Source organism: Macaca fascicularis, chromosome 5 (genome assembly GCF_037993035.2).
Source record: "Macaca fascicularis isolate 582-1 chromosome 5, T2T-MFA8v1.1".
NCBI classification, from domain to species: Eukaryota; Metazoa; Chordata; class Mammalia; order Primates; family Cercopithecidae; genus Macaca; species Macaca fascicularis.
Genome location: NC_088379.1, coordinates 12,711,340 through 12,855,518, shown reverse-complemented (window position 1 = coordinate 12,855,518; position 144,179 = coordinate 12,711,340). Strand labels below are relative to the sequence as shown.

The window sequence follows — 144,179 nt, the reverse complement described above, 5'->3', positions numbered from 1 at the left end:
AATTTTTGTAATTAAGGCAAAATTAACATATAATAAAGTACATGGATTTTAAATGTATAGTTCAATGAACTTTGGCAAATGTATATACCTATGTCACCACCATTCCAATAAGGGCATAGATCATCTTATCATTCCAGAAAACTCCACCTCTCCCATTCCAGTCAGTCGCACCCTAAAGAAGCAACCATTGTCCTAATCTCTACTACCATAGCTGTTTAGTCCATTCTAGAACTATGTGTAAATGGAAATAGTACGTCCTTTTTTCTATCTAGTATCCTTCCATGAACATCATGTTTTTGAGATTCACCTGTGTGTTTTGTGTATCAGTATTTTGTTCCTTTATATTGCTGAATAGGATTCAGCAATACTGAATCTACAGCAATGTGTTTATTCTTCTGTGGAAGGATATTTAGGCTGTTTCCCAGTTTGGGCTATTATTAATAAAGCTGCTATAACAATTTTGTAAAAATGTGCATTATAATATTATTTATAATAGCTAAAAACCAGAAATGACTTGAATATTCAGCAATAAGGGATTAGTTAAAACAGTATACAGTAATACAAAAAAAAACTGAAATCTTTAAAAATTACATTACTAAAAATTCTTTGTGGAATGAAAAATATAACAAAAGGTTTAAGGGGAAAATTAGAATGCAAAATAGTTTTTGCAGTATAGTCTCAACTCTGTTAAATATATATGTATGTATCCATAAATATATATATATATTTTTATGACAATATAGCAAAATATTAATGAAAAAATGAAATGTGGCAAAGAATTATGAACTGCCTCCCACTATTAATAAGGTAGTCATTTCACCAGATGATGTAGAATGTGCCAGGTTCTGTTTTTCTACATATTGTCAATCTCTGTGCCTAAGCAAGTTAAAAATAAATCATTTCCAGGTATTCTCATATGTTAGTCAGCAGTGACCTCGACACTATAAATCTGAAAGATATCCAGCTTCACTCATCCAGAAGGTGACACACATAGGCAAGAGTGTGAAGGAAACAGTTATAAAAACCTGTCCCTGCCATTTCTCCAGTCTCAATGCAGCAGCTTTGTTTGGACCCTCATTACTTCTCACCTGGATTATTTCAATTGACTTCTACCTAGTCCCCTGCCACTGATCTCCCTCTACCTTTATCCTTCATACCACTGACAATGTAATCTTTCTAAATTATTCCCTGATCAAAGAACTTTCCATGTAATTCTGCAATGGCTTCCCCATGTCTGCAGAATGATGGCCACACTCCAACATGCTGTTAAAGGCTCTCCATGGAGCAGCACGTACCTCTTTGTCACTTCTAACTCCATACACAAGTGTTTCCTCCTGTCATTCTTCAGACCATGCCCAGGACCAGCAGGTCCAGATTACATGGGGTCAGTTAGAAACGAAAAACAGAGGTGAAGTTCAAAAGACCAGCATGCAGACCTTAGTAGTTGCTTTGCATTCTGGCCAAAAAAGGTACCATACCAGAGAAACTAACCAACAGCGTCACGCTGCAAGAAACATGTTCCACAAGTCTTCCAGGTTTGTCTTAGCCAGCTTCCCCACAAAGCCTGGGGTGCTCTTTTTAACTTTTACCCTGTCAAGAAGCAACTGCTGGTCAGCAACTACCCATAAAGGGAGCATCTGTCCCTTCCCAATCCTAGCAGTGGAGAGATGATCCAATTAAGTCCTGGTGCTTGCATTAAGTCTTCCTCATTAAGGAAGGTCTACATCTGGAAGAAAAATGATAAAACCTGTCATCACAAAAACAAAGGAAAATATAAAACACACTAGTAGGTCAGACACACAATTTAGAAAGAGAAAGGAGCCAAATGTTAGTACTACAGAAAACCACAAAACTGCAATGAAACATAATAAGAGAGAAATATAAGGAACAAAGGGTATTAAAAAAACAAGAAAGTCACCAACCTGTGATGGTGGATTATAATAGAGAAAGAAAGGAACAAATGATAATCAAAACAACCAGAAAAAAATTCACAAAATGACAGAAAAAAAGTAATCACCTACCAATAATAACCTTGTATATAAATGAATTACAATCCCATTTAAGAGATGTAAACTGAATGAATTCAAAAAATTATCCAAGTATATGCTGCCTACAAGAAACTTACTTCACCTGTAAAGACAGATACAGACTGATAATAAAGGAACGGAAAAAGATATCACACAAGTAGAAACCAAAAGCTAGCATAAGTAGCTATGCTTATATCAGGTAAAATTGAATTAAGTCAAAAGCAGTAAAAAAAAAGACAAGGAAGGTCATTTTATAAATATGAAGGGTTCAATTAAGCAATACAATATAACAATTCTAAATATATGTGTACCCAACACTTGAGCACAAGATATATATAGCAAACATTATTAGATCCAAAGGGAGAGATACACTCCAAAGCAATAATATTTGGGAACTTTAACACCCCACTGTCAGCATTAGACAGATTATCTAGACAGAAGATCAACAAAGAAACACTAGATCTAAAGTGCAATTTAGACCAAATGGACCTAACAGACATTTACAAAATATTTTAAACAACAACTGCAGAATACACGTTCTTCTCATCAACACATGGAACATTCTCCAAGGTAGACCACATGTTAGGCCACAAAACAAGTCTCAACAAATTTAAAAATTGAAATTATATCAACTATCTTCTCAGACCACAGTGAAATAAAACTAAAAATCAATAACAAGAAGAACCTAGAAATTCTATAAACACATGGAAATTAAACAATTTGCTCCTAAATGACTACTGGGTCAGTGAAGAAATTAAAAAGGAAATGTTTAAAATTTCTTGAAAAAAAAATTAAAAGACAGCATACCAAACCTATGGGAAATGGCAAAAGCAATGCTGAGATGGAAGTTTAAAGCAATAAACACCCACATCAAAAAAGCAGAAAGATTTCAAATAACCTGATGGTGCACCTCAATGAACTAGAAAAGAAAGAGCAAGTGAAACTCAAAATTTAAAAGAAAGCAATAATAAAGGTCACAGTAGAACAAAACAAAATAGATACTAAAAAGATACAAAGGATCAACAAAATAAAAGTAATGTTTTGTAAAGATAAACAAAATCAATAAACTGTCAGCTAGACTAACCAAGAAAAGACAGAAGACCAAAATAAAATCAGAAATGAAAAAAAAAGATGCATTGCAACTGATATCACAGAAATACAAAGGATCATCATAACTACTATAAACAACTATACACTAACAAATTGGAAAATCTAGAGGAAATGGGACATATACAAACTACCAAGATTTAACCATGAAAAAGTCAAAAACCTGAACAACCCAATGATGCGTAATGAGACTGAATAAAATGTTTCCCAAAAAAGAAAAGCCCAAGATAGCTTTACTACTGAATTCTACCAAACTTACAAAGAAGAATTAACACCAATTGTCAAATTATTCCAAAAAATTGAAGAGGAGGGAATTCTTTCTAAATCATTCTATGACACCAGCATTACCTTGATACCAAAATCAGACAAGGACACAAGAAAAAGAGAAAACTACAGCCCAATATCTCTGATGAACATAGGTTCTAAAATTTCAGCAAAATACTAGCAAATCAAACCCCACATATATCAAAGAGATAGTAGGCCATGATCAAGTGGGATTTATCCTAGAGATGCAAGGATGGTTGAACATATGCAAGTTAATAAATGTGATATATAATATCAAAAGAATGAAGTAGAAAACCAATAAGATGGTATCAATAGATGCAGAAAAATATTTTATAAATTCAATATCCTTTCATGACAAAATGATTGACAAATTAGGTATAAAAGGAACATACCTCAATATAATGAAGGCCATGTATGACACACCCACAGGTAACATCATACTGAATGGGGAAAAGTTGAAGGCCTTTCCTCAAAGAACTGGAACAAGACAAAGATACTCATTTTCATCGCTCCTATTTAATGTTGCACTAGAAGTCCTAGCTAAAACAATCAGACAAGAGAAAGAAATATAAATTGGAAAAAAAAGGAAGTCAACATGTCCCTATTTGTGGATGACATGATCTTATAGAGAGAGAAATCTAAAAATTCCATCACAAAATCTCTTAGAACTGATAAAAGAATTCAGGAAAGTTGCAGGATACAGAATCAACATAAAAACTCAGTAGTCTTTCCATACACTCACAATGAACTAGCTGAAAAAGAAATTTTAAAAGCAATTTTCTTACAGTAACAACAACAACAACAACAACAACAAATACCTAGGAATAAAGGTAACCAAAGAGGTGAAAGACCTCTACAAGGAAAACTATGAAATACTACTGAATGAAGACCCAACAAATTGAAAGACATCCCATGCTCACAGAACAGATGAATTAATATTGTTAAAATGTGCATACTACCAAAAGCAATCAACAGATTCAATGCAATCCCTATCATGATACCTATCATGATTGATCATGATCAATGACATTATTCACAGAAATTAAAATAATAATAATAATTCTAAAGTGTGCATCAAGCCATAAAAGAGCCCAAATAGTCAAAGCAATCCTAAGCAAAAATAACAAAGCTGGAGACATCGCACTACTTGCCTTCAAAATAAACTACAAAACGGGTAACCAGAAACAGCATGGCACTGGCATAAAAACAGACACAAAACCAATGGAACACACTAGAGAACCCAGAAATAAATCTATAGATGTACAGCCAACTGATTTTCAAAAAAGGCACCAAGAACATGCATTGGCAAAATGACATCCTTTCCGGATGCTGCTGAGGAAACTGGATATCCATATGCAAAAGAATGAAATTAGATGCCTATCTCTCACCACATACAAAAAATCAACTCAAAATTGATTAATGGCTTAAGCATAAGACTCAAAATTATAAAATTACTAAAAGAAAGCATAGCAAAAATGCTCTAGGACAGAAGTTCCCAACCCCTAGGCCATGAATCAATACTAGTCCTCTGCCTGTCACAAACCCCAGGTGGGAGCATTACTGCCGGAGCTCCACTTCCCATCAGATCAGCTTCAGCGTTAGGTTCTCATAAGAGCATGAAACCTATCGTGAACTGTGCACATGAGGGATCTAGATTGCACATTCCTTATGATCATCTAATGCACCCTCCCACCCCTGCCACTGCAGGTCCGTGGAAAAATTGTCTTCCATGAAACTGGTCCCTGGTGCCACAAAGGTGGAGGCCACTGCTTTAGGACATGGATCAGGACAAAAATTTTATGGCTAAGACCTCAAAAGCACAAGAAATTAAAAAACAAAAATAGACAAATGGGGCTATATTAAACTAAAAAGCTTCTGCACAGCAAAGGAAACAATCAACAGAATAAAGGGATAATCTTTTGAATAGGAGAAAATATTTGCAAACTATGTATCTGACAAGGGACTGCTTTCTGGAATATAAAAGAAACTCAAACAACTCAACAAGAAAAAATAATAATCTCATTAAAATGTGAGCAAAGGGTCTGAATAGACATTTCTCAAAAGAAGACATACAAATGGGCAACACACATTTTTAAATGCTTAACATCACTCATCATAAGGGAAATGCAAATCAAAACCATGATGCGATATCCCCAGTTAGAATGGCTATTATCTGCCAATTATTAAAAAGTCAGAAAAAAACAGATGCTGGCGAGGTTGTAAAGAAAAAGGAATGCTTATACACTGTTGGCTGGAGTTTAAGTTAGTTCTGCCATTGTGGAAGACAGTGTGCTGATTATGCAAGGATCTAAAGACACAAATACCATCGGCTCAGCAATCCCAGTACTCAGTATATAACCAAAGGAATATAAAGTGTTCTATTATAAAGATACATGAACGTGTAAGTTCACTGCAGCACTATTTGCAATCGCAAAGGCATGGAATCAACCTAAAATCCCATCAATAATAGACTGGATAAAGAAAATGTGATTCTTACACAACATGGAATAATATGCAGCCATAAAAAAGAGTAAGTTCATGTTCTTTGCAGGGACATGGATGGAGCTGGAGGCCATTATCCTTAGCAAACTAACACAGGAACAGAAAAGCAAATACTACATGTTCTCACTTACAAGCAGGACCTTAATGATGAGAACATGTGGACACATAGAGGGGATCAACACACACTAGGGCCTATTAGAGGGTGGAGGGTAGGAAGAGGGAGAGAATCAGGAAAAATAACTAATGAGTACTGGCTTAATATCTAAGCGTTAAGTAATAATATATAAAACAAACCCACATGACATGAGTTTACCTTTGTAACAAACCTTGCACGTGTACCCTGAACTTAAAATACATGTTACATAAAAATAATCACTATTATTAAAAAGACAAAAAGTAACAAATGCTGGTGATAATGCAGAGAAATGGAAACTCTTCTACACTGCTGGTGGGAATGTAAATTAGTATAGCCATTAAAGAAAATAATATGGAGGCTCCTCAAAAAACTGAAAATAGAGCTACTACCTGATCCAACAATCCCACTACTGGGTATTTATCCAAGAGAAAGAAAATAAGTATATCAAAGGGATACCTGCACACCCATGTTTATTGCAGCACTATTCACAATAGCCAAGATATGGAATCAACTTAAGTATCTATCAATGAGTGTATGGATAAAGAATGTGTGGTATATATATACACAATGGAGTACTGTTAAGCTATAAAAGAGAACGAAATTCTGTCATTTGCAGCAACATGGTTAGAACTGGGGGTCATTGTGCTATGTCAAATAATCCAGGCACTGAAAGACAAATACAAAGTTTTCACTCATATGTAGGAGCTAAAAATGTTGACCTCATAGAGGTAGAGAGTAGACTGATGTGGGGTGGTGATAAAAGAGGTCAATAATGAGTACAAGCACATAGTTAGGCAGAAAGAAGAAGTTCTAGTGTTCAAAACACAAATAGGGTGATTATCATTAACAATAATAGATTGTATATTTCAAAACAGCTAGTAGAGAAGAAATGTTCTTAACACACAAAAAAATGATAAATGATATGCTGGGTAGGTAAACTAAATATTATGGTTTGATAATTACACACTGTATGCATGTATCAAAATATCACATATACCCTCATAAAAATGTACCCATATTATGTATCAACTAATAAACAAAGTCTACCCCAGACTAGGAGGTAACAACAGGTTAGTGATCACCCACAGAGGGAGCGTCTGGTCTCACCCAGCCCAAGTTGCTAAGTAGTGACCACCAATCCATGGTGCTCTTCTTATGCCTTCCCTAGGTTGGAAGGCAGGCCCAAGTCTACATATAACTGTGGAGCATAGCCTTTTGCCCTCCCCACCCTAAGTGGTTGAGCATCAATCCCAGAGACCTCACCCAGCCTTACAGCAAAGCACATAGCCCTGTCCAACTACAGATTCCATATAACAGCACTGCCCAGCCAGGAAGACAACCTGCCCAATATGCAACGCTGTCCCAGCAGAGATTATCACAAAGCCCAGGCAATAGTTCCACCTCACTACAGAGTCTGGTCAGTGTTCTCACCAGACCATGGAGCACAATAAACAGTACCGTTCAACTTTAGAAAACAGAAAGCAACCAAGCCCAACTAGAGAGCTTGACACCAAGGTCTGCTCTCCTTAGATTGCTACTAGTGGCCCATCCAGAATTTCAGGCTAGGCTAAACAATAAAGGTCTATCACCACCAGATAATACCTGCAAAGGCCAAAAGTGGTGGTCACCTCTCCAAATGACCAGACATCAATGAATGGACACAAAGATTATGAAAAAATCAGAGAAATACAACACCACCAGAAGTTAGATAAATCTGCAGAGAATATGGAGATCTAGGAAATTATTAACAACGAATTCAGAAAAATTATTTTAAGGAAGTTCAGAAAATGACAAGAAAATATGGATATAAAATTAAATAAAATTTGGAAAATTATTCATGAGAAGCTTGACAAGGAAATAGAAATAATGATAAAACAAATAGAAATCCTAAAAATAAAGAATACAATAACTGAATTTAAAAATTCATTGGAAGCTTCAATAGTAGAACTGATCAAGCCGAAGAAAGAATCAGTGAGCTTGAAAATAACCTATTTCAAATTATTCAATCTGAAGAGCAAAAAAAAAAAAAAAAAAAAAAGAATGAAAAAAGCCTACGGGAATTATAGAATATCAGGTGAACAAATATTTACAATACTAGTTTCTGAAGTAAAAAAAAAAAAAAAGAAGCCTAGAGAGCACATTTAAGGAAATAATGATAAAAAGTTTTCAAAATCTTTTGAAACCAATAGGCCATAGAAGAAAGCAAAAAGAAAATTAAAAAAAAAAAAAAAGTTAAACCAAAATTGAAACACAACATACCAAAACTTGTGACATGCCACAAAAGCAGTCCCAAAAGGGAAATTTGCAGTAATAAATGCCTATACCAAACAAGAAGATTACAGATAACATTACACTTAAGAAACTAAAAGAGGAAGAATAAACTAAGCCCAAAGTTAACAGAGGAAAGGAAGTAACAAAGATCAGAGCAGAAATTAGGAAACTAGAAAAAAATAGGAAAGTCAACAAAACTAAAGATTGGTTTTTTTGAAGGCATAAAGAAAAATGACAAATCCTTTGCTAGACCAACTAGGAAAAAAAGAGTTTACAATTAAATATAACCTTGGAATTGATGGAAAAACGTTGATTTTCCAAATTTATAAAGGCCAGGTACACTCTTTTGAACCTTTGAACACACAATGAGGAAACAATTTTTGACCTTTACACCATATACAAAAATCAATTCAAAATGTATTAAACACTTAAATATAAAACCTGAAACTCTAAAACCACTAGAAGAAAATATAGGAATAAAGCTCCATGGCATTGCTCTGGGCAATGCATTTTTGGGTATCACCCCAAAAGCACAAACAGCAAAAGCAAAAATAGACAAACGTTATGGCATCAAACTAAAAAGCTTCTAGAAAGCAAAGAAAACAATTAACAAAGTGAAGACAACCCACAGAATCATGGAAAATATTTACAACCATACATCTGATAAGGGGTTAATATTTAAAATATGTAAGGAACTTGTATTAGTTCATTTTCATGCTGCTGATAAAGACATACCCAAGACTGGGTAATTAATAAAGAAAAAGATGTTTAATAGACTCACAGTTCCATGTGGCTGGGAATGCCTCACGATCATGGCAGAAGGCAAAAGGCACATCTTACATGGCAGCAGGCAAAAGAGAGAATGAGACCCAAGTGAAAGTGGAAACCCCTTATAAAACCATTAGATCTCGTGAGACTTACTACCATGAGAAGAATATAGGAACAGCCCCTATGATTCAATTATCTTTTGTCAGGTCCCTCCCACAGCATGTGGGAATTATGGGAGCTACAATTCAAGATGAGATTTGGGTGGGGACACAGCCAAACCATAACAGAATTCAAACAACTCAATAGCAAGAAAAAAAAAAAAAAAAAACCTGATTGAAAATGGGCAAAGGATGTGAATAGACATTTCTCAAAAGAAGACATACAAGTGGCCGATAAGTACCTGAAAAAATGCTCAGCATCACTAATAATCAGGGAAATGCAAACTAAAACCACAGTAAGATGTCACTTTACACCTGTTAGAATGGCTTTTGAAAAAAGATGAAACATAAGTGTTTAAGAAGACACAAAGAAAAGGGTGCTATTATATGTTGTTGGTGCAAATGTAAATTAATATAGCCATCATGAAAAACTGTGGAAGTTCTTCAAAAAACTAAAAATAGAACTAAATTATGTTCCAGTAATCCTATTTCTAGGTATATAGCCAAAAAAAAATGAAATCAATATGTTCAAGGCATATCTGCACTCCCATGTTCATTGCAACAATATTTGCAATAGCCAATATATGGCATAAACCTAAGTGTCCAACAATTGAACAGACTTTTTAAAATGCAGTATATATACAGAATGGAATTCTATTTAGCATTAAATGGGGATGGGGGAAATTCTGCCATTTCTAACATCATGGAAGAATGTGGAGGACAGTATGCTAAGTGAAATAAGTCAAGCAGAGAAAGACAAATATCACATGATCTCACTTATATGTGAAATGCAATGAAGTTCAGCTCATAGAAGTAGAGAGTAGAATGAGAGTTACCAGGGGTTAGAGGACAAGAGAGGGAGGGAATGAGGAGCTGTTGATCAATAAGCACAAAGTTTAAAGTAAACAGAAGGAATATGTTTTGAGACCTATTACACAGTAGGGTAATAGATCAATAATAATAATGTATTGTATATTTCAAAATAAGAGTAAATTTAAAATGCTTCACCATAAAAAAGACAGGTAAGGGAGGTAATACATATCTTAACTAGCTTGATGTAATCATTCCACATTGTATACATATATCAAAACTTCACATTGTGTCCCAGAAATGTGTACAATTATGATTTGCCAATTGAAAATAACATAATAAATTAAAATAAAAAATTTAAAAAGAATATATGAGCTAGTTTTGTTGATACTATTATTACACATTTTCTGTAGACCTGAGATCAGAATTGCTAACAAAAACCCTGGAAGAACTAGTCATATAAATGCCCATTTTAAAGCCTGTAATCAACAGACACAATCTTTTTGACAAGGAGTATTTTTTTTTTTTTTTTTAATTATACTTTAAGTTCTGGGATACATGTGCAGAACACGCAGGTTTTTTACATAGGTATACACGTGCCATGGTGGTTTGTTGCACCCATCAACACGTCATCTACATTAGGTATTTCTCCTAATGCTATCCCTCCCCTAGCCCCCAACCCTCCAACAAACCCCGGTGTGTGATGTTCCCCAACAGGGAGTATTCTTAACACTGTATTAAACTGTAGTCTTTCTTAGGTTTAGTGTTGCATACTCTCAGTTTATTTCCAGAGACATGAGGATGGTAAAGTTTCTCAAAATTATATATTAAAAACAGATGGGTCAGTGTAGCAAGAATGGGAAGAGCAGAGTGGAAAGAGGCTTTGGTTTTATTCCTGCATGTAAATGAGCTTCATTCTCTGCTCTCACCCTTGGTTCTGCAGCAACCTTGAATCTGCAGCTTCCTGGGACAGCTCATAGCCCTAATGAATCAATCTGCCTGACTAAATTTTTCTTCATTTAAGAAATAAATAAACTTTCTCATTTGAAACCTCTGATGGCCAAGTGAAATAATCTATCTCTTGCTTTGGAGTTCACAGATTCCTAAGTCATTATAGATGGCTAAGATGTCTGCCTGTGTTCTTTGTTCAAATTTCAGATCATATTCAGTTCTTAATCTTTCATCATAAATTAGTACATCAGGCCTTTTCATCACTCTTGTGTGTTGTGTTCTGAACTGGTTCCAGAATAATAAATCAATCAGTAAATGTTTATAAAGTGCTTTACAAGATTAAAAGTGTGGATAAGAGTAGCAGGTTATGGAAACAGAAAAGTACACTTAAAAGTGAATCTGGTGTTCTAGGTGTGGCCCTTGTATGCATGGGGGCTTGTTTCTCAGAAATTTCTCAGTAATCTCAATGAGGTGGATTGATTCATTTCCCCACTGATGTCTCCCTTATTTCTGAGAAGCAAAGCAAATCATTCTTCTTTGCAATACTTGTTAGAGTTGAAGGACAAGGACGGCCCCATTTTTACAGCAAGAGAGCTTATATGTGGATACTAAAACTTTCTGATGGTCAAAAAAATGGGAACAAAGAAATAATCAGCAAATGAGACTGTGGAGTTTCTATTAATGGAGATCCTCAGGAAAGTAAACAAACATGCAAAATAAAAAAGAGTACTCTTGAATTAAGACTATGGATGGCAAATAATCTTCAATGCAAGTGCCAATTTTGAACAATTGGTATTAGCTGCCTATAAAAAAAGTTTTTAAAATAACATGAAGGCCATGTAAAGGAAAGTATCACAATCAATTAATAATATTTGCCCTGCGTTTGGAGGAAGCCATTTGCCAGTAAACAACTTGAAGGCAAGATATATAGATGATGCTCTTACACAGGACAGGCCTTCGGCTTTAAAAGATTTCAGATTTCTATGAAAACAAACTTACAGTATGCTCTACATTCCTTACAAGACATAGGACCTATCAGTGAACATCAGCTGCATACCTATTCTATAGAGAGATTTGTGCTAAGCTCTTGGAGGTGAGCAGAACAGAATATATTGAATTTGTATCATACCCTAAGTTTACAAAGATTTGCATCTATGTTCTCTTATTTTACATTCTTTCATTTTTCAACAAGTATTTATTGTGTTTATTACATGCCAGGTAGTATACTATGAGTTAGATGTAACTGGTAAATTAATAAATAAAATAAATATTGACTTTACCTCTCTGGGGTTTACATTCTCATGAAAGATAAGAAATAAGAGTTAGGTATGGACTCCCTTTTGAAGATGAGAAAATTCATGCTCAAATAACACATAAGTCACCCATGAAGAAAAATGACACTTGCAGGGATCAATACTACAGCCAAAAGCTCCCACTGTAATTTCTCTCTTCCACTGAGTTATCCTGAGCTCCTATTCCATTGTCTCATGTGGCCCCTGATCTCAAACTGACATCTTCTGGATTGTACTACTCTGGTATTTTTTGTACAATGTTAACTTTTGGGGGCTTTACATGGTACTATGAGATCTCCCCAATTATGTCCTCCATTCCACAGGTCCTGCAGCTCCTTCAGAGAATGATACTCCTGGTATGAAATAGGAAAAGGGGGTTTATAAATAATCTGGAATCAAGCCAGATTTCCAACAGTTACATTATAGATGACTAAGATGCTTGCCTGTAGTTCTTTGTTCACATCTCAGATCATATTTGGTTCTTAATCTTTAATCATAAATTAGTACACCAGGCCTTATCATTCCTGTTTTGTGGTGTTGCGTTCTGAACTGGTTCAGAACCAAGATGGAGAAGAGGGGGAAAGGCATTGCAGGTGGAGAGAGTCGCAGAGTAGAAAGAAAAAAAAATTATATAAGCTACATGTGAAGATAGAAAATCACAAAATGAGTGAGTTCAGGGAACAATGAGTAGACAGGTTTGGTGAACCCAAAGGAAAAATGAAAATATTATTTAGTGCATATGTGCCAGGTGCTTTAAGAAAAATGATTTCATTCATTAATCTTCATAACAACTGCATGAGCTAGGAAGGCAGACATCTTTTCTCTGTATATTCAGGGTAACTAATATTCATTGTGTCAAGTAACTTGTCCAAGGTCATAACCTAGTGAGTATCAGAGCCAGGATTCATGCCCATGGCCGTTCCATCTCCATATCCAGAGCTCCCTCCACTCAAAACATTCACAATGGGGCGTGCAAGGTACTCAATGCACAATAGGGTGAGATTTATGGAAAGAGTAAAAGTAGACATCAAATTTGGACTGTAGAGAAGAAAGACAATCTTTGCCAATTTGACAATGTTGCTCTTACCTGCTTTTGCATGACATATAATGTGTTGAGAGGAAGGTGGGAGTCACCTCATTATCAACAAAGCCAGGCCTTCTGTCTGCCACAAAAAGGATATCCTTGATTGTTTCTACTTTGAAAAATGTTTAAAAACCTAAAGACAGATTCTTCAAAAATCCTCTGCTTTCTCCTGCTCCCTTTTCTCTCCCTACCCCTTTGCCTGTTGCTGAAGATACCACTGGTTGGCTTCTCAGTATCAACCCTCTCTTCCTCAACCTTCCTAAAGAATCTCAAATTCATTCATTCACCTCTACTCTCCCCTGTAAAACTATGTGCATCAGAGAAGACAGTATGCATTCCCAGCCTCAGCGGGTGACTTCTGCTTGATCTAAGCCAATCATGGTGACTCCATTGCCCTTGGCAGTGTTGACATAGGTGTGAGTAAGTAATGCAATTGGGTCAATGAGACATGAGGATGAGTCTGCTGGGAAGCTTCTGGGAGAGGGCTCTTCACTCTAAAGGAGATGCAAGGAAGAAACGGCCTCTACTTGCTCTGGATACTATTCTATCTCGTGATGCCTGGAACTGTGGCAGTCATTGTTGCACACACAAGGGTTCAAGGCTACGGACAGACCACCTTTGCCAATTTGACAATGTTACCTTTGCCTGCCATGTGATGTGTTGAGGGAATGATTCTTTGTGCATGGCAGAGGCTTTCTTTGGGGGTTTTGGCAATTAAGAGGTTCTTAAATGGGAGTATGGGCTATAAATGGGAGTATGGGCTATAGAGAAATGAGACAGAAGGAAACTATGATGAGATGTATTGTTTTAGTAATTAAATGAGTGCTATATAATACATTTTGAGAGGAGGGAAAAAATAATATTTTTAAAAAAATTTTGGTTGTTGAATTATGTTTTTTGAATATGATGCCACTTTGAAACTGGACCACAATGATCACAGCTTCAATATTAAGACAGGCCAAAAGGGAATGAATCACAACATAGGAGGAGAAAGTTGCTATTCGCACATTTGTTGATTTTGTGTAAACTCTTCAGTCCAGAACCGGGGTCAGTGAACTGGGCCCTCAGGTCAAATTAAGCCTGCTGCTTGTTTTTGAAAATAAAGTTTTATTGAAAGATGGCCAAATCCATTTGTTTACCTATTGTCTGCTGCTACTTTTGTGCTTAAGTGACAGAGTAATTGCAGCTGAGACTGTAAGGCTCACAAAGCTGAAAATATTGTTTCTTAATCTGGCTCTTTACAGAAAGTTTGCTGGCTCCTGATCTAGAAGGAAGATAATTGAACTGACAGAATATACAATGGCCAGACTTTAGACAAAATGAGTCCTAAGAGCCCATATGAACTCTGACCCATGATCTGCAGCAACCAGCTCAAGAAATCAACCCATTGTCTTCAGTACCCAGCCCAGGAGTCACACTAACAGGAAGTCAGTGAGTCACACTTACAGGAAGTCAGACAGTTATTAGGTTGGTGCAAAAGTAATCACGGTTTTTGCCATTACTTTCAATAGCAAAAACTGCGATTACTTTTGCACCAACCTAATATCTCCACTAACCAGTCCTGGAAGCCAAATAATAATCCCTGTAATGATTGGCCCAAAACAACTAGGACTTGATTAATAACTGACAGCTTCTCTAATTTTTGTTCCTGCTTCCAACTTAGGACCAACCAAAGAAGTCAAATACATACCCCTAACCAATCTCATAGGATGCTCACTTCTGGTTAGCCATCTCCAGCTTTTCCAGGCCAACAGTCTACAGCCAGGGCATACCAGAAGTCTTCCCTTTTTTCCTCTATTAAACTTTCTCATTACTCTGCCTGTCTTTAACAATTGATAATGGTTGTTGACTCCCTTGCTATTGCAAGCTCTGAGTAAATAGCCTTTGCTTAATCTCATTTGGTGGGTCTTCATTTATTTCCACAGAACTTTGAGTCAAAGGATCTGCGTCCTAATCCTGAGTCTGCCACACATTCCATATGTGACATGAATAACTCACCTTACCTGTTAAAACAAAAAATTAAAGAGGTAGTATCCCTGCCCATAAGTTGCTCATTGGCCATATACACTTTCAGGGTGAGATTACTGCCATACCTGAAGTATACGCAAAGGACAGAGGCAGCTCTAAGGAAAGAATGACAGATTGTATCTGGGTCATATATCTAGTAAATGCTTTGCATTGATTAACTAATAAATTATTATCTTTGACCACTATTAATATATTCATTAAGAAGATATCTTTCCCCTAAATTCACTAATCTCTTCTTTTCTAAGGAAAATCTTAAGCCACTTATTTTAAAATATGGACTAGTCATTTGCTTGAAATCTAATTTCACAAATGGCTCATTTGTTAAAGTAATATTTTAATGGGTCCTGATTCAAACAGAGTCCTTGACTCAAACTGTCTTTTCTATGGTTTCCTTTAGTGGAATAATTTGAGTTTGCCTAAAGCACTGTCTAGTTTGGTTCTTAGATACTTGCAGATTTCAACAAATGATAGAGTTTAAATGTTTTGAATTCCTTTGATCTTTCATAGAACACTTACTTGACTTATGATGTGCAAAACAAAGCTAATTGTACAGAACTTTCACTTGAGGTCCCATCAAGTGCCATTAAATTGTACTGTCTCAGTTTTATTGCTCATAAGCATTCTATAAATGTCCTTATACAAGCCCTAAAAATGTTCGTTGTTAAAATACCCTCTTAAAACTACAGGTTTCCATTTGTTAACAATGCAGTAGACGAATATTTGTTTAGATTTTTCAGCTTTAATTCAAATATTCTGTGATGTATTAGTAAAGCTCATCTTGTAAAGTTCATAATTTTCCAAGTTTTCTTTCTATATGTAAATTGAAAAAGACATATACAGTGTTGGGCATCCTGGCTTCTAGTCTGTAATCTTCCCCTGACTGTGTAAGCTCCAGAAAGCAACTTCACATCTTTGGATCTCTATTTCTTCTCTTGTGGCCTATCACTAAGATTCATTTCAAGACTAAAAATCTATGATCAGACCTGCACTCGTATATTCATCACAGCACCATTCACAATAGCAAAGATATGGAATCAACCTAAATTTCCATCAAGGAGGATTAAAGAAAATATGGGGGGGGGGGGGGGTGTGTGTGTATGTATACAGTATATATGTGTATATATATGCAAGTTCAGTATGTGCATATATGTGTGTATATGTACAGTGTGTATATGTGTGTACATGTGTGTACATGTGTACTGTGGTACATACATATATGTGTGTACATATGTATGGTGTGTATATATGTGTACATAAACATATATACATGTACACTGCACATGTCCTTTTCAGCTTGCATATAGAAAAAACAGAATATTATGAATTTTGCCATGTGGGCTTTACTAATATGTCATATATTTGAATTAAAGCTTAAAAATCTTACCAAATACTCATCTGTTGCTTTGTTAACAAGTGGAAACTGTAGTTTTAAAAGGTTATTTTAACAATGAACATTTTTAGGACATACATAAGGATATTTATAGCATGTTCATATATACATACATATATACACATACACCATGGAATACTACTCAGCCATTAAAAAGAATAAATTCATGTATTTTGCAGCAACATGGATGGAACTGGAGGCCATTATCCTAACTGAAATAACTCAGAAACAGAAAGTCAAATACTGCACGTTCTCAGGTATAAGTGGAAGCTAAGTAAAAATGGGTGCATATGGATATACAGAGTGAAATAATAGACATTGGAGACTACAAAATGTGAGAAGGTGGGAAGAAGGTGAAGGTTGGAAAATTACCTATTGGGTCCAATGTTCACTCTTTGGGTGATGGATCCACTAAAAGCCCAGACTTCACCACTGCAAAATACATGCATGTATGAAATCTGCACTTGTAGCTCCTACATTTCTTTTACAATCTATGACCAGGGAGCTCCTGATAAACACAAGTGGAATATGGTATTTTCCAGGTGCTCAGCTGGATGGCTTCCATTCTAGAGGCAGCCTAATGTCCTGGAATTTCAACAAAGTATACCTCAAGCAAGAAGCATTGGATTCAAAGTGGAATCTAGAAAGTCTTCCATCCAGGTGGTGTTCCCAGAAAGAACAATGCTTTATTAGCATCATCAACAAAAATACCATAATCAAAAAGGTAAATAAGGGGATAAGATTGACAGCTATTCATTGAGCAAGGGTTGAGCTTAGTGTTGAAAACTGGGGTAAAACACATCCCCTCCAGATGCCCACAGAAAGTAGGGAGAGAAATGGTTTACAAATGAATAGAGACCATTCACTTGGCCATCTCGTCATGTTATTGTATGACGCCTTTGGAAAAGAAAGGGGTGTGTTGTTGTTATTATCAGAGGCAGCAAATTAGTTACCAGTAAGATGCATACGAGCAGGCTTCCTGGGTCCAAATACCCAATCTGCCACTTACTAACTGTGATTTTGAGAGTTAATCTAAATGCCCTGTACCTTGGGCTTTTCTTATTTATAAAACTACCATTATCTACAACTATTAACTACCATTAGAGATAATAGTAGTACTTACCTTATGTGGCTTTCTGAGGATTAGTCAATATATGCACTTCATATAGTGCCTAGCCAATTATAAGCACTCTTTAAGTAGTAGTAATTATTAGCTATTTATTGACCATTTTCTAAACAATGTATATGTATGATGTCATTTAACTCTCACTAAAATAGGTCCTATTATTCCCATTTTAGTGATAAAAGAAGTGTGGTTTAAACAGCTTAGGTGAGACCAACATTCACACTTGTTAATCTGCTTCTAGTGTTAGCAATAAAATGTGTACAGTACAATATTTAAGGATGGTTAAGATGATGCATTCCTTGGCTTTAACCATAGCAGCCTGCTATTTCACATTCTAATTTATGGTAATATATATAATAAGGTATAGTTATTGGAGGACTATAGTTTCAACATATAAATGACAAAAATATTTTCATTTCCCATAATAAAAGTACAAACCACTATAAAATTTTGCTAACAATGTACACAATCTAAATTAACAATGATGAAACAAACAAGCTGCCATTTATATCTAACAAGCATGAGAGCAGCATGTGACAAGCACAACCATCTACCCTTGATATATAGCAACTGAGAGTTCATCCAGTGGGAGTGCCGCCACCTGGATGCGGCCATGCACAGAAGCTTCATGAGGCTGCCTGACTTCTGGCTGAGCACCAATTTCATTTTTCCTGAAATGCTAGTCCTGGCAAATTTCAACTTTTAAATGCTAAAATTTAATATTCCTTAATGATTCATTTGAAAGTAGAAGTACGTGAGAGGAAGGGAGGGAGAAAAAGAAAGCCTATGGAATCTGACATTATCCATCAATAAGAAGTAAAGATAAGGTTGTTCTCTGAAAGCTTTTTAAACCTTTCCTTCCAAAGTCTAGGGTGCAATCCTGACTAAGTTTATCTAATCTTCTCATCAGTGCTCAAAAACTCAATAAGGTCATATCACTCCAAAAGGGGAAATCCCATCTGGCTCTCTTAAGATTCCCACCACCTCCACTTCACCAACCAATTAACAGCTCATAATTAGGTCCAGAATAGAAATTTCTTTTGCCACTGGCCCTTGTGAAATGAAATTATCAGTTAAGAAAGAAAAAAAATCATATCACACTTTTCTACTTTCAGTCAAATAAAATGTGTAGCGGATATCTGGACAGTTAACATGAGTTTCCAATACTACAAAATCTTACTTTTGAGCCAGCTTGTGACACAGGAAACAAAGACATCAGTTCATTCCAATATTCACATGGCTTTTTATTATACCTTTAAGAACATCACTTCAATTCATTTTTATTTATATCCTCACCCTAAGCTTTGCTGGCCTGATTCCCCTCTCAGGACCTCTGATTTTCATAAATCTGTCTTTTGTTGTTGTTGTTGTTAACACAAATTCCCTCCCAATGTAATGGGTATATTCTTCTTGTTTATGTTTATACCAAATAGTAATTTCTAGCTCACTTTTTGGTGACTTTGAAATATCACACACCTACCACATTTTCTCATTACTTTATCTTATATATTATGCCCTAGCAAATTGGGTGAAGATTCTAAGACCAAAATTTCTATCTTCCTCTAAATTTACTCTTTCCTGTAAGTCCCAAGACACATTCTGCATCTCTATTCTTCTCTCTAAGTCATTCTTATTATCATCCAAATCAATTATTTCCATGAATGCTTCTTCCTTCCCATCTGTACTAGTTTCCTAGGGCTGTCGTAACAAAGTTCCACAAACTTGGTGGCTTAAAATTACAAAAATGTATTCTCTCACTGTTCTGAAAGCCAGAAGTACAAAATCAAGATATCAGCAAGCTTGTTTCCTTCTTCAGCCTCTGAGGGACAATCTGTTCCATGCCTCTCTTCTGGCTTCTGGTGTTTGCTGGTAATCCTTGGTGTTCCTCGGCATATATTACCATTGAAAGTAATGGCAAAAAATGCAATTACTTTTGTACCAAACTAATAGATGCATCACCCCAATTTTTGCCTCCATCTTCATATAGTGCTCTCCCTGTGTGTCTCTGTTTTTACATTGCCTTCTTATAAAGACACCAGTTATTGGACTTACAGCTTCATTAACTCAGTATAATCTCTTCTTAACTAATTACATCTGTGAAGACCCTATTTCCAAATAAAGTCACATTCACAGGTTCCAGGGTTAGGACTACAACATATTATCTTGGGGAACATAATTCTTCCTACAATACCATCCATATTTATTTCATATCCATGCATGTTTGGTCAGCTAGACTTCAGGGGGAAAAGTGTATTCTTCATCTTCAGTGATGTAGCCAGCCCAAGAAGCCATCACCATCTCCTCCTTTGCTCAGGATGTCAAATCCTATTGTTCAACCCCATCGATGCAGCCAGCCTTTCTCCTCCCAGACCTGTATCTCCATTCCAAGATCAAAGTATCTGTCAGAAAAATAAAAATAAAAACACGTGTGTGCTCTCAACTTCTCTAGCCTTCTGGATCCCTTTCCCTGATGGTGCTGCTTTTCCACACACAATTAGGAGGAACTGCTGATAAAAGTGCAACAGGCTCTTAGCTGCACCCAAATATAGCTATCATGAAGGCAGCCATGTTTCATTTGGCCAGCTTGGGTGGCAAGAATGAAGACTCTTCGTGGATAATCTATCTAATGCTGTCCATGGGGTATTGAAGTCCCCCACTATTACCGTGTGGCTAAGTCTTTTTTTTTTAGGTCTGGTAGTAATTGCTTTATAAATCCAGGTGCTCCAATACTGGTGCATATATATTCAGGATGGTTAAATGTTATTGAATTGAACCCTTTATCATTATGAAATTTCCTTCTTTTTTTTCTTCTTTAGTGTTATTGGTTTAAAGTCTGTTTTGTCTGATACAAGAACAGCAACCCCTGCTCTTTTTTGGTTTTTACTTGCATAATACATCTTTCTCTATCCCTTGACTTTGAGCCTATGACTGTCATTACATGTGAGCTGGGTCTCTTAAAGATAGCAGATGGTTGAGTCATGGTTTTCATCCAATTTTTCCACTCTATGTCTTTTAAGTAGAGCATTTAGGCTACTTACATTCAGAGTTAATATTGATATGTGAAATTTTGTTCCTGCCATGGTGTTGTTAGCTAGTTGTTGTGTAGTCTTGATTGTGTAGTTGCTTTATGAGGTCTGTGGGTAATGCACTTACATGTATTTTTGTGGTAGCAAGTATCATCTTTTTGTTTTTATGTTTAGAACTCCCTTAAACATCTCTTGTAAAGCCAGTCTGGTGGTGACAAATTCCCTTAGAGACTGCTTGTCTGGGAAAGACTATAATTTCTCTTTCGTTTATGAAGTTTAGTTTGGCAGAATATGAAATTATTGGTTGGAATTCCTTTTATTTTAAAATGCTAAAAACAGGCCCCTAATCTCTTCTGGCTTATAAGGTGTCTGCTAAGAAGTCCACTGTTAGTCTGATGGAATTTCTTTTATAGGTAATATGGCCTTTTCCTGTAGCTGTCCTAAAGATGTTTTCTTTGGTGTTGACTTTGGGAAGTCTGATGAGTACAAACCTTTGCAATGATCACCTTGTATAGTATCTTTCAGGAGTTCTCTGGATTTCCTGTGTCTGTATGTCAACTCATCTAGTGAGATTGGAGACATTTTTCTGGATTATACCCTCAAATATGTTTTCCAAGATGCATACTTTCTCTTCTCTCTAAAGAGCACCAATGAATCATAGGTTTGGTCACTTTGCATAATTCCATATTTCTCAGAGGCTTTGTTCATTTTTCTAAATTCTTTTTTCTTTATTTTTGCCTGACTAGGTTGATTCAACAGACCAGTCTTCAGGATCTGAAATTCGTTCTTCCGCTTTGTCTAGTCTGTTATCAAGGCTTCCAATTACATTTTGAAATTTCTGTACTAAATTTTGCAAAGGAATGAAGACTCTTATCAGACAGAACTGTGTATAAATAAATTCTGGCTCTGCATTACTTTGTATGGCCTTAAAGAAGATACCTGATCTCTTTTTGCCTCAAATTTTATATCTGTAAAATACATTTACTGACAGTACTAATCATGAAATTATGAAAGTTTAAACCCATTATATAAAAATATATAACTTGATGTCTTTTGTAGGCTGGATTGTGCCTCTCCATCAAATTCATATGTTGATGTCTTAGCCCCAATACCTCAGAATGTGACTGTATTTGCAGACAACCTTTAAAGAAGTGGCTAAGTTAAAACATTGCTGTCAGACTGTGCTCTAATCCAATCTGATTGGTGTCCTTACAGAAGGAAACTCGGACACACAGAAAGAAACCAAGGATGTGCTTACACAGAGGGCAGACCATGTGAGGACACAGTGAGACTCAAGTAGCCATCTGTAAGCCAAGGAGAGGAGCCTCAGGAAAAATCAAACCTGACAACACCTTTGCTTGGTTTTGTCATCTCCAGAGCTTTGAGCAAATGAATTTCTGTTATTTAAACCACCTGCTCTGTGGTCTTTTGTTATGGCAGCACTAGCAAACTAACACAGGTTCCAACACCTAATGAATGTTTGATTACTGTTAGCAATTGTTGTTATCATGGCGATGATGACTAAAGCTTCCTCTAAACCTGTGACATTCAGGAAGGCAGCAAATGCTCACATGTGTGTATTGAGTACTCAAAATATGGTTAGGCCAAACTGTGATGTACTTTAAGTGTAAAATGAACACAGGATTTCAAAGATTTGCTACAAAAATATAAATATTTCCACTAATAACTTTTTTAGTATTGATTCCTGTTAAATGATGATATTTTAGATATATTGAGTTAAATCAAATATATGATTAAAGTGAACTCCACATGTTTCTTCTTCCTTTTTTAATGGGGCTAATAGTAAATTTAAAATTGCCTATGTGGCTGGAATCATATGCTCTGAAGACTTCAATGGGAAGTGACCACCACAGCTCTAAGCTTGCCTCCTAAGGCCAACAGCAGTGTTCTTTCCACTGCCAAGTCCTGGAAAATCTCCTTCTAGTACCAAAGTGTAGTGAAAGAAGCAGAAGGTTTAGAGTCCAACACAGCAGAAGGTTTGAAAGCCTACTTGACCCCTTACTTGACCTGTGACCTGGAACTTCTCTGAGCCTGCTGGCTTCTCGCCTGCAAAATGGGAATAATCAAGACTGGCTCAAAGGCAATACACATATAAAGTGCTTACCGTTGTCCCTAGCACACAGAAAGTACATGCTATAGATTGAATATTTGTGTCCCCAAAATCATATGTTGAATTTCTCACCCCAATCTGATGGTATTTGGAAGTGGGGCATTTGGGAGGTGATTAAGTCATGAGGCAAGGCCGTTGTGGATGAGCTCAGTGCCCTTACAAAAAGCCCTGGAGAGCTCCCTTGTCCCTTCTGTCACATGAGGTTACACAAAATGGTACCATCTGTGAACCAGGAGGTGGGCTTTCTTCAGACTTCAAATCTGCTGGTGCTTTAGCTTGGACTTCCCAGCCCCCACAGCTGTGAGAAATAAATTTCTGTTGTTTATAAGCCACGCAGACCATGGCATTTTTGTTATAGCAGCCTGAATGGGCTAAGACAGTGAACAATAAAGGCTGGCTTTTACTGTTAACTTCGTGAGACATGAAGGGTCTCTTCATCCTCTGGGGAGATGTGACAGGTGAAGGTTTCCAATGGTAAGACTGAGTGGAAAGCCCATGCTGAGGCTACCCTATTGTCAGAGAAGAGCATTCAAAAATTTAAAGAGTCACCTTTTCCTCTGCTGCAAACAGAAATCTCAAGTTTATCTGAAATCTCATCTGCCTCCTTCAGCTCATCTTGGCCTTTCTCACCTCCATCCCTAGGCTCAGATGGTTCTGGATTTCTGAGATATACTTCCTTCTCCTTCTATCAAAATCCAAGCATCTTTCAAGTCATGGGTAAAATTTTATCTCCTTCATGAATCCTTCCCCTAGGAATTATCTGCCATATCCCAGAGAGTTGAATATAGAGTCTGAATCCCCTTCAGTCTGCTTTCTCTATGTTATTGGGCACAGAGCCTGACAGATAAAATCTTTGTGGAATAAAGCAAAGTGAACAAAAAGTTGCAGCCTGGACTAGAGAAGAGGGAATGCCAAGACATTATCTACTCAGGGAATAGCTTTATATTTGAAATTTTCACAAAATGCAAAATAGAAAATCCCTATGACTTAAATTTCAAATCCAATTGTGCTCATGAGGATTGAATTCTACAAACTCTTTGAAAAAGCATCCATCACTCAGGCACCACGAGTAAACATCCTCCTCCTCCAAGATCTCAGATCCTCAGACCTTCCTAAATGAGAAAGACATTTATTGGTTCTAGGGAGGAATCACAGTGTGGGCCACACCCACAGTAGTCTCTGAGGAACTGGAGATCCAAAGCTAAAATGACTTCAAATAGAAATCTGAATAAAAAAGAAAAAACCTCTAAGTATTGACAGAAACAAGTTGCAAAAGACTAAAACTCAGCATGTACTGCCCACAAACACACACTGAGACAACCCAACCATTACACAGGTGGGCAAAGTACATCATGGATGAGAGCTCAACCACATAACCACACAGCCTGTATTCAAACCTTAGGCCCATTGTTTACCAACTGTGCAACTTTGGGCAGGACACTTAACCTTTCTGGGCCTCAGTTTTTCCTTATCCAAAAATAGAGTCATATAAGTTAACATTAATTAAACTATTACTATATGCTAGATACTGCCAAATTCTACACAGCATACAACAGGATTAAATGGGTTAATATATATAAATCTCTTGATTCAGGATCAGGCTGCTATGGTCTGAATGTTTTTGTCCACTCAAATTTCATGTTAAAATTTTAAACCCCAAGGTATGGTATTAAGTGGTGGGGCCTTTGGAAGGTGATTAGATCATGAGAACAGAGCCCTCATAAGTGGAGTTGGTGTCCATGTCCTTATGAAAAAAAGAGACCTGAGAGAGACCCCTCACTCCTTCCACCATGTGGAGACACAGCAAGAAGAAACTATGAACCAGGGAGCAAGCCTTTACCAGACATCAAGTCTGCCAGCACCTTCACCTTGGACTTCCCAGACTCCTGAACGGTAACAAACAGATTTCTTTACAAAGCTATGTAGTATTTTGTTATAACAGCTCAAATTCACAAAGAAGATTGGAACCAAGAATTGGCAGCACTGTTATAACAAAGATCTAAAAATATGAAAGCAGATTTGGAATGGAATCATGGGTAGAAGTTAGAAAAGTTTTGAGGTGTAGTCTAAAAAACAGCCTACATTGCCAGGTGGATTGTTAAGGGTGAACCTTGTGAGGGTCAGGATGAAAAGAAGAAAGCTGTATAAAGAGCCTCAACCTTCTAAGGAAATACTTAAGTGGTCATGAACAGAATGTTTGTAGAAATATGGATGGTAAAGGCCAGCCTGGTGAGGTTTCAGATAGAAATAAGGAACATGTTATTGGAAACCCGAGGAAAGGTTATCCTTGCTACAAAGTGGCATAGAACTTGGCTGAATTGCTGTGTCTTAGTGTTTTGTGAAAGGTAGAATTTGCACACAAAGAATAGGATATTTGACTGAGGAAATATCTAAGCAAAGTGTTAAAGGTATGGCTTGGCTCCTCTTAAATGTTTATAGTCAAATATAAAAAGAGAAAAATGATTTAAAGACAGAATTTTTAATCAAAAGGGTAACAGAATTTAAAGGTTAGGATATTTCACAGCCTACCTGTATTAAAAGTATGAGAAAGTATATTCAGGAATAGGGTGTGGCAAAGCAACCTTTTGATAAGAAGATTAGTATGGATTATCCAGGACCTCTTGGCCAAGACAAGGGAAAAATAACCCCAAGAGCATTTCAAAGATCATCAAGGCTGCCTTTACCTTCTCAGGCCCACAGTTCAGAGCCTGGAGGACAGAACAATTTTAAAGGAAGAGCCTCAGACTTACCTGTGGGCCCTCAGCACTGGCTGCCTGGCACTACCTTAGGCTCTACTCCCTACTTTCCAATGGCAATTCCTGGATGGCAATTTTCAGCCACCCAGGTGTGGCTCCAGTGAGGCCAGGTGTGTGACGACTGCCACGGTTACTACTTGAGACCATCATTACAGCAGTTACTACTGTTACTGCTTGAGACTGTCATTACAACTGAATGAAGGGACAAACATAGAAATGATAACAAAAAACAAAAGTAACTATTTTAAGGGAAGGTTAGCATGGGGAGGAAGAAGAGAGAAGAAGAGAAGAGGAAAAGGGCTCCCTGCTTCTAGAGAGCAAAAGCAGCCACCCGAGCTTCCACAGCCCTTCTTATTTATTGGGTAGAATGAGGAGGGAGGAGGAGGTAACGATGGGTCAGCTGCTTAATTGATCACAGGTTCATATTGTTACTAACAGGCTTAAATTATGCGTAATCACAAGAAACACTTGCACCTGGGTCATGACTGCCCTCAGCAGTCCTTCCGGGTGGCATACGCAGTTTGTCAATTTGCCAAAATGCTGCATTTATGAGAAACAGTTTGCTGCTTACTCATATAGCCTCCAGTGGTATACTGAGTTGATCACGACCCTCACTCTTTCAGTCTCCAACAAGGTGTGGTACAGGACACTGTGGCTGCCCCTCTGGAAGACACAAATGATAAATTTTGGCAGCATCCACAGGGTACCATATCTGCCGGTAACAAAGTGCATGAACCATTGGTGTATGGCTGCCTCCATCCAGATTTAGGAAGATGGAGCTGCCCAGATCCTCAGATTCATGACTCAGGCTGAGAGTTGCCATGGGGTGCAACCACCACAGAGAGCCTCCACTATAGCAATGCTCAACAGAGCCATGGGATCAGGGTCACCATCCCAGTAAGACTAGACGACAGAGCCTGGAGTCAAAGAAAATCTTTCTCAAGCCTTGAGGTTTTAGACTAGCCCAGGACCTGTCACTCGTTTTTTCTTTTCTATTTCTCTCTTTTGGAATGTTAATGTCTTACAGTGCCTGTTCCACCATTGCATTTTGGAAGCATATAACTTGTTTGGCTTCATAGTCTCACAGCTAGAAGGGAATTTGCCTCAGAATGAATCATATCTTGAGTCTCACCCACATCTGATATCTAAATATCATATTTAGATGAGACATTGGACTTAGACTTTAAAGTCATTGCTGGCACAAGTTAAGATTTTTGAAGCTATTGGAATGGAATAAATGTATTTTGCATGTAGGAAAGACATGAATTTTGGGGGAAGCCAAAATAGAATGCTATGGACTGAATGTTTATGTTTCCCCAGAATTCATAAGTTGAAATCCTAGCCTCCCAAGGTAATGGTATTTGAAGATGGAGCCTTTGGGAGGTGATTAGGTGATGGGTTTAAAGCCCTTACGAGTGGGATTAGTGCCCTTATGAAAGAGGCCCCAGAGAGACCTCTTACTCCTTCTATCATGTGAGGGCACAGTGAGAAGGTGTCATCTGTCAACTAGAGAACAGGCCCTCACCAGGCACTGAATCTACCAGCACCTTGATCTTGGACTTCTCAGCCTCCAGAACTGTGAGAAATAAATTTCTATTGTTTAAAAGCCACCTAGTCTATAATATTTTGTTATAGCAACCAGAATTAAGACACTGGCACAGGGTAAATACGTATAACAATAAGTAGTAGTAATTGTGGTGCTGGTGGTTGGCTTTGTTTTTAAGAAAGAAACTATCTCTATCGGCTATGGTCAGGTGAATGAACAGGTTCTTTATTTATGAAAAAGCTCAAGCACTAGCTGTATGGCTTTGGCTACACTTATGAAGCATCTCGGCCTTTGTTTCTCTGATCTCCCAAACATGCAACATGCATAGCAATCAGTTTTACAAGGTTGTTGGGAGACCCAGGTGGGATATTGGAGGTGAAAAGCTGTGGAACTTACCGTTTGTGGACATTATTCTTGCTTCTGCCTCCACCACTGGGTAATTTTCTGCCCCATTCCCACAGTAAATGGCATGACTTAATGTTTAAAAGAAAAAAAAAAAAAACTCCCAGCTTCCCCATGGCTAAATACATGGTAGTGAGTCATTACTCCTTGTCATGTCATCCCAGAGTCTCAGCCATGTAGTCTTCAAATTCAGGGAATACCAATAAGCCACATCCTAGAAAGGTCAGCAGGGAAGTAAATGGACCAAATGCACAGAGCCAACCCATCTGCACCTCCAGTCACTCTCACACCATTCTGGCTGCTAGAAGGGCATCCAGTTAGAAGGTAGTTGCAATGCCAATGAGCAATATGGTGGTTTTCACCAAATAATGGTGGTGCAGGGATGGGGTGAGTGGAAAGAGGAATATGGATCTTAGAGATACACAAGAAATGAACACTTCCAGCCCTGCTTATCTGTCACCTCCCACGGAAGTCTTTCTTGGCCACTCTGTCTAAAATGCCAACTGCTCCCCATTGCTTTCCAGCTCTTTATAAAATGGAATAATAGCTTTATTACTCCTTGAAAGAATAAGATGTTGATAAGGATTAAATATGTAATACAGGTAAAGGTTCAAAAGAGTGTGTGGTTTATAGTATTTAATAAATGTTAGCTTTTATCATTACTATTACCATTACTATTTTTATCTAATTACTATTTCATTCCAGCATGTATGATATTCTGAAAGTATTAGCTTGGTTATCTATTTATGTACATAATTGCTATCTGACTTGCCCACTAGATCTTAACCTCTATAAGGAGGTGTCTATGTTACAGCCCTACTAAATACTTAACAAATAGCAGTTGGTTGGATGAACGATTTAATGAGTGAATGAACAGACAACTATCACACTCAGCAGACTCATTTTGTCTCATATCCCAAGAACCTATTTGTAGGAGACACTTTCTTATCTGAATTTTAGGCATGAAGAAATAGTGACACTGAAAACACTGAGTGACTTATTCACACAGGATGACGATGAGCAGGAGATGAACCTTTATCAAATTCTGGCTCTACATCAAGCATGGTGAGAGACCCATTGATTTATCCAGGCTTCTGGTCATTCCACAAAAACATATTAAGTTTCCTCTCTGGGGCATGCATCGGGCCCCTAGCCCCATCCAAAAAGAGGAGCTTTAATCCTGGATTACATCCCACTTTTGTAATCTCAATAGGAAAGCAGGTCTCAGGGCAGACCTCATGGTGAGGAGGAGGCAGGGGCACCCCCTCCCCAGAAGCACAGGCCCTGAAGCGTCGTTGGGTCCTTTCCTTTGACATCTAATTTCCTGATAGATGACTGGCATAGACAGAATTCAATTGTCCCAGGACCAGCACATGTGGGTCCAGTTTTGTCAGCCTGCAAGGACATTGTGCAGCTTTGTTTGTTTCAGTGTGGGGGGGGGAAGGTGTTGATAAGCATCATCACAATCAGGATCTGCCGTCCATGACTTACCATTCATTTCCTAATCAGTCATCACATTTTGTTCAAGCTTAATGCTGACCTATTGAATTTAACGCCACATTCCCCAGCAAAACGCCACTGCTGTGTTTACTGGGGGAAATCGGCCAGCTCTTGCCCTTGTTGCTGTAGCACACACAGGAAACTTAGATTTTCAGGATATTTCCCCCGCCCCCTCCCTTGTTATCTAGGAGTTCTCATTTTGTTCCAAGATTGTTCCCTCTGTCTTCCCTCTTTCCCTCCATGGTGCCAAGACAACCTGAATTACATTAAAGCCCAGGCGGTTCTATATTCAGGCTACCCTCCTGCTCTCTTCCTTCCCCCATTCCCATCAACACACATGCACACACACACCTGTGTGCACACACCCGTGCACACACACAAATGGGATGTGAGCCAACAGAACACTGTGTGACCTTGGGCCAGTCACATCTTTCTAAGCTTCCATTTCGTCAGCTGTAAAATGAGGAGGGCAGACTCAGTTATCCCTTTCTTTTCTAATATTGCATGATTCTAATTTTCCCATGATTCTCAAATGATGGAATTAGAATTATAAAATGTCTGAAATGGAAGATATGCTGAAAACTAATCCATATTATATCCCCATATTTCAATTATTTCTTATTTTTTGAGACAGCATCTCGCTCTATCTCCCAGGCTGGAGTGCAGTGCCACAATCTTGGCTCACTGAAGCCTAAACCTCCTGGGCTCAAACGATCCTCTCACCTCAGCCTCCCAAGTGCCTGGGACTACATGTGCTCACCACTATACCAGGCTGATTTTGTTTATTTTTTTGTACAGAGAAGGTCTCACTTTGTTGCCTAGGCTGGTCTTGAACTCTTGGGCTCAAGTGATCTATCCACCTTGGCCTTCAAAGGGCCGGGCCTACAGGTGTGAACTGCTGCACCCAGCCCCCATCTTTCAATGATTTTAGTGACATTTTCATCCTTTTTGCCACATCTCCACACTACTATCATTCACTCAACTGTTTTCTTCTTTAAATTGACCTTTTTACTTAAATACATATATTTAAAAGACATCCCTTATCATTACCACAAATAGAAAAACCGTAATCATTTGCTATAAATGTAATCATAATTAAAGGAAAATAAAGCAATCTAAGAAAATTTTGGCTGGGCCCCACTGCCTGTCCAAGGACCCCAGCCTGCTGCTTGTCCCTCTCTATGGAAATGGCAGAACAGTATATGTTTAAAGGCACTAAGGTCATGCTGGCATCAAGGAGACTCTTTTGGCCCTAATCAGAATTGAAAAGAGCCACATTCTCTCCCAAGGGATGTCCATTTTATTTAATATAGAGGCTAGGTGCCACCCAAGATTGCCCTCAAGAACTTCACTTTGGGTAAAATGTTCTCACCACTGGTCTTTAGGTTAATGTTGTAATTAGTTCATCGAATGCTCCAAATTGCCAATATCTGCATCTTCTTCACCATTACCTTCACCTGCGACCATTGCCAGGCAGCTCCTATGAGAAAACAGATAGGCTCAGAAATATACACACACACAAGCACATGCTCCAAAACAAGTTTTTAAACAGCACAATGCTTCCCTGGCACTTCCCCAAGTCCACAGCTCTAGGAATCACTGACCTCAGGCAGGTCTACGTCACTACTTTTTCTAAAGAAATCACTGCCCATGTACAACAAAGAGCAGTTTCCCTTGAGCATTTGGGGAGCTCTTGAAGCAACTTCCTTTTTTCCTTTTCTCTCTTCATAGACGCAATGTGGAGTAGGGAGCAGGTGGTACACCCTTGTGAGAAAACAGGTACAGAGACTGGGGGGCGGACAGGGACGAGAGAGAGAGACACTGCCTTCTGTTTATTTTGTGTGTTATAGGAAGAAAATATTTAAACATCTCTACTTTAGATACAGTATGGCTTCCAATTCCAATTCTATCATTTTCCAGCAACACAAATTTGGGCAAGTTGCTCAGCCCCCCTGAGCTTTAATCTCCTCCTTAGCAAAATGGCTCTATTGACACACCCTTCCTTGTGTTCTGAGGGTGTAAGGCAGGTATGGTACCAGGCACCGAGATAAACATTCATCCAACACTCAGTCCCTTCCTCTTTTACCTTTTTTTTTTTCACTTTGGCACCATTCATGAAGGTCCAAAATTAATCTCCTTTTTATTTGTGTGTTTGTTTGTTTTGCCTTCTAAATCCTGAGTCTCATCTGTAAAATGGAAAAAAGACTGTGAATTTCCATAATGTAAGTTTTGTTTTCTGTGACTCGATTATGGCAAGTGATGTATGAAGGCTGAGTGGAGTGACAAGGAGAGGCACAGAGAAGAGGAAAGATAAACTTTACACCAGCAAACCCAACAATCAACCCCTTTTGAATAATCATTAGCAGCCTGCTGGAAGCTCCAAGTCTCCCAAAGATTTTGGATATGAGAGAGTAACAACATGAATCTAGAAAATGTGGTGCATTTCGTGCATAGATTTGAATTAGAGAATTCTTGGTCAGTTTTGCATATGAAGTTGGGGAGAAGGCGCGGGAGGCGCAAAGAAAAACAGAGAAACACCTCCCCCTGCTGCCTGGATGGCGAATAGCAGCAGAGATGTAAACAAAAAAAAAATTCCATGGTCACACAAAAACCTTCACCCTATTCCAAGTGTTTGCCAAGGATTTGCTATGTGCAGGTAGCTGAATTTTATGGAACGCATTTCCCTATCCTAAGTTACCTTCAAAGGTCATAAAAAATGATCTTAGGACATTATTACAATGATGATGCTTTCCACTGGGCAGGTTGTTATTTGTTTCTTTAACAGGAAATATATTAGCATCACTTTTAAATTAAAATGATATAAAAGTTATAAATTAAAAAGTCTTGTTTCTGACTGCCTTACGTATACCTAGCTACTTTTATTAGCTTTTCATATAAATATAAGTAAATGTGACTATGTAGTCTTCCTTTTCTCCTTCTTACACAATAATTAGCTATTTGATACTCTTCTGGACATTGTTTTTGTCACTTAAAAACATAACTTGGTGATCTTTCCAAAGCAGAAAAGCTCTCCCAGATATGTTTCAGGGCAGAGTAAGCTTCCTTGTTCTTCCTTCCCTGAGCATGTTATATGTGGAAAGAACACATCCCCTCTTGGGGAAATCAGATAAGTTGTTTAAATTATTGCAGATGTGAATGATGTTAATGTAGAAATAGCCTTTTTCGGTCCACATTAATCACAAGTACTGTTCACAACACTTCGCAATAAACTTGTCTCCTGCCTATATTTTTTTTTTTCTGGTATTCCTTGTTATTAGACTCTCTTGCCTTGGTATCCATTGTGTTCAAGAGCAGAACAGAGCTTTGAACTTTACAGTCTAATGCTCAGAATTAAAAGTGCTTAATGCAACCAAGATTTCTATTTAAAAACCCAGAGTAAAGGAAAAAGCCTTTTGCTTCAGCTGAAATATTCTTGTAGAGGGCAAAATGGGAAATCCAAACACCACCGCCGTTTGCTGGTTGCATGCCACATCCATCGGCACCTCCTGGAAATGGCAAGCCCGCGAGCTCCTGGTGGAAGCCAGGTTAGTCTTATTGCATTTGAGAGAGCTAGAAAAGTGTCTTCCAGTGTGACTGAGCCAGCAAGATTGTGAAGGTCAAAGAAAAAAACAATTATCCATAGCAAACACTGACCATACAATTAAATTACACCAGTCAGGAAAGCATCTGATCTTCTGCAGCAGACTTCTTCCAGCAAATTTACCCTTGAATCAATCTGGGCCACTCATTGGCATCCAGCTATCAGTTTCCTTCTGCTGCCCCACATCCTACAACATGTCTATAGCAGATGCATCACTGCCCACCTACATCCCCTTGGCCCACCCCAGAGGTCACCTGCAGCTGCAGTGGTCAACTCCCAAGCACGCAGACATCTCAGCATCAAGAACCTGCTTCTCTCTGCCCAAGGGCTTTTTCTGGCCACAGAAGTATCCCCTGCACAGTCCACATATGCAGGGCAGGACAGAAGTTCCAGGGAGCTACCATCCCCAAGAGCAAGCCTCAAGCAATGAGTCGGAGGATAAACACCCAGTTCCCTTGCTTGCCCCTTGCTGGGGCAATCCCAAAGTGTGTGGTGCCCATACTCTCAGAGGGACACCAGTGCGACTGAGCCCCAGGTGGGACCTACTCATTAACATACTGCTTATTGGCTTTTCTCTCGTCCCTACTCTCTCATCATTTTTCCGGGATTGACTCCTGTGACAGCCTTGCTCCAGTCAAGAGACAGAAACCACACAGTAAGTTCAATAGGACAAATGTAACACAGAGTCATGGACTACTATGAAGAGTATAGACGTAAGGAAACTACAAAGCTGAGAGGGAGAACTTAGGAAAAGAGCTGAGAGGGAGAACTTAGGAAAAGATGAACTTGAGAGGGATTCAGACCTCTTGGGAAACGGTGAGGTTCAGCCCACGAGACAGCAGGGAAGCTGCTTTGGCCAGCCTGGAGCTGGCCTGGAATTGCTGGGAACCACCAGAGCGCAGCCAGCCTCCGGAGTGCAGCGGGAGCCAGTCAGCAACTGATGGTGAGGGCTGGAGCCCGGGAGCTGGCGGGGGCTGCTGGAGGCTGCAGAAGTAGCGGCTACTCAACGCGTGACCCTGCCAGCTAAGGGCAGCTGCACACAGGCCGAGCAGAAGCTTGTAAAGGGAGGCTGAATTCCGGGCCCAAGAGCAGCAAACAGGGAAAGGGAAGGTAATCCGGGCACCGGTAAGGGCAGGAGCCCTTCGGAGCGCTCATTCTGTGCTGGGGGGCTCTGCTTTCCATGTCATGAGGGCTGCACAAAAAATATCACCAAGCCGGGGCTGCAGAGTCACAGAAGGACCAGTTCCACCCGCTGTCCTTGCTCACCCACACTACTGAGCCGCTGTCGCCGCACAACCGGCAAGAACCCTCCTCCAGCTGTGGTGTCCTCCAGCGCCCTCTACTGAGGCAGCCTAGCATCGCGCGCACTTAAAGAAGACAGGCTCAGAGGCAGGCCTTTGTTAGTCCCAGAACATACATTATTAATAAAGGGTCCATTCAGAGCTGACAGGCATAAAAAATATTTTTTAAAAAAGATAAATACACCTCCCAAACTCCCACTTGCACTCAAACCCTTGTCTCAGGATCTGCTTTTGAAAGAACCCAAATCACAACAGTGTCAGAGAGCTGATTTTTGTTGACAAAAAGAGTGAGACTCTAAAATATTTAAAGAAATTTATTCTGAGCCAAACATGAGTCACCAATGGCCCGTGACATAGCCTTCAGGAGACCCTAAGAACAAGACCCCAAGGTCGTTGGGGCTTTGCCTAGATTTATACATTTTAGGGAGACATGAGACTTCAATGAAATACATTTAAGATACATATTGTTTCAGTTCGGAAAAGGGAAACTGGGGGGTCTGCTTCCAGTTGTGGGTAGATTTAAAATTTGTCTGATTTGACAATTGGTTGAAAGAGTTATTATCAATAGAAAGAAATGTCTAGGTTACAATAAGAAGTTGTGGAGACCAAGGTTTTATCATGCAGATGAAGTATCCAGGTAGCAGGCTTCAGAGAGAATAGAATGTAAATGTTTCTTATCAGACTTAAGGTCTGTGTTGATGTTAAATGCTGGTCACTTTTCCTGAATTCCTAAAGAGAGGAGGGTATAATGAGACATGTCTGACACCCCTTCCTGTCATGGCCTGAACCAGTTTTTCAGGTTAACTTTGGAGTGCCCTGGCCAAGAAGGGCCAGGAGAGGCCCTTCAGTTGCTTGGAGGGGCTATAGAATTTTATTTTTTGTTTATATTTTAATCTTGGCTCTGTATGACCTCAAGAAAGGGTCTTATCAGCTTAGAGTGCCCACTTTCTCATCTATAAGATGGAGGTGATCCTTAACTGTCCACCTCACAAGGACTATTCTTGAGAGAATGCAACAAAATAGACCACCTGCAATACACTTGGTACAAAATAATTGCTCAAAATAAGTGCTTGATATCACCTCCCTTCCGCCTTTTCAAACCAAATCAAAGCCCCAAAGGTGGTTCTTCCTTTCTTTAAGTAAGAGTCAAGGTATGAGAATCCTCCGAGCTACTCTGCTCAAGACATTTTTCCCTTAAATGTGGCCCGGGACATCTTGGAGGAAAATGGGGAGATTAGAAGGAGGCCTTGTCCTGGAAAGGAATGATTTGAAGTATTGGAAACAAATGATAAACAAGTGTTTCTCCACAGAGAAAAAAGTTCAAGTAGAGAAGTTCTCTAGGATATGACAATTTCTGTTGGCATTTAAATGAATGAGCTTTAAAGCAGGGAATAAGCAGTGTGATAATTGCTACCATTAATTAAGAGTTCACTATGTGCCAGGAATTCAAAGTCATAACCTCTCTTAGTCCTCATAACAATTCTTTAAGGTAAACGCTATTTTTAATCTCATTTATGCAAATGATGAAACAGAGGCTTGAAAACATGGAGCAGTTTTCCCAAGGTCAGAGCCAGGATTTGATCCCAAGCCTACCTGACTCTAATCCTTGGCTTCAATTGCTGTGGTGGATACAACTGGGATTGAGCCTAAGGAGTCAGAAGTCTGTGGTCCTGGTCCAGGCTTTATGTTTGAATCCCTATGTTTTCCAGTGAGTAATTCTTCCCTCCCCAAAGGGATGATTCCTTCATCTGTAAAATGAGAGACCTGAGTTAGAATCAGGGCTTCTGCAGAGGTGGCACCACACCCAAAGATATTTTGGAAAACTGTGAGGATAGCTGGTGCTATGATAAGAGGGCACTCGATGATATTTCATGGTTGAGGACCAGGGTGAGTAGATGCCCTACATATCCCACAAGATATTTGTGTAGTTGAAAAAGTTATGTGAACCTAGAACCTTGCTCCATTTTACAACTAAAAACAAGTAAATTCTTATACCATTTAATATCCAGTGAATTTTCCAGGGTCAATTGAAGAAAGATTGTACTTTATTTTATGATGAATTTTACCAGGAGTTGGTCACTATTTGGTAAGTCATATCACCAACAACAGTGCAAAACATGATATGCATTAGCAGATCATCCCCTCTCACTTCGCATTTGTACTGATTATGGATACAGTCACAAATGTCTGTGTATTTCATGGGGCCTTTGAGTGTAGTATTCCCCAGTTATTTGTATATTGAAACATTCATTACCACTCAAGAGGAGAACAGATAAATAAATCATGGTATATTCATAAAATGGAGTACTACAAAGTAAACTAAAAAAAAAAAAAACTACTAACATGACAACATGGATGAATCTCATAGACATTATGTTGAACAAAGAAACCAGACACAAAAGTGAAAATATTGTACAATTCCACTTGTATGAAACTGAAGAAGAGTCAAAATTAATTGATGGTGGTAAGTATCAGAATAGTAGCACACCTCCTGGAGACACTTTTAACCAGGAAGGTACCCAAGAGAAGCTTCTGGAATGGTAAGTTCTATGTCATGGTCTGAGTGATGGTTACACAAGTATATAAAACTAATTAAATATTCATCAAGCTAGACTGGGTGTAGTGGCTCACGCCTGTAATCCCAGCACTTTGGGAGGCCAAAGTGGGTAGATCTTCTGAGGTTAGGAGTTCAAGACCAGCCTGGCCGACATAGTGAAACTCCATCTCTACTAACAATACAAAAAAATTAGCTGGGTGTGGTGGTGCATGCCTGTGGTCTTGGCTACTCGGGAGGTGGAGACAGGAGAATTGCTTGAACTCAGGGGGCAGAGATTGCAGTGAGCCAAGATCATGCCATTGCACTCCAGCCTGGGCAATAAGAGCAAAACTCCATCTCAAAAAAAAAAAGTTCATCAAGCTGAGCACTTAAGACTAATGCACTTGGACACACCTTAAAGTACCTACATTTTACCTCAGTATTTTCTTTTTTACAACTCCATTTGAACACCCGAGTTTAAATAGTCACAAACAAAAGGCTTCTGGAATCAGGCATCTGGGTCCAAATCTCAGATTCTTCTTACCACTTCTTACTTTGTAAGATCTTGAGAAAATGACTTACCTTGTCTACGATTCCATTTTCTTTCATACAGCGTGAGAATAATGGGAAGCAGATCTCTACGCACTCGTTGCCAACTTGTCTGGGTGCAGTGAGACAGAACACATTCGTACACAAGTTACATGAAGCAGATTTATTACTTATAGATAGGCAGCAAGGATAACAGAAGACTGGGATTCATTTTAAGCTCGTCCCCAAGGCTCAGAAAAGCTTCCTAAGGCAGATGATGCTCCATCTGCCTGTGCCCTACTTGCACCGCAGCTAAGGAACCAGGGAAAGCAGCCCACCCTGGGTTGTATTCCCTATGGTCACATGACATGCTGGGCTAAAGCACTGAAGGACACCCTGTTTCTTTCTCTTTTTTCATATACTTTTAAGTTCTGGGGTACATGTGCAGAACATGCAGGTTTGTTATATAGGTATACACGTGCCATGGTGGTTTGCTGTACCCATCAACCCATCATTTACATTAGGTATTTCTCCTAATGCTATCCCTCCTCTAGTTCCCCACCCCCTACAGGTCCCGGTGTGTGATATTCTCCTCCCTGTGTCCATGTGTTCTCATTGTTCAACTCCAACTCCCACTTATGAGTGAGAACATGCAGAGGACACCCTTTTTCTTTAGGAGGACGGGGCAGGACTGGAACAGAACTGGAACAGGAGATGACTGTTCCAGCCATCTCCCCCTTTATCTCAGATGCTACACTCGTGGCACATTCTATAGTTACTCTTGAGAACTACAAGTGGAAAAGGAGTAAAAACTGGTTTGGTCCAAGGCCACCTGGAGCACTGTCCTGCAAAGAGTAATTCATTCCTCTCCAGTTTGCTGAGTGCATTCAAGACATAACACATGTAAGAGTGTCTACCACTCTCCTTATGTTCAATAGCTATTCATTTCTTCTACACAAATTTCACACTCCATTTGCTCTGACTTCCCAAAACAGAGGTGTGTCAGTGATGGCAAATTTGTGACATTTGTGTTCCTCAGTGCCCCCTCCTGAGCCTTGAAGGATATGGCTAATCCACTACACCACTCTTCCCTGCTGACCCTTAAAATCCATCTCAACACAGTACTCCCTGAGGCTTCACCACTTCATGAGAGCTGGGCATGAAAGAAAACTTATTTGCCATCCTGGCCTATGTCATATTCATCTTTGCTTTGGCTGTAGTATCTAGTACAAGCACTTGTCAAGCTTGTGAGAAATGAAAAAAGAGCTGATATTTATTACACATCTAAACAACACACTGAAGCTGGAGTTTTTTTTATACATTGCCTCTTAAATCCACACACAAAAAATTCTGTGGGGGAAAAAAAGCATAATTCTTGTTAAGAAATTTTAAAAATAAAAATCAAGCTTATTTAAATAAGAAAGACCTGTCCACAGATGACAGATGGTTAAGCCAAGTTTAAATCCAGGTTTGTCTGCCCCAGATGCCCAAGGTCTGTCCACCATGGCATGCCACACTTCATCAACTGTGGACACACAGTGCAAGTCCAACATTAGAAAGTAGGTATGTTCTCTCTTCCTTGGCACTGCCTATGGACGTGGCAGCCATGTCCTCCTCAGCATCATGGCCACCTTCATACCCCTTGTGAAGCCCAAAATAGTCAAAAAGAGAACCAAGAAGTTCATTGGGCACCAGTCAAACTGATATATCAAAACTAAGCGTGACTGGCGGAAATCCAGCGGTATTGACAACAAGGTTCGTAGAAGGTTCAAGCTCCAGATCTTGATGCCCAACAGTGGTTATGGGAGCAACAAGAAAACAAAGCATATGCTCCTCAGTGGCTTCCAGAAGTTCCTGGTTCACAACGTCAAGGAGCTGAAAGTACCGTTGATGTGCAACAAATCTTACTGTGCTGAGACTGATCACAATGTTTCCTCCAAGAACTGCAAAGCCATCATGGAAAGGGCCACCCAGCTGGCCATGCAAGTCGCCAACCCCAATGCCAGGCTGTGCAGTGAAGAAAATGAGTAGGCAGATCATGGGCCTGCTTTGTGTTTACATAAAACTGTAAAAAATAAACAAATAAATAACAGAAAAAAGAAAGTAGATATGCAATATCTACTGTCTTCCCTCAACAATAAAATCATCCAGAATTCAGAACGAGAAAAATAGATGTGCTATGCTACTAGAAGTGAGTTAAAAAGAGGATATAGGAAATTATTTCATGCCAAAAAATAAATAAAACTAAGTGAGTTCTGATGGTTAAAAAAGAGCAAGACAGAATCAACAGCCTGCAAGACTAACAATTCACTGGCTGCTAATTCTGCAGATTTGCTTCTTCAAACACAAGCACATTAGGTATTCTGCTAATGGAGCCAAAAGCGCCTTCTCTAATCCCAAGTGAAGTGCAGATAGCCGCTCTCTGCCGAGCCTTGTTTTTCTTGCTTTCATTTTGATTTGCTTCCTGTGGGTTTCATGTACCTCATCAGAAACTGAAGGTAGGAAAACAGAGCTGCCCCCTGACCAAAGTAAAGCTCTCATAGGGAGGGCCAAGGGGACTCACAGAGCGCAGACCTCGTGCATGTCAAGGCCACTGTTTTGAATCTGAAAGTACACATTATAATGCCGTCTCCGCTGAGGAGGACATGACCACAGAGAGGAAACAAGAGAGAAGATGGGGAGGAGGAGGAATGCTAGAATGTCACAGCCAGGAGGGCCTGTGGAGGTCGCTTTGCCCATTTTCCCAAATGTTAATTATGTTGGCCATAATCCTATACCACCTGCACTATTACTTACTTATTCTCTTTCTTCAAGTAAGCTCACTTATTCAATTAAATGTAGCTTCATCTTAATCAATATCAATGAAATCACACATTTGATGTGATAGTTATATTTTTTTCCTAATAGACTTTAAAATAAACATAACTATGAAAACTTAAAATGTTCATCCATGCATCATACATAAGCTTGTATCTCCCTAGTGGGACCTGCACCACACACTGAGAAAGACTGATAGTTCATTGGATTCTAGGCTTATTTTTTAGCAGTGGAAATACTTCGGGGTTTTAATGGACCCCAATCTGTCCAATAAATAACTGCTTTGAAGAAAGCTGCCCAGGGCGGCTTGGAAATCTGGCCTTTTAGCATCTACATTGCTGCTCACCTTGCTCAAGACCCCAGAGGTCACTTGGCTCAAGGCTCAGTAAGCAGCATTTGAGGCCAGGCACAGTGGATCACACCTGTAATCCCTGCACTTTCGGAGGCCGAGGTGGGCAGATCGGCTGAGGTCAGGAGTTCGAGACCAGCCTGGACAACATGGTGAAACCCCGTCCCTACTAAAAATACAAAAAATTAGAAAGGTGTGGTGGTGTGTGCCTGTAGTCCCAGCAACTCGGGAGGCTAAGGCAGGAGAATCACTTGAACCCAGGAGGCAGAAGTTGCAGTGAGCTGAGATTGCACCACTGTACTCCAGCCTGGTCGAAGGAGCAAGACTCTGTCTCAAAAAAAAAAAAAAAAAAAAAGTTGAAACTCTGTTCCAGCTCCAGCTCATTTTACAGAAAAGTAAATTAAAGTATGAAGAAGAGAAATGATGACAAGAGGTTGCACAGAAAGTTACTGCAGAAACAGATGTGGAAGCCAGAGCCCTTAATGCACATCTAGAGATCGTGGCACTACCCTGTACCCTGGAAAACCTTCAACATGGGCCACAAAGATGGCACATAGCCTTCCTCCACCTCTCTCCCGCCACACATGCTGGTTTGAAGAAATATTTGAGCTGAGAGGGGAGGAAATCTGTGGCTAGGGAGAAAGACAACGAGGTAGAATTTGGACAATTAATTGCTAGGGTGCTACTTGGGCTGAAAGTTGTTTGGACTGAGAATAGAAGACCAATGCATGGGAGCCTCAAGGTGACAGACACAACCAAAATGCACCACGTCATGTGGGCACTTTTGTTTCCCCAGTTTTCTTCAACTGACTGAAGCATCTAGAAATGCACCCAAATGCCCAAATCCTACCTGAGAAGCTTTGAAGAATAATTTCAGACAAATTCTACACCTTGACTCCTTCCTCATCTGCAGCTCCTCCTTCACCCCACCCCTGTCCAGCCACGCCCTTCCAGCATCCTTTTGTGGGTCTTTATGTCTAGGGACATCCAGCATCTCCATGTAGAGCAAATTTGCCATTGTAGCATCTTCAGGTCTCCTCTCCATCCATCATGCTGATCCACACAACACAGGTGGTACAGCCCATTCTGCTGGTGATGACGTCTTCCTCCTTCAAAGGCTGGAGAGGGGGTCATAAATAATAACACTTTAATAGTTTTTCTCATCCACCACAGCCTAGCTCAATATAAGAAATCATTTTCCAACAGCCAGAACTTCCCCAAAAAAGCTGAGCTGACTACTACACACAATGATATGCCTCCATCACTAGGCGATTGCTTGAAGGGGCACCATTGGGAGATTCTGGCCTTATATGAGGAATTGCACTGAATGACCACTAATACCCCCTTCCAACCCTGTGTTCTCTGATTCTACAAGGGTTTTGTGGCCTTTGGGTCACAGTGAGGGAGATTATGAAACATACAGCAATTTGGGGGAGTATTTTTGATTGAGAAGCATCTTTGACTCTAGAGCAGGAATCAGGAAACTTTTTTCATAAAGAGCCAAAGGGTACAAATAAGTTCTTATTGCAATTATTCAGTTCTGTCACTGTAGCATGAAAGCAGCCATAGACAATATGTAAACAAGTAAGAGTTGTAATGTTCCAAGAAAACTTTATTTATAACACAGGTGGCAGTTGAGTCTGAAATCATTTCAAAATAAAAAGTTACTAAATGCTGACAGCAGGCGAGATTTGACCTGCTGGCTGAGGTCAACCAACTCTTGCTCCAGAGAAAACCTGTCTACCTGGATAGCTCCCCTCCTCCTTCCTGCTTCACCCAGTCAATCATTGAGCCTAGTCAGTACACCTCCTGAATATTATGTGACCACCCATAAGAGAGATAAACCAGTCCCCTTACGTAATCAAACTCACATCATCCATGAGGGAGGATCCCAAACTGACCTCCCCTTTTAGGGACAAGCATACATTTCTTAAAATGTCAATGGTCCAGCATGGGCAACCTGGGCAACTTGGCAAAAACCTGTCTCTATGAAAAATACAAAAATTCGCTGGGTGTGGTGACACGTGCCTGTAGTCCCAGCAACTTAGGAGGCTAAAGTAGGAGGATAGCTTGAGCCCAGGAAGCAGAGGTTGCAGTGAGCCAAGATGGCACCACCACTGCACTGAGTGACAGAGTAAGGCCCTGTCTCAAAAAAAAGAAAAAAAATCAGTGGTCAGTAAAACTCCAGGGTGGAAGTGTTTTAGCCTTTCAATCAGGAGAACTATTGTCTATTTAGAAATGCTGAGTACAACCCTCCTCCCTTCCAGATTGCTAACTAACAGAGGGCAGAGGCAAGTAGCTCCATGAGAATCAAGACACAGTAAGTACTACACTTCCCTTAGGGAAGGCAAGTACTGAATAACTCCAGTACTTAATGTTTTGGCTTTACTCTGTTGGAGAACATGGATGATAACAGACATTCTCCAGTATTCTCCTCAACCCCTTAAGACCTTTAGGCCAATCCAGAGGAAAACCAAAGCTCAGGAACTAACCCAAAGTCTACCTGAGCAAGAGCTGCTTTCTTGAATTTCTCTCATAACCAAAGCAGGAGACAGCAAGACAGCAAGTATCACTGATCCCACAGCCCTGCATTTCAATGTAGAGGCCCCATCACCCTGGTTAACGTGACCATAATCTTAGTGGTGATGTGGTGAGAATCTAGAATCCACTGGATTGTACTGACTAGAGGTCAGAGCTACCACACTGACTACAAGAAGGGCGCAGGAGGAACAGGAAGAGGGATGTTCACTGCCCAAAGGGACAATTCTAATAAGATGCTGATTAGCTTAGCCAATTAGCAACAGTGTCAGTAATAAAATATTACAAATTGATCTATCTACATCTTATCTCATGTATTATTCTCAACAACCCTGTGAGATCGACATTCATATCAACGGCATTTACGTATAATGACTTAACTAGCGGAGATTGAATCCTAAAACTGGTTGAAACTAAGAAATCCTGGGTGTTTTATATGTTCATGGTGAAAACTTGAACTTACCTTTGGAGCAAGTCATCCCATTGTTCTGGAAATAATCACTCAGTGATCCTTTTGAGTTACACCTGGGTAAAGTAATTTCATTCCTACCCGCTGGTTTTGGAATAGGAACTTTTTAAAATTGGATATGCAGCTTGGAAAGAGCATGGGTTTAGAAGAAGCTGATAAGTAAACTGATGAAAGATCCTTTTTCATACTTAGTTTACATATATGAATCTACACATATATGTAGAAGGAACCAAGGATGCTTCTGGAAGAAGAGGGTTTGGTATTTAACTATTTATTAGAACACATCTGATGGACAAGACTGTACCCACCTGGGGCCAGGTGGAGGGAAGAAATGAAAGAAAATCACCAACAGGAAGATGGAGTGTGGACTGGGTAACCCAGACCTACGTTTATGGAACAAAATGGTGGTTCTAGGCAGTAGGTGGATGGTGCTGTAACTCATTGCAATGTGGCTCCCCAGGTGCTGAGCTGTGCCTTGGGAAGCTTGGCTTCACTTAGGTGAAGTGGAAGACCTGACCTCTTAAGGTCAGGTCTTACGGTCAGGTCAGGTTACCTCTTATGACATTGATCATCTTACCATTTCTAAGGTTCGTCTGTAAAATGATGATATTAATGATACTCTCAAAGCAGTTTCTCAGATGAATACTCTCTTCCCTGGCAATCCAGGCCAACTGGGGAGAGAGTATTCTTGCCCAAGGATTACCCAGAGAAAGACCAGCATCCACTGTTCTCAGATGAACCACTGCAAAAGTTGGCATTTCTCCAGACCACAAGGACTTCCAGCTTCAGCAAGTGAACAAGGATCTCAGTAGCTATTTTTCTCATCTGCAGAGCACCAACAGGGGTTCTTGCACATTCCATGAAAGGGCTCCTGAAGACAAGAAGTTACAGATGACTGCACTGCCTGCCAATCTGAGCAGGTGGAGGGCTGGAGTTACAAAGTGACTGTTAGCAATGGATTGTTTTGTATGTTGTATTAACATGAGCTGTTGTGGTCCAGCGACACCCAGGTAAAGAGCATGGCGGCCAGACGGGGTCCAGAGAGGCTTAATAAGAGAAGCTCAGCAGTTCCTAACATTCACTATACATAGTACTTCACCGAGAGCTTCCAAAATAGATGGATGTTTGTGCTGAAACCTAGTCCAATTGAATCAGTCTTTTGGAGCAGAGCCCAGGAATTAACTATTTTTGAAAAGCTCCCCAAGTAAATATAATGTGTAGCCAGGTTGTGAAGTACAGAGCTAGCCCAAGACAGATAAAAAGAGAGAGAGAGAGAAAGACAAAAAGGGAGAGAGAGGCATTTTGTAGATCAGGAAGCTAAAGATTAGAAATTCAAATGACCATCACAAGGTCATTCAGCTGATAAGTAGCAGAATCACATGTCATATTCAGGCCTGTCTGATTGCTGATCATATACTGATTTAACTCTAACATGGTATCTTGGGGATTTTGCAGAATGAGGAGAGAAATTGACAGATAAAAGGGAACAGAAAAGCACGCCTTCTCCAACCTCAGCTTTCTCCTTAACCTGATAAAAACATCCTTGCAGTAAATAAAGGGGGAATCTTGCATAGAGACACAATATACTACTTCTGCAAGTCAGTGAAAAGCCATCCAGCCTAAATCAACATATTTCAAGATAAGTCTCTTCTCACACCCACCCCTTCGCCCCAACCACCACTTATTTATAGCTGAAAAAGTTGTCAAGCTCAATACACTTGGGGTACCACTGGAAGGCAGGCACTGAACGGAATGGAAAAATATGTGCCTGGTGAGACTTGCAATGTACTGGAATCACACCTGTACTGGGGCTTCCAGCCCACATAGGTCACAGGCAGAGAAAGAGCGAGATATTGAGAGAGAGAGCTCATGGGGAAAATGGTACAAGTCAGGCTGGTTCAGAGGCATCAGACATTACCAGAAAGGCCTTTATGAAATCGTAGCTTACAAGTGCCCTCTGTTAAATCAAGTTTAGCATAAAGCTGCCTCCTTACATACTTTAATTTCAGCCTAAGGATTTCTCTGTACATTGTGAACTATAACAAGTGGAGGTGTAAATAGACCATAACCTATGATTGTGCCAGTCACGAGTTTTGGTCAAGCAAATGTACAACTGTTCAAACCATGTTCAAATAAAGCAAACACCAAGCTGTAACCAATCCAATTCTGTAACTCACTTCTGTTTTCTGCACCTCACTTCCGTTTTCTGGGCATTACTTTCCTTTTCCCGTCCATAAATATTTCTCCACCACGTGGCTGTGCTGGAGTCTCTTCCCAGCCTACTCTGGCTGGGAAGGCTGCCCAATTCACAAGTTGTTCATTGCTCAATTAAACTCCTTTAAATTTAATTCAGATGAAGTTTTTCTTTTATTACCTCTGAGCATGTGTGAGAACTTACTGAATAATATCATTAGAGCTATTATTTATGGAGAGCCAATGCACCAAGTCTTCAGCAAAGACTTTAATGGGAACCATATCATTTACCACCCCATCCCATCCCCAGCACGCCCCACCCCGCCACCCACACACACATACATCTATACACAACGAGATTGGTGGTATTATTCTCATTGTAATGATAATGAAACTGAGCCCTAGAGATGTAAATAAACTGATCAGCCAAAGTCCCAAAGCAAGTAGCTATGGAGCTGGTATTCAACCCTAGGGGGGGAAATGACAGCAAACCTCATTTGTTACTAGGAGTGTGGGGTCTATTTGACTACAGAACTTCTGGCAGTGAAAATGCAGGCAAGAAGCCAAAAGCCCATTGGCAGTTTCTCCTCTTTCCCTATCTTCTCCTTGTCCTATAACTAGGAAGAAAGCAGGGAGAACCTGCAAGGCACTTGCAATGGTGTACTGCTAGGTCTCCAGAGTCCATAGGAGCTCAGTGGGCTTTACCAAACCACACAGCTCCCTCTTTTACAAACTGTTTGTTTCAGGCTCTGTGTGGAATGCAGTCACCTAGTCAGTTGAAACCACTTTCTGACAGACCCTGGCAACTTATACATGAACCCAAGTGAACTTTCCTCATTACCATGCTAATGTCTCCCGCCCAGAAGGAGCTATAAAGCAGGTGACCTATGCACTGGCATGATGACTCACTGCATCTGCGCCACTGGGACCCCTTCCCTGCATGAGATGACACATTCTCTCCCCCTCCATCGCCCCATAAAACTCTCCTGTCACTTTCCCTCACAGAGACACTGCTTTAGAGAACGCTCCCAGTGCTCTCCTTACTTGTGATGAGTAATAAAACTCCTATGGATCAAAACCTGTGTTCTTGTGGAGAGCTGTTGATTGCTTGCCAGGAAAATGAACCCTGGTTTTGTTTGGGTAACATCACTAAGTGTTTAAAAACAGACTCTATGGGGAAAGAAAGCCCTGATTTGTGGCATTTGCCAGTTTCTGTGGCATAAATACAGCCACAATGGCCATTTTAAAGCTATAAAGTTGTCATGAACTATTTCACAAATTTCCTGAAAATGTAACAGGAGTTGATTGAACTGACTCCAGTACACCACGGAATTGATTTCATTCTAAGAATATAATGCTTGTTAGTTAGAAAAGAGATCCCCCATTCTCCAGTCCAAAAGCATCCAGATTGTTTTAGCATCCCTCAGTGATCTCGTTCAAGGTTCTTCTCACAAGAACCAATGAGTAATTTACTTCAGCTCAGCAGACCCACACAATCTGGTTGAGTTGATTGGCATAAGCCATACACACTAATGAATTAAAGCTTCAGCCTTGATGGGCTGAAGAGCCAAGGAAGTGACACTCTAGACCATAAAAATCGATTAAATGGCTCTTGATAAACTGGAGAAAAGTTTCACCCAAGTCAAGATTGGGTTCAATTACTGAAAGAGCAAATTAGAACTTTTCAAAGTTAGAAAGCAGAGTGAGAGTAAACTGCACACATATATCTTGGGGGCAAAAAGAGGGCCCCAATGAATCACAGACTACCAGTCTTTACAAATCAATACGAAATAAAACAGGTAATAATGGGATTCCAGTAAAAGAAATGAGTGATTCTTTTCTTACTGGGGACTGAGACCTCTTGGGTTCAGACTTGCTTTGTTGCTTCCTAGAACGCTGGCTTAATTTGCTCTCCCTGGGTGTAGGTACGATGGAGCGCTTAAATGCACAGGCTACGGTTTTCTTGTCTGTAAAATGGTGATATTAATAATACTGTCAAAGCAGTTTCTCAGATAAATTCAATGGAACATTGACACACATTTTATTTCAAGCTTGGTGGAAGGGAAAAGACTTCAAAAAAAAACTAGTTCAAAAATTTACTTTTGGGAGGAAAAAATGACTTAATAAATATTATTCAGCTAGAATTTGAAAAGAGGAATATCTGGTTTAAAGATTATTAGGATAGCATAAGGCTTAAAGAGTGTTGTGCCCTTAAATGTCTGGTTAAAGGTTACTGAACACATCTAAAAAATAACAGCAGAGTGGTGCCAATCTAGCTTCCCAGAAGGACTCTAAACCTCATTAAAATCTATCAGAAAGGCCAGGCGTGCTGGCTAACACCTGTAATCCCAACACTTCGGGAGGCCAAGGTGGGCAAATCACAAGGTCAGGAGTTCAAGACCAGCCTGGCCAACATGGTGAAACCTCTTCTCTACTAAAAATACAAAAAATTAGCTAGGCGTGGTGGCAGGTGCCTGTAATCCCAGCTACTCGGGAGACTGAGGCAGGAGAATCACTTGAACCTGGGAGGCAGAGGTTGCAGTGAGCCAAGATCATGCCACTGCACTCCAGTGCAAGACTCCATCTCAAAAAAAAAAAAAAAAAAAAAAAAAAAAAAAAAAAACAAGAAAAAACCAACTATCAGTAAAATACTCCAGTGCTTTATCAGGAATGGTAGATCCTTTCCAAAGAGGCTGAAAATCCTATTAGCCTACAAAGTTCTGCCCCAGCTCAGGTTTGGGATAATTTCCTTTCATAGTAACCATCACATAGGGCTGGTGTGAGGACTAAATGAAATGGCAACAGCTAACATACACACACTTGGGTGTTTATCTTGTGCCAAGACTGGAAATGAGCTCTTTACATCTGTTATGAAGTCATGCCACTTCCCACTTTAAAATTTTTGAGGGGCTTTGCATTGCACTTAGTACAAAACACACTTCCTTATCCTTGTTTTCAAAAACCTACATGATCTAATTTCATTCGCTGCCACTCTGCCTCTTGCCCATTAACCTCAGCTGCAATGACCTTATTTATGTTCTTCAAACACATCGAGCTGATTCCTGCCCCAGGACCTCAGCACCAGCTGTTCTCCCTGCCAGGGCTGCCCCTCCTTATTTTCTCACTGCTGACTTCAACGTGATGTTCGGAGGTGAGAAAGGCCTACCCTAACCTGCAAGTTGCTTCCAGTCACCCTTTATCATATCACTCCACTTAATCTTCTACAGAGTGCTTATCTCTATCTGATATTTTATTTGTGCGTTTCTTTTCTGACTAGTAATTCCACTAGAATGGAAGCACCATTAGGGAAAGGGCTTTGTCTGTTTTGCTCAACTGCTTTCTCTCCCATTCCTAGTACAACACCTGGCACATAATAGGAGCCCAACACATATTTGTGAATGAAGGAGTGAACTCAATCAACCGTACCTAAAACCCTATGGCAAGTTCTGTTATTTTTACAATTTCACAAGACAAATGGCACAGAGAGGTTGAGCAACTTGCTCATGGTCATAAGCTAGAAAATAGCAAAGCTGAAACGCACAGCTGAAATTCAAAGACCCCAGGCTTCACCTCTTCATCCTTATGCCTGTAAAAAAAAACTTCATCATCCATCCTTCCTGTTTTATACTAATACATTTCACATTTAGTCTAAGAAATTGAAACGTCTGCCTTTGCTTTAGATTTCATTTAAATTATTTCCTCTACCATTCATTAATCAAAGAGCTATCTAGTGTTTTCTGTAAATTAAGAAAACTGAATATACCTATGAACGTCTGAATATATATTTTCTTATGACTGATCTTGAAAATTAAGCTGCTTACGACTTGTTCTTATCTTCAGCCCATCATTTCCTGGTTCAAGGCCACTTTCTCCAGAGTGTTTCACTGGTTAGCTTAGCCCATCTCAGCCACCCTTCTATTAGGTTGGTACAAAAGTTATTGCTGTTTTTTCCATTTAAAGTAATGGCAAAAAACCACAATTACTTTTGCACCAACTTAATACATAAATGCACATCATTTTCTACCACTTTGCCCTCATTTCTACTTATCCAACTACTCCTGTTGTATTTTATATATGTATTGTTTATGTAAGAAGCATGTTTTATGCTTACAATTAGCACATTGGCTCCCAGAGACTGGGGTCCATGCCCACTGGGCTTCCTATCCTAAGCACATCTACATGAGCACCAACAAGATGGTAAGAATCCCTGTCCGGTTGCCTAATAACAGAAAATGTGAATATATAAGCAAAGTGCATCTCCTTCTCCCTTCTCTGTTGAAATGCTTTAATGAAAAATTGTTTAACCACCATTATAATTTGTTCAACATATTTGCCACATCAAAGTGTATTTCTAATAACTTAAAATAGTAGAAATTTAAATTTACGCTCAATCAAGAAGAATCATAGCTGTCACTCAGTCTTTTTGTAATGATTATTTGAATCTCAACTTTCAATCATAGTCTCTTATTCTTGTCACAGAAAAAGGGATTCATTTAACCACAATCACTTCACTTAAATACAAAAATGTACCATTGTCAATTTAGTATTAATTATTTAAAATAATCACTGATGAGTATTTTTATTCACTTTTCTTTCAAGAAATAGGCATATCTTCTCTTTTCTTTTATTATTTATTTATTATCTTAAAAAATGAACAGCCTAATTCCAACTTTTGAGGCATATGGTTAAACTCCATAGAAATCATTCTTGAATCAAATCTTTCTAGCAAGACAGTTCTTGTTTTAAAAGACTTGTCCCCATCCAATCCATGACCTCTCTAGAGCAACTGAGGCACCAATATGAAAAGAACAACTTACCTAGCTTGAAGAGTATCAGACTTCTATTGATGTTTTGATGCACGCCAGTACTGGTGTGTCAAGCCAATGTTCTGTTTGCTTACAAAGGGGTAAATGATGCTGGTAAATGTTGACATTCACTAGATGCCTATCCACACTGCACAATTCCTCACAATCCCTACCTGTGTTAGTTTCCTTCCGTTACTGTAACAATGCACATCCTATTAAAAATAGGACTTTTATTGGTTGTGAATTTGTTTCACTTAATCAAATGATGGTAGAAACAAGCATACCTGGTCCTCGGGAATATGCGGACTGCAGGCAGGGTGTTTGTTGTCCATCCTCATCAGTGCTTCGCTCTGTAGATTAGTGGATTTCTTTTTTTCTTAGCAGATTGGCTTGATGAACAAGACAGAGGATCTGGTTATTACCTACTCCAGACATCTGCTTACAATGTAGCCAAGAGAGGGATACCAATTACCTTCAAAACTCCCAAGGAAGGGTTCTAATTGGTCCAGCTTGGGTCAGGTCCTCATCTCCAGCCTATTCCCTGTTGTCAATAGACTTCTTTGTCTTTTCCTAGTTTTCTACAAGAAAGACTTCCTTTTCCTAGTTTACTAGTATTCTACTCGTTCTCTACAATTTAAGTTGTAATAATGACAACTTAAATTTAAAATATGGCCAATAAAATTAAATGTTACCTAAGATAGGTCAGCTGGTCACCCTGACTGGACCCCCACAGCAACACTTCAATTTGTTGACCATAGTGTGGGGTCCAGCCTTCAGTCTTGCAAGGTAAGAGGTGACTATCAGTACAAAAAAAAAAAGATCTGAATCCTGGGTGGTTTAAAAATTCACCAAGCTCTTAGGGTTTTATGCATAAAAATCATTCATGGGGAGAGATGTAACTACCAAGTAGACAGCTTCCTCAATTTACTAATCAGCACTTTTCTTCCTATAGGCAAATCCAAATGTGAAGCCAAATATGATCCAATAACTATCACAGAATCAGAGGAGAAATGAATGAGATCATCTTAATGGCTGGCACCCAATAGCAAATGCATGCTCTCCAGAGACATTGCCAATTCTACACACTTTGAATTCCTTCCTTTTATAGATGCATGCCAACCACCTCTTACTCTAAAAACAAACAAACAAAAAAAAACAAAAAAAAAAAAAAACAAAAAAAAAAACCTCTTTCTTCAAATGTAGAATACAATCTTTATTTAGGTATACAAATTTTTATTTATATTTAAATAAATCCATCCCAGAATTTCTACCCAGATGACCTGGATTGGATTTGAGGTATTCAGATAATATTACATCATTTCTAGAGACCTCCCTCCAATTTCTACTTTTCCTAATTTTATTCCTGGAGGTGTGACTTTCAGTTTTCAGAATACCATGTACCATCTAGAATATTCAGGAAACACACACACACACGCACATACATTAAGGCTATTTTTAAAATAAGAACAATTTTCACAAAGACTAAGTGGAAAATGCTAAATGCAAAGCTTCTTTCCATCTTTATAAGCATATAAAAGATACCTTGTATTTCAAGTCATCTGTAATATTGACATCTCAATTTTCAAAATAGCCAGCAATTCAGTAGCATTAATAGACACAGGCTACCTAACTTCATAATAAATCTTACTTCTATAAATCTGATTGCTATCACTACCAGGAGTTTAAACCTTATGAGCAAAGAAATGTATAAAAATTAATGGAACTTGCATAAAAGGAGTATCATCTTATGAAAAAAAAAAGTTCAAACTAGAAAGCATGGTTTCAATACAACTTTGTTTATAAAAACAGATAGACTGGATTAGGCCCGTGGGCTGTGATTTGTCTAGTCCAGTGTTTCTCATATAGTGCTCTATCAGCATTTCTTAAATGCATTTGTTAACAATGGAAACTCTCAGGCTCTGTTCCAGACCTATCAAATCAGGGACTCAGGATGGCACACCTAGCACTCTATTTTAACAAGTCCTCTAGGAGATTTTGGTGCAGGCTAAAATTTTAGAACCACTATTAGTCTTCCAGATTACCCACAGAGGACTCTCCCATCCCATAAAGTATTAATAACTAATGTGATTGATAGGTCCAACTTCACCAAACCCCCGTCACCACTCTATTTCCCTCCTCTTCTGAAGTTCCTACCCCAATATCCCATGGGCTGATGTATCCCAATCCTCATCTCAGTTGACATTACTGCTGTCTTGCTGCCCCAGACACATCCTCCTTTTTCCCACTAACTAGGACATGGCCACTCTCTTGAATTCTGCAGCTCCTCAAGGTAATACATTCTCACAAAGCCACCATTTCCAAAGCACCCCTGCCCTAGAACACTCCCAGCCTGGCAGGGAGCTGAAGTTTCCATTCTCTGGCAAATGTCCCAGAACCATCCCTCTCCCTCTCTGCCTTACCATCCCCCTGTACCACTCCACCTCCATGCCCTGACCCTAGGGCAAGTAACAATTCTTTCAAGGGAAAAATCAATACCCGCTTTTCACATTAACATTGTGTAACACTCTGCAGCCCCACCGTCATGGCAGTCCTGCCTTATTTGAGGTTTTGCTTTCTGCAGTTTCAGTTACTCATGGTCAACTGTGGTCTGAAAATATTAAATGGAAAATTCCAGGAACAATGAATACATTTTAAGTGTTGCACCATTCTGACAAGTATGCTGAAATCTTGCACCATCCCATGCCATCCCTTTGTCCAGCATATCGACTCTATATACGTTACCTGCCTGTTAGTCACTTAGTAGCCATCTTGGTTATCAGATCAGAAAAAAACATAATATACACAGTATAGAGTTTTGGGGGTTTTGTTGTTGTTGTTTTTGTTTTTGAGATGGAGTCTCACTCTATCACCCAGGCTGGAGTGCAGTGGCACAATCTCGGCTTACTGCAACCTCTGCCTTTCAGGTTCAAGCAATTCTCCTGCCTCAGCCTCCCAAGTAGCTGGGATTATAGGCACATGCCATCACACACAGTTAATCTTGTATTTTTAGTAGAGATGGAGTTTCACCACGTTGCCCAGGCTGGTCTTGAACTCCTGCCCTCAGGTGATCCACCCACCTCACCCTCCCAAAGTGCTGGGATTACAGGCATGAGCCACTGCGCCCAGCCCACAGTATAGAGTTTGGTCCTCCATGGTTTCAAGCATCCTCTAGGGGTCTTGGAACATCTCCCCTATGAATAACAGGGCACTATTATACTGCAACAAAAATAGAATACGTGTGACCATGCAGCTTGCATTGGAAAGACAAATAATATTAACACATGTCCTCTCCCCCTCCTCCTGTGTTTTCTGTTATCATTGAAAAATGAACTTTCAAAGTTTCTACTAAGCTTTGGGTTGATGGACAGTCATTTAGGAAATATTAATTTCCCTTTGATTATCAAAAGACTAGTCAGGAATGGAGATGCCAAAGAGTGGGGATCCCACGGTGGTACAAGGGGAAGAAAATAAGGAAACAACTCTGCCGAATAATCAGACGGGATCCCTGGGGTTAGGAGATCAATGTTTGACTTTCACTGGACAAGCTCACAGAAACAGTCTGGAGGACTGGGTAGGGGTAGGGGACAGGCTGGACTGTACAAAGGAGAAATCCCAGGGGCCAACCATTTGTCAGGAATCTGGTGCCTAACCATACACACGGCTACCAGTAACGGAGGCCATCATCACCTACTGTTGCTTCCCTAATTCACAAACTGTAAAGTCCATCACCTTGACATCAGACTTGGGGAACAGAATGAGAGTCAATCCTGTTAAGGGAGAAAGTATCTGACCCTTGTTGGAATGTTCTGAATTCAGACAGGCATACAGTAGAGCAGGAGAAGGATGGCAATTTCTTTTGTGAAGATCTCACCTCTTCTATGCCCTAAGTACTGCTAGAAATTAATAAACTCTTTTCCTTTCAGCCGGAACTGCCATCTTCTAGTAATTCGCCAAATTGACGAACACAAAGGGAAAGAGGAGAGGCACCCAATAGATGTCCTCTAGGCCTTTTAGAAAACATGCAGTTGTTCCATGTATGTGTCAATCCAAAAGAAAGGTGAGGCCGGGCTTGGTGGCTCACGCCTGTAATTCTAGCCCTTTGGGAGGCTGAGGTAGGCGGATTGCCTGAGCTCAGGAGTTCAAAACCAGCATGGGCAACACAGTGAAACCCCGTCTCTACTAAAAATAAAAAAAAAATTAGCCAGGCATGGCAGCGTGCGCCTGTAGTCCCAGCTACTCAGGAGGCTGAGGCAGGAGAATTGCTTGAACCCAGGAGGCGGAGGTTGCAGTGAGCGGAGATCATGCCACGGCACTATGGCCTGAAGGACAGAGCGAGATTCTGTCTCCTGTCTCAAAAAAAAAAAAAAAAAAAAGGTGATATTGTAGACATCAAGAGAATGGGTACTATTCAAAAAGGAATGCCCCACAAGTGTTACCATGGCAAAAGTAGAAGAGTCTACAATGTTACCCAGCATGTTGTTGGCATTGTTGTATACAAACAAGGGCCTGATTCTTGCTAAAAGAATTAATGTGCGTATGGAGCACATTAAGCTCTCTAAGAACCAAAATAGCTTCCTGAAACACGTGAAGGAAAATGACCAGAAAAAGAAGCCAAAGAGAAAAGTACCTGGGTTCAACTGAAGTGCCAGCCTGCTCCATCCAGGGAAGCACAGTTTGTGAGAACCAACGGGAAGGAGCCTGAGCTGCTGGAATCTATTCCCTATGAATTCATGGCAAAATAAGTATTAAAAAAATAAAAGACCTCTGGACTGTAAAAATGTTTCTCTTCGGCTGGGTGGGGTGGCTCACACCTGTAATCCCAGCACTTTGGGAGGCCCAGGCCGGCAGATCACGAGGTCAGGAGATCGAGACCATCCTGGCTAACACAGTGAAACCCCGTCTCCACTAAAAATACAAAAAAAAAAAAAAATTAACTGGGCATGGTGGCGGCACCTGTAGTCCCAGCAATCAGGAGGCTAAGGCAGAATGGTGTGAACCTAGGAGGCAGAGCTTGCAGTGAGCCGAGATGACACCACTGCACTCCAGCCTAGGTGACAGAGCGAGACTCTGTCACAGAAAAAAAAAAAAAAAAAAAAGTTTCTCTTCATTAAGTAGAAGTGTGGTGTCCTCTACCTTAAAGAAATATTTAAAGCAAATTTTAATTGTGTCCTGATTCATTATGTAATGTCTTTACTATTCAAATTTAACATATTTCTTGCTGCAAGATGTGAGGTAGCTTATCGTGCAACAAATTACTCAATTGTTTAGAAAATGGCCAGATATTATTTATGAAATATTTGTACTGGTTTAAATATAGTACTTCTAAATCATGATTTGTACTTCTAAATCATCATGGAAGAAATAAAATGATTTACCAAAAAAAAAAAAAAAGAAATTATATACTCTTTTCTAGAGAGACAATCAGGAGGAAACACAGCAAAGACGTCACTGGTAGGAAATGCTGACTGCTTAAAGCAGTCTTTTAAACAAATTAAATGTATGCTTTTTGTTGTTGTTCTTTTTCGGGTATTTAAAATACTCATCCCTAAGACCTGTATTCATATGAAAAGAAAATCACCTTTGAACAGCCAAGGCAGTACAGATCAGTGACCCAGATTCTTTTCAATGTATCTAGAATGTTTTTCAAGGCCACAAAATCGTTCAAGTTACACTGTAACCAGTATAATGTGTCTACCCAGTGTAACCTGAACTCAGAGACACAATGATGTATCTTTTAGATTATGTGTTATTCAATAAGGCAATTAGGGCACATTTGAGAAAATGGATTGTGAACTATTATAAAGATCTCATCTTATTGCATTGCAGAAAATATTTAATATTTTCTATATGCTGTTCACAAATCATTTATTAGTCACTGACCCAATTCATTTTTAGCAGTAAATACCTTATTGTCTCATTTATTTTTTTAAACTTGGACATTATGCCTAACTAAATTTGTAAAGTTTTTCAGAACTTTAATGGATGATTTCTACTAGTAATCCCCAAAAAGCTAAATAAATTTGATTAACACATCCAAATATACCAAAGAAATACCACGCCTTTTATCATACTACACACTTAATAACTTATAAACTTAGAATTTAGCAACATATGTTGTATTGTTGGTAATTAAGTGTTATAGTCTTACCTTTTCATGACTAATTTTTAAAATGAATAAAACATTTATATTTTACGCTATTTTAATCCTGTAATCTTGACTGCCTTTTTCTTTCTTTCTTTTTTTTTTTTTTTTGAGACAGGGTGTCACTATGTCACCAAGGCTGGAGTGCAGTGGCACCGCCATAGCTTACTGCAGTCTTAACCTCCTGGGCTCAAGCAATCCTCCCACCTCAGCTTCTCAAGTAGCTGGAACTACAGGTCTGTACCATCACACCTGGTTACTTTTCGTTTTGTTTTGTTACTGGTCTTGAACTCCTGGCTTCAAGTGACCCACCTGCCCCAGCCTCACAAAGCTCTAGGATTGCAGGGGTTTGCTGCCATGCCCAGCCTTGACTGCATATAGTAATTCATCTTTTAAGATTCGTTCCATGATTTTTTCCTCTCTGCTATCTTCATCAAACTCCTCAAAACACACAGGATACTTTGAATTGAAACAATGAAGTCAAACTGTTTCTGATTTAAAGTAAATCTGATTTGTCTAGTTTGACAGTGAAAATGGGCTGTTTATTAGGTTATAAGGTAAACATTTAACATACTTGCAAATCTTTTTTTTTTTCTTGTTTTTGAGAAGGGTCTCACTCTGTCCCTCAACCTGGAGTGCAGTGGCCCCATCATGGCTCACTGCACACTTGACTTCCTGGGCTCAGGTGATCCTCCCACCTAATCCTCCCAAGTAGGTAGGACTACAGATGCCAGGCACTACACCGCCTAATTTCTTTTATTTTTTTGTAGAGGTGGGGTCTTGCCATGTCACCCAGGCTGGTCTTGAACTCTGGACTCAAGCGATCCTCCTGCCTCAGCCTCCCAAAGGGCCAGGATTACAGGCGTGAGACACTGTGCCCAGTGACACAGATTTTGAACTTGAATGAGCTAAATCTGCAGTTGCAAATTTTGACAAAAACAAAATTTAACCACCTGATAACAAAAATAAATCTTATCCAAAACTATTTATGAAATGAACAATGTTTAGATATTCTCCACTCTTTCAGCATATCGGGTGAAAGGTACATCTCATTGAAAAAATCAGGTCGAATTCATAGTCATTTGGTATCTTGGTAAAACCTATCTGGTATATTTCCCAGAATCTGAAAAAGTGAAAAAATAAGGATTAAGTAAACAAATCCTTTGGCGAGTCAGGTGGTTTTCGGTTCTTTGCTTCTGATAAAAAGGAAGGAGGGCCTAATTGAAGTCAGCTCATATTTTTTGAAGTCAACCAATTTTTTGAGGTCAAGAATTGAATGATATTGCTACAACAAAACTCTTCCATTCCTAGGCACAGTACTTGTTTATATTAGCAAGGTTTCTCAGGGCACACAGCTATAAAAATTACAAATAGGAATAGAATTGATGCTCAACCTTTTTTCTCCTACTAATAAGACATATTCAGCCACAGATGTAGGAACTCTTAAAAACAGCAATATGCATTTTTCAATAAAATTACATATACTATTTAATAATTATGAAATTTTCTAATATTTATGTTGCTTTGACCAGGTACTACTAACAATTTCAAGGATGATGCAGTCCTAAAGCAGGTGATTTGCTAGCTGTGTAACCTTATTCAACACACTTCATTTATCCGGGCCTTGGTTCCCTGATTTGCAAATTGGGGATAGTAATCGGACCTAGCTCTTAGTGTTTGTCCAAAGATTAAATGAGTTAATACATGTAAAAGCACTTAACGCCACGCTTGGTACGTAATATGTGCTATGGATGTTTTACCGGCTATAATCATAGTAATCAATAGCAAAAAGCCTAAAACCAAAAGCCTGTCGGTTTGTCTTCACACATAGGAAGAAGGGGCTGGAGGGATCCGGACTAATCCACAGGCACACTGCCAGAAACAAGGGACTCCCAAGGGAAAACGGGATGTGCAAGCAGAAGAGAGACAGAAGGACCGTGGAGCTACCTGCTGGGACAAGAATAGTGCAATTTCACAGGCTAAGAACGACGAGGGTTGGGCGAGTTTAGAATGAGCAGATCCACGTAGGGTTCGAATTATACATGTCTATGGATCTCTATGCACTGCTCCGGGAAACAGGAGCAAGAGAGGCAGGCCTAAAATGCCGTCGCGGATGAAGCGGGGCCAGAACTTCACTGCTCCCGCTCAGACCGAGGGCCCCAGGTGTCGCGCGGGTCGAAGCCCTAACCTCCGGGGACTCCAGACCCCAGCCAGTGACCCAAACCCCACAACTCGCGGCCAGCACAGCCTTCTCGTCTCCGTCGCCACAGTCGCCGCCACTTCCGGCGCACCTCGGCCTCGCGAGGGCGCTCGCGCCCGGCGACGGCCGAAACTGGCTCCTCGCGGCCTCCGTCGCCGGACTTTCGTCAATGTCGTCACCGTCTTTTCCTCCTTTCCCCCCGTTCCCTTTTACTTCCGGGGTTGCTCTGGATCCTCTGGTTCCGTAACAACATCCCGTTGGCTTCTCTCAGGCGGCGGGACCAGTGCAGCCGCCGCCTCCCAGGTGCGCCCGCCGGTCAGGGCCCTTGCCCTCCCCGGCACAGGCCGCCATGGCCACCAACCCACAGCCGCAGCCGCCTCCTCCAGCGCCGCCGCCTCCCCCGCCGCAGCCGCAGCCACCGCCGCCGCCGCCGGGCCCCGGGGCTGGCCCCGGCGCGGGCGGGGCGGGCGGCGCGGGTGCGGGCGCCGGGGACCCGCAGCTCGTGGCCATGATCGTGAACCACCTCAAGAGCCAAGGGCTCTTCGACCAGTTCCGCAGAGACTGCCTGGCCGACGTGGACACCAAGGTTCGGAGCCGCCGGGTTTGGGGGTCTGCGAGGGAAGGGGAGGACCCAAGGGCGCGCTTCTTTTGCAGTGGCTTCCTCTTGGAGCTGCAGCTGTGTGCCACACGCTGTGTAAAGCACAGCGTGTTCATTCGTTAGCATGTCCATTGGTTCGTTTTACCGACTAGTGTTTAAGTGCCTACTACGTGCCAGTCACGGTTTCGGCGCAGTGATTACGCCGGTCTGGTGAGCAAGACTAAGGCATTGTTCTTACAGGAACTGGTTTGGAAATAGTAGCGCTAACAGTGGCTAGTTTTGTATTCATTCTCATATCTGATGATTTTACTTTGTATCGAAGTTATGTTTGCCTTCTTTCTTGAAGGTTTCTGGGCGGTAAGGGCCATGAACCTTTATCCTTTGGAGAAATCACAAAATGGTAATTGAATCAAGTTATATGCAATATGCTTTGCTGGACATCGTGGGGCTGGGAGCGCCAAGATAAGGAGGCAAACCTGAGACAGGACTTTAGTATGGTTTCTAGCAGTGACTACCTGATTTAGGTAACTTAGGCCATGTCACCATTCTAAGGTAAGAAGGGACAGGAAGGTGGGGTAGAGAGAACCGAGTCATGCAGTGGAGAAAAGATGCAGGAGAGGTGACAGCAGATACTGAAGTGGAGAAAGGACAGGAAAGAGCAGATTCAGGAGAGTAATGTAGAGAAGGGAAAGGTCAGCAACGAGGTTCCCTGTCCAAAACGAGGGGCTGGAAAGGGGAAGGGATTTTGTACCAAATGTCAGAGTGAAAGGGAAATTAGCAGGAACAAGTAAACTTAGCTGGATTGGCAAAGAATTAGCCAAAGACACCAGGAAAGGGCAGTCAGTGAGGTGGTGGGAAAACCACAGTAGAGTCTAGATTTCTGGAAGCAGAAAGCATGTTGGAAAATTAACTGGTTTGCAGGGGTTGCTTTTGTCTGCTTGTTAAATCTGGTTGGGTCCATTGGATAGGAGTTTTGATGAAATGAGGGTTTCCTTTTTTTTTCTTTTTTCTTTCTTTTTTTTTTTTGAGACGGAGTCTCGTTCTGTCGCCAGACTGGAATGCAGTGGCGCGATCTCGGCTCACTGCAACCTCCGCCTCCCGGGTTCAAGCGACTCTCCTGTCTCAGCCTCCCAAGTAGCTGGGATTACAAGCGTGCGCCACCACGCCCCACTAATTTTTGTATTTTCAGTAGAAATGAGGTTTCACCATGTTGGCCAGGATGGTCTCCATCTCCTGACCTCGTGATTCGCCCAATAGGCGTGAGCCACCGCGCCGGCCGAGGGTTTTCTCATAGTATGTTTAGTTGTTGTGAGGAGCCTTGTTTCTTTGAGAAATGCATGTTTACAACATCCGCAGATTCTTCTAAATCTTTCAGGTAAACTACACACAGTTCCACTATCTCTTCTGGGGAAACTCTCTTGAATATCCTGGTACATCTTTCTTTATAAGGACTCATACTGGGCCCACTGTGTAAAATGTGTTTTTTCAGGATATTGGAGGTTTTGCACCACAGAGAATTCAATTCACTTGGGAGTGTTCATCTATTTAGAAAGTATGGTTTTTTTACTTTTGTCTTCAGGAATATGCACTACTACCTTTTAGAAATAATGCCTATTGCCTTTATTATTTTTGTTATTTAGTGGGAAAAGGTTAGACATGGCCAGGTAAATGTTACCAAATAAAGGTAGTTATTCGTATTCAACAAATAGAATTTTTACTTTGCTGTTCTCGGAAACCCATGAATCTGTGTGTTATCATTATGTATACAAATTAAAAATTGTAATGTACTGCTGCAATGTCTAAGGCTCAACTTTTTTATTATCCTATTCCCACAAAATGTTATTGGTATGTGTCTATAATATCCCTGCCAGATCCTTCAAAGTAAAGGATTAAAACCGTTTTTGGAGGGAAGGAGGGAAGCACAGTAGCGCTGATCATCTAATGAAAGTTAGGACCTTCTCTCGAGAAAAATGCACAAATAACACATTAAAACGCTGTTTTTCTGCTTGAAAATGGTCAGCTATAGACAATTTCATGAGAATCAATCTAATAATGTATACAGTTTCAGGGATCTCAGGAACCATGGAATAAGAACCCATTTTAATGTTCTTAGCCTCTTTTTTGAGGTCAAGAAATGAATGATATTGTTACAACAAAGCTCTTCCATTCCCAGACACAGTACTTGTTTATATGAACAAGTTTTCTCAGGGCACATGACTATAACAATTAGAAATAGGAATAGAATTGATGATCAACCCTGCTTCTAGTAATAAGACATATTCAGCCACAGATGTAGGAACTTTAAAAAGCGGTGGCTAATGCCTGTAATCCCAACACTTTGGGAGGCTGAGGCGGGCAGATCATTTGAGGTCAGGAGTTCAAGGCCAGCCTGACCAAAATGGTGAAACCCCATCTCTACTAAAAATACAAAAAAAAATTAGCCATGTGTGGTGGCGGGCACCTATAATCCCAGCTACTCGGGAGGCTGAGGCAGGAGAATTGCTTGAAGCCGGGAGACAGAGGTTGCAGTGAGCCAAGATTGCGCCACTGCACTCCAGCCTGGGAGACAGAGCAAGACTTGGTCTAAAAAAAGCAATATTTTAAAAAGCAACAATAATTTCTCAATACAGTTACAAATTCTATTTAATAATTATGAAAATTTCTAATATTTATGTTGCTTTGAGAAATTAGAACTGAAATGACACCCTCCTAGACAAAAAAGAACACTCAGTTATGGTTGAAGTTGTCGCTCAGATGCTAGCTTAAACTTGCCCACAAAATCTCTCTCTCTCTCCCCGCTTGCCACCAACATCTGTACCTGTTCCTGGTTATGTTACAGGTTATATTCTGGTGCTTCCTTCCCCCCATGACTCTCTCCTTCTCTTCCACTCCCTTAATTAGCAATTAGTAGATTTTAATTTGATTTAAAAGATTTGTTCTCGTTGAATACCATTTTATACTTCATTTTCTTACTTGGAAAAAAAAAGTTATTCCCCCCCTGCTTCCCAAAAAGCCAAAGTTTTTTTCATCAGAACATAACATTCATATCAATGTGATGAGTGGGCCAATGTAGAAGATTCCCTGTTCATGCAAAGAACCATCACTTTAATGGAATCCTTGAGTTTCATCTGCCACTTGAACCTCAAAGACTGACCTGCTTTCTGTCAAAAAGTCTTAACTTGTAGCATATAGAGTTATAGTGGATTATGTCAGTCACATACATATTTAAGAATCAAGACATTTGTTACCTGCCAGGTGCTATCTAAGAGCAAAACTGTCCAGTTTAGTGTTTAAACCAGGATGAGAAGTACTAAAGTCTGCTGCTACACCGGAAGACCATAGAACCCCCCTCCTAACTGTCCAGGGTCATTGATAGTCCTTAACCAGGAGAGAGATCTGACTGTAGCAGACCAAATCAACCCTTCCCACCCAAAGAAATGGTACCACGGGCAACCCTAAGCTCCAACTACTGCGAAGACAACTCCTCTATAGACTACCAGTTTCCAGATCTCTGGAGCAAGCTTAGTGGTTACAAAGCCATTCTGTCTCCTTTGCACTGATTAGCATCTGGAGAGTATGAGGAGGGATGATGAAGAGGCCCTTCAGGGAGTTCACCAACCAGGTAAATATGACACCTCTTTTTTCAAGTAACAAAGTCTGATTTTTTTGGACATTTTCTTAGTTATAAATGGCCCCTGGTCAATTTATTCACCCAACAAACATTCATTCAACAACTCTTATGTACCAGTCATTTTTTTAGGTGCCAGGGATACAACAGTGAACCAAACATCCCTCTGTTATGGAGCTTACATCCTAGTGGAAAACAAAATAGACAACAAATAATGTATGATAGATCTATGGAAAAAAGCAAGATGAGGCTAGATGGGCTTACTGTTTTATTTTGAGTAAGCTGTTCAGGGTAGGTTTCAATGCGATGATACGTGAGCCATCTGTGAAGGAATTGAAGGGGCAATGCAGCTGTCTGGGGCTTCAGCATTCCAAGAAGAAAGCATAGCAAGTATAGAAGACCTGAGACCCGCTAAGGGGAAAGTGACAAGAGGTGAGGTAGGTATGCCTTCACAGATCTGGCAGGTCTTGGGAGCCATCAGAAGAGTTTGGCTTTTACTCAAGCTCAGAACCCATTAGCAGGTTTTGAGCAAAAGAAGGACATGATCTGACTTCCATTTCAGATGGGTTGGCCATGTGTAATGGCTTCCCCTTTCATGCTAAGTTGTGATTTGAATGGGTCAGTGAATTACATGGTTACCCTATTTTTAGACTTACTTTGCTGTAGGTAAGGATAGAAGCATGAGGGCAGTTATTATAATTCAGATAGGAGATGAGAATGCCTTGGAACAGAATGGGGTCAGTATAGTTAGTCGGAAGTGGTCAGATTCTGGGAGTATTTTCATGCTAATGTTGAGAGAATTTGCTAATGGTTTGCAAGTGAAGTAGAAGACAAAGGGGGGACTCAAGGATAACTCCAAGGCTTTTCACCAAAGCACTGGAAAAGGAAGAAAGGGTATAAATATTTGTAATTGTGTGTGTGTGTGTATGTATGTATGTATATATGTACATGTGGGTCCATATATGTTGGTAGGAGAATACTTCTCAATGAATACTTAATATTTCTCTAGTCACTCAACTTTTTACTTAAAGGAGAACTTGAAAACAAGGAAAATTACATGCTGAGTAGTTCAAATTTGAACTTGTTACGGGAAGACTAGACTAGAATGCCAAATGCATTGTGATGTTAGAGCCTAATGAATATGTGTTAGATTTGAGAATACTGGAAAGAAGAATTAGGCTTTAGAATCATTGGGGAGAAAGAATTAGTTAAGAATTAGTTTTAGGGCTGGGTATGGTGGCTGACATCTATAATCCCAGCACTTTGGGAGGCCAAGGCAGATGGATCACTTCAGGTTAGGAGTTTGAGACCAACATGGCCAACAGAGCAAGACCTTGTCTCTACTAAAAATACAAAAATTAGCCAGGTGTGGTGGCACATGCCTGTAGTCCCAGCTAATCGGGAGCCTGAGGCACTAGAATCACTTAAACCCGGAAGGTGGAGGTTCCCGTGAGCCGAGATCACACCACTGCACTCCAGCATGCGCAACTGAGCAAGACTCTGCCAAAAAAAAAATTAATTTTAGTTCATATTGATTTTGGATAAATGGACAGGCAGGTGGGAAATGATCATGAAACTACCTTGTAGGATAGGAAATAAGTATCAGCAAAGGCCTGAAAATTGGGACTGATGTAAGGGCATCAGAGGGATAAAATCTTTATCATTCTGTGTTAGAGATGGTTACCCATTCAGCTAATGGACTGTATTTTAATTGCTCATTTGCCAAGCAGTGTGATACGCTATATGAAAACAAAGAGTAAGAGAGGTAGAGGAGGAGGCTTACACTTCAATGGAGGATAAATATGCCTTGCTCCCGAAAACACAATGTAGTACAAGAATTGCTCAAATGGTAAAATGTATAGAAAACAGTAGGAGCGTGGATGAAGAGCCCATAAGTGTCAAGATGATTTCACAGATTAGGGTGAGCTCTGGAAGGTGAGAAATTTGTCAGATGGACAACCAGAGGGAATGGTAGTTGTAGGATGGTAGGTGCAGAGATGAGAGTTTATCACTGGAGTATAAACTTTGAAGCTAAAAGGAGGCAAATGGCAGAAGGTGAGGCTGTACAGTGCTTGCTTAGTATCAGTCAGGAACACTCAAACTCATCCCCATTGAAAGCTATATAGAAGAAAGGTAGAAAGAACAGCAGTGGTGGGGGACAGCCTCTAGAAATGGAGTGCAGTCCTGAGTGTGTGGTCACATATTCCTTCCAGGCAGTGCCCCTTCAAGTAGAGATGATATAATATGTGTTCCCCTCCATGCTCGCCTCAGGGAGCACATCAAGGGTTCTTCTCGTACTCAGCACTGTCGACATTTGGGACTGGATAGTTCTTTTCCTGTCAGGGGATTATCCTGTGCATTGTAGGATATTCAGTAGCATCCTTACCCTTGACCCACTAGATGCCGATAGCGCTCTCATCAGTTGTAACAACCTAAAATGTCTCCAGACATTGCCAAGTGTCCCTTGGGGGATGGGACTGAAATCCTTCTTGGTAGAGAACCATTGCCTTACCTCAGATTTAATGCCTAGTTCAAGTAGTTGCCCCTCAGTAATTTCTCTTGGGTCTACGCCATTAGCTGGTTTCTGCCACCTCAGTACAGACTGTCCTCACTGTAGTTATTGCATGCTTTCCTAAAAGTATTTTGTGTCTGTTTACTCTTGCGCTGTAGGATGATTAACCATCAAAAAGCTTAGCTGTTTTATCACTCTGCCCATATGCGCAGTGGGCTCCCATTCTCTACCCCATAATTCCAAACTTCTTGTACAAGTACCCAAAGCCTTTTAGCACCTGGCCCCAACCTCTCTGTCTTAACCTCATTTCTCTGCTTTTTGTATTCTCTTCTGTAGCCAAATTGGACCACCGATTTGGGGGCTCACTAAATGCTCCTGGCCTCCAGTTCTCTCATCCACTTGTTCTTTGTTTACATTGACTGTATGAGCAAAGCCAGCCATTCCCATTCCCAGCTACCTTGTGCAATTGATTTTTCCAGCTCAAATGGCACATTTTTAATGAAGGCATGCTTCCTCAGATCTTCTCCCTTTTTTACTCCAAATCATCTAATAATAACACTTGTTTGTGTCTTATTTTCCAGTCCTCTGTCTATAAATAAGAGGTGTATCCTCCTTCTTTATATTCCTCATATCTCCTAACACCTTGTCTTACACAAAATCAGTAGTATTTGAATGAGTGTAAGTTGTCTTGAAGCAGAATTGTCAGAAACTGTGAAACTTTGTTGTCCCATGGTAAAAATAATTTTCTGAGAGGTGAATATTGATACTGTATAACATTGAAGATTTAACCTTTGTTTTTTTCTCTCTAGCCTGCCTATCAGAATCTGAGACAGCGTGTTGACAACTTTGTTGCAAATCACTTGGCAACTCACACATGGAGTCCCCATCTCAATAAGAACCAGCTAAGAAACAACATTAGACAACAAGTCCTCAAGTAAGTGTCAGAAATAAGAGTTCTGGGCAGGTTTTAAAATGTCCTAACCTACTTTGCCTGAAAGCGGAGAAATTACATACAAGTTTGTTCACCTAATGATGTTGACAATTTTACTTGATTTGGTGTGGCTATTTCCTGTGATGTAGCATATTTTGGATTTGGGTCTAATCACTTCACATTTTCTTATACATTTTAACAGTCTGATTGTTCCTGTAGACCTTTGGAAATATTTGAAAGAAGGAAATAACAATATGACTTTCTAAAAAATCTAGATGTAATATTAACAGATGATATACACAGTTGCCTTCACAACTATTTTCTTGACCCTAAGAGAGCAAGCAGGCTTTATTATTCTTATTTTACAAATAAAGACATTAAAGATTACTGAAATTAAAATATTTTCTCTTGATTTGAGGCCATGTCTTCTTTTAATACAGTGCCCCCATCTTTTGCATTTGACTATGACTTTTAACTGCTACTTATGGATGATATAGCTCCCCACCTCCCCTCAAAGTGTTGGACCTGTCAGAGCCATTTTGAGTGAACATAAGGTAATGAGAATTAGAAGAACTCGAATATTTGGAGCATCCTTAGAAAACTAGATTTACAGTCTTCTACTTTTTTTTTTTTTTAAACGAAACAAAACAAAAAAGGGTCTCATTCTGTTCCCCAGGCTGGAATGCGGTGGCATGATGATAGCTTATTTCTGCCTCAGTCTCCTGGGCTCAAGCAGACCTCCCAACGTCATCATCCTGAGCACCTGCCACCATGCCCAGCTTCTCGTTGTATTTTTTTGTAGAGACGGTGTCTCATTATGTTGCCCAGACTGGTCTCCAACTCAGGCTCAAGGGATCTTCTCTCCTTGGCTTCTAAAAGTGCTGGGATTCCAGGCATGGGCCACCTCGCCTGGCCACTACTTGTTCTTGAATGTAAATATTTGCAAAGACAAGAAAGCCTTCTACCCCTGCTGTACCCCTCAAAAAAAGGGTGACTAAGTTATTTAGAGAGCATCCAGTCTCCCTGACTTGACAAGTATTTATGTTCAAGTACATCTTTGAGAATGAAGTGTAGCTTTTAAACAGTTCAACCAATCTGTTTTATACCTGCCACCTGTTAATTTCCTTTTGTCCCATAGGAACCTCTGGAAAGCCTATCTAGTCTGATAGTTTAACCAACAGGAAGTCCCACAAATCAAAATTCACACCCTGACTAAAAGACAAACCTATTTAGCCACAGGTAATACTAGAAACCAGGAGCCTAGGGGCTCAGACAGTGTCTCCTTGTGCATAAGAGAAGAGGGAAATTCACAATAGCTTTTTTGTCTACATTTTAAAGGATGTCAGAGGAACCTGTAAAAGAGTCTAGGTGAGATCAAAAGATGCCATTAGAAGGCTGCATAATAATACCTGGTAGGAAAAGGTCAAAGCTGTTTCTAGAAAAAGTAGAAACAAAAGAGATCTGTTGGGTGACAGGCCTGCTGCCTGTGTTTCCACAAAGGCCTTCAAAGAGAACAGTGACCAAAATAACTTAGAACTGGGGGATAAGGGAGTGGAGGTAGGGTAGAGCACCCCTTCACACACACTTATACAGAGCTCTACTGATTACTTTCATTCAATGATTTGCATAGCCACCTCCCTGTTCACAAATGATCGCATTGCTTTAAAAGCGTATTTTTTGGGAGTCTGGCATTCTTTTTTTTCATATATTGACACTCAGATTGAAGGCAAACTTCTTAGAATTGCGTTTACTTTTATAGCGTACAAAATCTATAAGGTAAGGGAGCAGTCATTGTGTTCTTTTATTTAAGTGAGCTAAGTCTTACACATGTGAAAATTAAGTGACATGCGCATCCGTGTGAAGAGACCACCAAACAGGCTTTATGTGAGCAAGCTTTTTAATCACCTGGGTGCAGGCGGGCTGAGTCCGAAAAGGGAGTCAGCGAAGGCAGATAAGGGTGTGGCCATTTTATAGGATTTGGGTAGGTAAAGGAAAATTATAGTCAAAGGGGGGTTGTTCTCTGGCGGGCAGGAGTGGAGGTTACAAGGTGCTCAGTGGGGGAGCTTTTTGAGCCAGGAAAAGGACTTTCACAAGGTAATGTCATCACTTAAGGCAAAGACTGGCCATTTTCACTTCTTTTGTGGTGGAATGTCATCAGTTAAGGCGGGGCAGGGCATTTGCACTTCTTTTGTGATTCTTCAGTTACTTCAGGCCATATGGGAGTATACGTGCAAGTCACAGGGAATACAATGGCTTGGCTTGGGCTCCGAGGCCTGACATTAAGCACTTAAAATTACTGCTGTACCAGTAAGACATTGTGATCACAAAATCATGTTTGGTGCGAGGTAAGGAGTTCTTGTGGCTGTGTCAGTGATTAAATGCTGGAGCAATTTGCCTATGAGTAATGAGGAATCTCTTTTTCTGGAGCCATTTTGAAAGAGGGAAGACAGCTGCCTTCTCTTGGATAATTTAGGCATTGCTTTTCCTGGGACATTTGTAAATTTTCTTCTATCTGTATTTATTTTTTTAAATAAACTATTTTCATTTAATATCCATTAGTAACATTTTATGATACTGATAATAACATTTTAAAGCTTCCTTAAAGAGATTATTTAGTTGTGTTCAATCTGAAGGTATAGGGGTGGACTAGCCCCTGTAAATAAATATAATTTCAAACAGTTTTTCGTACGTATGCTTTGAGACATACTCACTTGACTCCATTAGGTTGAGCTATCTGCACTTGCCATTTTTGTAAGACAAAAATGGTCTAATATCAGCAATTTCAGATGGTTCAACTTAATAGCTGATCTGCTGACTCAGTAGGAGGGAAAATTTTATTCTACTTAAGCTTTTATTTGTACAACAGAATCTGAAAATCCTAGATAACTGAATAATGATCTTAGCTAAACATAATTTGAAAAGAAGACAAGGAAGTAACTTTAACCAGAAAACTGCCAGCTGTTGGCATTTTGACTTTGCCCTTGAACGAGGGCTGTAGCTTCTCCCCACTTGGGTGAGGCAGTTATGGCCGCTACGTGCAGTATGATCATTAGTACTGGACTCCATTTTTCTGTAAGATACCAGAGCTGACCTCTGTGTGAGAAAGGACTAAAGTAGAAGTGTTTTGTTTGTTTGCAGGACAAGAGGCTAGAACATAGGCAGACAGAAAGAGACTGAAGCAAAAATTTGGGAGTGGATTGTTTTAATTTTTTTTTTGTACTTTTTTTTCTTTTTCTTTTTCTTTTTGAGACAGAGTCTCGCTCTGTTGCCAGGGTGGAGTGCAGTGGTGCCATCTCGACTCACTGCAATCTCTGCCTTCTGGGTTCCAGCGATTCTCCTGCCTCAGCCTCCCAAGTAGCTGGGATTGCAGGCACAGCCAGCTAATTTTTGTATTTTTAGTAGAGATGGGGTTTCACCATGTTGGCCAGAATGGTCTGGATCTCCTGACCTTGTGATCTGCCCACCTCGGCCTCCCAGAGTGCTGGGATTACAGGCATGAGCCACCATGCCCGGCCCTTTTTGTACCTTTTTACTTGTACCCTAAAACCTTTTTTAAGATTGCTTTTTCTTATTTCTTTTCTACCTACTACATTTTAAATACACCTCTAAGATGTAACAATGTTTGCAAGATTTGCATTTTTTTTTAATCTTAGAACTTTAAAAAGCAGGTAACCTACTTAGTGCCGAATTGGCTCATTTTTCTCTATGGCCCACATAAGTAGAATTATAGTTTCACAAGGCGACAAGGTGCCTCCAGAAATGAAAAACTAATCCATCCTGCACTCCAGATGGAACTACACTCAAAAATAGCATTTGTAAAGTGTAAGGAAAGATGGCTCCTCATCCATTCCATAGAGAGAAATTGAGGCTTAGAAGCTAGAAATGATTAGCACTTTGATCTTCCAGCCCTATCCCGGGTACCTTGACTTGTCCACTTCTTTTTTAGGAAGAAAAGATTTAAGTGTGTTTCTTAAAATAAATTCATGTTCTCTTATTTACTGAGATGCCTTTGTGCAGAAGCACATTTCATAGATAGTTGTCCTCATCTCTCTTTTGTCTCTTGTATATGATATTTCTTTAACTCCATGTACCTTTCTTCCCCTTCTCTTCTGTAGAAATCAAGACTTGGCTCAAATGTCTTCTCCTTTATGAAGCACTCCTAAATTATCTTGGACATATCTAATAATTTCTTATTCCTCTAATAAGCAAATAATTTCTTATTCCTCTCTTTTCCTGTAGTACATGATGTGTACTAGTGCCTGTCATCTCATGTCTTAATTGTGTATACATCCCCATCCAGAACAGGGACCAGGTCAGTTTGTAGCTGTCAGTGGCCAGCATAGTACCTGTTATATAGAAGACACTTATAATTGTTGAATGAATGAATCATCCAGTTTTTATAGCAGGAAGATAATAGAAAGCCAGAAGTCTTGTTTCTCCAAATATTTTCTCTAAAGTTTTCCTTCTTTTATTTTGTAATTTGATGAAATTATATTTTGTGTGTGTGTTGTTTGTTGTTTTTCTGTGGACTCTAATGCTTATAAAAAGCTTACATTTTTTTCTGTTAAAAAAAAAGTTATGGAGACCATAGGTTTGTTTTATCCCCAGAACTCAGCTTTTTAATGAGCTTATTCCTATATGCCATGAGCAGAGCAGGGGTGAGATAAGCATCACTTCTATACTGGACCCTAGGTAGTGTACTGTGTCTAGTTCTAAGGGTGTTTTGTTTTGTCTGTTTCAGTATTTGCACTAGTGAAACAGTAGTAGAACAGTTTACAGACTTTTATAGTATGGTATATCTAAAGCTAGTATAGCATGAAATTTAGTTTCCATTGTCTATCTATATCTAAGAAAATGGATTGGGACAATTTAAGTTGGATGGATGGATGGATGGATAGATAGATGATAGATAGATAGATGGATAGATAGAGTGCTATTTTAAAGTAATTAATGCAAATAATATATTATTTTTTCACGTTTCCGTAATTTATCTTGTGTTTCAGATCAGGAATGTTGGAGTCTGGTATTGACCGAATTATTTCTCAGGTTGTGGATCCAAAGATCAACCACACATTCAGACCTCAGGTGGAGAAAGCTGTGCATGAGTTTTTGGCCACGCTGAATCACAAAGAGGAAGCAAGTGGCAACACAGCTCCCGATGATGAGAAACCAGACTCTTCCCTTATTACACAAGGTGCTTTGCTTTTACTCTTGGTCAGTTCCGTTGTTTTTCTTCTTGAACTGAATATCAAGTTAGGGAGACTTGGCTCTTTAACACATTTTTTAATTTGGCTATTCCAGTGAAATTGTACTTACTTTAAATATCTCCTAAGTTCCTCAATTGTCATAACATTTCCTTTTTTAGATTAATAAAAATAATAAGCATATTATTAATGGGGTGTGTGAGTATGATAATAGAAGGAATAACTAAAATAATTAGAGAATATAGTCTTTTTCTAGGAGGTAGACAATTCCTCAGATTTGCATGGTGCCCTTCCTAAGATAATATATTAGAGAGAGAGATAATTCAGAATATGGTATATACTAGTACTGGTACCTGAAAGTCTGAAAGAATATACAGATGGTCTGCACAGCATATGCATCGTATAAAGATGACAGTGGTGTGTGGTATTGATTTAGCAGAGGTATCTTCCTTCTGATTAAATGTATTCTAAAACTTCTCTTTTTCTTTAAGGTGTTCCTGCTCCTGGGCCCAGTGCTAATGTAGCCAACGATGCCATGTCGATACTGGAAACCATCACTTCTCTTAACCAAGAAGCCAGTGCTGCTAGGGCTTCAACAGAAACATCAAATGCCAAGACCAGTGAGAGAGCATCAAAAAAACTTCCATCTCAGCCAACCACTGATACTGGTACTGACAAAGAAAGAACTTCAGAGGACATGGCTGATAAAGAAAAATCTACAGCTGACTCTGGAGGTGAAGGACTGGAAACAGCCCCAAAGTCTGAAGAATTTAGCGACCTTCCTTGTCCAGTTGAAGAAATTAAAAATTACACAAAAGAGCATAATAATTTAATTCTGCTAAATAAGGATGTTCAACAGGAAAGCAGTGAGCAAAAAAATAAATCAACAGACAAAGGTGAAAAGAAGCCAGACAGCAATGAGAAAGGAGAAAGAAAGAAAGAAAAGAAGGAAAAGACTGAAAAGAAATTTGATCACTCAAAAAAGAGTGAAGATACACAGAAAGTTAAAGATGAAAAACAAGCAAAAGAAAAAGAAGTAGAGAGTTTAAAACTTCCTTCAGACAAGAACAGTAATAAAGCTAAAACTGTTGAAGGGACAAAAGAAGGTATATAAAAACTTGCAAACATCTACAAAGTTTAAAGAACAGTATTTTGGGATCAGGGAAGTATCAAATTTGCCTTCATATTTTAATAAGTTTAATACTTTTGGAAACTTAAATCCCCTTTGCTTAAGAAAAAAACAAATATTTGTATTTTTGTATACTAATATATCTGTTCACAGAGTAAATTAACATAAATTATGAATTTATAATTTGTCTTATAATTTATTCACATACATTATTTTAAGCAACTTAATTCATAGTTGGATATCCTAATCTTTATTAGGTAGTAAATACTTCAGTTACTTAAAATTCATTTTTTTATTATATCATACATTGTAAATTAATAGTTCAGTTATTTTCACAGAAGTCTACTTTGCCTTTGTATTTTCTGTAAACCACTCTGCCTTGTTTGATAGTTTGACACGTATTTAAAGCAGAAAATTTTAAATGTAATTTAGTAATTGAGCTCTGAATATGTTCTTATAACGAGATGATTTTTTTTTTCTGTTTTATTTTCCTCTTGAAGATTTATCTTTGATAGATTCTGATGTGGATGGACTTACAGACATCACAGTTAGCTCTGTTCATACCAGTGACCTTTCATCTTTTGAAGAAGATACTGAAGAGGAAGTTGTAATGTCTGATAGCATGGAAGAAGGAGAGATTACGTCAGATGGTAAAGCATTTTACATAATAATGCCTCTGAAGCATCCTGTCAAGCATTATTTGTATATTCTAACGGCTATATCCTGAAAAACTGTGTGGTATAATAGCAAGAGCATGGGATTTTGTAGTTGGAAGATTTGTTTCTGAGTCCCAGCTCCAAAGTTGTCTGTCTGGGCAAGCTTGGTAAGTTACTAAATCTCAACAACCTTTGGTTCTTCATTCTTTAACTCTATCCCCTAGTATGATTATTAATTTAAAATGTAGAGGAGATAAATATATGAAGATGCTTTTTATTTGTGTGTGTCACATTTGGGGGCAGCATAGTCCACAACACTGCCCTCAATTAATGGCACCAGTTGCAAGTTCAGGGTTCCCCAAGACCACCTTTAGATTTGATAATTTGCTAAAAGGGCTCATAGAACTTACTGAAAGGTGGTATACTCACAGCTATGGTTGTTTACAGTTAAGGTACTCAGATTAAAATCAGCCAAGGGAAGAAGCACATAGGGCAGAGTCCAGGAAAGTTTCAAACTTCCAATTGTTCCCCCTTGAATTACTTCCTCTGCATTGATGTCTGACGACATATGCAGAATATTGCCAATCAGGGAAGTTCACCAGAGCCTTGGGATCCAAAGTTCTCACCAAGGCTCTAGCATGTAGTCAGAGTTGGCTGCCCACATGGCTGATCTGAGTCTCTAACCCCTCTAGAAGTCAAACTCATACTCCATGACCCACCACTCCAACCCTAAATCACATTGTTAGACTGTTTAGCTTGACTCAAGAGCCTTTGCACTCTGAAACACTCCAGTCAGGCCTAGCGTTCCAGAGGCTTAGAGATTACCTCCCAGAAGCTAATGGTAAAGGCCAGACCTCTCTGGGCAAGGCAGAATTCTTTATAATACAGTTTGTTTTTCAGAAAACCCCTCCTGAGCACTTACTGTCTTCCAGGCACTGTGCTAAGGACGTTCGTGTAATAACTCCTGTAGTCCTCAGAACAACCCCAGGAAGTAGGTATAGGCAAGGAGACAAAGTCAGGGAGACCATGTCTTGTCCAGTCATGTAGCTAGTGAGCACTAGTGCAGATTTCAAACCTGAGTCTGTGCTTCTTACCAATATCTTATGCTGCTCTTACCACCTGATTAAATTCTGTTTAGAAGTAATAAAAATACTGAGTTTTATTTGCAATTGCCTGTAGAGAGCATCTTATAAATTTGTTGCTAGCTTTCAGATAGGCTACCTAGAGAGAAAATCATGGCGGAGAAAAAGTATAAGCTTGTAACACCATAGATGAATGTGTCAGTCCCTCCCATTTTTTTTTCTTCAATTTCACAAACTAAAAAAAGCAGCAGCAGCACTTCCTAATTGTCATATGTGTCCTCATGAGGTCAGCTCTGTGTTACCTGTGTAGGAAGAGTGCTCCCTATCCTGTGAACACTCCACTTTCTCTACCCTAACTAAAATTAATTCTTGATGCCTTTTTGGGTCTTCTTAAGTTTTTTCCTGGTAAGACTAGATTTTATATGTATGGAATTTTAAAAGTAAGAAGATGGCTATTTTAAGAGTACATGGTAGGAAATGAAAACCTTGTTTACCTTTTTTTCTTCTTGCTGTGTCAAAGCAAAACAGATTACCTTCCAGTTATTGATCCAGTTATTGATTCAATCCAGTTATTGATTCCCACCTCTTCCCTAAATGAGAAATTCAGAGGTGGTCATTAAAATCTCAAGTTTACTTTAAAGTACAGCTTCCAGTGGATTTGTTGAACTTAACAATGGTAAAGCATAAATATCAAGTCCAGTGAAAAATAAGAATTGTTTGTCCAGAGAACACTGAGGCACAGATGGAGGCTTTTAGGCTGAGATAGCTCCAGTGCCTTGGGTTCCTACAAAGGCAAACTGAAGCTCAGTCTAAATAGTAAAACAGAGATTAAACGTAGCTCGATCAGAAACCTCCAATTAACTTCTAACTAGGGACTTTCCACCAGATCATATTCACATAAGGCACATACCTAGCTGTAGCCAATCCAGTCATATATTTCGTCTGCTTTTGTGTTCAGCCTGTAAAAGCCCACTGGTTGTGTTGCCGAAGCAGAGCTCTCAGAACCTCTCCTCGTTCTGACGCCTGATTCATGAATCATTCTTTGCTCCAAAAAACTCTGTTAAATTTAATTTGTCTGAAATTTTCCTTTTAACAGCATAAATAACTATAATGTCTAATTTTTCTTTGTCTTATTTATGTGTGAGAAGCTGATAAGAAATAAAAATATGAATTATAGCCTTTAAAAGTCAATTTCTGAAATTTTCACATCCTAATAGTTCCCCTTTTGGACCTCCAATTGATCTTGCTTTTGCTTCTTGTACAGCATAATGTTGATTTTATGCTAATTCACAGACATACTCCTCTTTCTATTAACTTTCTTACAGATGAAGAGAAGAACAAACAGAATAAAACAAAAACTCAAACTAGTGATTCTAGTGAAGGAAAAACAAAAAGTGTACGGCATGCGTATGTCCACAAACCGTATCTTTACTCAAAGTACTATAGTGATTCTGATGATGAGCTTACTGTAGAACAACGACGACAGTCCATTGTAAGTCCACTTTGTTCTGTTATTTTAACCTACTACATCAGGTTAACAAACGTAAATAGTCTTATCTGCAAGGTACTGGTGTGCATATGAAGCAGAGACATACAGGATTTGCCTGTAGGAACCTTGTCATTTAACTAGGTAGAGTAGATGTAAACATGTGACAGAGATGTTTGTGTCATCATTACTAATACAAGCGAATATCCCTTATCCGAAATGGGTGGGACCAGAGGTGTTGCAAATTTTGGAATTTTTCACAATTTGGAATATTTGCATATACATAATGAGAAATCTTAGGGATGGAACCCAAGTCTAAACATAAAATTCATTTGTGTGTCTTATATACCTATGCACATAGCCTGCCAATTATTCTATACAATGTTTTTCATAATTTGGTGCATGAAACAAAGTTTTGACTACAGTTTGACTGCCACCTGTCACATGAAGTCAGGTGTGGAATTTTCAACTTGTGAGAGCATGTCAGTGCTAAAGAGTTCACATTTTCAGATGATGGTTGCTCAACCTATAGTAGTGAAACTGGCAACAACCTAAATGCTTCACAGTATGGAAATGTTTAAACCAAGTGTAGATCCAATCCTGCAAGGATATGGTATGCAGCTATTAACATACTATTGAGATGGAAATGCTATTGACCTATTTCTTGGATTCGAAAATATTTCTAATTATAAAATGTACCACTGAATTAATAACTGCTTTTTAAAGAAAATTACTACCTTATTGTTATATATGTATGTTAGTTTTAAGATAGCTTACAATTTTAGAAACATTAAAGTATGAAAAGTTGTAAAATATGAAAAGTTCAGAATCAGGAAATATTGTTACATAGGAAAATGATTTGAAGAAACTGCCCCAAAATGCTAGTGGTGATCAGCTTTCCCTTCAGGCTTATCTCTTGAAAAGGTTACTTGGTTAGAAGTTATGCACCTGCTTAGGATTTTTGGCACTCCGGGCCAGAAAAGAGTAGTGGGAGTAGCACAATGATTGTGAATTCTTTCTGCTGTAAAAGACAACAGCTGCAAATCCCAAGTCCCTTGGGTCCCAAGCGTATAACCATCAAGTCATATATGTTGTTGAACTAGCCTATCACTTGAATTTTTATTTCAACTGTTTTCTATAAGAATAGTTGGAAAGTTATAAACACCTACCTATATATACTTAATGTTCATAGATATTTTCACAGCTGTCTTTTTAATTGAAACAACCAGCTTATTTAATCACTTTTTCCCAAAATAATACCTTTCCCATTCTTTAAACTAATGGCATTCTGAAAGAGTAATGGCAAATTTTCATAACTGTTTATTTTTTTCTGGTAACTTCCAGATTGAAACATACACATACATATGTATGTATACACATACAGATAAATGTGTTTATATATATGTAGTGTATGTGCATTTTTTCAGAGTCCATTAATTTGTAAGAACATCTGAAGGGTAAACTAAAATTTTTAAAAAATACAGTTTTTCAGTGTGTTTCTGCCTTTGCCTAATAATCTGTTAGGATATTTTGTGGTTTTAGGCCAAAGAAAAAGAAGAGAGGCTTTTAAGAAGGCAAATTAATAGAGAGAAACTTGAAGAAAAACGAAAACAGAAAGCAGAAAAGACAAAGTCTTCAAAAACCAAGAGTCAAGGTATACATGTTAACTTTTAATATTTTAAACTATCTTATATATTTCATTATTTTCCAGGTACTCTTATGTTACTTATGAGACATGGATATAAAATAAAAGGATCTATTCTCAAATGTGGAAGATTTCCTTGCGTTTTAATCTCATGTGTTTATTCATTTTTCTTTTTTATTATATTGCTAAATCTTAATTAAACATTTTATCAGATACCAGCTTATGCAACTCATTTGTTAGCAGTTTATTTTTCTGTAATGATTTGATTATCACTGGAAAGCAGATTGTTAACAATGAGTTATCAACCCTTGCTGGTGATTAATGAAATTAATCTATGCTTATGATAACTAAAATGTCAAACATTTACCTGTAATATTGCATTGAACAAAATTGTATTCCCTCTGCGCACTAATCCTATGTAATATATGAATTCACACATACACACATTTATGTGATCATTTGAAATAGGAAAGATAAGACTTCTTCATCTAAAATATTATGTCTGTTCCAGCACAGCTTAAGAATATTAAAGCCATTTTGGCTTTAACAATGATTAGAAAAATCTTAATGAAAAATTAATATTACACTGTTTATAAAACTTTTCTGAAATACATTTTATTGATTGCTTCTTTTCTAGGCAGGAGTAGTGTGGACTTAGAGGAATCATCAACAAAGAGTTTGGAACCTAAAGCCCCCAGAATTAAAGAAGTCCTTAAAGAACGGAAAGTTTTAGAAAAAAAAGTAGCCTTAAGCAAAAAGAGAAAAAAAGATTCAAGGTACATATTTCATCTGGTCATGTTTCCCTTGTAACACTCCCCTGGGTGCTTTCAGAAGAAAGGCGTTGAAGTGACACTAAAGAGTTGTACTTAGGATGTGTATGTTACTGCATATTTATGAAGGACCTTAGGGTTTCGTATTTAGTATCAAAATGTTAATATCTATAACATTTCTAAGTAGTGTATCTTAATTTTTTTGGGTGTCTCAGATCTTTTTGATAATTTGATGAGAGCTTTAGACCCTCTCCCCTGAAAAATGTACGTGCATAAGCTAACAATTATCCCTAGAGTTTCAGAGTTTATGGATCCTCTAGAAGTTATCTAGAAGTATTCCTCTTGTTGGCGTTCAGTAACCACTTGTTTATAATTATTATTTCCAGTCTTTCCACGCTTTTAGTTTTACCAGTATTCCCTGATTTTCCCCCAACCCAGAATCTGAGCCAGATTCCTTGTTAACTGCATTATCATGGTTAACTTTTTAAGAATTAGAAAGCTAAAGAGACTCTTGAGGGTAGCTATGAAGTCTTGTGAGCCATGGGCTGCAATTTGTTTATTCCATCAAGTTGCATTTATGTAAATTTATCACAGACTTCAAGATAACTGATTTGATAATTTGCAGAACTTGGAAGAGTAGTAAGCTCTCAAATTTCTTACTGTTATTGCATCTCATCCTTAATTGAGCTGAATAAATAAGACTTCCCTCTTTACTCAAAAGATAGTAATTTTGAAGTGTAATTATAGCCCATAAAACATTCATCTTTAAGCAACAAATTAGGAATTTTTGTTTCGGCTGTACTTTCCTTTAGCACCAAGAACAGTTCATGCCATATTTGGGATTGTGCTCTCCTTTGTTGACCAATAATTGATAGGATTTAAATTGAAATGTAACAAGTCTCCATTTATCGATTAAGTGTATAAATTATAGTAAACGGCTGGGCGCTGTGGCTCATGCCTTTAATCCCAGCACTTTGGGAGGCAGGGGCGGGTGGATCACATGAGGTCAGGAGTTTGAGACCAGCCTGACCAACATGGTGAAACTCTGTCTGTACTAAAAATACAAAATTAGCCAGGCATTGTGGTGCATGCCTGTAATCCCAGCTACTTGGAAGGCTGAGGCAGGAGAATTACTTGAACTCAGGAGCGGAGATTGCAGCGAGCCAAGATTGCGCGATTGCACTCCAGCCTGGGCAACAAGAGCAAGACTCCACCTCAAAAAATAATCATAATAAAATAAGATAAATAAAAATTATAGTAAAGGAAAGCTTTTTATTGTTTTCAACCTTCCTGAAAAATTTTCACATTTGATCCATGCTTTATATTTGACTTTCACCCTTAGGAATGTTGAAGAGAACTCCAAAAAGAAACAGCAATCTGAAGAAGATTCCAAAGAAACCTTTAAAACAAGTGAGGTATGTCTTAATAAAACCTCATTTCAAATGCTGTTTTGTTAGATATAGGCTGTTTATTCCTTTGGAATAAAACTTAGCATGTCATTTGACTTTTTTCAAGTTAAATAAAAAGTCACTTACATTCAGCATTTTTGAAACCCCATTTTGTTATGTCCCAAATTGCCCATTTTGTTGAGTTGATTTATATATTTGTCTTTTATCTAGGTAATAGCTACTTTTCTTCTCTTTTCCCATTTCTTATAATTGCAATAACAAAAATGCCAGTAATGACCAAAAAAAAGAAAAAGGGAGGCTAAAATTAAAATCTAAAATCCCCCCACTATAACAAATTATCCTTTTTATTCCCTTTCATTCCTTATCCACAGGTCCACATAATTTTTTAGAGTACAAGTAATCTGGCAAACTGTTTTTAACATTTTACTCATTTCATGTCACCTTCTGGGCTTCCTAATTATTTAATGATTGTGTAGTGTTACATTTAATGTAGATACCATAATTTATTTGAGTATGACCTTATATTTTAGCGCTTAGGTTGTTTCCAAGATTTGATCATTTTGAACAGTAAAAGCAATGTACAATGTTTTCTTCCCCCTTTCAGGATTATTTTCGTGGGACGAACTTTTGCTTGCACTCGTTTAAAATTATTATTTACAAAGCCACATTATCTATAGTTCTGTAGCTAAAATATCTTATTATTTCCAGAGGGAAAAAGCAATAGTTTAGTGATTATTTGTTTATCATCAGCAAACATAAATTTATTTACTCAGAAATTAAAGGCATATTTAGAAATATATAGTGATGGTTTAATGACATATTTTTAAAGATTTAACTTTGTGATAATTCTCTATAAAAAATTATCTCATAAGATTGTATTCACATTGTTTAGAATTAGTTTTTTATTGTGAAGTTAGGTTGCACAAACTCCTGTTAGTTCTTTGAGTAATTTAATTTTAAGCTATTTAATAAGGTCTTGTTATGACCTGGACCCTGTTATTAGTAGAAGTATATTAATCTTTGTGTTGACATTTAAGGAGATGCAGTGTTAAACTGACCTAGAGGCACAAAGGTCTGTCTAAGAACTTTGGCCCATTATTTGCATAAGAATAATTATAGCGAGTAGTCGGTGGGTCTTTATTGAAGTAGATTTAGTCAACATCCCCTCATTAATATTAATCACCTACTTAGGGCCAAACCACAGGGCCAGGAGGAAGGTTTAGATGCTCTTGTCTCAGTATCTTTTTTGAATACATAAACATATGCATATATTATATATGATATGGTTACTATGAGTTATTGCATACATTTGAAGCTTCGTGTATAGAATGTTGTACAGGTAGCCTAAATTCATGAGGTTTCCATACATATTTCAGGTTTCTAAATCAAAATGTAGGAAATCTATATTTCAGTGTATTTCAATTTTAAATTGCCTTCATGTATTATGTTTTTGACTGTAAAGAACATTGGACTGTCATTTATTTAGCTTGTATTTATTATTGAGTGCTGAGCATTAGTGAGCTCTAGTGATTCAGAATTGAAGAATTCATAGACAAATCAGTGCCTGTGGTATGCTGGAAGGAGTACTAGACATGGAATGAAATAATCTAAACTCATTTCTAACACACCTACTTGAGGCCTGAGTGTAAAGTTATAGAATTATGATGAGCTTCAATTTCCTGATGGTTTAATGGCATATTTTTAAGTATTTAACTTTATTTTGTGATAAATCTCTATGAGAAATAATCTCATAAAATTGTGTTCATATTGTTTAGAATTAGTTTTTTTATTGTGAAGTGTGGTTGTTGTAAACTCCTGTTAGTTCTTTGAGGAATTTAGCTTTTTAAAATCAAGTTAATAATATCTATTTTTTAAAATCAGGTGAGTTTTTGACACCTACACAGGCTGCTTGCAAGAATTAAGTGAGATGTTACATATGTGACAGCACTCAACATATTAAGTGCACCCAAATGTTACATTTGAATCTAAAAATTGATTTTGGTATTTCTCATATTTTAATCTTTGTTTTCTTTCAGCATTGTGAAAAGGAAAAAATGTCTTCTTCAAAAGAGCTGAAGCATGTTCATGCAAAAAGTGAACCAAGTAAACCTGCCCGGAGACTTTCAGAGTCTTTGCATGTAGTTGATGAAAACAAAAATGAATCCAAAGTAGAAAGAGAACATAAAAGACGGACATCTACCCCTATTATCATGGAGGGGGCACAGGAAGAGACTGACACAAGAGATGCAAAAAGGCAAGTAGAACGTGCAGAAATTTGCACCGAAGAGCCCCAGAAACAGAAAAACATACTTAAAAATGAAAAACATCTAAAGAAAGATGATTCTGAAACACCACATTTGAAAAGCCTACTTAAGAAAGAGGTGAAATCCTCCAAGGAGAAGCCTGAAAGAGAGAAAACTCCATCGGAAGACAAATTGCCTGTGAAACATAAATATAAAGGTGATTGTATGCATAAAACAGGTGATGAGACTGAGCTTCACTCTTCTGAGAAAGGTTTAAAGGTAGAGGAAAATATTCAAAAGCAAAGTCAACAAACAAAACTTTCTTCAGATGATAAAGCCGAACGAAAAAGTAAACATAGGAATGAAAGGAAATTATCAGTATTAGGCAAAGATGGAAAGCCAGTTTCTGAATATATTATAAAAACAGATGAGAATGTTCGTAAAGAAAACAACAAAAAAGAGAGACGCTTGTCAGCCGAAAAAACTAAGGCAGAGCACAAATCAAGAAGGTCAAGTGATTCTAAAATTCAGAAAGATTCTCTGGGTTCCAAGCAACATGGTATCACATTACAGAGAAGAAGTGAAAGTTATTCGGAAGATAAATGTGATATGGACTCCACTAACATGGATAGTAATTTGAAACCAGAAGAGTTTGTTCACAAGGAGAAACGACGAACAAAGAGCTTGTTAGAAGAGAAACTTGTGTTGAAGTCTAAATCAAAAAGTCAAGGCAAACAGTTAAAAGTTGGAGAAACAGAATTACAAGAAGGTGTCACAAAACAGGCAACCACTCCAAAACCAGACAAGGAGAAGAACACAGAAGAAAATGACTCAGAAAAACAGCGAAAGTCTAAAGTTGAAGACAAACCTTTTGAAGAAACTGGTGTTGAACCTGTATTAGAGGCTGCTTCTTCTTCAGCACATAGTACACAGAAGGATTCTAGTCATAGAACCAAGTTACCATTAGCAAAGGAGAAATATAAGAGTGATAAAGACTCCACTTCCACTAGGCTTGAGAGAAAGTTGTCAGATGGCCACAAAAGCAGGAGCTTGAAACATAGTAGTAAAGACATAAAAAAGAAGGAAGAAAATAAGGCAGATGACAAGGATGGTAAAGAAAGTGACAGTAATCATGAGAAGGCCAGAGGTAATAGTTCACTCATGGAAAAGAAATTAAGTAGAAGATTGTGTGAAAATCGGAGAGGAAGCTTGTCACAAGAAATGACTAAAGGAGAAGAAAAGCTAGCAGCAAACACTTTGAGCGCTCCCAGCGGTTCTTCCCTTCAGAGACCAAAAAAGAGTGGTGATACGACATTGATCCCTGAACAAGAGCCAATGGAAATTGATTTTGAGCCAGGTGTTGAAAATGTGTTTGAAGTATCTAAAACCCAAGACAGCCGCAATAGTAATTCTCAGCAAGACATTGACTCTGAAAATATGAAACCAAAAACTTCTGCCACAGTTCTAAAGGACGAATTGAGAACTTGCACAGCAGATTCAAAAACAACAGCTCCAGCTTATAAGCCAGGCCGTGGAACAGGAGTTAATAGTAATTCTGAAAAGCATACCGACCATAGAAGCACCCTGACCAAGAAAATGCATATCCAAAGTGCTGTGTCCAAGCTCAACCCTGGGGAGAAAGAACCCATTCATAGAGGAACTAATGAAGTGAATATAGATTCTGAAACTGTTCATAGAATGTTACTGAGTGCCCCATCAGAAAATGATAGGGTACAGAAGAATTTGAAAAACACAGCTGCTGAAGAACATGTTGCTCAAGGAGATGCTGCTCTTGAACATTCCACAAATTTAGACTCCTCTCCATCCTTAAGTTTAGTGACTGTTGTGCCTCTGAGGGAATCTTATGATCCAGATGTAGTTCCTGTGTTTGACAAAAGAACCGTTTTAGAAGGTGGCACAGCCAGCAGCTCCCCTGTAGATCACTCTGCTCTCTCTAATCAAAGTCTGACTGTTAGGGAATCAGAAGTCCTTAAGACAAGTGACAGCAAAGAAGGTGGTGAAGGTTTCACAGTAGATACACCAGCAAAAGCAAGCATCGCTAGCAAAAGACACATTCCGGAAGGTCACCAGGCTACTTTATTGGATGGTAAACAAGGAAAGGTAATCATGCCTCTTGCAAGCAAGTTAACGGGCATGATTGTGGAAAATGAGAATGTTACCAAAGAAGGTGGTTTAGTGGACATGGCCAAGAAAGAAAGTGACTTAAATGCAGAGCCCAATTTAAAGCAGACAGTTAAAGCAACAGTAGAGAATGGCAAGAAGGATGGCCTTGCTGTTGATCATGTTGTAGGCATGAGTACAGAAAAATATGCTGAACCTGTCAAACTTAAGCATAAAAGAGGCCCAGGTAAAGTGAAAGACATATCAATTGATGTTGAAAGAAGGAATGAAAACAGTGAGGTAGACACCAGTGCTGGAAGTGGCTCTGCACCCTCTGTTTTGCACCAAAGGAATGGACAAACTGAGGATGTGGCAACTGGGCCTGGGAGAGCAGAAAAGACTTCTGTTGCCACTAGTACTGAAGGGAAGGACAAAGATGTCACCTTAAGTCCAGTGAAGGCTGGGCCTGCCACAACTACTTCTTCAGAAACAAGAGAGAGTGAGGTGGCTTTACCCTGCACCAGCATTGAGGCAGATGAAGGCCTCATTATAGGAACACATTCCAGAAATAATCCTCTTCATGTTGGTGCAGAAGCCAGTGAATGCACTGTTTTTGCTGCAGCTGAAGAAGGCGGGGCTGTTGTCACAGAAGGATTTGCTGAAAGTGAAACCTTCCTCACAAGCACTAAGGAAGGGGAAAGTGGGGAATGTGCTGTGGCTGAATCTGAGGACAGAGCAGCAGACCTGCTGGCTGTACATGCAGTTAAAATCGAAGCCAATGTAAATAGCGTTGTGACAGAGGAAAAGGATGATGCTGTAACCAGTGCAGGCTCTGAAGAGAAATGTGATGGTTCTTCAAGTAGAGACTCAGAAATAGTTGAAGGAACTATTACTTTTATTAGTGAAGTTGAAAGTGATGGAGCAGTTACAAGTGCTGGGACAGAAATAAGAGCAGGATCTATAAGCAGTGAAGAGGTGGATGGCTCCCAGGGAAATATGAGAATGGGACCCAAAAAAGAAACAGAGGGCACTGTGACATGTACAGGAGCAGAAGGCAGAAGTGATAACTTTGTGATCTGCTCAGTAACCAGAGCAGGGCCCCGGGAGGAACGCATGGTTACGGGTGCAGGTGTTGCCCTGGGAGATAATGATGCACCACCAGGAACAAGTGCCAGTCAAGAAGGAGATGGTTCTGTGAATGATGGTACAGAAGGTGAGAGTGCAGTCACCAGCACGGGAATAACAGAAGATGGAGAGGGGCCAGCAAGTTGCACAGGTTCAGAAGATAGCAGTGAAGGTTTTGCTATAAGTTCTGAATCGGAAGAAAATGGAGAGAGTGCGATGGACAGCACAGTAGCCAAAGAAGGCACTAATGTACCATTAGTTGCTGCTGGTCCTTGTGATGATGAAGGCATTGTGACTAGCACAGGCGCAAAAGAGGAAGACGAGGAAGGGGAGGGTGTTGTGACTAGTACTGGAAGAGGAAATGAAATTGGGCATGCTTCAACTTGTACAGGGTTAGGAGAAGAAAGTGAAGGGGTATTGATTTGTGAAAGTGCAGAAGGGGACAGTCAGATTGGTACTGTGCTAGAGCATGTGGAAGCTGAGGCTGGAGCTGCCATCATGAATGCAAATGAAAATAATGTTGACAGCATGAGTGGCACAGAGAAAGAAAGTAAAGACACAGATATCTGCTCCAGTGCAAAAGGGATTGTAGAAAGCAGTGTGACCAGTGCAGTCTCAGGAAAGGATGAAGTGACACCAGTTCCAGGAGGTTGTGAGGGTCCTATGACTAGTGCTGCATCTGATCAAAGTGACAGTCAGCTCGAAAAAGTTGAAGATACCACTATTTCCACTGGCCTTGTGGGGGGTAGTTACGATATTCTTATATCTGGTGAAGTCCCAGAATGTGAAGTTGCCCACACATCACCAAGTGAAAAAGAAGATGAGGACATCATCACCTCTGTAGAAAATGAAGAGTGTGATGGCCTCATGGCAACTACAGCCAGTGATGATATTACCAACCAGAATAGCTTAGCTGGGGGTAAAGATCAACGCAAAGGCTTGATGATTTCCACCAGTACCACAAATGATTACACCCCTCAGGTAAGCGCAATTACAGATGTGGAAGGAGGTCACTCAAATGCTCTGAGAACTGAAGAAAACATGGAAGGTACCAGAGTAAACACAGAAGAATTTGAAGCCCCCATGCCCAGTGCAGTCTCAGGAGATAACAGCCAACTCACTGTCAGTAGAAATGAAGAGAAAGATGAGTGTGCCATGATTTCCACAAGCATAGGGGAAGAATTTGAAGTGCCTATCTCCAGTGCAACAACCATCAAGTGTGCTGAAAGTCTCCAGCCAGTTGCTGCAGCAGTGGAAGAAAGGGCTACAGGACCAGTCTTGATAAGCACCGCTGACTTTGAGGGGCCTATGCCCAGTGCATCCCCAGAAGCTGAAAGTCCTCTTGCCTCAACCAGCAAGGAGGAGAAGGATGAATGTGCTCTCATTTCCACTAGCATAGCAGAAGAATGTGAGGCTTCTGTTTCCGGTGTAGTTGTTGAAAGTGAAAATGAGCGAGCTGGTACAGTCATGGAAGAAAAAGACGGGAGTGCCATCATCTCCACGAGCTCGGTGGAAGACTGTGAGGGCCCAGTGTCCAGTGCTGTCCCTCAGGAGGAAGGCCACGCCTCAGTCACACCAGCAGAGGAGATGGGTGACACTGCCATGATTTCCACAAGCACCTCTGAAGGGTGTGAAGCAGTCATGATTGGTGCTGTCCTCCAGGATGAAGATCGGCTGACCATCACAAGAGTGGAAGACTTGAGCGATGCTGCCATCATCTCCACCAGCACAGCAGAATGTGTGCCAATTTCTGCCAGCATCGACAGACATGAAGAGAACCAGCTGACTGCAGACAACCCAGAAGGAAATGGTGACCTGTCAGCCACAGAAGTGAGCAAGCACAAGGTACCCATGCCCAGCCTAATTGCTGAGAATAACTGTCGGTGTCCTGGGCCAGTCAGGGAAGGCAAAGAACCGGGTCCCGTGTTGACCGTGAGCACTGAGGAGGGGCACAACTTGCCATCAGTCCACAAACCCTCTGCAGGGCAAGGCCATCCAAGTGCTGTTTGTGCAGAAAAGGAAGAGAAGTATGGCAAGGAGTGCCCCGAAGTAGGACCATTTGTAGGAAGAGGAGAGCAAGAGAGCACTTTACACCTCATAAATGCAGAAGAGAAGAATGTATTGTTGAACTCCCTTCAGAAAGAAGATAAGAGCCCAGAGACAGGGACAGCAGGGGGCAGTAGCACAGCAAGTTATTCAGCAGGAAGGGGCTTAGAGGGGAATGCTAACTCACCTGCCCACCTGAGAGGACCAGAACAGACGTCTGGGCAGACGGTTAAGGATCCCTCTGTCAGTGTTCACTATTTGGCAGCAGTAAATACCGGTGCTATAAAAGCTGATGACATGCCACCTGTCCAAGGCACAGCGGCTGAGCATTCCTTTCTTCCTCCTGAGCAACAGGGGCCTGAAGACAGCTTGAAAACTGGTACCACCAAATGTATTACTGGCCAAGAATCAAAAATTGCTCCTTCCCACACAATGATCCTTCCAGCTACCTACAGTGTAGCTCTGTTAGCTCCTAAATGTGAGCAGGACTTGACTGTAAGGAGTGATTATAGTGGCAAATGGACTGATCAAGCATCTGCTGAGAAAACAGGAGATGGTAACAGCACAAGGAAATCATTCCCTGAGGAAGGAGACGTAATGGTTACTGTGTCTTCTGAAGAAAATGTGTGTGACATAGGTGAGAATCTGTACCTAATTGCAAATTTTAACATTTTACAAGGATGATTGTACAACAGAGTGCGTTTAGGACAGTCTTCCAAAAGATGGTTTTGGTTCCAGAAAGATGAAATATCTATAAATTTTTTTCTCATATCATAATGTTGCAAAATAACTCATCAAACTTGAAGGTCAAACTTCTCTAAAAGGTACTTGTGTTTAAAAGTTTAAAACCTTTGGCCCATTTCTCATGTGTGGGGAGAGAAAAAGCAGGAGGCTGAGGCATGGGAAGTCCACATGTTATTTACATGACTGCTGCAACTTACTAAACCTCTTTGACCTACAGGTTTCTTGTCAATCAAAAGGAAGAGTACCCTACCACAACCCAATGAAAGCAATATATATATTTTTTACCACCCTCATTTTACAAATGAGGAAATACGGTCAGAAAATTTAAATAGCGTTCATGGTCCTCGGGTGACTTTTAGAAGAAAAAAAGCTTCCGAGCCTCCATTTCTTGTATAAAATGGGGATAATAAGATGGGATCACAATACAAAGGCAAACATGATTCCAACCCTCATCTGATTAGAGGTTTGCAGTATGTATTTGTTCAGTCTGCTGGTTCCTTTGAATCAAGGGAGCACATTATTCTTTTTAACTGAGCCTATTTTTCAGGTGAAATGAATTTCTAGTTTAGAATATATTTGAAAGTGAAAGGAAACATTTTTCCCTGCTGATAGATTTTGGACAGTGCTGGTCTGTTAGAAATAGTTAATGACTTTCAAGGATATTATATCAGTCATGCCTTACACCATCCAACTTCAGATACTTTAAGTGGACAGTGACACTTTAAAGCGTGACAGTTGCCTAGAATGGTATTAAGCACAGGATGCTGTGAGAACCAAAGGGTCCTTATGCGCTGGACTTGAAGGGGCAGAGGAATTCTTTTCCACTCTGACTGTATAAATTGTAGCATCCTGGACTTTTAACTGAAACAGACCTTAGCCATCAGCTAACCCAGTCTCAGGAAACTGAGGCCAATAGATTTAGTCTTGTTCATTATAGAGACTTAGGAGAGTTTAAGAAATGCTCCAAGGGTTGAAACAAGTAACTTTACAAGTTTCTGTTGAATTTAGCCTAGAGTAAATTGAATGCTTCAGAAGTTTTTATGACTCAATCATTGCTACAATTACTCATCCCTCTTTTTTTCCTGAAGAAGTGAAAATAGAAGGGTTTCTACAGAAGATTCTACACAATCTACAGAAGGATATAGGAAAGAGGCAAGACCAGAGTAGAATCTCTCCACCTGACAAAATTTTATTTTCTTTTTGTCTACCTCACAGTTTAACTTTGTGTTCAGTATTTGTGTTCAATGTGAAGCAAGTAAAGTAAATCTGTTACTAAATCACCTGTACTGAGAATAGACCTTAGTGACTCAGAATATTTTTAAGGACAAACTTGATGGAGATCGCTGCAGAAAAATACTTGGAAATGAAGATGTCTCCACAGATAATACTTTTGTCATTCTTTCTGGGCAGTTATCTTACTGTGCAAACAAGAATTTCACTCACCCAAAATGAGCACGTAATCCCTGCCTTTCATCCAGATTCTTTTTATACAACATATTCCTTTTGGTCATTTTCTACTGACAGCAAAATAAACCAGAGAAGGAAGGTGGCACGGCATGTCAGATAACCACATTCCATTACTTTTGACCCCAGATGTATTTTGCAAGCAAATTCTTAAATTGTACTAAATGGCTTGAATTTTATTAGGCAATGAAGAGTCTCCATTGAATGTTTTGGGAGGATTGGAACTGAAAGCCAACTTGAAAATGGAGGTATGGCTTATAATTCAGCTGTGCTGAACTGTAAGTGATTATCATCACATATACACATATTTATACTTATGTGATATATAGCTCCTGTTCTCATTGTACTTATGACACTTAGTGGTGCTATTGTCATATCCTGTGGGGGAGAAAGTTAAGAACCTCAGTAATCTTAGTAAATAGTGCCATCATCAGTTCCATTTACTCAAGCCAGAAACACAAGAGTCACCATAAGTTTCTCCGTCATCCCACATTTTATTTATCGCCATTTCTTACAGGTTCCATTTCCAGAATATAACATGAGTCCATCTATTTCTGTTTCTACAGTCACCACCTTAGGCTAAGCCACTACTTCAGTAGCCTCTCCATTAGGCTTATTTTGCTCCAGCCCTCCTCCAGTGTGATTCACACTGCAGGTAGTCTTTAGAAACATAACTTAGGCCCTGTCATAGCTCTGCTTAAAATTTGTGGTGGCTTCCCATCATGCTTAGAATAAAATCTGCTTTTTTTTTTTTTTTTAAAGCATGGCTTTGGTGCTTACACAATTTAGTCTCCATATCCTCTTTCTAGCCTGATCTCAAGGCACCATCCAAGTATATGTGACAAGACGGCAGTGAACATGGGGGTTATGAACACCACAGAGGAAACACAACTTGCCCAATAGGAGCAAGGGGCAGGTAGACAGGAGGGCTTGCAAGGAGGACACTGAAATAGAATTTTGAAAGTAGAGTGGAAATTTCCCAGAAGAGAAAGAAAGAGCCTTCCAAGCAAAGAGAATGTTGTGTTCTAGACTCAGAGACAGGAGGGCACGTGGTGTGTCTCAGGCACTGCAGTGGTTCACGGTGAGCTGTGGCGAGACTTAAGCCTGGAAGGCAGTGGGAGCCCATCAGGAAGAGTCTTGTGTGGTGTGCTGAGTTGGGGGTTTTACCTTTAAAGCAATAGAAGACCCATTGATGGATGAAATACAAAATTAAATTGATTTTTTACTTGCTTGGTTTTTAAAGTTTGATGTATTTATTTTTAAGTTTTGTGTACTCTTAAAAGTAGGCTTTTATATTGTTTCAGGATGCTAGGGTTTTTTGTTTAATTCACTTGAGGTTAGTCTTCTTGTAAAAACCCCGGTTAACTTATTTTTTACGGTGCTTTGGATTTTTTAGGCTTATGTGCCTTCAGAGGAAGAGAAAAATCGTGAAATTCTGGCACCACCAGAAAGTCTGTGTGGGGGAAAGCCAAGTGGGATAGGTGAGCTTCTTAGAGTGGTTGTCGACATTGTTTTTGTTTTTGCCTTGCATGCGGTTTTACCTTTCTAAAAATCAATAGTTGATGCATAATAACATACAGTCTATATTAATTTGCCTCTCACTTTTTAAAATAGATTAGAGAGAATTCTTTACTATCTTATTTTTAACATACACTTTTCCTCATGAAATGTCAATCAACATTACGTAGGGTAATTGTTTAAATCTGATTACCTCCAAATAATAATGCAAAACGAAAGTTGTTTTGGAGCAAACACTTGCTCTATCCCAGCAGTGTTTCTCCATACCCCTGCCTGTCTCCAGACGCTATTGCAGCTCACTTCCACAAGGCTAGTCTGAGCCTAAGGACCCACTTTACACCATTTGCTCTTGTCTCTTGCTCAGGCTTTTGCCCCAGTGGCTGCACAGAAACTACTCTCAGCTTATATAACCTCTTCTCAGTCTCTCTGTGCAACATTCTTCATTGTGGACTACAGATTTTAAGGGAGAGCCTCAGTATCAGAAAGGATAAAGGCAGGAGCTCTTAAATGTTTTGGTCTCAAGGACCAAAACTTACTGAAAAATTAGCGACAACCCCAAAGAGATTTTGTTATATGGCTTATACCTGTTGACATTTGCCAAATAAGAAATTAAAATTGAGAAAAGTAAATATTAAGTCACTATTAATTCAATATAATTAACTCACTATAAGTTAACAACTCTATTTTCATGAAAAATAGCTAGATTTTCCAAAACAACACAATTAAGTGATAAAAGTGACCTTGTTTTGCATTTTTGCAAATCCCTTTAAGTCTGGCTTAATAAAAAACAGCAGTTTTTCATATCTGTTTTCACATTCAGTCCTGTTGCTATTTATTGTTTTGGTTAAAGTAAATGAAGAAAATCCAACATTACAGATAGATGGTTGGGTTTTTGTTTTTATTTTGTTTTGTTTTAGTTTAGTTTTGTTTTGTTTTTTGTTTTGTTTTGTTTGAGACGGAGTCTCACTCTGTTGCCAGGTTGGAGTACAGTGGCGCAATCTCGGCTCACTGCAACCTCCGACTCTCTGGTTCAAGCTATTCTCTTGCCTCAGCCTCCTGAGTAGCTGGGATTGCAGGCACACACCACCATGCCCAGCTAATTTTTGTATTTTTAGCAGAGACGGGGTTTCACCATATTGGCCAGGATGGGTCTCGATCTCCTGACCTTGTGATCCGCCCGCCTTGGCCTCCCAAAGTGCTGGGATTACAGGCGTGAGCCACCGCACCCAGCCAATGGTTGGGTTTTAGTAGCCTTTTCAAATAATTATGGGTACATCTTGGCCTGTGGAAAATTCCATTGAGCACTCATGAGTCTGTAAAACAAATAATGTTAGTTTGGCCCTTGTGAATTCCTTGACGGAAAGCCTCAGGAATTCCCCATAGAGGCTGGACCATACTGGCTTAAGGAAATGGAAATGAGAAGAACTGTGACAGTGAGGAATTGTTTCTAATTTGTATTGCAAACATGATTGCGTATTTTCTTCTGATTCCCACAATATTTTTTTTAAGTACTAGGAACTATAGAGTATGTGACCAAATTTAAGCCGGTCCTCCATTTTTTTCCACAATGTTAAAATGTCCATGCAAGTCAAGTGGAATAAACAGTCAGGGTGATTTTGGTTGTAAGCTAATTACTGTGACCAGAGGAATGTAGCTTACTAGTTGACTTAAGTCAGGTGCTGTGTTCCTGGATCCACTTGGTATTCCAGACCACAGTTTGGGCTCTTGGGAAAGGTGCCAGGAGGGCAACTGTAATGTCTACTGTAGTTGGATTGGCTCTTTAAATTATTTCCCTGACAAACATCAAGTCTGCTACCTGTGAGTACTAGGGAAATCAACATGGAAATGACAGATGGAAATAAGTCATTCACTGAAATCAACCTGCAAATAAGGTACTATAATAAAGATACTTACTTGACTGTGGGAGTCAGCTTCCCTGATGTAAGACCTCAGGGAAGACTTGTGTTGGCTCAATCAGTCTCTTCCTTCACCCCCTCCTTTAATTATAGAAAGTAAGATATACAGAAATGCATAAAATGTTTCCCACTCCCTATGAGTAACCACCTTCAGTACAATAAAATTATATTGTTCTACAATTTTTTTTCACTCGACCATATATTGCAGGCACCCATCATTACTTTATCAGCATATACAGATCCACTTCTTTGTTTTAATAGCTAAATAATCGTCCCTAATACCAGTTTTAGATATTTTAGTGGTCTCAGGGTTTCTACTGTTACAGGGCTGCAACAAACTTCCATAATGCATATCACTACATGTGTTTTACCAGGTATTTTCATAAAATTGGATTGGGGGAGGGAGGGTCAAAGAATATGCAGGTTGAGTATCCCTAATCCAAAAGGTTTGGATCAGAAGTATTTAGAATTTCAGATTTCTTAGGATTTAGAAATATGTGCGTTACACCTCATTGAGCATCCCATATCTAAAAATTCAGTCTGAAAGTTCCAGCGAGCCTTTCCTTTGATAGTCATGTTGGCACTCAAAGAATTTCAGATTTTTGGAGCATTTCAGAGTTCTCATTTTTTAATTTGGGATGCTTAACCTGTATACATTTTGAATTTTTATAAGTACTTGTTACTCATTTGGGGCTAAATATTGAGTAATGAGTAGGTTTGCATTAGGTGTACAAGGCAAAGAGAAGGGCAGTAGATGTGGAGTGATTCAGATTAAGTGAATAGTGCATATAAATCTCACCCATGACTTATCTGGGGAGGTTTGGGGAGTGGGAGCAGTTGAGGACCTTCTTACACAAAACCATCTGAAAGGGTCTCGAAGCCTTGTAAGAAGTGTCAGCCAGTCCTGGAAGACCACACCAAGACTTAGTAAGTCATTTATGCTGGCATGTTAAAACCCTGAAGATGACTAATCTATTCAAAACTTGGACAGATACATTAGTTAAAATGTGCATGGGTGTTTTATACTACAAATAATTAACGTCTCATTTGTTAATTGTCAAGAAGCTAACATTTTTGGATTCTGAAGTCCATTGTTCCCACAGCTATATTTCAGATAGCTTTACTGTGTTTAGGTACAGTTCAGTAAGAGATCTACTTACGTAAAAGGAAGTTGTTTAAAAGAAAAATGTGTGTTCTGTCATTGTTGAGTAGAAACAGTAGACTTTGTACTTCATGTTTCCAAAGAATATAAACAGACCATTGCTGTTTGAGGGGATAGGATCTAACTTTTCATTTGACGCTATTATTTTAAATGAACCAGTGTTACACTGCAGCTTAACAGCTACATTAAGATCTTTTACTTTTTTTCTAAGCTTCAGATCACCAACATAGTTAAATCACCATAGCGATTTAATATACCACTGCTATTACTATAAAAATGCAGTCAACATTAATTTCTGTTGTCTTTTTCTGGTAGTATTTTCTGGTAGTACAACATGGATTGATTGTGGGAAATAAGTGGTCAGAATGTTATAATTTATGAAGGCAACTAAGCCACTTGGTGACATAGGATAGGTTCCCCATCCTAAAAGTCTTCAGATTTATTTCTCTACATTTCAGAAACAATACTCAGTTTCTTTACATCTCATTTTTGTTTTTGAACAGCTGAACTCCAGAAGGAGCCTTTGTTGGTGAATGAATCACTAAATGTAAGTCACTGTAATGATTTTGATTTTTGTGGTTATTGGATTTTTTTTTTTATTTTTTGGAGAGCTATTGAGGAGGAGCCATCTGGAGGGGTTACGTGTATACTTCTGTAGGAGCCAGGAGGCATTTGGTAATGTACTCTTCATTTGAGTTCAGCATCCTGACAGCATCTTTCACTAGCTCTTTTCCACGTACACCTATACTCACTGACGAAGAACTCTGAACTTTCTATTGTTTATTATTATAACAGGATTGAAAATTGGATTTTGATGTCTTAAATCATCCTGGTGCTATAGACAAAATAGATTTTAGTTTGAGAATTAAATTTCACTTCATGTTTTTAGACAACTTTTCTCAACATACTAACCTGTAACTGCTATGTGTCTGTATTTTTTTTCCCAGATGTGGCTCTCATAATCCCTTTCATTCTTGAAAGAGTCTTCTTTTGGGCTTTCTGTCTTAATGTATTTATAAGGAACCTCGTATTGTACCAGGAGTGAACATTTTATAAAATGTTTCCAAATGTGCAGACAACTGCATTCTTTCCAATGCCCCTAGAGGAATTGGGGTACTATCAGTGAACCGTGGAATCAGAGTACTTCCTCATCAACCACCCTATTTTGTAGCTAGAAATTCATACACCATATGCTGAATAAGAAGAAAGAGAAAAGCACCACTTGGTGTGGTTCAAGTTTGCCATCCAAGAGTTAAAAATATTTTGACTGGGCACAGTGGCATGGCCTGTAGTCCCAGCTACTGAGGAAGTTGAGGTGGGAGGATCACTTGAGCCCAGGAGTTTGGGTCCAACCTGGGCAACGTAGCAAGACCCTGTCTCTAAAAATAATTTTTTTTTAATAAAATAAATTTTAAAAGTTAAAAAGACTTTAAATGGAGTTGAAGCTTACCGAGCCAGGTGGCATGTTCTCCATCCTACCTCAGTCCCCCGAGTCCACCAACAGCTATCTTTTCCCCAGTCGAGCATAAATGTCCTTTCCAAATGTGTACAAAAGCCTGTGACCAGGACTTAGGATATTATAGGATATTTCTCTTATTTATTCTTACTCTTTTGCCATTGGCTGCTTTAAGGACAGGAAGAATAAGCACAATAATTTGTTAAACTGAAACCTTTTCAAAAAGAAGATGCTGCATGCTTCTGAGCTTCTGGGTGAAATTAAAAAGAATATGTACCCCAATTCCTTTTGGCATTTGTACAAATAGCCAGGTTATGTAAATTACTTTCTCTCCTCTCTCTCTCTTTTAGCCTTTAAATTTTTTGTGAGACTATCCATAAATATCTTTTATATTATATATTTAGGTTGAAAATTCAGACTTCAGAACAAATGAAGAAATTCATAGCAAATCTTATAACAAAGGAGGTAAGTTAATGAATTTCATAGCCATAGATTTAATATTAATTATAGTTGCCATTTATTGAGTGTGGTCTGTATACCAGGCCTTGTGTTAATTATTTTACATATTTTTCTCTCATTTAATTCATAGTAATTCAGTAAAGTGATAGTTAACAGCATCACTCCTGTAGTTGAGGAAAACGAGTCTTAGACCAGGTGACTTCTTCCAAGCCATAGAGCTTAAAAGTGATGTCTCACTTTAAATAGCTACTAGAACTTTGCCATTAATCTCACAGTTGACTCAATCCAACATGAATACAAAACACATAGTCCCCTGTGGATTGCAAGTACCCAACTGTGAAATGTGTTAACTTCCGACAGACAGTTTAGGATGGTGGCATATCAAGGATGTCACATTTTTGTGGGTCTTCTCCCAGGGGTGAGGTCTGGTGGCCATACAACCTGTGTAGGCTGCCAACTCTGGACAGATAATTCCCTTCTCAAACAGAACATAGAATTTTCTTGATGCTTACTAATTTTGTTAATTTTCTATTGTAAGAGTGGGAAAAGAGGCTTATTTACTTATATAGTTATTTTTATAACATATACCATATTTCAAACAAAAGTAAAGTGGTAATAAACACCCATGTGCCCCCAACTTTGTTTTGCCCTATCTTACAATTTAGTATATTTGCTTCACATACCTTTTAAAAAATATTATGGTGGAATCCCCATTTACCCCTTCCCAATCCCAATCTCTTTCCCTTTAATCCCACTCCAAAAGGAAACACTATTATGCATTAGTTATATATAGGTCCATAAACAACATGTAACATATGTTGCCTTCGTTAGATAAATATGTGGTCTCACATTACATAAACCCTCCCCACGTTATTTGCTCATTCAGCAGTTTGAGATTTTGTTCTGTTGATTTGTATTAACTCTAATTATTTTCATTGCTTTCGAATATACCGGAGTTAGTATTTTTTGCTTCATTTGTACATTATTTTGCACATGTAGGTATTTTGAAGCTTTTCCCAATTACAAAGAGTGCTACTGTGTATGTTCTCCTACCTTTCCCAGTGTATATGTAGTGTACTTATATTTCTGGGTATGGAATTGCTCAGTTATAGGCACCTCTTCAACTTTACTGCATGTGCTAAATTGACCCCAAGTAGTGTACCAGTTGTCACTCTATAGCATCTCCTGTATTTGGTATTGTTTGACTGGTGAATGTTTGTTAGCCTGATGATTATGATGCAGTGATTCATTGTTTTCATTGATGCTTCTTAATACTGTGTTGCTACACAAAGTGGGGGGAAGGGCCTTGAAGTCTTCTGTGTAAAGTCCAGTGTTGTTACCCCCGACATGTTACTGACCTCCTTGAACCCCGTTCCCTCACATCTACGAGTGGAGGAAGAAAGAGAACTTAACTGACGGAGTTGTGTGGAGGATCCCATCAAAAATCATTTGTGAACTATCTACCACAATGCCTTGTACTGGTACTCAGTAAAGTTACTCACTCAGTTTTCTCCCAGCCCCCTAACACACACCTACAATAAGTATTGGAATATAAAAAGATTTAAGATTTTTTTTTCTTTTTTGTATTTATTACTCAGAGATATCCAGTGATAGAAAAGACAACGCAGAAGCCATAAGCAGTCACAGTGTTGAGGCAGATCCTAAAGAGGTGCGTTTTAATAAACTCAAGTGTCTGATATTTTATACATAATATTTTCACTGTGCACAAAGAAGGGCTTTAGGAAGGCTTTACTTCTTTGTATAAATTAAATATTAATGGGTATACTGAGAGTTCCACATGTCACTTTTACCTGTATATGCCCTTTCAATGTTTAGGCAAATAGCAGTTCTCAGGACTGTCTGGAAGTGCCCATGTTGTATAGTCAGAATGGTTTTTCATGCACCTTTCATCAACCGTAAGAAGTCCATGTTTAATCAGCCACTAAGCAGAAAAATACTACTAATTATGACATGCCATCAGTTGTAAGATATATATAGCTTGACTTCAGAGATGGTGAAATGATAAATAATTTTTTAAACATGTGTTTTAGAATTATTGAAATACAGTATGTAGCTAGAAATAGCATGTTTTGTATGAATTTACATTCAAACCCAGAAAAAAGACTAAAGCTTACAAAATTAGTCTAATCCAAATCTAAATATCAAGTGTTCTAGATTCTTTTTTTTTTTTTTTTTTTTTGAGATGGAGTCTTGCTCTGTCGCCCAGGCTGGAGTGCAGTGGCATGAACGCTGCTCACTGCAAGCTCCGCCTCCCGGGTTCACACCATTCTCCTGCCTCAGCCTCCAAGTAGCTGGGACTACAGGCACCCACCACCATGCCTGGCTAATTTTTTTCTCTATTTTTAGTAGAGATGGTTTTTCACCATGTTGGCTAGGATGGTCTTGATCTCCTGACCTCGTGATCCACCCGCCTCGGCCTCCCAAAGTGCTGGGATTACAGGCGTGAACCACCGCACCCGGCCAAGTGTTCTAGATTTTTTTAAAATGTGTATCTCAACTTATTCCCAAGGTTAGAAACTAATACAGTGTGCCCCCATTTCAGTTTATTTGAATCAAGATTCTATGGCCTTTGATCTAGTCATTCTTAATTCCAGGTTGAAGAGGAAGAAAGGCATATGCCTAAAAGAAAAAGAAAGAAGCATTATCTCTCTTCAGAAGATGAACTGGGTATTTATATATGTTTCTGTTTTAGACATCTGTGAAAAATCATATTATTTTTATATCCAAAAGAGTGAGCCAAAAACAGAGAGAATTTTTGAGGATAGTAACTGTCTACTTCACAAGTCTTGAGGCTAATTTGTTTCTAGACTGGCTTGATACCTCCAGGGTCCTTTCTGGACCTCAGTCTAGAAACTAGATTGTTTCCTGCAGAAGACCCAACCCCTGGATCTCAAAGATAGACTCTCTCTGGAACCACACCCCAGGGCCCAGCCAGGTGCCACTGCAGTCTGTATTTTGTATCATAAGCAGATGCCCTACAGAGCTAGTGAAGCACTTTAGTCCCAAAGTGCCTCTAACACCCCTTCTGTGCTTCATACTATTGATTTTCTCATGGTCTGTAATGGTGCCCTCTAGTAGAACAACAGTAATAGAAGTGTTGTACATTCATTTTGTCTAATACAGAAGCTACTAGCCACATGTCACTGTTGAGCACTTGAGAGTGGTCAGTGGAAACAAAAGACTGAATTTTTAATTGTTTTTAAATTATTTTGTATTTCAGTAGCCACTTGTGGTTAGTGACTATCATGTTGAACAGTGCACTGACCTTTAATACTTGACATAAAGGAGAAGTTCAATACTTATTGAATGACTACATGAGAAAGAATGAAGAGTGAAGAATGAAATATTTATATTTTATATTATTTGGTAGCAATTTAATGAGTTCCTGATGTATTCAGGTACTATCTATGGTACATTATACACATTCCCATTTAATCTTTACAATAAACTTGTAAGTTAGGTGTTGTTGTCATCTTATAAATAAAGAGATTAAGGTTCTGAAACATGACGATTTTATCTTCACCACATAAATCTGATTCCAAAGCCCATGGTCTCAATTACTATGCTATACCTCTTACGTGGTAACTCATTTAGAAAGTTAAAGTATCTCTGGAAACTATACACTAAGCCCTTCCCACAGAACCCACTACTTCATTGGTGTCATGTGACCATATGGGGATTTTTGTATTTTGTTTTATTTTTACTTTGCCAGGGCAAAAGGCAAGTGTTCAGTGCTCATATCACATGATATTATAAATATAGAGTAACTTTTGGCTTCTCTGTATCACAGGCCTAAGAAAGAAGGCTCAAACAGTCTTAAAATAGAACTATGTATTTCATTTTTCATTTAGCTTTTGTTCATTTGTGATTCTGTCTAAACTGATTTACAGATGATAATCCAGATGTCCTGGATTCCAGAATAGAAACAGCACAAAGGCAGTGTTCTGCAACTGAGCCACATGACACAAAGGTATTTTTTCCACATATTAAAGTTTTGGGTGGGGGTAGGGAGGCCTAATTACAGCATTGTGAATACTTATTATAATATTTTTTCATTTTAGTATCCCCCTTTATATGTCTCTAATAATAATCACTTTATTATAAAAGGTGTATATTTTTAGTCTCCTCCCCAAAATCAAATGTTGCACTTTATAATTCTTAAACTGCAAGATTGTCTTATTACAATTTAAATATAACATTGCTTAGGTTTTTGTTCAGTAGTATTGATTTCTTAAGGTGTCTAAATGTTTTCTTCCAAAGTAGAATGTGCTTTATCACAGATATACTTGCACCAAAATACTGAAATACAGTCACATATATTTAAATATTAGTACTTTACTCTCTAGCTTACCTCCTGTATTAGTCTGTTCTCATGCTGCTAATAAAGACATACCTGAGACTGGGTAATTTATAAAGGAAAGAGGTTTAATTGACTCACAGTTCCACATGGCTGGGGAGGCCTCACAATCATGGTGGAAGGCAAAGGAGGAGCAAAGTCACATCTTAACATAACAACAGGCAAGAGGGCATGTGCAGGGGAACTCCTCTTTATAAAAGCATCAGATCTCATGAGAGTTATTCACTGTCAGGAGAACAGCACAGGACAAACCTGCCCCCCGATTCAATTACCTCCCACTGCATCCTTCCCACTACAAGTGGGGATGATGGGACCTGTAATTCAAAATGAGATTTGAGTGGGGTCGCAGCCAAACCATATCACCTCCTACCTTTAAAATCTGGGTACTATAAGGATTGGCCTTACCCATTGCCTTTTTTCCTGTGGTCTTATTTTCATCTTATGACTCACAGAACCTCCTCACAAATTTTTATTTGTGCTCTGCTGTCTCTTTTGTTGTAGGCCCAGATTTTTTCATTCCCTACTAGATACTTCTTGGGTGTTCTTCCATTTCTGAGACTCAGTACTCTAAAATTTCTCATTGTCTGTCTAAACTAGTTCCCTCTTTTCCTCTCTTTCCCTAATTTAGAGAACTGATTTCCAGTTCTCTAAAACCAGACTTTGGTCTCTTTTTTCCCCCAGTAACCGAAGAACTAAATAAAAAGTAGGAAAAGATTTAATAACCTAAGAGGGAAAGTGGCATATTGTCATGAATTTTAGTTGGTTGTGACCAAAGGAAGAAACAGGCTCTTAAGCTATGCCTCACCCTGCCCTGTCCAAAATCAAAAATCCTGAGACGATCCTTCTAAATTTGAAGAAAAGTAGATTGAAGGGGTATTGTTTAATTTTCTCTTAAATTTCATGATTTTTTAATGTTAAATTTAAATAAAATCTAATGTAACTATTTTCATTAAGCAGTTTTATAGACATGGTATTTTCAGTTACTACAAAAGAATCCTTTCTTACATGGAAAGCTGTCTGCAGTAGCATTTATTTGATGTCATCTTAATATTAGTAATTTTTGGACAGTAAATTGGGAGTGATTTCATCATTTCTGTTAAAGTTTTCTGTGTAGTAAATATGTACCATTTTATAAAAGCAATAAAGTCATTATTCTGAAATGTGTATAGGAAGACCAAAAGAAGACCAAAATTGAGTAAGTGAAAAAATTCTAGGCACTGGAAAAATAAAAGCAGGAAATAAAAAGTGAGTTGCATGCATGTCATCAGGATCTGATTAAGTGCTTTCAGGACCAAGCGTTGGTTCTGAAAGAGCCAATTCAGAAACAGAAATGCAGTTCATCCAGTGGTTTGAAGACTTTTGTGCAGGACATCTTCAGCCCCCACTATATGAAACAGATATAAGTGTAGATGTTCTGGCTGAAATGAGGGAGAAGACCTCAAACACTTCAACCCGCTCCCACACACACACACACACACACACACACACACACACACACACACTCACACACTCACACTCTCACTTTCTCTCTCTCTTTCTCTCTCTCTCTCCCTCCCCCCGGCGTCACACACGTGCTGCCTCGCTCCCTCTCACACACACATTCTCTCTCACACTCTCTCTCTCTCACACACACACACACACACACACAGCACTTGAAGAGGTCCTGCGCTGAAAATGGCAGTGCAGCATGAGGGTCTCAGTGAAGCCTCAATGTTGATGTGTTGATAAGGTCAGAGCAAATAGGTTTCTCCTTGGCTTTCCCAAGTGAGTGGACCTTCCATCCTCTAAATTAGCACTCTCCCAAGGTACCACAAGCCCTCAGAATGTGAGAAGAAATGGTAGAACCACCATTTATATATGCCTTTTATCTAAAAATCTTAAAAATTAATCTCTACTAATATTTACTGTGTAGATTGGCCCTGATGCTATCACTGAAAGTGAGCTCTCCTCTGACGTCACCTGTTAGTCTTATATTGTAATCGCACGTCTTGGACCTAGTTATGTAGTACTGTCAGAGTACCTTAAGGGAAGCTGGGAGTCCCACAACACAGAGGACTTGACATTGAGACCCTCACTTATTTGTTCACTTTCAGCATTTTATGACTTAATAGCTTACAGATGCTCAACTAAATGAATTTGCAGAGTTTGTTTACCTTGTTTTAATTGAACTGACCCTCCCAAAACAGACACTGGTTTGAGATTTCTGCAAAAATAACCACAACAAAAAACCCCATAAGACACAGAGAGTATTTGTAATCCAGATACAAACAAATAACAAGAGAAATGGCTGAACTGACACTTCTTTTACTAGGAAGTAACAGAAGCTCTGTGCCATCCTCATTGTTAGGTAAAAAAGAATGAAGATCTAATCATATCTGACATGAAGTGGGCCAGAAATTCCAGTGTTTCAGAAGACTGTGTGAAATGTGGATTTGCTTTTATATCCATCCCCTTCCAGTCCCTGAAAGGCTATATCAAAACCCAATGACATTGAATTCTTCCAAGTAGGGAAGTCGGGGGTGAGGGCATTTCATTATAGATCCCTTTAAATTTTGAACCACGAGAATATATTTCTACTCAAAAATAAGTAAAATTAAAATTAATGGAAATGTGGATTTACAGTTGTTTATAATGGGCCATTAAAGTAAAATTAATGCTTACTTTAGTTGCCTATTTCATCTTGATCTTATTCTACTTTATATATTTTTGTTTATATACTGTATTAGTATTATAGTATAAACGATTTGGCATTTCATGCTGAGAACTTTCTTGCTACTACGGGGGGATAATTTAATTGCTGAAAGATCACTGCTCCAATTCAGCCCATCTGGATACCCATAAATTCCCTTTGGCACCTCCCAAATTATTGCTTCCCCACATCTGCCCCCTCCATCACCCCACAAAGATAAATATCTGTTGCCAATATCTGTCCATTTTTCCTTTGGAGTTTGTCTTAAAAAGACAAAATCCAAGCGGAGGGAGGAGAAGAGCAATTTCTATTTTGCAGGAAAGAAAATGGCCTTGATATTTTATACTTGAACCTTATCTCATGCTTTTCTGTTCTCAGAATGTTTTTTTTTTATAGTCTCACTAGCAGCAATAATAGTTACATTTCAAAAACATTTTCCAAAAGACTATCCTAAAAAAGAGGGAGTTTTTTTGAAATAGAAAGGCATACTTGGGTGGGGAGGATGAATGGATGAAGGCTTCAGTTTGAAGAAGCTTCTGGTCTTTTTCAACTTCTCTATAGGAAGAGAACTCCAGAGATTTGGAAGAATTATCTAAAACCAGTTCTGAGACAAATAGCACTGCCTCCAGGGTCATGGAAGAAAAAGGTGAGTAAAACATCTGCTTAGGTAAATTGACTGAACCTTCAAAGCAGCCATCGTATCTCTCAACAACCGAAACATCTATTCTGCTCATTTACTTTCCCTGTATAATAAAGTGCCTCATGCTTAAGATTAGGGATCATTTTTAATTTGGATCCTGCTATACCCAAAATGTGCTGTTTACTAGTCACCCCAACTCAGGCTTACTAATTTTGATGGTAGAAACATGAAAATGGAGTGTGTGTTCATGTGTGGCTGCAGCTATGTAGGTCACTTGGGTAAAGATGGGGAAGGCTGACCGTGGTCACTAGCAGTGGACAAAGCTCTTCCTTTTCTACAGATGAATATAGCAGCAGTGAAACTACTGGTGAAAAGCCAGAGCAGAACGATGATGACACCATAAAATCTCAGGAGGTGAGATGTGCTTTTCATATTTATTTGTTCACAATTATTTAAGCAGTAAAACCAAATTAAATTCGTTAAATACTGTTACCTTGAGTTTTTCTTAAGTACTTTGAAGGAGCTCGGGGTTTTTTTAGTGCAATGGGGCACCATTTCATACAGTGCATTTTATCAGTGTCATTTTGATTAATTTTGTTGTCTTCATCTTTGTTTCTTCAAAACATTTGTATGAGACCCACTTATGTCATAGCCAGAAAGGATCAGCTCAGTGCTCTACATCAGTGTCAACGTCAGGTTCCTGGCCTAACATTGGAGGCTGTCTGAGCCATGGAGTCCAGCTAGGATGAAATGGGAACAGCAGCAGGTTGTGCAGAAGGCATGCAGGGAATACTCTAGGGGACCTAGTTCATGAGGCAAGGTCATGGATTCCTGGGGGCTGCAGGCACAGACAGCATCCCAGCCCTGCCCACTGTAACCCATAGATTTTCAGGGAGCCCGTGGAGCAGAGAATTGCAGTGGCTTGAGACTGAGCACCATAAATCAAGAGACACAGCCTGTGCACTAGCCAGATCTAGATAACCATCACCAAGTTTGCCCATTTTAAATCTTTCGTTGTTGTTCTCACTTCTGTATGTATGATATATTCAGTGGACTCCATTATTTTTTATAAGGGTTACCATTTGGTCACAACTAACTTGGGCTAAATCCCAATTAAATGGACATACATATTTATTACAGAAGTAAAAGGTAACACTTTGATTACTTCATTGTCTCAAAATCATCACGGCTCCTTTAATTTATGACAGTTAGTGATATTTATCAGGTTGAAGGAACTACAGTGAGATAAGTAAATAAAACACTAAGCCCTACATCACATATTTTTAAAGTGACAAAGCTAGGATTTGAGCTCTCTTAGACAGGAACTCTAAGTCTGATTTTTGAGAAAACTTTGTATAATAAAGGATTAAATTTTTTTTTAATTGCTGTTGTTTTTAATTTCCCCCTTAGGAAGATCAGCCAATAATTATTAAAAGGAAAAGAGGAAGACCTCGCAAATACCCTGTAGAAACAACGTTAAAAATGAGTAGGTACTTGGTGTGTTTTCAGTTCACACACAAGAAATTTTTGAACCGATTTTCTAAGAGAATTTTTTTTTTTTTTTAGAAGACGACTCCAAAACAGATACTGGCATTGCCACTGTAAGTAATTGCAAAACACGACAATTTCAAATACTTGCTCTTAACCTGAAAAGGGTATAATGCACTATCTAGTATTTTGAACTTTATTTTTTAAGTACTTGAAAAGCTTTAAAAGAGTTTCTTAAATAAAATACTGAGTAACCATTCAAATATTTTGATTACTAGTATCTTTGTGTAAACAGAGTTATATTAGTTGTTCTTCATTCTTATTCCATTCTAACTCATGAGTTTGATTATTTAAAAATTATCTAGGGATTTATCTTCCTGCGGCTACCTGTGGTGAAAATACACAAATGAGCTATTTTATATGATTTTGAGATAGTGGCTTCTTTAGAGAGACTTGTGAGTTGTCTTGCCATCTTACTACTTTCTATGGAATTCTTTTTGACCTAAAATATACACTGATTTCAGTGCAGGAAAATCCTCAGTGATATTTTATGTTTGAACGTTCTTTATCTTTGACCCTGATGTATATACCCACCAAAATCATTGTATCAGGATTCCATCGCATGCATTTCAATGGATTATTATAAGAAGAGCATTATAAGGAGAACAGACGTGTGTTCACTGACCTAACAAAAGAACATGGGATTCAAGCCTCAGTTTTGCCACTTACCCCGAGACCTGTGACTTAGGGTCAGTCATGGACCCTCGGGTGACTCAGTTCCCTTGAATGTAAAGTGGTATGATGCCTGTAGTACTTATCTCATAGAATTATTATAAGACAAAACCAGAGAAGCACATGGGAATGCATTTACCAACATGTAAAATGGTTTGTCTTGGGGAATATTAACCACAGTGGCCATGCTGCATTGCCTCACTTCTCATCCTCTAGCGTTGCAAAAGGGAAGTAACTTATTGGAAAGTCTGTATTTAGAAGCTCAGGCATCCATGTTTGGCTAGGTATACTTAATTATAGAAAATAGGTCTCAAATATGCCTATGTAAATAAAGATCCTATACCACTTTTATATCATTGATTGCATTTCTATGTGATGATTATAAACTGCTGATTTTAATTTTTTTGTTGTTGTTTATTTAAACATAGGTAGAACAGTCTCCACCTAGCAGCAAACTGAAAGTAATGCCAACAGGTCTGTACCTATAGCATTCCTTTGTGTGTGATCTGAGGCGGGGCAGGAGAGGCTGGCTCTTGGAGAATGTTGGGGACTTCCATTCTGCTTCTCATTGAAGTGGGTGGCCCCCTTGGTAAAAATAGTTGTCCTTGTATCTGGGAGAGACTATTGACTTACGGAGTCCAGGACTCAAGAATTGAAATTGTTTTGACTCTTTTTCTTTTCATTCCAAGGAGAAAAATATATTCCAAAATGTTGATAATGATTAGCTCTGGAGGGTGGAATAATGGGAGCATTCCATATTATTTGTCACTGTTGCATGCATTTTCCAGATATTTTTTGCAATGTGTGTGTATCCATTTTGTGGTCTAAAATTTTTTACATAAAAGCAAGAGGAGCCATTAGTGAGCTTTGAAGTGCTGATATCAACAACAAAGGTTAATGTGACAGCTATTTTGTATCAAATAAATAGCATGGTCAGATCGATAAAGTATATATTCTGATCAGCAAATAAAGCAAATAGGTAATATAAAATTTTTCCCACATTTATGTGTGATCGTACTTCATTTTTTCTTGTGTCTTGGTAAATTAAGGTTTGTTTATTTTTTAAAAGAGGGAGGAGATTCTGCACATTTGGTCTTCACCAGTTTGTATTAATAATTTTGTAGTATTTGAATCCATACAAGAAGAAATCTTTGTAACTTGAGTGCCCTTTAAGGACGCTAATTAAAGCTGTGTGATTCAGAATGTTTTCTGAATGTGGGTAAAATGATGACCATTTTAAGACAGTCCTCTTTGTTGACCTTTCTATTGGGTTAACTTTTTCATTTTCATTGGTATTTTAAACCTGCAAAAAACGATGACTACTACAGTCACCAAAAAGAAGTACCTTTGAGTTTTTGAGTGCCTGATGAACATCCCCATAATCTCAGCTTCAACTAGTGCATTGAACTAATCTTTACTTTTCTTACCATGAAACAGTCTCAGAAAATTGTAACATCTGCAGAAAGCAAATGCATAAAGAATGTATGTATGCACCCTACAAACAGGTCATAAGATGTACTTTTTTAACTACCATGATGTCTTTGGAGTCAAAAGATTTCTACCTGTCACTCTACTTGTTAGTTATGTGACTCTGAACAAATTACATAAATCAAGTTACTCAAGCCTGGTTTGTTCAGACTATAAGCTAGGATCATAATACTTGTAGAGCTACATTGAAATTGAAAAGTCCATATTAGCCAAGTGTGGTGGCTGACACCTGTAATCTCAGCACTTTCCGAGGCCTCCACAGGAGAATCACGAGCCCAGGAGTTGGAGGCTGCAGTAAACTATGATTGCACCACTGCACTCTAGCCTGGGCAACAGAGCAAGACCCTGTCTCATAAAAATAAAAGTACCAGTTATATATCCCTATTCGAAATGCCTAGGACATCAGAAGTGTTTCAGATTTTGAATTTATTCAGATTTTGGAATATTTGCATTTCCCAGTTGAGCATTCCTAATCAGAATTCAGAATGCTCCAGTGGCATTTCCTTTGAGGGTCATGTTGGTGCTCAAAAAGTTTTGGATTCTAGAACATTTTAAATTTTGGATCGTCAGATTAAGGATGCTCTGCCTGTATATCATTCCAACTTGCAGTTACTGGTACATATTGTGAGCTCCTTATATGCCCCTTTTTTATTCTTTCTTTGGGGTCAGAACATTTAAGCTGAAAGGGATCATAAAAGTAGTCTAACCCAGCCAGGCGTGGTGGCTCAGAGGCCTGTAATCCCAGCACTTTGGGAGGCCGAGACGGGTGGATCACCCGAGGTCAGCAGTTCAAGACTAGCCTGGCCAACATGGTGAAACCCTGTCTCTACTAAAAATACAAAAAACTAGCTGGGTGTGGTGGTTGGCACCTGTAATCCCAGCTACTCGGGAGGCTGAGGCAGGAGAATTGCTTGAACCCAGGAGGCGGAGGCTGCAGTGAGCCAAGATCATGCCACTGCACTCCAGCCTGAGTGACTGAGTGAAACTCTGTCTTAGAAAAAAAAAGTAGTCTAATCCAACTTCCTATTTTGTAGCTGAAAAAAACTGAGGGGCCGGGCGCGGTGGCTCACGCCTGTAATCCCAGCACTTTGGGAGGCCGAGGCAGGCGGATCACAAGGTCAGGAGATCGAGACCACGGTGAAACCCCGTCTCTACCAAAAATACAAAAAAATTAGCCGGGCGCGGTTGTGGGCGCCTGTAGTCCCAGCTACTCGGGAGGCTGAGGCAGGAGAATGGCGTGAACCCGGGAGGCGGAGCTTGCAGTGAGCCGAGATCACGCCACTGCACTCCAGCCTGGGCGACAGAGCGAGACTCCGTCTCAAAAAAAAAAAAAAAAAAAAAAAACTGAGGGTCAGCAAATAAAATAAAATCTGAAATGAAAACTTAGGTTTTGTAACTCACAATCCAATGTGATCTCTGCTAGGTATTCTGATTCTATCTTTGCTTGACTGATAACAAAATAATAATGAAGTGTATAACAGTGTATTAATTAATACTGATACACAGATAAGCCAGACTGACTGTTGAAATTTAAATTTACAGTAATAAAATATTAATGCAGAGATTTCCTTTTCTTAAAGATGAATCCAATAAAGAAACAGCTAACCTACAAGAAAGAAGTATAAGCAATGTAAGTGTTAAATTTCTTATCAAGATATGTTTACAAATCAACTTAAATGCTCAACTGACCACCCTTTGAACTTTAATTTTATTGCTTCTAGGATGATGGTGAAGAAAAAACAGTAGCAAGTGTGCGTCGGAGAGGAAGAAAACCCAAACGTTCTCTCACTGTGTCAGATGATGCAGGTATGCTTCTAGCAAATTCTTAATAAGTCTTATTGTTTCAAAATCACCTTTTTTAAGAGTTTTTCTTTGAATGAGGAAAAATCCAATGGGATACGGCTAATATTAATATTACATAAATATGTGTGAAATAGGTCTAAGCCCATGTCAGAAATGGTACATCCCAGATGCTTTTCTGAGTACATGTGAATTTTTTATGAACGCTGGCTGTGAACTGCATATGTAAACTATCCAAAATGTGTTTGAGATTAAGTTAAACAGTTGTGAACTGCAAGTGCTGAAACAAAAAGGAAGTGGAAAACCACTTCTCTGCCTCCAAGTCCCTAATATCCTAAGTTCTAAACTCCATGACTCTCTCCCTTGGATCTTTGGGAATTGTATAATCCAGGTGTTACCCTTCTATTTGAACAGAATCCTCAGAGCCAGAAAGAAAACGCCAGAAATCAGTTTCTGAACCAGCAGAGGACAAGAAAGAGCAGGAGTCTGATGAGGAAGAGGAAGAAGAGGAAGAGGATGAGCCTTCAGGAGCCACCACAAGATCCACCACCAGATCAGAGGCTCAGAGGTAATGGGGGCAGCACAGAGCTGCCAGAGACCTTCACCAGCTTCTCCATCTGAAAACTGCTCTGGGTTTTCTGGGATTCTCTTTGTACTAACTGAATCATTCATACTTCAGTGGAAGTGTTTCCCTTTCATTTTTATTGTTAGTGGGCACATAGTTCTTGGAGAACACATTTTCTGTCCTAAACCATTTTAGGGGATTGCTTCAGAGTCTTTACCAGGTTTTAAACGTCTATTTGGTGGAACCCATTCAATTCTTTACGAATATTTTTTGAGCATCTACCATCCTTCAGACGTTGTATTGAGCACCATTCATGAATATGGACATACATAAAACATCATCCCTGCTCTCAGCATACTTATTTCAACCCAGAAAGCAGGAGGAACCAGGCCCATGCACCGCCGTCATCACATGCATCTCACCAGTGCTATGCAATAGGTTGATCATAGGAAAGTGCCCAAATTTGACCAATTTTGAGGTACATAATTTCATATATTTCCCAAAATGTGTTCTCTCAAGCCCTATCGTAGCCAGAAACCTCTAAGAAAAAGAGTACCATGGTCAGATGAGTTTGGGAATGACAGTGAATTCTCTCTCCTTCTCAGTTACATGTTCATTAAAACATTGAGGGTTTGGCAAACTCCAGGGCTCGGCGCGGTGGCTCACGCCTGTAATCCCAGCACTTTGGGAGGCCAAGGTGGGTGAATCATGAGGTCAGGAGATCGAGACCATCCTGGCCAACACAGTGAAACCCTGTCTGTACTAAAATGCAAAAAATTAGCCAGGCATGGTGGCTCGCGCCTGTAGTCCCAGCTACTCGGGAGGCTGAGGCAGGGGAATCGCTTAAACCTGGGAGGCGGAGGTTGCCATGAGCTGAGATGGCTCCACTGCACTCCAGCCTGGTGATACAGCGAGACTCCATCTCAAAAAAAAAAAAGGGTTTGGCAAACTCCTAAAGGAAAGAAGCCGGTTGAACTTTGTTTAAACAAGCATTATTTGCTGATACCCCTTTTCTGTTGTTGGCCTATATCATTATAACTGTTCATCCAGTATTCCTTTTCCCATGGCACATTTGAGAAATGGTACATAACTGTGTAGTCTCATCCTAACCGTTAATAATTTTCCCAAACATGAATATTTTCCAGGCTGAGCATGGTAGCTCATGCTTGTAATCCCAACACTCTGGGAGACGAAGATGGGAGAATCACTTGAGCCCAGGAGTTTGAGACCAGCCTGGGCAACACAGGGAGACCCCATCTCTACAAAAAAATCTTGAAAATTAGCTGGGCGTGGTGGCATGAGCCTGTAGTCCCAGCTGCTTGGGAGGCTGAAATGGGAGGATCGCTTGAGCCCAGGAGGTTGAGGCTGCAGTGAGCTGTGATCACACCACTGCACTGTAGCCTGGGTGACAGTGAGACTCTGTCTCTGAAAAAATGTATATTTTTTAAATTTTTAATTAATGTGATTTATAAGGTGTTAATCTTGGTATCATCTTATTTAATTTCATTATTCAAGATCAAAAAGTTCAGGAAGATTTATTTCAAAAATAACACTAACACCATAATATGATAGTATCTTGTGTTTACATAAAGACTTAAAATCAGGGCTGGGTGCAGTGGCTTACACCTGTAATCCCAGCACTTTGGGAGGCTGAGGCCAGCGGATCATGAGGTCAGGAGTTCGAGACCAGCCTGGTCAATATGGTAAAACCCTGTCTCTACTAAAAATATAAAAAATCAGCCAGGCGTGGTGGCATGTGCCTGTAATCCCAGCTACTCGGGAGGCTGAGGCAGGAGAATCAGTTGAACTCGGGAGGCGGAGGTTGCAGTAAGCCGAGATCACGCCATTGCACTCCAGCCTGGGTGACAGAGTGAGACTCCATCTCAAAAAAAAACTTAAAATCAACTTGTTTCTAATTCCTCCAAACTTAACACATTATTAGCCATTTGTGCCATGGTTTGATTTCTCAAAGAATCAGATTTTAGAGCCAAAGGATTCTGGAAGCTCACACGGCGAAAGTTATAAGGTGGTCTCATATTTGTTTTTTTAGGTGGAGCAACTCAGATAAATAGAAAAGAAGTCACAGAATCCAAATTGCTGCTGCTAGGAGAGGGTGAGGGTGCTGGAGCCCAAAACCCATGCATTTGGGTATAGCATCCATCCCACCAGAATTACTGCTTCCCTCTAAAACCGTTGTGGAAAGTAGGGCTCAACTCAGAGAACGTTCCATAGGCCTTCTAGCCGTCTAGTGAGTGTCTAGAAATTGCTCTCCGATTTGCCTTTTATAAATTCTTTAAAAATCTTATTTGATGTATCTGATTCTGTAATCACTTGGATTATTAAAGTTCTTCTTCATGCACTTTATAATATAAACTTTTGATTTTCAAATGAGTTCTTTTCTCTCTAGTTTGGATTCCTTGGCATTGGTTGATCAGTCCCAGGGCTCTGATGTTTTCATAATTTCACAAATTGTCTGGGTTGGGTGGGCTCTTAGTGATCATGTAGTACCACTAGCCAGTCATGCCTGAGTCACTGCACCTGCATCTCCTCTGAAAGGGTCTTCCTGCTTTTGCATGGACCTCAGTGGCCACATCCTCCTCAGCATTCTCTGACTTGTGTTCAGTAGAAGCCGGCCTCCCTATGGCTTCTACTCTTGATTCTAGTTCTACTTTCAGAACCTTCTGTCTAATTTTCCCTTACATATTTGAGGGCAGCTTCCAGGTCTTCTCTGCTTGCTTCTTGAGCCCTGTCATCATCCCTGTTTGTGCTCCTCAATGACCTTTATCCTCTTTTAGACGCAAATATGCAGCTGGGCGCAGTGGCTCATGCCTGTAATCCCAGTTACTCAGGAGGCTGAGGCAGGAAGACTGCTTGAGGCTGGGAGTTCAAGACCAGCCTAAGCAACATAACAAGACGCTGTGTCTTAAAAAAAAAAAAAAAAAATTAATAAAAAATAAAAGAGGCCACGCACTGTGGCTCACGCCTGTAATCCCAGCAGTTTGGGAGTCCAAGGCTGGTGGATCACTTGAGGCCAGGAGTTCAAGACCAGCCTGGCCAACATGGTGAAACCTCATCTAAAAGAACAAAAAATAGCCGAGCGTCATGGCAGACTCCTATAATCCCAGCTACTTGGGAAGCTAAGGCAGGAGAATTGCTTGAACCCGGGAGGTGGATGTTGCAGTGAAAAGAGATTGTAGCACTGCACTCCAGCCTGGGTGACAGAGCGAGGCTCTTTCTCAAAAGAAAGAAAGAGAGAGAGAAAGGAAAGGAAAGAAAAAGGAAGGAAAGGAAGGTAGGGAAAGGAAGGAAAGAGAAAGAAGCAAACTCTGTATACCAAGTGTGGTCTAATGAATCCAGAAGAGGACTGTTTTACCTTATTTTCTGGATATTTTTCTTCAGTGTGCATCCTCATTACTGAGCCTCAAATTGAAAAACACACCAGTTAAACAAGTTCCTTTTTCAGAGTTTTTACTGGTTAATCAGAATTCCTTATCAAATTCTTGTGCAATTGACTACTTGGGCCTTAACACTTAGCTTCGTGAATTGTACTGTCATTAATCTTGGCCCTTTATTCTACCCTGATGAGCTCTTTTGTAATCTTTATTTTGTCAGCCAGTATATTTTCTATTTTTCACAGATACATCTCTTTTCTAAATCACAATAAAATACCACGCACAGTAAGAGCAAAGATAGTGTCACACAAGCAGAGGTAGTTGTAGATGACATTAAGATCGACTTATCAGCAGTGGTCAGCAAAACCAGCCATTTTTCTGATTTGAGTTCCTATTGTTCTGACTTGCCCACAAGGAGCCTCATACTTCCTAAATAGTTCCAGGGACTGGAGTATTCAGTGCTACCATTGCCCAGTGTTTCTATAATCTGTTTCAGAAAGCAACATAGCAAGCCATCTGCACGTGCAACATCCAAACTTGGCAGCCCAGACACAGTTTCTCCTAGAAATCGCCACAAATTAGCAAAAGAGAAGTTACCTACCAGCGAAAAAGTTAGTAACTCTCCCCCATTAGGAAGGTAAGTCCCTGCTTACACTTCAAGTAATTTTTAACCCCCTAAGACTATTTTTGGTGCAATAATGCTTTCTTCCTAATTTCCTCTAAGATTTTGTCTCACCAAATAACTGTTTTTGGGGATCATTGGTTTCCAAGAAGAATGGGAAGGGCTGCAGAAGGTGTCTCTGTGGCCCCGCCAGTCTGGCCTTGCCGCAGTGGATTGCCACACAGGCTTGCCCTTGACACCTGTGAGCCTTATCTGCCTTCTCCCATCCGCCAAGACCAAAGGCAAGGCAGTGTGGTAAAGCAGATAACAGCCCAGAACCAGTTCTGTGCTAGGTAGAGCATTGGAGAGGTGATGAGGTGATAAAGCTTCCTCTTTCAGGCACAGCCCCTGCCAGCTTACACCTTTCACTGCAGCCTTACTAGTCTTACTGCCTCCCACAGGTGGTCCTAAGCCTGCCTTTCTTGCCTTTGCTTGAGCTAGTGAGGAGTGCACCAGCACCTCCAGTAAGTCAGATCCTTTCCATCCTGCTTCAGCCTGTTTTCATCTCTTCTTCTTGCTGCGCTTCTGGTCAGTACTGGGCACTTGAGATGCCACATAGCATTGGTTTGGTATATTCCTTTTATTTACCCCTCTGAGCTCTAGCTTTCTTTCTTCAGATAGGAACTTGTCATATTTTCTATACATTATCATATTCCAAAGTAAAAGACTCTTCACTGTACACAAAAACCGTTTTGACCTCTTACCACATTTTCATCTTCACAGCATACTTGCATGTATGTGCTGTTTTCCCCACGTTCTAGAAACGAAAGCAAACTATAGCGCTAGGCACTTTCACAAATATGCTCTCATTTAACTCTCATTGAGTGAATTGTAACAGTTACTTCTATTTTATATGTGAGGGACAGAATCTCAGGAAGGTTTGCATGCATACTACTCAAAATTGAACATGCAGTCGAATCACTTGAGGCTCTTTGTAAAATGCAGATCCAGGGTCTGTAAGTCTAGGGTGGGGCCTGTGAGTTGGCATTTCCAACAAGCTCCTCAGTGACCAGTGCCCCTGGTCACAGACCACATTCTGGGTGAACTGGAAGGGCCTGGATAAGCTACGAAGCTCACATGGCTGGGGAGAAGCAGCCTGACTCAGAGCTTCTGTTAGCTGCCATTTGGCCCCCAGCACAATGCTGCGCACGGCACCTTTACTGAAGAGGTGTTCCTTGAGTGGCTGGTGGCTTTCCATGGAAACGGTTTGAAATGGATTATCAACAAACACATTTTCAGTCATTGTCAACACATGCCAGAACCACATCATCTGCAACAATTTTTGACTCAATTTGAGTTTATTTACTTTTGCTGTCAAACAATAAATGAAAGACGTGTCTTCATATCAGTAGAGTCCCGTTTCTCCGTCTCTTGCAATTTTGGTTTTCCAAGCCTTTTATTCATTGACAGGACATTTACTGCCTGCTTGCCATGTTTTGGGCATTTCTGTAGGCACTGGAGTTAGAAAAATGAATAAATCTCAGCAGCTGCCCTAGAAAATCATTGGGTCTAATGGGAGAGATATATGTATATAAGACTTTCAAACTTTTTTGGCAACAATCCACTATCAGAATGTTTTGCAATACAGCTGGTGCTCACATTCCTGCTACTGTAACTGAAACAAAATTTTCATGAGTCAAATTTAGTAGATGTGATACAAGTGGTATTTTCTGTTGTGTCCTATTAGTATCTTGTTTTAAAATATTGATTGTAACTTGTAGTTACAAAATATTGATTGTAACTTGTAGAAACACAGCAGATAAATTACAATGATAAATGCTGTGGTAAAGACCTAAAGTCTTCATGTCAATAAAGTCGCATTTCTCTGTGGGGGATTCCAAAGATAGGGCATCTTGCTCTGTGATGTGGAAGGTGCAGGACTACAGTCCCAGATGGTGCACAAGTAGAAGGCAGAATTATAAAAGGCTCTGTGTGGGAGGCCGAGACGGGTGGATCACAAGGTCAGGAGATCTAGACCATCCTGGCTAACACGGTGAAACCCCGTCTCTGCTAAAAAAATACAAAAAACCAGCCGGGCGAGGTGGCAGGCGCCTGTAGTCCCAGCTACTCGGGAGGCTGAGGTGGGAGAATGGCATAAACCCGGGAGGCGGAGCTTGCAGTGAGCTGAGATCCGGCCACTGCACTCCAGCCTGGGCAACAGAGTGAGACTCTGTCTCAAAAAAAAAAAAAAAAAAAAAAAAAGGCTCTGTGTTCTATGCTCTGGATGATTTTCTCCTGAAAGCATCGGAGACCCAAGAGGAACTACTTCATACATCTCCTGGACAGTAACATGATTAATTGGAGTTTCCAACAAATAATTTTAATCACAGACTGTATCAACAGGGTATGCTGGTTACAGGGAGATTGGTTAGAATGTTCTTCTGAAATTCTTGTGGCTTTTTTAACACAGCTATTTTCTGTAATCCTGTGCTACGAAGTATGATTTTGCACTTGGTCCAACCTAGGTTGAAATCCTGCTGTGTTCTTGCTAATTGTTTGAACTTAGAACAGTTTCTATATTGGTGGGACCTACTGTTGATGTCTTTGTTTTATAGATGAAAGAACTAGGGCCCAGAGAAGGAAGTGGACTTGAGCACCATCAGCACCTAGAGTGTGGTAGAGCTGGAACCAGAGCACAGGCTTCACACTTCTCTTCCAGTGTCCTGTGTTTGTGTGTGAGTTTGACAGCAAAGAACCAGTTAGCTCGAGCTCTTCGCGAAATAGCTCCTTTTCGTGTATAAATTTTACTGGGTTTTTCTTTTCTTAGCTGTCAAGTTCAAAACTCTTCCATTTTTTTAAGGAACTCCCAAGTTATTTGAAGCAACTGCTTTTAAACCTCACCATTGCCTTGACTTTGCTTAATGCAGATCAAAGACACAGCTGTCCCCTTCTATCAAGCGCAAGAGAGAAGTCAGCCCTCCTGGGGCCCGAACAAGAGGCCAGCAAAGGGTGGAGGAAGCCCCTGTGAAAAAAGCGAAGCGATAATCCTGACCACTGCTGCCCTAGGCTTATGGAGGAACACAGTGGAGAGGAAAGAGACATGCCTCGGTGGCCATAGGCTTCTCTTTAACCAGGAAAAAGATATGCATGTGCTGTAAGTCCCTAGGTGCAAGCTTTTTCTTGTTATGTTTTAAACAGCTTTATAAACTATTGTTCATAGAAGATATTATGTACATTTATTTCAGATAAAGGACAATAAGTTTACTTTGTATCTGAACTCAAAACAAAGTAGTTGTATATTTTAACATTCAAAATTGGGATTTCCCAATGTGACACATCATGAATGCAAACCCCTCCAGCCCATCAGACACCAGGCTGCCTACTGGTAATCTGTGTATAGTATATAAACATGTAAAAATAGGTTGTATTTTACTCTATGTATGATGCTAATCAATGAACACTATTTATTTTACAGAGAAAACTTATCTGTGAACTTTACTATATATCTGTTTATTTTACTTTATTATTATTTTTTTTAAATAAAAAAGGGTTTTAAATGCTATGCAGTCATTAGTAGAAAATTTTTTAGGACTCTGCCTGCCCTGTAACTATCTTAATATGATCTGGCAGAAACTCGCATGTATCCAAGTAAAGTAGTTTAGCTAAAGAAAGTTTCTCCATTGCTTTTCTGTTCACAGTCGTGGCTCTGTTTTTTAAGAATGTAACGTTTTTAGATTATACTTGCATCTGTGACTTTACTACCAGCCCCATTGACATAAAACAGGTTCTGGTTCAGGTAAAGTTGCGTCAGTCACCTGCAGCAGAAACCCTCTCTGCTGGTGTTCATTCCCCTGCTCTGTGCTGTTCTGAAGCTTCTACCAATACTCTTTCCATATTGTCTTTTTCAGTGAAGAGAAATGCATTCAAGATTAGGTCCCTCCTGTCTATCCAGTTTCAGGATTTTATGTTGTTTTATACACAGTTGTTTCAGTATAGAAACTGGCTTTATTGCCAGGTGTTTTTTTAAACATGTTTTAACTCTCATATGAGCAAACTGTCCAACTTCAGTTTTTCATAAGATTAAACTTCTTACGATCAAATTTGTCTCTTGCAATGATGTGATGAGTTGCCAAATAATTGAGATTATTTTTAAATGTTTTGTTCATATTCTTGTTTTATAATTAAAATTTACATTCAGTGTGTATGGGTTTTTTTTTTTATTTTTATTTTGACTCTTAATGTCAGGTGGATATTTCTGTCATTTTACATGGTTTCTTACTGAGATTTTATATATAAATTATAAAATGTTTACCAAAATTTGAGTGGTAAGAATTTTATTTGTGTGTTTTAAAATTTGTCTGCATGAAAACCGTTTCTTCTCTCTAAATAATTGGTCTTACCTATATCGTTCCATGTTCACATTCAAATTTGAGTCAGTGATGGCGTTTCTCAGTAGAACTGAACTTGGTAGAACTGAACTCCGTAGAATTGAACTCTGTAGAACTGAACTTAGAAGAACTGAACTTTAGATCCAGAAAGGCCCTTAGAGACAAGGAATATGAGAGTTTCTCATTTTTATGTATATGGATGACTTTTAATCAAAGCTCAAAAATCTAAAGTGATTTGTCTTAAAAGTAAGAAATGCAAATCAAAGCCACAGTGAGGTACCAGTTAGAATGGCTTTTATTAAAAAGTCAAAAAACAGGTCTTGGTGAGAAAAGGGAACTCTTATACACTGTTGGTAGGACTGTAAATTAGTTCAGTTCTTGTGGAAAGCAGTTTGGAGATTTCTCAAAAAGTTAAAATGAATTACCATTTGACCCAGCAATCCCATTACCAGGTATATGCCCAAAGGAAAGTAAATTGTTCTTCCAAAAAGACATCTGCACTTAGATGTTTATGACAGCACTACTCACAATAACAAAGACAAGGAATCAACCTAGGTGCCCGTCAACGGTGGATTGGATAAAGGAAATGTGGAGCGTACACACCATGGAATTCTCTGTAGCCATAAAAAGGAACGAAATCATGTCCTTTACAGCAACACTGATGCAGCTGCAGGCCATTATTCTAAGTAAATGCACGCAGGAACAGAAAACCAAATCTAAAATACAAAATACAAGTAAAAAATGTAAAAAGTAAAAGTGTAGAAGCTGAACTAGTTTCCAAGGTTCCTGATTCCTTTGGTCATAGCCTTTGCACCAGTCAGTTTTAGACTGGTTCACCAGCAGTGCATTCTGAAAACGCAGTCTTACTGTGACACTGATGTTACTCAGTTTAGTAATGGCTGCTGTTGGCATGACCCTATAGGGACCGGGTAGTTGGAGTGTGCAGAAATGCTGCCTCTCGATAAAACTGGAAATAGTGGAAATACGTGAAGAATTTTATGATGGGGAAGTCAGCTAAACCACATACCTTCCAATGATTCTAATACAAGACTTCGGAAATAGGTGGAAGCAATTCTTAGTCATCACAATGATATGCTACTAAAAGTATTGAGCAGAAGGAAGGAAGTCAGGAATGCAAAACATACTGCAATTTACAGGACAGTCCCTGACTCCAAAAAAAATATCCAGCCTAAAATCCAGTAGTTTCCACTAACTCACTGAGAAGCACTTGCAGACCATCTCCAAATTTGACATTTCCCAGGCCTTGGCTTGGTTACCACTGCCACTGCCTCACTGCTTCTCCATAAGCAACCTGAACAAGAGCCCACCTGCTTTCCCATCCCAGAGCTGAGACAAGGCTAGGAGGATCACACAAGACTTAGTGAAGGCAGCAGAGCGCCCTGTGACTGAGGACAATGTGACTCAAAATGATGGCTGGTTCCTCTTCAGTTGAAGTTGGTCATCCACAACCACAATCCTTCCCTGCCTACTTCAGGCCTCTTTCCTCAGGGTGGTACCACTTGACCCCTGCCACCTAGACTTTACTTAAATACTAGAGTCTACTAACAGGTTTACCATAACCACGCCAATTAGGAATGGTCATCAGGTGACACTCCTCTTCCCAATGAGATCTCATGGCGAGCTGGTGGCAACACAGACTGAACACTTTGTCTTCTAACCCCCAGGCCAGAGTTATTTATATGAAAGCCCATAGGAGGAAGGTATTGATCTTTCCACCTCAACAGCAGGCTCACTGCTCTTAGGACCATAATATATCAGAGCTTTTCCCCAAACATCTCTGTCAGTGATTAAAACCTAAGTGATTTGAGGTCAGAGGAAGATAGTTCTAACTAGAAGAAATGCTAGAAAAGTTTGCTTTTTTATTTATTATTTTTTTTTTGGGGGGGGGGATGTCTTGTTTATCATTTGTACAACAGCACCTGATATTTACTAAGATTACTGTGTAGCCATCTTTGTATGATTAAATCAAGAACAAGATACTTTTCAGAATACACTGACAGATACTGTTCTCAGGGGAAGAAAATAGTTCTAGAACCAGCACTTTTCCCACTGAAACTGCTGTGCTGGGAAAGGACACATTTGTTGAGCTACTACTCTGCCCAACACTAGGGACTCCAATGTTGGCTCAAGTCTCAAGGGCACAACCACATGAAGCAAACAGCTGGGCTGCACTAGCAGTGCCACAGGACAGCAAGTGGGAGAAGAATACCTTCCTTAGAGAAGCAGGACAAAGGACTAACTCCTGGCAGATGAAGGGAGTTTACTTTTAAAAGTCTAAAATGGAGTTTCAAGCAAGGTTGGAACCTAAAGAGAGTATTTTGGAAGCTGACGAGCAGGGACGACTGGAGACAATAATGGATGCCATTTTTACTACTAAGTCAACCTTTCAGAAACTTCCTGGAGGAAGATACAGATAATACTATATCTTGGCATTACACAAAACAGTAGTTCCAAGAGATGCTTCCTCACACAATAGCCCTTCTTGGAAGTTCATTGTGCACAGTAACAAATATAAATTCTAAGAAATTATGAGAGGAATCAGGTTAATTTGTTGAACCTAGAATTTTCCAAGGTTATTATTAAACCTTTAGAGTACCTGCTTTCTTTCCCTAAACCACACACTCAGAAACTTAATTTAACGCCCATGGAAACTGATGTTGCACAAAACTTTGAAAACCCTGAAGAGTTTCAGAATAGCCCTGTGAAAGAGTATCATACACCCAATGTCATAGTTGGGAGAATTTAAGCACAGGGCCATTACATAACTTGCTTAAGAACACACATATGAAGCATAACTAGTATTAGAACCAAGATCTTGTTCAAAGATTTCCTCCACTTCATTCACCTAGCTAGTGCCCACAACAGATCTAAGTGGAAACAGCTTTCCCTTGACATTCTCTTGAAGTATGTTTGATTTTAAAAAAAAAAAAAAAAGAAAGAAAAGAAAAATAGCAGTGGGCATGGTGGCTCACGCCTGCAATCCCAGTACTTTGGGAAGCCAAGGCGAGCGGATCACTTGAGGTCAGGAGTTCGAGACCAGCCTGGTCAACATGCGAAAACCCCGTTTCTACTGAAAATACAAAAATTAGCCAGGCGTGGTTGTGCATGTCTGTAATTCCAGCTACCTGGGAGGCTAAGATGGGAGGATTGCTTGAACCCAGGAGGCAGAGGTTGCGGTGAGCTGAGATTGCTCCACTGCACTACAGCCTGGGAGACAGAGGGAGACTCCATCTCAAAAAAACAAAACAAAACAAATGTTATAAAATCTTAATTTTTCTTTATTATATGAGCAATGTTTCTATTGTAGAAAATTAAAAATAAACAATAAAGAGGAAAAAAATCACTGGTAATCCCAAAGTCAGATATCACTATTAACAGTCTGATGTGTAATTCTTCCAGGTCTTTTTCTATTTACCTATACTCAAAACTCATATACTACAAATCATTGAATCTAAAATGCTATTGACTATAAAATGTCCATGCACCATTACTTTGTATACTATTAGGAAAGAGAAACGCCATAACACAAAAATTAATGATGTTCTTAATGGCATGCATGAATCAGTTATATTAGCTTGTTGCTTTAAAATGTCTCTCCTCAATTACAAAGAATGTGGTGATTTCTCCACCTTTAGCTGTATGATTTGTCATGTATGAGGCAATTCTTTGCACATGTGTCAGGAACAAAATATAACAACATCACCTACTTGTAGATATCTTCCTTTCTTAAGTCACAGAAAGCACTTGGTTGTTGCTTTCTGAGGAAACATAGAATCAGTTATTTCTCTTTTCCAACACTGAATATTTGCCTCATTGATATAAAATGTATTTTTCAGTCCTTGGTTCCTGTGCCCTTCCGAATATATAGTAACTGTTTTGATGCCAAGTCATACTCCAACCTTTTAAAAAAACTTTAAATGGTGTTTGAAATCAAAGGATCTAGAACCAATGATATACATAATTCAGTTGAAGTGATATGTGAATAGTTAGGAACAACATGAAGCATGGCAATGACAACTATATCATAATTGTAACTCATTCAATAGCAATTTCAAGACACATTCTAACTTCAGAGCTGTTAAAATATAGGGAAAAAAAGCATGCCTTTGAATTAATGAAATAGTAGATTCTTTTTTACAAAAATGAGATTTTACATATCCACCCTTTTGCCCTTTTAAAACATGTCCATTCCTTATCCCAATTGTACCACTCTTTTTCCCCCTCAAGATTACCATCATTCTAAATAAAGGTTTATTATTTTATAGCTGTTTATCAGTTTTACTACATACGTATATATCCCTAACAGTATATTCAGTTTTATTTTTTTATTTTTTTATTTTTTATTTTTTTTGCTTTCCAAATAGAATCATTCTATGGATCATTTGAGACTTGCTTTTGTCTTCTACATTATGTTTTAAAATTCATCTATGTTAATATGTATAGCTCGAGTTGGATTCATTTTCACTGCTGTATAGTATTCCATTGAAGGAATATACATTATCTCAGTATACTAAGCCATTCACCTCTTACTGGTCCTTGGGTTATTCACAGATTTATTTGCTTTATTTTAAACATTTTTATGAAGTTTCTCTATGGTAGAGTTTCCTAAACTTATGAATTTTGTTGTACATATAGAAAGTGGTATTTGTAGGCACAGGATGTAAGTGGAAGGACCAGGTTGGTTGCTGCCTAAAGAGAGTATCAGCCTGTTAACCAGAAAAGCAGACTACTCAGCTACTTTGAAGCTAGGGAATTAATATATCTTTACACTTGTATCCATTCTTTGCACTAAGATATGTACAGCTTTCTGCTTCACAGTACAACTGCTAATTCCTAGGATAAGCATCTTTTCAGTTTTAGAAAATAATGCCAAAATTTTTCCCAGATGCTTGTATCATATTGTACTCATACCAGTACTGTGTAAAAATTACTTCTCTTTCTGACATTGAGTAGTACAGGACTTCTTGCTTTTCGCCTGTCTAGTAGGGATAATATATCTCATTGTGGCCTTTATTTGCATTGGTTACAAGAAGATTGAGCATGCTTTCATGTGCTTATTTTCCAACCTTATTTCCTCTTCTGTGAAATGCCTGTTGATGGTTTTTGTCTATTTTTCCATTTGGTTATTTGTGTTTTTCTTATCAACTTTTAGGAGTTCTTTATATATCTTTATATATTCAGGATATTAATCCTTCACATATATGTGTTGCAAACATCTCTCTCCCCCAAACACACACACACACACACACACACACACACACACACACACGGCTTATGTTTTCACTTTCTTTATGGTACTTTTTGATGAACAGTTTTTATTTTTAATGTAATTGATATAAATTTAGTCTTGTGGCCAGCTTTTTTTGAGTCCTAAAGACTCAAAAGATCAAATAGATATTCTAAAAGTTTTAATGTTTTGCCTCACATTTAGTAGATAAAGAGGAAATGAAGAGCTTTGGCAGCAAGCCAAGTATATAAAAGAATCTAGGTCACACTCTCCCATGTACCCCTAGATTTTAAAAGATGGTCCGAAGCCAGAAGGCATCTTGCTGAAGACAACTCTCCACCTGTTTCTTGAGTCCTCCTGCTGCAGTCTGAACTGGCTGCCACCTCATCCTCTAACCATTGTCCTGGGGTTACCCTTCACTTCTCTTCCCATTGGATCTCCTAATACCTGTATCCTATGTCTTCCTCTTGCTTGTGTACTCCTGTATTTTGCTGAAGCACCTATAGCATTCTGAGCAAAGGTCTATGCAATACCATAAAGGATCAACTGTTAAATCAGACAGTGCTCAGAAGCACCTATAGCATTCTGAGCAAAGGTCTATGCAATACCATAAAGGATCAACTGTTAAATCAGACTCTTGAATCAGAGATCTTACCCAGCATCAAGCTTTACAAATAATTTCAAGGATATAAGTATGTGCTAGACACTTGTGCTAGACACAAGTGAAGCACACAGGTCCAGGCTAGCCAACTTATTCCCAGGCCCTTTCTCATCAGGACACATGTGCCTAGATTAACACATGAGGTCTCAAAAAAAAAAAAAAAAAAAAAAAAAAAAAAAAAAATTCTGCAGCTCCATTACTTAGAAGAAAGTCGTTTCAGTCATGGAACTTCTGTATTCAGATGGCTACATAACTTGTGTGATATTTTCCAGGGAGCCATGTCCCACATATCAATAGATTCTAAGGGATTTTATTTGGTTTTTTGTTGCCATAAGCAATTCTGGATAGACCAGGTATATCTTGCTAAAAGTATTTCATAAGTGCCAACTCTCCTCCTAGTAAACACCATTAGCTGTTTTCCTGGAAGTCTATCATTATTAGCAAGTTTACAAGGATTCGAAACTAAAGGTCACCTTTCTTTCAGAGGGGTGTGCCCCTGGTATTGGATGCAAGGCCTGATTCTAACTATATTCATGTTACCATATTATAGGAAATAAATTTTGGACCTTGTTTCAGTTACGGTCCAGTTAGTTATTAGAAACTGCACCAGCTATTTGAATAAATAACTGCTGTTTATTTTAATGTGTCCCCCAAAGTTCATATGTTGGGAACTTAATCCCCAATGCAACAGTGTTGAGAGGTGGGACATTTAAGAGGTGATTAAGTCATGAGGGCAATGGACTAATGTCATTAACATGGAAGTAGTTTCGTTATTGTGAGAGTGGGTTTGTTATAAAAGTGAGTTCAGCCCCCTCTTGCTAGCTCATGCTCTCTTTCCTTTCTGCCTCCCACTTTCCATCAAGAGATGACTCAGCAAAGAGGTCCTTGACAGATGCCAACCCTTTGATCTTGAACTTCCCAGCCTCCAGGAACAATAAGTAAATCTCTGTTCTTTCCACATTACCCAGTCTGTGGTATTCTATTATAGCAGCACAAAATGGACTAAGATAATAATTTAATGGGAACTAGTTAAACAGCTATTAGAGAACTAAGAGGGAAAAAGGTAACACTGATATAATACAGAGTTATTTCTGAAAGCAACCAGGACTATCTCCAGGCTTGGAGAACAGAAAGACAAAAATTGAGGTTATTAGAAGTTTGAAGGAGAAGCCATGCAGGGCTGGGATTTAGAACCTGAGGAGAGATGCTACCCAGATAGTTCTGGTATCTTTGAGAGAGGACAACGTGGCTTGTCCTAGGAGAGTGGGTGGAAACTTGGAAACTGGAACCAAGTGCCACTGCCATCATCTACCATTACTGAGATAAAGAAGTATTGCTGGAGTGATGGTAACAAAAGAGTAACCAAACAAGAAATAAGACCTCTTTTCAACCTCGGCCTTCTGGACTTCGGTTAGCATCCCCTATTGACTGAACTTAACAGTGGGCCTGCTAGCTAGGGAGAAATCTGGCTTGCAAAATCCCAATCCTAGCACCACAAAGCAGAATATAGAAGAGTTTGGAGTTAAGAGACAACAGCTTAACAATCAGCACAACCACAATTCTGACTCTTCTCATCTATCCCATCTTTCAATACATATTTCAACTTCAATATAACAAGAACAACCTGTGGTGGCTGGGCGCGGTGGCTCACGCCTGTAATCCCAGCACTTTGGGAGGCCGAGATGGACGGATAACGAGGTCAAGAGATCGAGACCATCCTGGCCAACATGGTGAAACACCATCTCTACTAAAAATACGAAAAGTAACCAGGCGTGGTGGCGTGCGCCTGTAGTCCCAGCTACTACTTGGGAGGCTGAGGCAGGAGATTGCTTGAACCTGGGAGGCAGAGTTTGCAGTGAGCCTAGATCATGCTACTGCACTCCAGCCTGGTGACAGAGAAAGACTCCATCTAAAAAAAAAAAAGGAAAGAAAAGAACAATCTTTGGCTAGTGGATATCGCTTATTCTTTAGTAAACCCAGCAGTGCACATTAAGTATGCAATTCAAGTATGTAATTAATCCAGCATCTGGGTGTTTTGCTGCAGTAGGGTCATTGTAAGTACCTAATATTGCCATGCTATCTAAACTGGAAACTCCAAATATATTTTCCAAATCCTCCAGAAATCATTTGTGTCCTCATTTGCTCAGTTTACATCTGAAGGATCAGCTTCCCAATTAGCTTTTAGTTAATGCATTCCCTATGACCACTAGTAGAATTTGTTCAATGCTGTTTTAAAAATGTCATTGATATGGTTTGGCTCTGTGTCCCCACCCAAATCTCATCTAAAATTGTAATCCCCATAATCCCCACGTGTCAAGGGAAGAACCTGGTGGGAGGTGATTGGATCATGGAGGTGGTTTCCCCCCATGCTGTTCTCATAATAGTGCGTGAGTTCTCATGAGATCTGATGGTTTTATAAGTGTGTGACAGTTCCTCCTACACACGCCCTCTCACGCCTGCTGTCACATAAAACATGCCTGCCTCCCATTCTGCCGTGATTGTAAGATTCCTGAGGCCTCCCCAGTCATGCAGAACTGTGAGTCAACTAAAGCTCTTTCCTTTATCAATTACCCAGTTTCTGGTAGTATCTTTATAGCAGTGTGAAACAGGCTAATAAAGTTATCCTTTCCAAAACTAGTTGTTCTTATTTGAAGACACCAACTTGTCAGTCTTCAACGAGTCTTACTTAAAATAGTTAAACTGACTTTTTTTTCAGCCAAAACCAAATATTCAAGAAGAGCTTCCCTTTCCTTCTTTGAACATTGATGTTAATTTCATCCTTGTCATTTTGGGATTCTCCGGCTCTTCAAAAAATTATTTCCCAGTAAACACTGACAGAGTGTCAAAGGATATAAGTGATCATTTCCAATTCCTAAAAGTAAATTGATGGGAACCTACTGGGCCCCTACTTCCTTCTGACCTGAATGCGGATTGACTTTAGAGAGATGACTTGGACAGAGATGCCTTTGCTTGTCCTTTTGATGCTTCACTCACAACTCTTTTTGACTTTACAGGAAACACACGTCCCCATCCCCACTTCACCTGCATTTGTGTAAGGATTCCTCTGAAGGCTCCTTAGACTTCCTCCTTTGACAGTTCCCAGGACAGCTCCAACCCATCTGTTCATCTGACATTCCATTAAGCCCGTGCGTTACCACAATATCCTGTTTTTCCCTTCCTGTTTCTAGCCACACTTACTCAGATGAAATGACAGAGTTTGCTGCAAATTCCTCGACATAAATCTCTCCAGTGAGCTTTCTGCCCTTACCTTAAGCCTTTTTCTCTGAAAGCACAGCCCTCTGGCCCTTTCTTTTTCAAAACCCAGTCCAAAATATCCCATAATGGAAATAAACATCTCCAAGTTAGGTCCCAAAATACGATTTAACAACAACAAAAGAAACTAAAATACGCTATTTGTGCTAAAAGGCTGAGGGAACAGCAATGTTACTTAGAATGATGGTGAGTTAACACATTGTTTTTCTTTTTAGAGTTGGGGGTCTCACTCTGTCATCCAGACTGGAGTACAATGGTGGGATCATAGCTCACTGCAGCCTCAACTTCCTGGACTCATGAAATCCTCCCATCTTAGCCTCCCAAGTATCCGGGACTATAGAGAGAGCTAGCTGTTTTAGCAGGTATCCTAACGTAGTGACCATGATTGGGGTGACTGGGAGCAAATCACTTGACCTCTTTACATTTCAGAAATTCTGATAGCTGCCCTGCTAATCTCATGGGGTTGTTGTTGAGGGTAAAATGAGACCATTCATTTAAGAAATATTTGCTAAGAATCTACCATGTGCCAGGCCCATTCTAGGCCCTAGGGATGTGACAATGAGTCATCTAAAACATTGCATTTATAAACTACCATCATATGGTTGCATGTAGATGTAGACTGGTTCTTCTCATTGCTATATAGTATCCTATTCTGTGAATATACCACACTTGATTTATCCATTCCACTGTTGAGCATTTGCCTAATTTCTAGGTTTGGAGCTACTGTCCAAAAAATGAGGCTATGAACATTCTGGCATATGTCTTTTGATGAACTTAGGTGTGCATTTCTGTTGTGTCAGTTCCCTTTTAATCTGGCTAATCATGTCAAAGGAAGGTCCAGGTTGGAGCTAGCATTCGGTAACATCTCTGTAGCCCTTGTCAATGTGTCCTTATAACAAATAACCAACTTCATGTCCAGAGCCTTCAGCATCACACTGTAGCCAGCTAGAGTTTGTAAACACTGTTTTATTTATTTATTTATTTATTTTTGAGATAGGGTCTTACTCTGTCACCCAGACTAGAGTGCCATTGCTTTATCTTAGCTCACTGCAGCCTCCTGGGCTCAAGGGATCCTCTAATCTTAGTCTCCCAAGTAGCTGGGACTAACGGCATGTGCCACCATGCCCGGCTAATTTTTTTTTTTTTTAGATTTAGGGTCTCGCTATGTTACCCAGGCTGGTCTCAAATTCCTGACTGCAGGCAATCCTCCCAATGTTCAGGGATTACAAGCGTGAGTCACCACACCCAGCCCCAAACATTGTTTCATCTGCATTTTGTTTTTCTTTTTAGAGTTGGGGGTCTCACTCTGTCATCCAGACTGGAGTACAATGGTGGGATCATAGCTCACTGCAGCCTCAACTTCCTGGACTCATGAAATCCTCCCATCTTAGCCTCCCAAGTATCTGGGACTATAGACACAGACCACCATGTCTGGCTAATTTTTATTTTTTTTAGAGATGGGGTCTTGCTCTGTTGCCCAGACTAGTATCCAATTCCTGGCCTCAAGATATCCTCTCGCCTCAGCTTCCTGAGTAGCTGGGATTACAGGCACAAACTGCCTCCTTCAGTTTGCTTTATTTATAAGTTTAAATTACATATTGCAAGAGATTAATTGTGCTCCATTTATTTACATATTTATAAATATATCTACATTACTCATACGTTATTTATATAAAGTTTCCTTGAAAATAGGTTCTTATCACACTTAATAGCAAATTAGAGATGGCAGAAAAAAGAATTAGTAAACTTGAAGGTATATCAGGCCGGGCGCAGTGGCTCACGCCTGTAATCCCAGCACTTTGGGAGGCCGAGGTGGGCGGATCACGAGGTCAGGAGATCGAGACCACCCTGGCTAACACGGTGAAACCCCGTCTCTACTAAAAATACAAAAAATTAGCCAGGCAAGGTGGCGGGCGCCTGTAGTCCCAGCTACTCGGGAGGCTGAGGCAGGAGAATGGCGTGAACCCAGGAGGCAGAGCTTGCAGTGAGCCGAGATCCTGCCACTGCACTCCAGCCTGGGCGACAGAGTGAGACTCTGTCCGCACGCCCCCTCCCAACAACAACAACAAAAAAACAAAAAAAAAAAAACAAAAAAAACCTGAAGGTATATCAATTCATCTGGCAGTTTTTCAAAGTACGTCATTTAAAAAGAGCAATCTCTTACCTTCTCAAGGATTTTGCTACTGCAATTTTCTCTTCTGTCTTGGATTATGAATAGTCACTCTCTCATGGCTTACTTACATTAACATGTATAACAGCATATTATAGTATCTTCTATCTAAAAATAAATATCTAGATGCAGGATCCCCTCCATCTTCCATCTCACTGCTTTGCTCCTCTTCATGCCAAATTCTTTAAAGCGTTACCTGTATTGACTAACTCTGCTTCTACCTCTACTATGTTCTCCTCAGTGCACTCCAATCTGATGTACTCCCTTCACTCTGCAAGATGGTTTCTATCAAGGTGACCAATAACGTCCATTTTACCAAACCCAAGGGCCATTTCTCTAACACATTGCTTGACCACAGCACATTTTACAACTGATCATTCTCTCCTTATGGCAACATTTTCCTGTCTCAGCTTCCTCAAGTTCCAACCTCCCCTGATTCTTCCTACAAAACTAATGATTGCTTCCTAGTTCCTTTGGGTGAATGTCCCTCTGCTAATAAATCTGTAAATGTCGAAAGGCCCTGATTGCTGCACTTGTAGTTCACTCTGGCCAGGTTACAATCATTTTCCTGGGTGACCCCATCCAATTCTATCAATATCACCTATCATCTTAGCACTCCCAGATTTCTATTTCTAGCATTGAAGTTTTCTTGAAATGTCATTTTCACTGCTGATTATTTTACACCTCCAAATGGATGTCTAATAAGCATCTCAGATGTAATACATTCCAAACTGAACATCTGCCTCCCACCCTTTCTCCCACCAAGTATTTTCAGGTCTTTCCTACCTAGATCAATAGCACCACTACTCACCCAATCTCCTAAGCTCAAATTCAGGAGATACCTCGGATCTCCTAGAGTGAAGGACTCTTTCCCTCATCTCCATCTCATCTATCAAGTCCTTCAAGAATACTGACAACTCACAGAATGGGAGAAAAGAATTTGCAAACCATGTATTTAATAAAGGATCAACATCCAGAATATACGAAGAATTCCTGAATCTCAACAACAAAATAAGAAACAACCAAATTCAAAAATGAGCAAAGTACTTGAATAGACATTTCTCCAAAGAAGATATACAAGTAGCCAATAAGTACATGAAAAGATGCTCACCATCACCAGCCATTAGGGAAATGCAAATCAAAACCACAGTGAGATGCTCTTCATAATGATTAGAATGGCTGCTACCACAAAAACAGAAAATAACAAGTATTGGTGAGGAAGTAGAGAAATTAAAATCCTTTTGCACTGTAAATGGGAATGTAAAATGATGCAGCCATTATAAAAACAGTATGGAGGTTTCTCAAAAAATTAAAAATAAAATTATATGATCTAGCAATTCCATTTCTGAGTACATATCCAGAAGAACATTAAGCAGGATCTCTAAGAGTTATTTTCACACACATTTTTATTGTAGCATTATTCAGAACAGCCAAGAAGTAGAAGGGGCATTAATTCAACTCAAATGGATGAACGAGTGAATAAAGTGAGTAAAGAAAATGTGGTATATACACACAATAGAATATTATTCAGCGTTCAAAAAGAAAGAAATCCTGCCACGTTTATGCTACATTATGAATGAACCTTGAGGGCATTATGCTAACTGAAATAAACCAGTCATAAAAATATAAATACTATATGATTTCATGCGTATGAAGTATCTAAAGTAGTCAAACTTATGCAAACAGAAAGTATAAGTTTAGTGGTGGCTAGGGGCTGGGGTGAGAGCAAAATAAGGAGTTGCTGTTCAATGAGTATAGAGTTTCAGTTTTTGCAAAATGAAAAAGTTCTAGAGATCTGTTCCACAACAATTTGAATAGGTTCGACCCCACTGAGATGTACACTTAACAATTGTTAAGATGGTAAATTTTATGTCATATGTTTTTCTCCTACAACTAAAAAAATATAAAATAGTAAGTGTTGGCGAGGATGTGGAGAAATGGAATCCTTGTGCACTGCTGATGGGAATGCTAAATGGTGCAGCTGCTGTGAAAAATCATATGGTAGTTCCTCAAAAAATTAAACAGAATTATTGTATGATCAAGCAATTGCATTTCTGGGTATACACACACACACAGATGAAAGCAGGGTCTCAAAGGGTATCTGTACACCTGTGTTCATTGCAGCATTATGTACACCAGCTGAAATGTGAAAGCCACACGTGCCCATTGACAGATGACTGGGTAAACAAAATGTGGCATACATAGAGAATGGAATATTATTCAGCTCTAAAATGGAAGGAAATTCTGACACATGCTACAACATGGATGAACCTTGAAAACATCATGATAAATGAAATGAGCCAATCACAATAGGACAAATATTCTGTGATTCTATTCATATGAAGTACTTACAGTAGTCAAATTCATAGAGACATAGTGGTTGCCAGGGTCTGGGGAGAGGGGGAAATGGGCAGTTAGTGTTTAATAGGGAAAGAATTTTGGTTTTGTAAGATGAAAACGTTATGGGGATGGATGGCAGTGATGGTTGCACAACAATGTACTTAATGTTTCTGATCTGCACACTTAAAAATGGTTAAAATGATAAATTTTTTATATGTGTTTTTTTTTTTGTTTTTTGTTTTTTGTTTTTACTTTTAGAGTATTTTAAAAAGAATACTGCCAAACTAGGTGGCAATTCTGGCCATTCCCTCCATCTCCAGTACTACTTAATCCAAGCCACCGTAATCTCTTGTTTGGACTCTTGTACTAGCTTCTAGTTTGTCTTCCTGATTTTCCTTTATTTCACCCCACAATCATCTTGTCATAGAAAAGCCAATGTAATTTTTAAAAATGTAAATCATAGTCTGGTTCCCTTTTGCGTACAATTTTCCATGGTCTCCCATATACTTAGAATAAAGTTCATGCCCTTCACCGAGGCTTAAAAACCCTGCTTGATCTTGGACTCCAACTCTCATCACTCTGCCTCTCTCCCACTGTCCTCTGGCCACAGGAGCAAGCTGTTATGTCTGTGAGCACACTATGACTGCATCTTAGTCAGCTAGGGTTGCTACAATAAGCACACCATAGACTGGAGTCTTAACATTTATTTCTCGCAGTTCTGGAGGCTGGGAAGTCCAAGATCAAGGTGCTGGTAGATCCAGTGTTTGGAGACAGACACTTTCTTATTGTATACTCACAAGGCAGAGAAAAGGAGAGAGACAGAGACAGGGAGAAACAGATAGATGGGGGAGAGAGGGAGGAAGCAAGCTCTCCCTTGTCTCTTCTGGTGAGGGCACTAATCCCATTCATGAGAGCTTCACCTTTATGACCTGATTATATCCTGAAAGCCTTATATCCTAATCCCATCACACTGGGGATTAAGATCTCAATCTATCACTTTAAGGAGAACACTTTCAGCCCATAATGGAAATTCCTACCTAATGTTTATTGCACTATTTCTTCCTGTCTCTGAAAATCTTTCTCAGTCTTCACAAAGTATCTCTTTCAGATTTGAATCTCACCCATGAAAAGTAGCCTCAAGTCACCCTCTATCATATCACTCTGTTTTTTGTTTCTATTTTCATTTTTAACTTTTCTTTTACACACAGGGGTACATGTGCAGGTCTGTTATATAGGTAAATTCATGTCACAGGAGTTTGTACACAAATCCATCACCCACATATTAAGCCTAGTACCCAATAGGTATTCTTCCTGATCCTCTCTCTCCTCCCACCCTCCACCATCAAGTAGGCCACAGTATCTATTGTTCCCCTCTTTGTGCACATGTGTTCTCATCATTTAGCACTCACTTATAAGTAAGAACACGCAATATTTGGTTTTCTGTTCCTGTATTAGTTTGCTAAGGATAATGGCCTCCAGCTCCATCTATGTTCCCACAAAGCACATAACCTTGTTCTTTTTCATGGCTGTGTAGTATTCCATGGTGTATATGTATTATTTTCTTGTCCATTCTATAATTGATGGGCATTTAGGTTGATTTCATGTCTATTCCTGCCTATATTCATGTCCATATTCATACTATTGTGAGTAGTGCAACAATGAACTAGTGTTTAATAGGGAAAGAATTAGTGTTTAATAAGGAAAGAACATATAGGTCCATGTGCCTTTATGTCAGAACAATTTCTATATTTCTTTGGGTATATACCCAGTAATGGGATTGCTGGGTCGAATGGTAAATCTCTTTTTAGCTCTTTGAAGAATCCCCACACTGCTTTCCACAGTGGTTGAACTAATTTACACTCCCACCAACAGCATATAAGTCTCCAGCTTCTGTTATTTTTTGACTAATAATAGCCATTATGACTGGCGTGAGATGTTATCTCATTGTGAGTTTGATTTGCATTTCTCTAATGATAAGTGATACTGAGCTTTTCTTCATACACTTGTTGGTTGCATGTATGTCTTCTTTTGAAAAGTGTCTGTTCATGTCCTTTGCCCACTTTTCAATGGAGTTGTTTGTTTTTTGCTTGTAAATTTGTCTAATTTCCTTATATATGCTGGATATTAGACTTTTGTCAGATGCATACTTTCCAAATATTCTCTCCCATTCTGTAGGATTTACTCTGTTGTTTCTTTACTCTGTTGTTTTATTTATTCTGTTGATGTTTCTTTTGCTGCACATAAGCTCTTAAGTTTAATTAGATCCCATTTGTTAATTTTTGCTTGTAATTGCTTTTGGCATCTTCATCATGAAATCTTTGACCATTCCTATGTCCAAAACTGTATTGCCTAGTTTTCTTCCAGGGCTTTTATATTTTGGGTTTTACATTTAAGTCTTTAATCCATATTGAGTTGATGTTTGTATGTGGTGTAAGGGAGGGGTCCAATTTTAATTCTCTGTATATGGCTAGCCAGTTATCCCAGCACTACTTATTGAATAGGGCGTTCTTTCCCCATTGCTCATTTTTATCTGCTTTGTTGATGATCAGATGATTGTAGGTGTGTGGCCTTATTACTGGGCTCTCTATTCTGTTCCATTGGTCTATATGTCTTGTTTTTGTACCACCACCACACTGTTTTGGTTACTGTAGCCCTGTAGGTTAGCTTCAAGTCAGTTAGTATGATGCCTCCAGTTTTGTTCTTTTTGCCTAGGATCGCCTTGACTATTCAGGCTCTTTTTTGGTTCTATATGAATTTTAAAATAGTTTTTTCTAGTTCTGTGAAGAATCTCATGATAGTTTAATTGGAATAGCATTGAATCTAGAAATTGCTTTTGGCAGTATAACCATTTTAATGCTATTGATTCTTCCTATCCACGAGCATGGAATGTTTTTCCATTTGTTTGTGTCCTCTCTCATTTCTTTGAGCAGTGTTTTGTGGTTCTCATCATAGAGATCTTTCAGCTACCTAGTTAGCTGTATTCCTAGGTATTTTATTCTTTTGTGGCAACTGTGAGTGGGATTACATTCCTGATTTGGCTCTCGGCTTGGCTGTTGTTGGCGTATAGGAATGCTAGTGATTTTGGTACATTAATTTTGTATCCTGAGACTTTGCCAAAGTTGTTTATGAGCTGAAAGAATTTTGGGCAGAGATTACGGGGTTTTCTAAATATGGAATCATGTTGTCCGCAAACAGGGATAGTTTGACTTCCTCCCTTCCTATTTGGATGCCCTCTCTTTCTATTGCCTGATCACCCTGGCCAGGACTTCCAATACTATGTTAAATAGGAGAGGTGAGAGAGGGCATCCTTGTCTTATGCTGATTTTCAAGTAGAATGCTTCCAGCATTTGCCCATTCAGTATGATGTCAGCTGACATCACTCTTTTTAAATTTTCTTCACAGTATTTATTACTGCCTGATGTTTTTTTCATTGTTTTGTTTAGGCATTTGTCTATTTATAGGTGTTCTTCCAACAGAATGTAGCCTGTTGAGAGTAGGAGTTTACAAGACCTTGAACTACAGATCCTAGAATAATGCCTGACACAAAATAAGAACTAGCTGGAAATTTCCCAAGGAGAACTTGGCTTAGCACAGCAGGGGCTTTCAGAATAGTATCTTAGAAAAAAAAATATATAATAAATCCAGAAGACTTTCGTTTTGTTTCACAAGCATCTGAAACTCAGCACAAGCAATTGACCATAGCATGTTTCTCTTTATCTACTGAAGCTGGCTCCTGCCCCTGCTCTCCTCCTCAAGCCTCCGAATACAACTGCCATCCACCCACTGTCAAACAGACAACCTAAATAAGAAAACAAAACCCTTCCAGGTGTGGTGGCTGTAATCCCAGCACTTTGGGAGGCTGAGGCGGGCAGATCACTTGAGGTCAGGAGTCCGAGACCAGTCTGGCCAACGTAGTAAAACCCCTTCTCTACTAAAAATACAAAAATTAGCCGGGCATAGTGGTGCATGCCGTGGTCCCAGATACTCAGGAGTCTGAGGCAGGAGAATCGCTTGAACCCAGGAGGCAGAGGTTGCAGTGAGTCGAGATTGTGCCACTTCACTCCAGCTTGGGCGAGAGAGTGAAACTGAGGTTTGTTTTGAGTGCCTGAAATTTCTGATCTTTAGGGTGAAATACCTCAGTTTGTATCATGAATAAGTTAGTTTCTAAAAAAACACTCCTAGCCGGGCGCAGGGGCTCATGCCTGTAATCTCAACATTTTGGGAGGCTGAGGTGGGCGGATCACCTGAGGTCAGGAGTTTGAGACTAGCCTGGCAAACATGGTGAAACCCCATCTCTGCTAAAAATACAAAAATTAGCCGAGCGTGGTGGCGGGCACCTGTAATCCCAGTTACTCGGGAGGCTGAGGCAGGAGAATCGCTTGCACCCAGGAGACGGAGGTTGCAGTGAGCCGAGATTGCGCCATTGCACTCCAACCTGGGTGACAAGAGCGAGACTCCATCTCAAAAACAAAAAACAAACAAAACAAACAAAAAAAATTTCTATGGCGCCAATAAAACACACAGGGATGCCTGTGCCCTAAATGATCATCCAGCGAGAGCTTTGGTTATACACTCACAGCAAGCAGCCTGCAGACCAGCAAGGTGGAATGCAGGATAGCGTAGGAGGTGGGCCAGGGCTTTCTGCAGCCTCCGTTCTAAAATTGATCCCAACACACCTGCGTCCTGCTCCAGTCCCTCCCCCTTGGCCCTGGAGCGAGGTGAGTCTTCAGTGGAGGTGCTGACCATGCCTGGGTGAGTTTTTTAAAATAAAACATCTCCGCTATTAGATCCCTGGCAGCGCAAGACTGTGTACACGAAACTAGAAGCAAGACAGTCCGTTTTGTATACTGCTTATTCCAGTACCTCCCTATAAAAGGTACGTATAACCCCAGAGGGATTCCCGCTAGGTGGCGCTCGTTCTCCATTGTACCCAGGCGGGTTCGAAGCTGGCACATGTCCTTTTAACACCCTGAGAGGTGATCTTCAACCCTGGTTTTTTAGGTAAGAAAACTAAGCCCCAAAGAGGGTCTTGCGTGAGGTCGCTTGGCTGTCTCTCAGAACCGCGTGCACAATCTGGTTTCTGAACCTAATGAGTTTCCATCACCTGGCTGTCTCTCTCTACACACGGTTTAGTTTGTTGATTATAATAAAATAGTGTGTTTCCTTCTTTCTACACAACGAGGTTTAAGATCCTCAGGCCTTGGTGTGATTTGTTTTCAAATGCGTGGAACAGAAAAAAAGTCATTAGATTTGGCTGACTGAATTTTTTCTTTGATTACCTTAAATCCGAACGAAGCTCCCTTTCCAATGAATAAGCAATTAAAAATGGGTAAGGTCTATGATGGGAAACGTTAAGTCTGAAGTTTAATGAGAAAAACCGATTAGAGTAGAAAATCCAACTGGATTTGATATCAGACAAAGCCTGATTTAAATTCTGACTTAGCCACTTACTGATAGTCAAGAGTCTCAGTTTCTCCATCTGTAAAACAGGAATAACAATGTTTTCTACTCATTCCAGTCCCAAGGGTGTGTACATTCAATGAAACAATAGGCTTTGGTTCCGGGCACACTGTCAGTGAGCAATATTTGTTAAATATAAAACTACCTTTTATATTATTATTTAGAGTATTATAAGCTGGCCAGTTACAATACAGCCTCTCTCTGCAGTCTGATATATTCGGACCATGTGCATGAAAAACGCTGCAGGGCGCTGGATGACTCAGGAACGCAGGCGCGGGTGCTCGACTCGGGATGCTTAGGCGGTTTGGATCGCCCTCGGGAGTCTGCGGATTGGGACCGACCGTCAGTGCTGGGCGCGACCTCTGCCTGGACCTGGCTCTGGAGAGCCTGCAACACCGCCCCTCCCTCCTCCCACCCCCACCCCCCGCCCCCACCACCCCCCCCACACACCCCCCCTTCACTTGCTTACTCAGTGAAGCACCGGCTTCAGAAGGCACCGGGTCCAAACCCTCGTTTTAAAGGACTGGAAGCTAGAGAAGGCAGGTGACTTCAGTCAAGGTCACCGGCATCTGAGGGACGAGCCCCGCATGGCCTTTGGTTGCTGGGCAGCACCCAGCACGCGCGCCCACCGGCCGCTGGCGTCAGGGAAGGCGGCCCAGGGCACAGGTGGCGGGCGTTGGGGGCGAGGCGCGCGGTGGCGCCGCCAGGAAATCCCGAGCCCACTGGGCACCTCCCCCACAACCACGGGAGCACGGGCACGTGCGCAGCAGCTTACCGCGCCCGCGAGGGCGGGGGCTTCCCCTTCCCCGCCCCCTTGGCTTTCGCAGTCTAGTCCCGCTCTCCGCCCGCCGCCCGCGGAAGTCTCACCGCGCAGCAGCACCCCCAGCCCGGGCGGTTCCGGGGACCCAAGGGCGCGGCGCATAGGGGGCCCGTAGGATCCAAACTGCGACAGAGGAACAGGAGGCGGAAGAAGAGAAAGATGTGGAGGAGGAGGGGAGAGAGGGAAAAGGAAGAGAGGCAGAAGACTAGTAAAAAATGGGCTCGGGGGCGCAGAGGGGTTGCGGTGGGGTAGAGAGGCGCGGACGCCGAGCGAGTCCGGTGCCTCTCGAAAGCCTAGCCGGCCGCCCCGCCGGGCCGCGCAGCTCCGCCAACTCCCGGGCGGGCCCAGGCCGGAGCGTGGCGCCTGTCGGGAGGTTGCAGAGTTCCTGGAGCTCACAGCTGAGCCCGAAGGAAGTCGCCCTCAATGGGCACGAAGCGGGACCCAGGCACGCCCGCGCGGTCACGTCCAGATCTGCGGTCCTCCGACAGGCGCAGGCCTGCTGCGCCTTCGCCACACACCCCCACTTGTGGGCCTGGACTCCGACTCCTTAGTTAACGCCGGGATATCTCTGGGCATCCAACCACCTCCCCTCCCCCATGCTCTTTTCCTCTCCACCCGACCCCTTACTAGGAGCAGCTTCTAGTTGCAGCTCAACACTCGTGAGTTCACCCTCCGCGCCAAGCACCCAACTCCTGGCCTTGCCTACAGTCACCCACAGACCTAATGATCGACTGAGCGCCGCCGCAATGGCCCGAGATGACACCAGGAGACTCCCTTGCTTTGCGCCTCCGGAAGACGCAGAACGTAGCCCCTTCTCTCACACTTCTAGGACACAAAAATACCCGACAACTCAAAATCGCCGAATCACATCTTTTCATGCTTTGAAAACTTCTGCCCAAGCCTGTGGCAGGAGCATGTCCAACTGTGATTTGGGTTTCTTTTTAAACATCTAATCAAAGGGAAGAGGGGAGGGATTCGCAACTAAATGGTAGATGTTTTCAAGCAAGTCTTTACATAGCCCCAAACCTACTATAGTATTCGGCCATTCAACCCCCAGACATCTCTGCCTGCCTTTATGTTCGGATCTCACTCCATTATTTGTCAGCACAAAGTCCTAAACCTGCAAAGCGATAGCTGTGAGGGACACCAAACCCCTACCTTCCAGGCAACCGGTGTCAATCTCCTCACTATTTATAATTCCCAACATCCCTGCCTGAAGTGAGGAGAACGGTAATTTAAATAATACAGCGGGAGCAGAGAGGACACACTGTTTTTGAAAGACTGTAAGCATTCTGCTCTGTTCCACTCTGCGTCCTTACACTTGCTGAGCACTGACACCAAATTTAAACGGCGTTCCTTCAAAACTGATGTAATTATAAAGAGCTATAAAGGGCAATGACCTCAAGTGGATGTTTTTTCCCAGGTACCCTACAAGGTTTGCACAAAGCAAGAAAGCATCGTGTAGCCGAAATGTTGGAAAGTATAGATGCTGCAAAACCTCGTTCTGAGGCTGAAAACTATGAATTGTGGGTGTATTTCCTTCTGCGGTGCAGAAAAAGAACAACCAAAAAGCAAGCAACAAGGGGAAATGTTATTTATTTTAATGACACCAAAACTACCAATCCTAGCAATGTATTAAATTAAAATCATAGTCCTTTAAGTGTATTTAATGGTTCAAGTTTGTGTATTTGGTGTTAACTCTCTGTGAAAAAGTTTATGGAAAACAGTGAAGTACGTTAATTGAGCAAATTTTATATTAAAAAAGGAATAACACATTTAAAAATATTCTTATATACCCACAACATCTGTATTTCTTAGCTTGGTTCCTACTATTACATAATACAATGCATTTTTTATTTTTTAAAGAGCAAAAAGTGTTGTCACTTCTGGATCACTTTATGGTAATTCCCAGGTATAATTTTACAAACAAACATATCTATTTATAATTTTATTCAACTCACAAGAGATATTTTTTAAAAACTGAAAGTTTTTTTTTCTTCCTGATGCAAAACTTAACCAACTCCAGTTAAATTCAATATTGATCTGCCAGGGAAACGACCATAAAATTTACAGAAATTCTCCCAAAGATGCCTTTCAATTCTTCTCCTGACTTTAGTTCTAATTATACCATTTTTTTCTAATTCCTCTATAAAAATCGAATCAAATCAAAGACGACGAGGAAAGAAAAATATTTCTAGAGTGATCTTAATTAACTGATCATTTCAGCAAAGAACGTTAGCAGTGAGGAAGCGGCGAAACTGTAGGGAGAAAAAAAAGATGCATTTTGTTCTTCGTGTTTATAATCCTTCCTAGAGAACAGAAACTACGAGCATGATTTATGGAACTGCATTATCTTGGATTTTCTCCGCAGATTTGACTCAACTTAGTATCAGGGTTCTATTAAAGCGCTGGAATAGGTGGATACATCTGCAGAGGTAAGAAACGTGGTTTGGGGTGGATGAGCCTCCTTGTTGCTGGAGGGTGCTTCGAGGACCAGGCTTAGGAGAGAAGGGGTTAAGTTAGACCCTGTCTTTAGCGGCGCAACGTGCCCAGTTTTGTCTGTTAAAGTCAACGTCGCCCAAATGGAGCCAGCCAATGGACGGCCAGGAGCACCCGGGACAGCCCGGGGGGGGGGTGTGGCCTGAGGCTGTCACTCAGCAGTGAGGAATGACACCCGGGCGGGAGGGGGTGGTACAGTGGAACGCAAGGGAAGGAAAGAGAAAAGAAACAGATAAAACCAGGGCAGGGGGTAAAAAGGTGCCCCGCGCCTCTCGGAATCCAGCGGCCGCGGCCGCCGCCGCCGCCGCCGGGGGTGGGCTCCGGAAGAGCCTGCCCAGCAGGGAAGGGGAGGACGGGCCAGGAGCGAAATCCTGCAGGCGAGGAAGGGACAGACGCGCAAAGAAAAAGTGACTCGGGCTGTGCGCCCCGGCGGCGCTCGGGAGGGGACTGCTGCCACGGAGGGGCCCCCGCCAATCCTCCTTCACGTCCCCCGAGGGGGCAGACCCCGACCCGCCCCTAAGGGCGAGAAGCGATGAGATAATCCAGCTGAGCTGCGAAAGGAGAGCGTCTGGCTCTGGATTCGGGGGGAGGGGGTCTCCGGGCGGGGTGGGCCTCTAAGGTGGGGGTGAGGGTCGGCGCAGATCCTGGGACGGAGTGGGGCGGGGGCTGCTGGGCCGCGCAGGAGTGGGCGGCGGCGGCCTCGTACACCCGGCTCACTCGCGCTGCGGCCGCCGGCTCTCTCTGTCCCGCTCGGAGCTGCTCGGCGCCCCAGCTGCCCGCCCCGGCGGCCGCTCCGGCCCGCGGCGCAGATGGCTGTGCGCGGCGCCAACACCTTGACGCCCTTCTCCATCCAGGCGATCCTCAACAAAAAAGAGGAGCGCGGCGGGCTGGCCGCGCCAGAGGGGCGCCCGGCGTCCGGGGGCACAACGGTGTCGGTGGCCCCGGCGCCCGCTGTCTGCTGTTGGCGGCTCTTTGGGGAGAGGGACGCGGGCGCGCTGGGGGGCGCCGAGGACTCTCTGCTGGCGTCTCCTGCCGGTACCAGAACAGCTGCGGGGCGGACTGCGGAGAGCCCGGAAGGCTGGGACTCGGACTCCGCGCTCAGCGAGGAGAACGAGAGCAGGCGGCGCTGCGCTGACGCGCCAGGGGCCAGCGGGGCCGGCCTCGCGGGGGGATCCTTGAGCCTCGGCCAGCCGGTCTGTGAGCTGGCCGCTTCCAAAGACCTAGAGGAGGAAGCCGCGGGCCGGAGCGACAGCGAGATGTCCGCCAGCGTCTCAGGTCTGCTGCGGCTTCGCGGGGATGGGGGCCGGGCTGAGGGGATGGACTCGGAGGGCAACCACGCCGAGTGGGGTGGTCGGCTGTGAGCACCCTGCGCCCTGGGGCTCGGAGGCTGGCCAAGTCCTGAAGTTCTGCACTCTGGCGCGAGCTGCTCTGCCACTTCGGGAACTGAGCCCGCGAGAGACCGGAGTAGCTCCTCAGAACCCGGCGTCCTGGGGCGAGGCCTGAGACGTCCTGGGTCAATGTGCATTAGACTGGGTTGGGAGAACCGCTGCCTCTTGCGGTCGGGAGTCTTTGAGTTCATCGCCAGTGCTTTCTGCCATGTCTGTCCCCAAATGCCCAAAATCAGGGAAGCGGAGAAGTGAGGGCTGCAGAGACCTCAAGTAGCCAGTGCCCTAGCTCTGGACAAGAGACCTTTGCCAGTTCGAGGTCCCGGGGCCGGGCCCCACAGTAGGTGGATAGGTGGTGAAGAATACCTCCGAGTGGGCCAGAGCTGAGAATCTGCAGAACTAGAGCTTTGGGGAAACTTCTCAGACCCCAGGTCTGGGAGAGCAGCCCTAGGCCGAGGATCCCGGAGTGGGACTATAGTTCATCACGGAGGCAGGAGAGAGGCCTCCTCAGCCGTGGCCTGGCCTGTCCTGTGGTCTGGAAGACCCGGGTGCCCGCCCTAGTTGGGTACAAGTTTCTGTAGGCCTCCAGCACAGGGGAGAGCTGGACCTTTCTGCTGGAGTTCTTCGGAGGGGCGGGTACGAGACCGAGAAGCTGGTGTGGGATCAGGGTCCAAAAACTCGAGGCAGTGGCAATCCTCTCTCTTTACTCTCCAGTCCATCCTCTCATCTAAGGCCTTGGCTCAGCCTGTTTCCATGTCCCTCACAGCAATTCCAGGCGGCTGAGGGTGAAAGATTCTAAATACCTTTGGCCCCAGTATCCGCCTCCACCTTCCCTTACCTGCACTAGACAAGTGTGTGCTGCGATGACGTGCGCGTGTGTGCGTGTGAACTGAGTGTGGAGAGGCTCGTGAACCCAAGCAGAGAGACGGAAATGCAGTCTAGAACCCCAGTGCTCAGCACTGAGAGCCGGGAGGGCTTTCGCGGATGCTCGGGTCTAGTGCCCCAAGTTACTGCGGGGAGCCTAGGACCCAGAGAGGGTGGGGAGCAGGTCTCGACAACACAGCATTGACACAGCGACTGAGTCCGCCGCCCTCCCCAGAAGAGGCCTAGATGGGATACCCAGTGGGGCAAGATTCTAAGACTGGTCTCCCGGGCGCAGGGCCTCCCAGACCTCGGCTCCGCTTGAGTGGGATCAAAGTGTATTTCCGCCCCACCCCCGTGACCCCTGCAGTTCAGGCCTGGCCTCGCCTCGTCTGTGGCGCTGACAGTTTCTTGTTTCTGTTCCCACCGGGGTCCGCAGGCGACCGCAGCCCAAGGACCGAGGACGACGGTGTTGGCCCCAGAGGTGCACACATGTCCGCGCTGTGCAGCGGGGCCGGCGGCAGGGGCGGCAGCGGGCCGGCAGGCGTCGCGGAGGAGGAGGAGGAGCCGGCGGCGCCCAAGCCACGCAAGAAGCGGTCGCGGGCCGCCTTCTCCCACGCGCAGGTCTTCGAGCTGGAGCGCCGCTTTAACCACCAGCGGTACCTCTCCGGGCCGGAGCGCGCCGACCTGGCCGCGTCGCTGAAGCTCACCGAGACGCAGGTGAAAATCTGGTTCCAGAACCGTCGCTACAAGACCAAGCGCCGGCAGATGGCCGCCGACCTGCTGGCCTCGGCGCCCGCCGCCAAGAAGGTGGCGGTAAAGGTGCTGGTGCGCGACGACCAGAGACAATACCTGCCCGGCGAAGTTCTGCGGCCACCCTCGCTTCTGCCACTGCAGCCCTCCTACTATTACCCCTACTACTGCCTCCCAGGCTGGGCGCTCTCCACCTGCGCGGCCGCCGCAGGCACCCAGTGAACCGGCCTGGGCTGAGGCAGCGAGTGATTCCCGCGCCCCGGCTCCGGACCGCCGCTGACAGCTGGCGCCCCGCTAAGGAGGCACCTGGAGGTGAAACTCAGCTCCAGCTCCCGTTAGCCAGGACTTGTCCCCTGGCAGCTGGGCTGAGTCTGCCCCGAGGGGGCGCCTTTTACTAATTTGAACAGAGGCACCCTATGGCCTAGGGGCCCTGATAGCCCACCTGCCTGGAAGCCCCTGGGCTCTATTT

The 144,179-nt window shown here is 40.3% G+C and overlaps 3 protein-coding genes and 1 pseudogene across 14 annotated transcripts in view; 3 read left to right on the top strand and 1 right to left on the bottom strand.

The window, feature by feature from the left end:
- Positions 1–31,433: 31,433 nt before the first annotated feature.
- On the bottom strand, positions 31,434–58,853 carry LOC102117611 (uncharacterized). Of its 3 annotated transcripts, none has more exons than XM_065544792.2 (6): positions 58,523–58,853; positions 50,718–50,822; positions 41,279–41,546; positions 37,317–37,395; positions 35,792–35,946; positions 31,434–31,482 (listed from the first exon to the last, which is right to left on the bottom strand). In XM_065544792.2, exons 3-5 carry the CDS (start codon positions 41,471–41,473, stop codon positions 35,798–35,800), a joined length of 423 nt encoding a protein of 140 aa, XP_065400864.1. In that variant the 5' UTR covers positions 41,474–41,546; positions 50,718–50,822; positions 58,523–58,853; the 3' UTR covers positions 31,434–31,482; positions 35,792–35,797. The 3 variants fall into 3 exon arrangements, with proteins under 3 accessions (XP_065400864.1, XP_073895535.1, XP_065400863.1); XM_074039434.1 differs by lacking the exon at positions 31,434–31,482 and adding an exon at positions 34,792–34,927; XM_065544791.2 differs by lacking the exons at positions 31,434–31,482; positions 58,523–58,853 and adding exons at positions 34,792–34,927; positions 50,906–51,035.
- LOC123573548 (large ribosomal subunit protein eL32-like) lies at positions 38,886–39,293 on the top strand (annotated as a pseudogene).
- Positions 58,854–58,986: 133 nt separating the features above from the next.
- Positions 58,987–118,169, top strand: BOD1L1 (biorientation of chromosomes in cell division 1 like 1). Of its 10 annotated transcripts, none has more exons than XM_005554493.4 (27): positions 58,987–59,361; positions 66,323–66,447; positions 71,448–71,638; positions 72,140–72,754; positions 73,278–73,427; positions 75,841–76,007; positions 77,544–77,655; positions 78,284–78,422; positions 79,759–79,831; positions 81,862–87,997; positions 89,752–89,816; positions 90,965–91,049; positions 94,668–94,711; positions 96,025–96,085; positions 97,678–97,748; positions 98,695–98,767; positions 99,991–100,070; positions 103,708–103,792; positions 104,127–104,200; positions 105,197–105,272; positions 105,356–105,387; positions 106,435–106,480; positions 109,075–109,124; positions 109,216–109,300; positions 109,709–109,862; positions 113,748–113,888; positions 116,780–118,169. In XM_005554493.4, the coding sequence occupies exons 1-27, from the start codon at positions 59,125–59,127 to the stop codon at positions 116,895–116,897; spliced, it is 9,285 nt and encodes a 3,094-aa protein (XP_005554550.3). In that variant the 5' UTR covers positions 58,987–59,124; the 3' UTR covers positions 116,898–118,169. The 10 variants fall into 10 exon arrangements, 8 of the variants coding, with proteins under 8 accessions (XP_005554550.3, XP_015305659.3, XP_073895533.1 ...); XM_015450173.3 differs by having other exon boundaries at positions 105,353–105,387; XM_015450176.4 differs by lacking the exon at positions 58,987–59,361 and adding an exon at positions 60,376–62,995 and having other exon boundaries at positions 105,353–105,387.
- Positions 118,170–140,907: 22,738 nt separating this feature from the next.
- The window catches only part of NKX3-2 (NK3 homeobox 2), a 4,169-nt gene continuing 897 nt past the window's right edge, over positions 140,908–144,179 (top strand). Inside the window, exons 1-2 of the mRNA XM_005554495.5 lie at positions 140,908–141,986; positions 143,397–144,179. The exon at positions 143,397–144,179 is cut by the window's right edge and continues 897 nt beyond it. Of these exons, the coding sequence (XP_005554552.3) occupies positions 141,521–141,986; positions 143,397–143,932 (1,002 nt within the window). The 5' untranslated portion in view covers positions 140,908–141,520 and the 3' untranslated portion in view covers positions 143,933–144,179. The remainder of the gene's footprint in view (positions 141,987–143,396) is intronic.

Bases quoted from the DNA above. Each gene is read 5' to 3' on its own strand.
- LOC102117611 (XM_065544792.2), bottom strand. From the start codon at position 41,473: ATGGAGAGGAGACCTGAAGATGCTACAATGGCAAATTTGCTCTACATG. The intron at 37,396-41,278 runs GTAGGATTTGGG...CACTGCACCCAG, and splicing joins TATTCTTCAAAGCTTCTCAG to ACAAGTTGGCAACGAGTGCG. The intron at 35,947-37,316 runs GTAAGTCATTTT...CTCATTTTACAG, and splicing joins AAAATGGAATCGTAGACAAG to ATGAAGGAATCATCCCTTTG.
- BOD1L1 (XM_015450173.3), top strand. From the start codon at position 59,125: ATGGCCACCAACCCACAGCCGCAGCCGCCTCCTCCAGCGCCGCCGCCT. The intron at 76,008-77,543 runs GTAAGTCCACTT...TTGTGGTTTTAG, and splicing joins AACAACGACGACAGTCCATT to GCCAAAGAAAAAGAAGAGAG. The intron at 104,201-105,196 runs GTGAGATGTGCT...TTTCCCCCTTAG, and splicing joins ACACCATAAAATCTCAGGAG to GAAGATCAGCCAATAATTAT.